Source organism: Quercus robur, chromosome 11 (assembly GCF_932294415.1).
Source record: "Quercus robur chromosome 11, dhQueRobu3.1, whole genome shotgun sequence".
Lineage (NCBI taxonomy): Eukaryota > Viridiplantae > Streptophyta > Magnoliopsida > Fagales > Fagaceae > Quercus > Quercus robur.
This window is the reverse complement of record NC_065544.1, coordinates 17,057,062-17,190,682: the sequence shown is the minus strand read 5'-3', so window position 1 is coordinate 17,190,682 and position 133,621 is coordinate 17,057,062. Positions and strand designations below refer to the sequence as shown.

The 133,621-nt window shown below is 35.8% G+C and overlaps 6 protein-coding genes and 3 pseudogenes across 10 annotated transcripts; 6 read left to right on the top strand and 3 right to left on the bottom strand.

Annotated features, from left to right (window-relative positions):
• The first annotated feature begins 35,504 nt into the window (after nt 1–35,504).
• On the top strand, nt 35,505–39,412 carry LOC126704561 (probable terpene synthase 2; annotated as a pseudogene).
• Nucleotides 39,413–51,382: 11,970 nt separating this feature from the next.
• Nucleotides 51,383–55,407, top strand: LOC126704560 ((-)-germacrene D synthase-like). Its single transcript, XM_050403553.1, has 7 exons — nt 51,383–51,649; nt 51,835–52,111; nt 52,406–52,778; nt 52,876–53,094; nt 53,702–53,840; nt 53,936–54,184; nt 54,837–55,407. Exons 1-7 carry the CDS (start codon nt 51,521–51,523, stop codon nt 55,128–55,130), a joined length of 1,680 nt encoding a protein of 559 aa, XP_050259510.1. The 5' UTR covers nt 51,383–51,520; the 3' UTR covers nt 55,131–55,407.
• A 2,003-nt stretch (nt 55,408–57,410) lies between these two features.
• Nucleotides 57,411–64,126, top strand: LOC126704777 ((-)-germacrene D synthase-like; annotated as a pseudogene).
• An 892-nt stretch (nt 64,127–65,018) lies between these two features.
• LOC126704564 (glycine cleavage system H protein 2, mitochondrial-like) lies at nt 65,019–72,510 on the bottom strand. Of its 4 annotated transcripts, XR_007648224.1 has the most exons (5): nt 72,363–72,510; nt 70,424–70,687; nt 69,348–69,469; nt 66,606–66,857; nt 65,019–65,673 (listed from the first exon to the last, which is right to left on the bottom strand). XR_007648224.1 is itself a non-coding variant. In XM_050403558.1 (3 exons), exons 1-3 carry the CDS (start codon nt 72,402–72,404, stop codon nt 65,665–65,667), a joined length of 303 nt encoding a protein of 100 aa, XP_050259515.1. In that variant the 5' UTR covers nt 72,405–72,510; the 3' UTR covers nt 65,019–65,664. The 4 variants fall into 4 exon arrangements, 3 of the variants coding, with proteins under 3 accessions (XP_050259515.1, XP_050259516.1, XP_050259514.1); XM_050403558.1 differs by lacking the exons at nt 69,348–69,469; nt 70,424–70,687; XM_050403559.1 differs by lacking the exons at nt 69,348–69,469; nt 70,424–70,687 and having other exon boundaries at nt 65,019–65,659.
• Nucleotides 72,511–79,549: 7,039 nt separating this feature from the next.
• Nucleotides 79,550–80,974, top strand: LOC126704563 (uncharacterized). Its single transcript, XM_050403555.1, has 2 exons — nt 79,550–79,874; nt 80,604–80,974. Exons 1-2 carry the CDS (start codon nt 79,785–79,787, stop codon nt 80,919–80,921), a joined length of 408 nt encoding a protein of 135 aa, XP_050259512.1. The 5' UTR covers nt 79,550–79,784; the 3' UTR covers nt 80,922–80,974.
• Nucleotides 80,975–91,799: 10,825 nt separating this feature from the next.
• LOC126704776 (uncharacterized) lies at nt 91,800–95,421 on the top strand (annotated as a pseudogene).
• Nucleotides 95,422–95,646: 225 nt separating this feature from the next.
• On the bottom strand, nt 95,647–100,739 carry LOC126704562 (glycine cleavage system H protein 2, mitochondrial). The gene is made up of 3 exons (XM_050403554.1): nt 100,533–100,739; nt 97,866–98,125; nt 95,647–96,215 (listed from the first exon to the last, which is right to left on the bottom strand). Exons 1-3 carry the CDS (start codon nt 100,609–100,611, stop codon nt 96,087–96,089), a joined length of 468 nt encoding a protein of 155 aa, XP_050259511.1. The 5' UTR covers nt 100,612–100,739; the 3' UTR covers nt 95,647–96,086.
• Nucleotides 100,740–105,784: 5,045 nt separating this feature from the next.
• Nucleotides 105,785–115,750, bottom strand: LOC126706185 (pentatricopeptide repeat-containing protein At2g35130). 2 transcript variants are annotated; one of them, XM_050405501.1, is made up of 9 exons: nt 115,612–115,750; nt 114,354–114,652; nt 114,041–114,273; nt 113,325–113,574; nt 111,670–111,815; nt 111,535–111,567; nt 110,415–110,620; nt 107,969–108,093; nt 105,785–106,575 (listed from the first exon to the last, which is right to left on the bottom strand). In XM_050405501.1, coding segments are annotated over exons 1-9 (1,878 nt in total). In that variant the 5' UTR covers nt 115,614–115,750; the 3' UTR covers nt 105,785–105,991. The 2 variants fall into 2 exon arrangements, with proteins under 2 accessions (XP_050261458.1, XP_050261459.1); XM_050405502.1 differs by lacking the exon at nt 111,535–111,567.
• A 10,050-nt stretch (nt 115,751–125,800) lies between these two features.
• On the top strand, nt 125,801–126,436 carry LOC126704775 (receptor-like protein EIX2). Its single transcript, XM_050403786.1, has one exon. The coding sequence runs from the start codon at nt 125,801–125,803 to the stop codon at nt 126,434–126,436; it is 636 nt and encodes a 211-aa protein (XP_050259743.1).
• Nucleotides 126,437–133,621: the final 7,185 nt, after the last annotated feature.

Sequence of the window (133,621 nt, the reverse complement as noted above, 5' to 3'; positions counted from 1 at the left end):
GAAGGACAAAGCTATGTAACAAGTTATTATAGAAAAAAAAAAAAACAGAATTGAGTTTATTATGGTTTGCTTATTTATCTTCCTTCACCAGGTGTTTGAACTTTGAACCTATATGACAGATAGTAAAAGCAAGAAGTAGACTCTATCTATATCTATGCATTTTGGCGTATGAATTCTGAAAGTTCAAATAGTGTGTAAAACATCTATGAACGTTTAGACCCTTAAATATAAAAATACCAACACAAGCTTATACACAAACAATATATGTGTGGAATTATGAATATAAGCTAAACCCAAATTGGTAAAACACTCCAAACCGAAATTAATCATAACCACAGCAGTAATTAAAAGGTAAAGAGTAAGGAAAGAGAGATGCAAATACAAAGATAACACTGCAATATGTTATCGAAGAGGAAACCAAAGTACTCAGCGAAAAACCTCTCTGCCGCCCTCTAAGCGGTCAATAATCCACTAAAGAATAAAGTTGGGATACATGAATAGCAAAAGACCCTCTAAACCTAATCTATCCAGTGCACTTAAGCTCTCAAAGTTTCTTACTCCAACAGGGTTACGCCGAACCTTATCTTCTCTAGCTTACCGAATCCCACAATAGCCCATTGCATCAACCAAATGAATTCGTCCCTTTTGAACTACTTCCTAAGTACCAAAATACTTCCTCACTGATATGGGTATGGTGAGATAAGGATTTAGCTAAGTGTACCTCTCAAGGATATGTCAATGGAGAGAGTGAGAGTAGAGAAATTTGAATAATCAAAGGATGAAGATTGTAGATGAGTCAATTTTGTTTTTTCTCTAGGGTTTCTCTCTCAAAATTCTCTTTGGAAGCTCTCTACATTTCGTGGGTATAAGAGTATTTATAGTGGTGTGTATAAAGAATGCGAAAAGTCATTTTTAACCAAACAGGGCATTCTAGCGACTCGAGCTCGGGATTGGAATGAGTGGCTAGTTTGAGTCGTGAGCTAACTGCCTGGCCAGATTGGAAGTTTTGTCCTGTAGTGCTCCAGCTGTCGTGACCCTTTAGCTCCCCCTGCATGCTTCACACGTGTGTCATTCTAGCGACTTGCCAGTCGCGAGCTAGTTGCGAGACTCCTTTGAATTGCACACATTTTGAGTTTTCTTCATACTCTCTCACACACTACCCTTACATAATTCACACCTAAATACAGGGTATCTACTTGCTAAATTATAAGCAAATTTGGCACGGAATAAAGACAACATATGATTGAATAAATTCAACCTTACAAATTCCTTGAGGTTGAGGTTGCATTGATTCAAACTCTATCTTTATCCATGTGACAAATATGAAGGCTGATAAAAGTGAAGCCATTTCAAGTCTTGTGACCATGATCAAGGACCAAATTCTTGTAAGTTCATCCCATTGACTATTGAAGCTCAAATTATGGATCTAGATTTAAGCCAAAGATCAATAATGTGATGTTATGTGGACAAATTTCATTGAATGCACTTTACTGAAAAGTCTTATATTACGTTGTTCTTGTTCATATGGCCAACTCATTTTGCATAGCAATTTGTCAAGCATATGATTGGTCCACCTTGGCCCTATGAGAAGCATCAAACCATATCATGCCAAATACATCCTATTATTTCTTATTCCAAAAGTATTCTATTAATTTCTTCTTGTATCAAACTCAAAACCTTCCGTGAAGCATACTCATCTGTTATTTTTGTTACCAGTCATATCCTACATTAATTAGATCAGCTCTAGCAAAATGCCATTGATAGAATATAAATGAACAATCCAGTCAACCACCAGTGGAACTCCACTAAACAAAATTGATCCTTTCATTCACCATTGAAAGAGTTGAGTATTAGTGTTCTTCCTTATTGCAGACAGTGGAATCAAAGTTTCTACAAGATCAATCCAAATACAGAAAATTGGAGTGGATATTCAAAGATGATTATGTCTGCAGCACGTCTACAAATTGCATCAATTTTTTAATGAGGTAACTATGGTAAATTGCTTTTTGCCTATACACGCTCATATAACACTTATAATATCTGTAAAATATTTCAGGTTTTTAAAGTTCATAGCACTTTTTCTAGACAATTATGCTCTGAATGCTGATGGTGATGTAAAAGGAATGTTTGAAACTGCCTATAGAAGCTTATTAAAGGCCCATCCAGACTTGAAAAGTCTAACGAAACACAATGTATGCTACCATCGAAATTCTATTCCTAACTGTCCTCTTTCCTAGTGTACCTATCTAGCATTTGTCTTATCATTGTATATATTGACTTTGCAGAATTTACTGAAAGTGTTCCTAGTAATGAAGAATTCAAGTCATTGCTGGGCAATTAATCCTAAAAACATCAAAGATTGTGGGAAAAGTGTAGCAGAATCCCTTATGATTTTGCCAAATCGTTGGCATAAGTTATCAGTAAGTCCTACTTTATTGGTGCAGTGTCCTGTCTTTCTTAATTATACCAATTTATTCGTCAATCTATAAAATGAAATTATTTAAATGTTTTAAATGTGTGTGAATTTTTCTCTTGAAAACTTGAATCCCGACCCTTATTATCCACACCCCACAAATACTTATACTTGTAGAGTGACCATCGCACTAAAGGTGTGCGATGGTTGCATCAACTTTGATAAATTTCTTCCCTAAAGTATTATGCCTACACAATTTACATCCCACTGTTTAGTTAGCGGATAATTTAGAAGGTATTTAGACTCACGTGCAAGTACCACGAGAGCTACAATGGCAAAAGACTGAATTGCCCCCATTTTAATCTCTTAAAACATCACAAGTCCCTCACTCGATATTTAGTTCCTCTCAGTCTCTTGCATCTTCTTCTACCTAGTGTCTGTTTGGAACAACTTATTTAGTTGAAATTAAAAACTTTTTGCTGAAAGTACGGTAGATAAAGCTAAAAAGTAGCTGAAATAGTACAATGGGCCCATAAATAGTGCCAAAGGTGTGCAATGGTTGCATCAACTTTGATAAATTTCTTCCCTAAATTATTATACCTACACAATTTACATCTCACTGTTTAGTTAGTGGATAATTTAGAAGGTATTTAGACTCACGTGCAAGTACCGCGAGAGCTACAATGGCAAAAGACTGAATTGCCCCCATTTTAATCTCTTAAAACATCACAAGTCCCTCACTCGATATTCAGTTCCTCTCAGTCTCTCGCGTCTTCTTCTACCTAGTGTCTGTTTGGAACAGCTTATTTAGTTAAAATTAAAAACTTTTTGCTGAAAGTACGGTAGATAAAGGTAAAAGGTAGTTGAAATAGTATAATGGGCCCATGTAGAGGTGTGCAGAAAACCCACCGACCCGCCAAACCCGACCCAACCCAACCCGACCCACCGGGTTGGGTCGGTTTTTAAGGCTTGGTGGGTTGGGTTGGGTTACAAAAATTTTTTTTATAGTGGGTCGGGTTGGGTTTGGGTCATAAAATTACAAACTCGCAAAACCCGACCCGACCCACCCGTATTTAATATATATTTAAAATATATTTTATATTTAATAAATTATTTTTTTAAATCAATTGTAGCGCACTTATATATAAATATATATATATATATATATATATATATTATATATTTAATAATTTAAAAAGAAAAAAACCAGCTGTAGAGTAGCATTTTCTCAGTTCCTCCTACTTATACTAGTTTAATATATATAATATTATATAATTAATAAAATTTTTTAAATAACCAGTTTTTCTTATCCTATATAAAAACCAATTAGTTCACACAAATCCTAATAAATTACTATTGTTGTTTAGTCATTAGTGTTGTGCCTTTAAGGAGTTACATTGATACTAATCTTTAGGTTTTTTTAATATATTAATATTTATATTTTTTTCTACTCAATTTAATAATAATAATAAAAAAAATTTGTCAAACCCATGGGTTCAACCCGACCCAACCCGACCCATGTGGTTTAGGTTGGGTTGGGTTGGACTTATGTGATGAGTTGGGTTGGGTTGAATTTTTTTTAACCCAGTATGGTGGGTTGGGCCAAAAAATCCCCTCAACCTGACCCATGCACACCCCTAGGCCCATGAATAGTGCCGAATAGTGCCAAAAAGTGCAATGGAACCCATAAATAGTAGCAAAAATAAGATAAATAGTAAAAAAAATGGTTTTTTAAGTAATCCTACACGCACACCTAATCTCTCACTTTCACAAAGGTATACCATCTAACCAAACCCAATTGTATAGTAAAGCCCATAATATTATATACCTCTTTTTTTTTTTTTTTTTTTTTTTGAGAATCATATTATATACCTCTTGATTTCAAAACGCCAACAAACGCCAAAAAATTCAAGAATTGTTGGGTTCCTATGAAGAAGGCTCGGGTCAAATGATAAACAAGAGCAAAACCACTCTCTTTTTTAGTAAGAATACTGATGCACAGACTATGGAGGAAATAAGATGTCCTTACGTGTCCTGGCCATTCAGCATTACGAGAAGTATTTGGGGCTGCCTTCTTTTGTTGGTAGGGGGAAAAAAGCTTGCTTTACGCAAATAAATGAACGGATTTGGGCAAAGATGCAAGGGTGGAAAGAGAAGCTGCTATCCCAGGCTAGAAAGGAAGTTATGATAAAAGCAATAGTACAATCTATACCTACCTATTCCATGAGCATGTTCAAATTACCTGTTGGTCTATGTAAAGACATTGAAGCAATGATCCGAAAGTTTTGGTGGGGGCAAGGAGAGACAAAAGAAATCCAGTGGGTGAAGTGGAGTGCTCTTTATTCGTCTAAGTCTGTGGGTGGGATGGGTTTTCGAGATATTCAGAATTTCAACAATGCTCTTCTTGCTAAATAGGTTTGGCGGCTATCACATCATAAAGATTCTTTACTTTATAAGGTCTTTGCTGCAAAATATTTCCCCAATGGTAGTATTTTGGAAGCACTGGTTCATCCACGGTGTTCTTTTGCTTGGAGGAGTATTTTATAGGCGAGAGATGTCATTAATAAATGCGCGGTGTGGAGAGTGGGGAATGGGGAATCTATCAAAATTTGGGAGCATAAGTGGTTGCTGGAGCTTTCAAACAGTTATGTTGTTTCCCCAAGAATTGATACTGAGGTTAGTTTGGTGAAGGACTGTTTGTGGCAGGTAGAAGGGTGTGGGACCCAAGTCTTGTACAGCAGATTTTTCTGCCTTAGGAGGCTGAATTGATCCAAAGAATCTCAGTGTGTGAGGAGTTTGTAGTTGACCTGTTGACTTGGCCTCTCACTCCAACTAGGGACTATAGTGTGTGGAGTGCCTATCGTATGTTGGAATCTAATGCAGGGAGTGTCAATCCGAGGTCAACTTCAGGGGATGGACAGAGTAAGATTTGGAAGAAGATATGGAAGATCAAAACTCCGAATCGGATTCGGCATTTCATTTGGAGAGCTGCTCGTGATTCTTTACCAACAAAGCAAAATCTTCGATATCGTCACGTACCTGTGGAAGAATCCTGTCCTACATGTGACGAGTACTCGGAATCTTTAATTCATTATCTATGGTTGTGTGAACATGCCCAGGTTGTGTGGAAGTCCAACATTAATTTTGTTCGATTCTATAGGAAACAGTATAGAAGTTCTATTGATTTATTGGAGGAAGTATTGGATAATGCATCGGAATTTTAGGTTGCTCTATTCTCGACTATCTCTTGGTGTCTGTGGCAGAGGCGAAACAGAGTGAGGGAGAATCAACCCACTTGGTCGTTGTTGGAAGTGGGCGAGAGGGCAGTAGCATTGGTTCAGGAATTTATGGACCTTAGCAAACCAAGTGCGTTGTCGAGAAGCTCTAGTGTTCAGGTGGGTTGGTCTCATCCTCCAGTGGGGGTCTTCAAGGTGAATTTCGACGCTGCCTTGTTTGAGAATACTGGTAGTGCAGGCATTGGGGTGGTGATTAGAGATTCTGATGGTGAGATCATTGTGGCATTATCTCAGAGGATTCCACTTCCTTTTTCTGTGGAAATGGCAGAAGCCATGGCTGCCCATAGAGCACTTCTTTTTGCGCAAGAACTGAGTATCAAGGTGATGTTGGAAGGTGATTGTCTCAGGGTGGTCTCAACGTTGAACTCTTCGGCCAGCTACAACACAATGTATGGAAATGTGGCTGAGGAAACTCGTCGTCAAGTTAGCAAGTTTCTTTTTTGCAGTTTTTCTCATGTGCGTTGAGGTGGGAATCAGTTAGCCCACGCCCTCGCTAGAAGAGCAGTTTCATCTGCGGGTTTAGATGTTTGGGTAGAAGAACTACCCATTGAGTTGGAAAGTGTGTTCCAAATTGATTTCCTTAATTTATAAGAGCTTACCTTTTTTCTCAAAAAAAAAAAAAAAAAAATTCCTTAACAATGGAAAGTTTTCAAAAATAAATAATCGAACACCCATTGTTAGCCTGACTCCTAACTTAAAAACAAAACGAAACAAATGTGACACTCTCAATACCATTTGATAACAGCTTATTTAGAATAACCACGTCAAAAACTTTCAGGTGTCACAAAAATTAAGGCCCCATTTGGTAGAGTTGTTAAAAAACTCATTTTCAATTTTTAAACAACATCACACACATTTCCACATACTTTTTCACCCACACATATTTCAAAAATCTACAAACAACATTACTCAAATTTCTCTAACAAACAGCCCTAACTATTTAGAATAGAATATACAGTATATACTATTTTAGATTATTGTATACAAAAAGAAAGCCGGAAAAAAAAATTTATATATATATAATTTTTTTTTTTTACTTCCTCACCAACAAATTCATTGTTTTGACGCTGTTGACCTCACTAGAAAAAAATCCTGAAGCCACTGTCTGGTTCTCAAAAAGAGGCTTCAACATCAAGCTCTCCAAGTGCGAGACAACAGGAAATTAAGAATGAATCTCCAGAATTTTCGAAGCCTTCAATACCTTTGTCAACCTCTTCGAGTAACCTACCGATTTAGCCATGGCTTTTCCTTTCAACTATATATAGACTTGCTTTATAGAAAACTTGACTATCATTTTGTTTCTTTGTCTTGACAGGTCTACTTGAGACTTCATCGACAGAACCTGCTGTGGTAAGATTTCCTTTTATGCTCCAACACAACAAAATTTTCGTTAGTGTAATAGGTTGAGAAAGATATCAACAAAATTTATGATTCACATAATAATCTTGTTTGGACACGATGCTACTTAGTTTAAACTATTAAAAGAATTTGGAAAGAATCACTAAATCAAATTGTTCGTAAAAGAAATATCAATTGAAGTGGATCGGGGTTTTAAATTATATACAACATCCCTTCAATCCGTTTGGGATGTGATGCGCTTATTTGAATTTTTAGCTTCTTTTTTGGTATTACTCATAGGTCTCAATGCACTTTTTAGTACCATTCATGCCTCTCTTTGTACTGTTCAACTAACTTTTTTTTTTTTTACATTTTCAGCAAAAAGTTTTCAATTTTAATTAAATAAGTTGTTCCCAAACGGACCCATTATAGTTCACGTTTTCACAATGCCGATTTTCAGGGGCGGAGCCACGTTGTGGCTTGGGGGGGCCCCGGCCCCTGCAATTTATTTTATTTTATTTTTTATTTTTTTTTTCATTAGAGTAGGTAGAAATAAAAATTGGGCCCCCCAATATTGGACAACCGGCCCCCCCATGCCCAATTCTCAACTATTCTCCCAAGCCCAGTTTTAGTTTTAGGCCCTATCACCTTATGTACTTCAAATAAAACAAGCTGGCCCGCTCAAGCCCAAACACAAAAAGCAAAACTTCACTTTCTCTTCATCTCAAAAAACCCACCCACTGACCCACAGAATCCCTTTCTTTACTTCTTATTCTTTTGTTTTGTCTTCTTTGATACACTTTCATTTGCACTGGTAACGTTACCCACCTACCAGCCCCCAAAACTCCAGTCCTCTGTACTCACAGTCCGGAAAAAAAAAAAAAAAAAAAAAAAAAAAAAAATCTTGACCAATTTTTTCTTTCTTCATCAACTTTAGTTTTGGAACTTGGTGACTGGTGAGTTTTCTTCTCTTTCTTAAGCATTAGACATTCATCTCTTTTTAGTGTCTTTTTTTTATTTTCTCAACTATCTACACCTAAATATTCACATGCTCTTTATATTTTCATAGATTTTTAGAGAAATACATGATTGAAGGCATGGGGAGATTGTTTGTGATGGGTCTTGAAGGGAAGATCTAAAATTGGAGGCAATCAGGCAGAGGCAGTAGGCATTGCCACATGGGAGACCCATCTTTGCACTTTGTAAAGACAAAGTTTCTAAGATAAAATTGTTTTGATTTATTACCTATTTTTGATTAGTTAGATATCATGTGGCTGTGGATGTGGCCGTGAGTATTGTTAAATTGTTTGGTTTTGTGTACCAATACTTGTGTGTTTAATTTTTGTTTTTGTTTGAGGGGTTATTATTAATTAAAGTCGTATTAAAAATGGGTTGTATGTTTAAATTATAGTGGAAATTTTGTTTTTTCTTGAGTATGAATAACATCCATATAACTAAATAAAAATTTTTAATTAAAATTTTATTTTTAAACTTCTTTTCAGGTTAATTTTTGAGTCATATTCTTAAAGCTAAAAGAATTATGAGTAAACAAAAAACAATTGATGCATTCTTTAAGAAAAAAGATGTTAGCAATTCAGAAATTAGGACACTTGTGGCTGTAGAAACAAATGTTGATACTTCGATACCTGATGAACATCCTGACCCCTCCAAATGTTCAAGAATTCAATCTAAAGAGATAGATCGTGATACAGGATCACGTAAACAAATATGTGAATTCTCTATCAACAAACAAGATGAAATCTGACGAGCTTATCTCAAAGAAGGTCCATATCAACCTAAAAATATAGACTATTCATACAACGATGATATTCATCGTCGTCGATTTCAACCTTCATGGTTCGAATCGGCCCCCCATGTAAAAATTCTTAGTTACGCCCCTGCCGATTTTTTTTGTACATGTTCTTGAATTACACTTCTTATATGCATGTGTGTGATTTTACTTTCATTCTTACTATACATCAAAATTCTGAAATGAAATGGTAAGTTTTTTCTTCCTCTTGTTAAAGTCTTTTTTTTGGAAATGCACATGTTTGTAACTCAAAGTTAGCCCACTTTCATATGACTGTCCATCAAATTGATCTATATTTCTAATCATATTAATTAAACCAAAATGCATGTCTAAAAAAATCATAATAAATCATTCTTTAAAAGCATATTGATAGTTGATTAACTTATCTTGTGCTCACTACACCTCCCTAAATTGTTTCTTTGCTTTCTATTTTAAATTGAAAGTTGGGTATTCTTCTCTATTTACTACAGGAAGAAGGTATAGCAGCACTTGAGTACGAAATTTCAAACTCTGGTGGAGATGTTTGTCCTGGCTCCTTGAGGGGTGTTTGTGCATCATTTATTCGATTTGTTAATACTGAAAAAGCCCAAATGAGCAAAAGTCTTCTCCAAGGACTTGGAACTGGTGAATTGGTTTATCCCTTCATGGTTATAAGTAAACCTAACGTTTGACTAGTGGTGCAGAAAATAGATTCCACGTTAGGCCAATTTAAAAAGAAAAATACTGAGATTTGGTCTTGTTATCAATTGGATGATAAGTACGAGATCATTGTAAGGTATGAAAATAGCTTATAATTTATTTTCATGATCTTTGTAAAATTAACATGTGATATAATGATTTATTGATCATTCTTTTTTAAAAAAATTTCATATTTGAAGGGACCTTATTGCTGGAGTTATTCAATTGGTGAATCTAGGATATATGGGAGAACTAAAGATTCAAGACATTGCTATTATTAATGGTCGTGCCAAATTGATGAGAATCTCAAATGAACTTGGATTGAGTAAGCTAAGGGACCGATTATAAAACTATTGGAAGACTTATTGGGAAATGATCCTAACAATCAGGAGTTGAGCGATTTCTACATTCATATGAAAACAATGTCAATGTAAGTACTCATTTACATTTAAACCCGTTTGGCTTTGTATAAAGTATTTTCTTGAAAATATTTTTCTTATTTTTCAATATTTGGTACACTGAAAATCATAGTCAACAAAAACACTTCTGGGATTAATTGAAAACACCAATAAAATCTTAGAAAATGGTAATACGTTTTTTTTTTATAGTGATCTTTTATCTTCATGTTGTAAAATTTTTCAACCAAACAAAATCAACTAAAACTCTTCTTCCACTTGAAAATAAGTAAATAACTTATTTTCCTCATAAAATTTTAGTTGAAAACTTCTTTTGAAGGGAAATATTTTATGTTGAAACAAATAGTTTTTCGTATGCGCATAAAATTATGTTTTCAATGTCTAAGTCAATTTCTTTTCTGATTATTTTTACCTTTTACTTTTTGAAGGCGCAAACTTATTCATTTGAGAGATCATCCGATGCTATTGACGTCTCAAGAGAGACTTCACTTCCTAGTATTAGCACTTATGTCGCTTAATTATGAGAACAAGATGTCAGATTGGAAAGCTAGATTTGATGGTCTATATAAAGAGCAAAAGGTTGACATAGCAAAAAGAGTTGAGAACGATCTAGAATATAAAATGGTGTTCAATTACGAAATTCTCTCAAATAGTGCATCGAGCCAGATTATTTTCTCTCGGAATGTCATAATACACATTAATGGTGATAGGCAATGTGTATGTACTCTTATCTGTCTATCATCTTTGTATTATTATTAAATGCATATTAGTTGATTATCATTTAACTTTCTTTTATCAATTTCTTTTGTGGAAGTCATATGTAGATTAATATTACATGTGGTAGTAAGAGTGAGAGAAGTTTTTCAAATTTCTTAATATTATTGACTAAATGCATATTAGTTGATTATCCTTTAACTTTCTTTTATCAATTTCTTTTGTAGAAGTCATATGTAGATTAATATTACATGTGGCAGTGAGAGTGAGAGAGGTTCTTCAATTTGTATGTTTTTGGGTTTGCTTATGACAAAAGTAGATTGATGCTTATCAAATTTCCAAGAGATGTCTAGGTTGATTTGGGTGCGTGTAGAAGGATTGCAATAAGGCTTCGTTTGGGAGTTCATAACGGAATGAAATGTATTTGATAGTGCTTATTATTCTCATTTTCTTGACTTTCTTGAATCTATGTACTTTTAATTACAATTCTTTAAGAGATTCTCTCGTACACTTCCTTTATACTTAGATGGTGTATTTTTAGTAATAAGACTTTTTTTTTGTAAATAATTTTTTAATGCATGATTATCACTTTATAAATACTATACATTGAAGTTTGTTTATATTGTTACAGAAAACTAGTGAGCAAGTTGAGAAAAAGTTGAATGATTACTTCCCACAATTGTTGACAAGGTTGTACTCATATATAATTGATGAGGGAATAGATGTTTGGGATCAACGCAAGTAAGTGTTGTCGTAATTAATTGTAATAAACATGATTCAATATTTGTAGATTTATATGTGTATCAAAAGTGTTTTGTAATATATATGGTCCCTTGAAGAATACCTTCCTAGGAGATAGATAAATATACCCACTGTTGGAAGAACAAAATTAATAAGGTGTTAAACCGATTAGGTTGAATTATGAGATATTATTTAATAAAAAGCATTTGTTTTCATGTTATCATAATTAATGGATTGATATCATAATGCATCCATCTGAAATGGATTGATATCATAATTCAAGTTAAATATTATAAATCTAAAGATGTATCCAGTATGACATCACTTAAAATTTTAAATGATGGAGTACTCTATACACTATCAAATCAAAAAAAAAAAAAAAAAATCATAACCATGAAATGGATTTTCTCAATTTCTAGTAAAATGGAGAATACCATTTTTCAAGGTCATATCTTTACCAATAAGGATGTATCTTTACTTGTAAAAATATTAATTAAGCTTATATAAATAGATAAAAAATAATGTTTTTAAAAATTAAAATGCTAAAACTATTACCACTTTTATTGTAGGGGTGAAATTTACAAGCCAACAGTGGGCTTTGGGCCTTGCGCGGAGTCTAGCCATGACAAGAAGGGAAAACGGGGCCAGAAGATTTCCAGCCCAATCCTGTTGGGCCGAACTTATTTAAGGGGCATCCGAGGAGGAGTGCCTCCTCGGACACACCAAATGGGAGTCCAACGTACACCCTGCACACAGTGAGGAACCATCCCAAACAAGAGGAGATTGTTAGACGTCCAGGAGGCAACCACAGCTGCCGCATCAAATGCAAGGGAGCTACTTTTCCAGCCGCATTAATGTGGAGAAGACAGGTGAATAGTGTTATCTTGGCCAGTACAACTCACAGAAAGATAAGGTGGATGTCCGATGGGACAGACACTCAAGTGAAAGTCCAAATGGTTAACAAGTGTAAGGCCCTTATCAATTTGAGGGTGCTATATAAGAGAAGGAGATCCCCATGAAGAGGGGATCGGGGAATTGAGGAAAAAGAAAGAGAGAGAGAGAGAGGTGAAAGAATTTTGTAGTCTGTAACCAGAGCAAGAGGTGCACTTATACGTCTCCTCGGATCGATATCCTGTGAACTAAAAATGGAATATTCTCACGTTCAACATGCTGCATGGCATACATCTAACTGATGTTCACTTCGTCTAGCCCTAGTTCTGTAACCCGCTCTCTACAAATTCATTGTTTGGGGACTTTTGGGCCAGAACCACTTACTTGTTGGGTCTGGGCTCCAAAAACCGCCCCTACAATTGGCGCCGTCTGTGGGGAGAACTTGTGTCTCGACAAGTGAATCTGTAAGAAATGGAAGGATCAGGTCCGCGCCAAACCGGACGTGCAGATTCCCAACGGCAGGACAATTTTTTGAATCTCGAACGAGGGAAAGACCAAGATAATCAACGAGAGGGCAATGTGAACACCTCTCACACGAGTAGAAGCCGCTCAAAGGGGAAAGATCATGCATCCCATAAGCAGAACAAGCGAAAGGCTCTACAGCAAGAGATTGATGATTTGAAGAAGAAGCTGCGCCGAGCGCAGCGAAAACGTCCTTCACCCGGCTCGGACACTAGCAGTGATGAGGATGGCGAATACAGGCGAAGGTCAAGAACCCCTCCGAGCGAGAATTTTTCCTATGAGGAAGAACGGCCTCACAAACGCAACCACAAAAGCCCGTCTTACCAAGGCCTGGCCAATGATGCCATGAGCAAGGCCCTGGATCGCATCTCCCAGTCACCGTTCACGCGTAGAATAGAGAGGGCAATGCTTCCTCGACGGTTCCATCAGCCAACGTTTGCCATATATAATGGTCGGACTGACCTAGTAGAGCATGTAAGCCAATTCAACCAGAGGATGGCCGTCCACTCCAGGGACGAGGCGTTAATGTGTAAGGTGTTTCCATCCAGCTTGGGACCCATGGTGATGAGATGGTTTGATGCCCTCTAGCCGAATTCCATAGATTCCTTTAAACAGCTGACGCAGGCTTTTGGTTCCCGCTTCATCACCAGCACCAGAGTCCCTCGACCCCTCGATTCCCTCTTATCCTTGTCCATGCAGGAAGGAGAAACGCTGAAGGCCTACTCGGACCGATACTGGGAAATGTACAATGAGATAGAAGGAAATTACGATGATGTCGCCATTAGTACGTTCAAAAGGGGCCTGCCGACAGAGCATGGCTTAAGAAAGTCCCTCACTAGGAAGCCAGTCACCAGTGTGCGCCAACTCATGGACAGAATAGACAAGTACAAAAGGGTCGAGGAGGACCAGTAGATGGGGAAGGGTAAAGCGAAGGTTGTCCCTCAAGAAAGGAGGGACTTCAGGTCAAACCGCTTTAACAGCAGTAACAGGCCGAGAAGGGACTACGCGGAACAATCCGGACCTACTGGGGCTCAGGCAGTCCATGCTGTGTTTCGAGAACCATTGCACAAGATCTTGGAGAAGGTGAAGTGCGAACCCTTCTTTCAGTGGCCAAACAGGATGGCGGGCGATCCCTTAAAACGCAATCAAAATCTGTACTGCGCGTACCACCAGGAGCCAGGTCACACCACCGACGATTGCAGGAATCTGAAAAACCATTTGGATCGGCTTGTCCGGGAAGGGAAGTTGAGGCATCTATTGCACCGCCCTGAAGGATGGCAAGAACAGTCAAATGTCGAAACCAGACAAGGCACATTGAGGCCACCTATTGGCACAATAAATGTCATTTTTGCCGCACCAGGGAGGACCGGTTCCAGCCCTTTCAGAGTAATGTCAGTGGGCAGGTTCCCGACTGAGCCAGACGAAAGGGAATCCAAGAGAGCCAGAGTGAGTGCCACGCCATTAATCGGGTTCATGGTGGAAGACAAGCAAGAAACTATTCAACCCCACGACGATGCCCTAGTTGTCACGCTCAAAATAGGAGGTTATGACGTGAAAAGGGTGTTAGTTGATCAAGGCAGCACCGTGGAGGTAATGTACCCTGATTTGTATAAGGGGTTGAACTTGAAGCCAGAAGACCTGTCGCCATACGATTCCCCTTTGGTCAGCTTTGAAGGAAAAATCGTCATCTCGAAAGGCATGATTAGGCTACCTGTGCAAACAGACTCAGACGTGATAGAGGTGAACTTCATTGTCGTAGATGCATACTCCCCCTACACAACTATTGTGGCCCGGCCGTGGCTTCATGCACTAGGGGCTGTGCCATCAACCTTACACCAAAAAGTGAAGTATCCGTCAGGAGGTCAAGTCAAAGAAATAATAGGGAACCAAGGAATGGCTAGACAATGCATGGTGTCGGCAATCTCACGACGACCAAATAGTGAACCTTCCACTTCAGCCGAGAACGGCTTATAGCAATCAATGACCCCGGTCCCAACTACGGGTAGTGGAGGACCGGCCATGGAGGTGAGCTGTGAGGAGCTGGAGAAAGTGCTCGTCGGATCAGACCCTGATAGGTTTTTTCAGATCAGCTCGGAATTGCCACCACAGGAGAAGTCAGCGCTAGTTGATTTTCTTCAACAGAATGAGGACGTATTCGCCTGGGATCCCTATGAGGCCCCCGGGGTTGACTCAGATCTCATATGCCATCACCTTAATGTTAACCCGGCTATAACACCGAAGAAGCAACCTCCTCGGCGGTCGTCTAAAGAACATGCAGACGCTATGAGAAAAGAGGTCACAAAATTGAAGAAAGCTGGGGCTATTAAGGAAGTATTCTACCCCGAATGGTTAGCCAACACAGTCGTGGTGAAGAAGAAGAGCGGGAAATGGCGGGTTTGCGTAGACATCACGGACTTAAACAAGGCCTGCCCGAAGGATCCTTTCCCAATGCCAAGGATAGACCGATTGGTAGATGCGACTGTCGGACACCCCCGAATGAGTTTTTTGGACGCTTTCCAGGGCTACCATCAGATATCCCTGGCTGTCGAAGACCAAGAAAAAACCGCTTTTGTCACTCCAGTTGGAAATTATCATTATAAGGTGATGCCCTTCGGCTTGAAGAATGCCGGGTCAACCTATTAGAGGATGATGACTAGGATGTTTGAATAGCAGATGGGTAAGACCGTTGAAGTGTATATAGATGACATGGTAGTAAAGAGAAAATTGGTGGCCGACCAAATCAGAGACCTCAGTGAAGTCTTTCAAATTCTGAGAAAGTACAAGCTACGACTGAACGCGTCCAAATGTTCATTTGGGGTGGAATCAGGAAAGTTCTTAGGCTATATGGTGACCCACAGAGGAATAGAAGTCAACCCTGACCAAATAAGAGCCATTCATAGCTTGCAGCCCCCTCGGAATCCCAAAGAGGTCCAGAAGCTTACCGGCATGATAGCTGCCTTAAACCATTTCATCTCCCGCTCAGCGGACAGATGCAGACCTTTCTTCCTTCTATTGCACAAGTGGAAGGGCTTCGAGTGGACTAAGGAGTGCGCTTTAGCTTTCCAACAGCTCAAGGAATACCTCGCCCGACCACCGATCATGTCTAGTCCCGATGCCAACGAGGTGTTGTTCGCATACATCGCAGTAGCCTCTCATGCGGTGAGTTTAGTGCTAATCCGAGAAGACAACGGCACGCAGCGACCTATGTATTACGTGAGCAAATCGCTGCAGAAGGCAGAGACCCGGTATCTCCCCTTTGAAAAAGCTATCTTGGCTGTTGTACAAGCCACGTAGAAGCTCCCCCACTATTTTCAAGCACATACAGTAGTTGTGCTAACTCAACTTCCGCTGAAATCCGTCCTCCGCAGCGCCAACTACACAGGTAGAATTGCTAAGTGGGGAACGATCCTGGGTGCCTTCTACATTAGATACATGCCTCGCACCGCCATAAAAGGCCAGGTCCTCGCTGATCTAGTAGCTGAATTTACGGAGCCCACCTTAGAAGGAATGGAAATGTTGAGATCACCAAGTGCTGATGAGAAACTAATCAGTACAGTCTCTCAGCATGAACATAATTGGTGGAAAGCACACATCGACGGTGCAGCAAACCAGAGGGGCTCAGGGGTGGGGCTCGTTCTAGTCTCTCCCGAAGGGATAACCATAGAAAAGTCGTTGAGGCTCGGATTCTCTGCCACGAATAATGAAGCCGAGTATGAGGCGCTGTTGGAATGGATGTCAATGATCCGGAAATTGGGTGGAAAGTGCGTAAGTATATTCTCGGATTCGAGACTCATCGTGGGACAAGTGAATGGGGAATTGGAGGCGAAGGATGAAAGAATGCAAGAGTACCTTGCCCGGGCTAAACACCTGCAGACCCATTTCTATCACTTCCGCTTGACGCATATACCCAGGAATGGGAACACCCATGCTGATTCTCTCGTAATGCTGGTCACCTCCTCGGCTCAGCCCCTTCCGCGGGTTATTTTGGTTGAAGATCTCTGCCGCCCAACAACAGAGAATGCCAACGGAATTTGGGTACATGACGTTAGGGCAGGACCTAGCTGGATGGACCCTCTGGTGTTGTTCTTAAAGCACGACACCTTGCCGGACGATAAGGTTGAGGCTGACAAAATCAGGAGGAAAGCTTCTCGATTCTGGCTGTCCGAGGACTCCAAACTTTACAGACGCTCGTTCTCGGGGCCATACCTGCTGTGTGTGCACCCAGAGGCTACAGAACTCATCCTGGAGGAGTTACATGAAGTGATTTGTGGAAACCATACGGGGGGCAGGTCCCTCTCCCACAGGGTCATGACGCTGGGTTACTGGTGGCCGAGCATGCATAAAGAGGCTCTGGAATATGTGAAGAAGTGCGACCAATGCCAAAGGTTCGCTCCGAGCATACATCAGTCAGACGGAGAACTTAACCCACTGTCCAGCCCTTGGCCATTCGCACAATGGGGCCTAGACATACTAGGACCGTTCCCCAAAGCGGCTGGGAACAAGAAATTTCTCCTCGTCGGCACCGATTACTTCACAAAGTGGGTCGAAGCTGAGGCGCTGGCAAACATCAGGGACGTCGATGTCAAGAAGTTTGTTTGGAAAAATATTATCACTAGGTTCGGGACCCCGTACACCCTGATCTCGAACAACGGCCTCCAGTTTGACAGCAAAGCCTTTAGAGAATACTGTAATGAGCTGGGAATAATCAATCGATACTCCACACCGGCCTACCCACAGGGTAATGGACAGGCGGAAGCCATCAACAAAACCATAGTGAATGGACTGAAAAAGAGGTTGGACAACGTGAAAGGGAGGTGGGTTGAAAAGTTAGCCCACGTCTTGTGGACATACCGCACCACGCCTCGCAGGTCCACGGGAGAAACCCCTTTTTCATTGACCTACGGAGCCAAGGCTGTCATCCCACTGGAGATAAACTTCCCAACACAGAGGACAACTGCCTTCAACCCCATTGCTAATAACAGCCTTCTGGAAAAAAGCTTGGATCTCCTTGAAGAAAAAAGGGAAAGTGCAATGGTCGACCTAGCATACTATCAGCAAAAGCTCAAACAGGGCTACGACGCCAAGGTGGAGTCAAGGCCATTGGCGCCCGGGGATCTAGTGCTGAGGAAAGTCCTGGGCACCGCGAGGAACCCTGCATGGGGAAAACTTGGACCAAACTGGGAAGGCCCATATCGTATCACTTTCGTAGCCGGCATAGGGGCATACTTTTTTGAAGATTTGGATGAACATGTAGTGCCACGCCCATGGAATGTAAATAACATGAAAAGGTACTGTTATTAATGAAAGACATCCTTCTTGACGCCGTGTTACTATACAGCTACTTGGGCTAAGTGTTAAACAGAACCCAAGTCCTGCCTGGCTCCTCGGACCACAGATTTGGGGGAAATTAACCTCGAAATGATTCTTACAAAGTATTAAATAGAACCCAAGTCCTGCCTGGCTTCTCGGACCACAGACTTGGGGGAAATTAACCTCGAAATGATTCTTACAAAGTGTTAAACAGAACCCAAGTCCTGCCTGGCTCCTCGGACCACAGACTTGGGGGAAATTAACCTCGAAACGATTCTCACAAAGTGTTAAACAGAACCCAAGTCCTGCCTGGCTCCTCGGACCACAGACTTGGGGGAAATTAACCTCGAAATGATTCTCACAAAGTGTTAAACAAAACTCAAGTCCTGCCTGGCTCCTCGGACCACAGACTTGGGGGAAATTAACCTCGAAATGATTCTCACAAAGTGTTAAACAGAACTCAAGTCCTGCCTGGCTCCTCGGACCATAGACTTGGGGGAAATTAACCTCGCAACGATTTCCACTAAGTGTTAAACAGAACCCAAGTCCTACCTGGCTCCTCGGACCACAGACTTGGGGGAAATTAACCTCGCAACGATTTTCACAAAGTGTTAAACAGAACCCAAGTCCTGCCTGGCTCCTCGGACCACAGACTTGGGGGAAATTAACCTCGCAACGACTCTCACAAAGTGTTAAACAGAACCCAAGTCCTGCCTGGCTCCTCGGACCACAGACTTGGGGGAAATTAACAGCAACGATTTTCACTAAGTGTTAAACAGAACCCAAGTCCTGCCTAGCTCCTCAGACCACAAACTTGGGGGAAATTAACCTCGCAACGATTCTCACAAAGTGTTAAACAGAACCCAAGTCCTGCCTGGCTCCTCGGACCACAGACTTGGGGGAAATTAACCTCGCAATGATTTTCACTAAGTGTTAAACAGAACCCAAGTCCTACCTGGCTCCTCGGACCACAGACTTGGGGGAAATTAGCATTGCTGCCATTTTGTCTAATTATCGACTATCATTTTTTACACATTCATTCACTCACGCTTGGTTTTCAACAGTTAATGGCAGAATAAACATTCATTCATGATGAAAACAAAGAGAAAGTAAAACAACAAGAATAAAAGGAAACGACACCTTTCATTAAAATCCCCAAAAGTGATTCTTTTACAACCATTAAACAGAATAAAATATAAAGGGTCTAACAAGTAAGATCCTACACTACTTTCCTAAATCTGATCCCCAAGCAGGCCCGGGTTGGTCGTCTGCTGGCTATGGCCCCGGAACAGTCTCCTTAGCCTATGCAACAACCTCTCTGATTGAAAGACTGTTCTTGGGCAACTTGTCCTTCACGACCGGCTGCGCATCCTCAGTTTCAGGCATAGTGGAGTTCGAGGCTAAAGCCTTCGTTGGGAGAGGCTCTTCAGGCGCGACCTCGTCAGGGATCTCACGAACGTCCTCAGGAAAAAAGATATTCTCAGTTTTCCTAAGATTGGAATCCGCTGGGACCTCCGCCCGTTCCAAGGCTACACCCCAAGACAGGGTAATGTATTCCCTGCATACAGTAGCCACCTCCTCGGCCAGCCTGACCTCAGTGTCCTTGACCCCGCGATCATAAGAGGCTGCTACTGCTTTCTTAGCCGCCTCCCTAGCCAGACGGGCCTCCCCCTTGACCTTCTCAAGCTCGGCCTTGAGATCTAAAACCGCCTGCTTCTCTGTCACGAGATTTTCCTCGGACTGGCGGAGCTGTAGGCGCAGATCCTCAGCCTGCTTAGTAGCGTTTTTAAGGCCAGCCTCCGCGCTCGCCTGGCCCTTCTTTGCCTCCTTCACTTCATGGCTCAGGCCATCGTTTTCCTTCTTGAGGTTACCAGCAGTCCTCTCGGGAGCGCAGCGGGACTGAGCCTCATTATGAAGGTCCTCACGTGCCTTTTTGGCCCACTCCTCAGCAACGAAAATTTGCTGAGTGACCTGCACCAGAAAAGTAAAGGCTTAATTAAAGAGAATGATGAATAAATGGATGTGTAACAAGAGAACGAGATATTAAAAGTTTTCACTTACCATTGCCATGTCCCTCTTTAGCGACATGAAGAGTTCTGGTTGCCGAGTATCCCGGAGCCCCTTCATGTCGCGAGGCAAAAGAAGAGGCTGCTGTAGGGCCTCAGCCAAGAATGACGCCTCCCGTCGTTGGAATTCCCACAGGGTTGCATCCCAAGAAATTGGAGCGCCATCCAGTTCGAGCCACGGCAACCATATTCGTTGTTCCCTCGGAATAGCCGCCTCATCTCGGTTATCAATGGACTTGGTCCTCTTCTCTTTGGGCTCTTTGGTCTCTTTGCCCTTCTTCTAAGGCTTGGCTTTTTCTTAGCCAACCTCGCCCTCCTCCAATTCCCCCACAAGCCTCTTTCGCCTCAAATTGGGCATAGGCTGCAGTGCCGCATCCGATGTGGGAGGAGGAGGAGGAGGAGCCTTGGTGGTCGGCTGCTCCTTTGGGGCATCCTTGGAGGATTGCCCCTTGTTCCTATTGGTAAGGAGGACCCTAAGACCAGACCTTTGTCTCTGGTCCATTCCTTCTTCTTCAAGCTCTTGGCTGGTACCAACTTGTGCGGTTACTAAACCAAGATCAAGGGCTGTCGAGGTGCGGTCTAAATCTGACTCAGAATCCGAGAGCTCTACTGGCCTGGCCGACACCTCTCCCTCCTCGGCGAAGTGGAACTGGTCTATCTGTTCCTCCAAAGACGAGTGCGAGGAACCGGCTTCTTCCTCCGGGACAACCACTGCGGGAAAGGCACGCTGAGCAGGCAGCTGGACGGGAGGAAAATCTCTCGAGGCGAGAAAACCTGGTATGGAGACATCGATCCGTGCCAATCGCGGACTACCAGCCCTGATTGCTTGGCCGGGCTCCACTAGAGCACGAGTAAAGGGCACGTAGTCCAAAATTAGAGGCGCAGCCCGCAATTGCCCATCTGCACTCACTTAAATCTCAGACCTTAGAAGGAAATTGAGTGCCTGGACGTTGACCAAACTTAGCCGAGGAGTCGTATGGGCCTTGTCTGCAAGGTCCGAAGAGAGGGTTATGTTAGTCCGAGGAGACAAACAAGCAAAGTCAGAATCGAAACAATAAAAAAAAGGGGGGAAAGATCAAAACTAAGATCCTTTCCAAGGGATCTAACTCTGTGGTGCCCCACCTGGTTTTCCTGCCTTGACTGGGCAGTGAAGACCGTCGTGCCACTGTCTGGAGACGATCAAAAGGTCGTCCTTCAAGCCTTTGTTGGACTTGGGAAAGTAGGATATCAACCTCACCTCATCGGACCTGGACTTCAAGTAAAGGGCACGTAGTCCAAAATCAGAGGCGCAGCCCGCAATTGCCCATCTGTACTCACGTAAATCTCAGATCTTAGAAGGAAATTGAGTGCCTGGACGTTGAGCAAACTTAGCCGAGGAGTCGTATGCGCCTTGTCTGCAAGGTCCGAAGAGAGGGTTATGTTAGTCCGAGGAGGCAAACAAGCAAAGTCAGAATCGAAACAATAAAAAAAAGGGGGAAAGATCAAAACTAAGATCCTTTCCAAGGGATCTAACTCTGTGGTGCCCCACCTGGTTTTCCTGCCTTGACTTGGCAGTGAAGACCGTTGTGCCACTGTCCGGAGACGATCAAAAGGTCGTCCTTCAAGCCTTTGTTGGACTTGGGAAGGTAGGATATCAACCTCACCTCATCGAACCTGGACTTCAAGTAATATGAGTCGCCGAGACTGTGCAGTTCATATAGATGAACCACGTCATGCCATGTAAGGCCGAGGTTCATCTGATTGTTCAGGACCTTTATGCACCCCAGGATCCGGAACATATTCACGACGCATTGGTGAGGGGCCAACCTATGACCACGCAAATAATCCCTAGTTATCCTCTCCATAGGGATGGCCATTCCTCCTTCCACAAAGGCTATCACTGGAATGGCAACCTGCCCCATTCTTCTCTTGATTAAGACCTCCTCCAGAGGACAATACTCTAGACCTACCTCCGGCGGAATACGGTATTTGGCCTTCAAGCCTTCCATACCGGCCGGGGAATCTACCAATTTGTCAAGCTTACCCATCCCTCTAATCCTAGGTGACGTGAAGACGATTTACTTAAGGAATAATGCCAGAAAGGGCAATGGAAAAAGGAGTGCGCACTTACGGGTGAGGAACTTGCAGGAAATCTTCAAGAGGACGACTGCGAAGGCTTGAACGCTTTGAAAGGGAAAGTGCGGGAGTGCTCTGAGTGCTTGGATGCTTGTCCAAAAATGAGAAGGAAATGCCTTCGAAAATCTTATGTATCCGGGAGAAGATGGACAGACATACTCCCGCCTAGGGAAACGGAAATGATCCCAACCGTTGATCTAACATCTAGCCGTCGGATTAAAAAGATATAAAACCGCTAAAAGCAATAATTAGCGCCTCCTAGGTCATTAAACACCTCCGTCATTAATGAGCCACGTGAGAAGCATATCGTCACACGGGTTAAGCAGGAATCCACAGTAAATAGTCCTATGAATGTCAAAATCCCGCCTTTCCTCCTCGGACGAGAGAGAAGGAGCCAGAATTTTGAGGGGCTATTGTAGGGGTGAAATTTACAAGCCAACAGTGGGCTTTGGGCCCTGCGCGGAGTCTAGCCATGACAAGAAGGGAAAACGGGGCCAGAAGATTTCCAGCCCAATCCTGTTGGGCCGAACTTATTTAAGGGGCGTCCGAGGAGGAGTGCCTCCTCAGACACACCAAATAGGAGTCCAACGTACACCCTGCACACAGTGAGGAACCATCCCAAACAAGAGGAGATTGTTAGACGTCCAGGAGGCAACCACAGCTGCCGCATCAAATGCAAGGGAGCTACTTTTCCAGCCGCATTAATGTGGAGAAGACAGGTGAATAGTGTTATCTTGGCCAGTACAACTCACAGAAAGATAAGGTGGATGTCCGATGGGACAGGCACTCAAGTGAAAGTCCAGATGGTTAACAAGTGTAAGGCCCTTATCAATTTGAGGGTGCTATATAAGAGAAGGAGATCCCCATGAAGAGGGGATCAGGGAATTGAGGAAAAAGAAAGAGAGAGAGAGAGAGGTGAAAGAATTCTGTAGTCTATAACTAGAGCAAGAGGTGCACTTATACATCTCCTCGGATCGATATCCTGTGAACTAAAAATGGAATATTCTCACGTTCAACATGCTGCATGGCATACATCTAACTGACGTTCACTTCGTCTAGCCCTAGTTCTATAACCCGCTCTCTACAAATTCATTGTCTGGAGACTTTTGGGCCAGAACCACTTACTTGTTGGGCCTAGGCTCCAAAAATCGTCCCTACAATTATAAAATAAAAAAAATAAAAAAATTATCTTCTTTTAATGTATAACTGACTACTAGTTTTATTCATGCGAGAGTTTTAGATTATAGAACTCATAGTGTTCCACACATAGAAGCTAGAAAATAACTTACTCTCTCTCAACAAAACAAAATTGAAATCTGTAAATAAAAAAATAAAAATAAAAATCTCAAACCTCATTTCTTTAGGTACATATTGCCGTAAATTTTGCCACTCTCTCCATTTAAAGTATAAAAGTAATTCAAGCTTCTTTGTAGCTACATTGGACCTTCTTTTTTGTTCCTTTCAAGTTTGGCTTAGCTTCAAATTTCTATTAAAACTCTCTCTCTCTCGTTTTTATAGGAGATCTTTTACTTTGTGTTTGTTTTACCCTTGGTAGTGGTAGGAGATAAAGAAAGAGACCAATGTTTTATCCTGATAAAATATATTTATTCAGTCACTCTTATTTAGCTTATCTTTAAGCTTTTATATGGTCCATATTTATTATATTGTTCATCATTTACTGTTTTTGACATAGCCCATTAAGTCATTCATAGTTTGGGGGTGATGTAGCATGAGTTTTTATGGTGGTGAAAAAAAAAATATAAATATATATATAAATATATATATATATTTATATATATATTGTGGGGGCCGAATAATCAATAAATTATTAAAATCGTGTTAACTGAGCCTGTGGCCCATCCGAGGACGTAAAACCATCCGAGGAGACCCATATCAGGTCATAAGGGTAACCAAATGAAACGGAGAGTAGATATCACGTGAGGTGAGTTCAGTATTCGTCCGAGGACAAAATCCTTCTCGGCAATATGAGCCCGAGGACGACCTGAATGCCACATTGTTGCAAACACACCTCAGAGCTACATTACCACTGAAGGTGGGACATGAGACCAAGGATAAGAAAGAAAAGGTAAACAAATATCTTTAACAACAGCTGCCTCCACATTAATTGCCTCTCAACCAACTCTCTAGCCGCATTAATGTGGAGGTGATGCCTGAACAGTGATGGGACAGTCTTACAGCTGCTGGTTGGAGGTTCCAGGAGGTGTTGGATGAGAAAAAGGGATCCCCCGAACCCAACTTACATGTGTGTGGTGAAGATGACACCAAGAGGGCAGTATATAACATGAAAGAACGCATTGAGAAAAGGGATCGGAACCTCTAAACAAAGAGCACTTAGAAGAAAACCTTATCAGAAAGAACTGAACTTGTTTCAAGGAGAAATTGATCGTTATATTGGTGTTAATTCATCTATAAATGTTAAGTCTAATCGTTTTTCTTTTGAAGTTAACCTAGTTCTTTGACATCCACGCTCTACAAATTTATTGTTTGGGCCTTTAACGTTCGAACCCAATACGAATTTGGGATCGTTACAAATCGAGTCCTTACAATTGGTGCCGTTTGTGGGAAGAGCTTGATCTAACTTAAAAGAAATCTGATGCAACGTTCATGATGGAGGAAGCGGGTTCGCATCACTACGCAGTAGGACCACTTCAGGTAGATGCCAACCCACACCAAGCAGAGTCAAGGGGCTCCCAGCGTGGTGATCTCCACCGGAGTCCCGAGCGGAGAGAAGGCCGTGAGGGGAGTGTGTGCACAACTCATACCACCAAAAGTCACTCTCGTGGGAAGAGTCATGTTTCCCATGCAAAAAATGACAGGATCCTGCAACGTGAGATTGACAAGATGAAAAGCGAGTTGCGCCATGCCCGGCGAGAACGTTCCCCACCTTGCTCCGAACCATCATCCGAGGAGACGGATGGAGCCAGTTATAGGTGGAGATCCAGAATTCCGCCTAGTGAGACTTTCTCCTATGAAGAGGAGCACGGCCATCGACATAGGTACAAAAGCCCGACTGGCAGGGGCTTGGGGAACGACGCTATGAACAAAGCATTAAGCCAAGTCTCCAAATCACCCTTCACAAGGAATATAAAAGATGCGATTCTTCCTCGGCAATTCCACCAGCCTACATTCATCCTGTATGATGGCCGGTCAGACCCAGTAGAACACGTTAGCCATTTTAGCCAAAATGTGGCTATCTACTCCAGGGATGAGGCCTTGATGTGCAAAGTCTTTCCATCAAGTTTAGGTCCGGTGGCGATGAGATGGTTCAACGGTTTAAGGGCCAATTCTATTGATTCCTTCAAAAAGCTTACCCGGGCTTTTGGCGCTCGCTTTATCACTTGCAATAGGGTTCCTCGGCCTTTGGGATCCTTGCTATCTATGTCCATGCGAGAAGGCGAGACTCTCAAAACTTATTCAGATAGATATTGGGAAATGTTTAATGAAATAGAGGGAGAGCATAATGATGTGGCCATAAGTACTTTCAAAGCTGGCCTTCCAACTGATCATGATTTAAGAAAATCTCTAACTGGTAAACCTGTTACCAGTGTACACCAATTGATGGATAGGATTGATAAGTACAGAAGAGTGGAAGAGGACCAACTTCAAGGAAAAGGAAAGGTTAAGGTAATCCCTCAGAAGAGGAGGGATTTCAAGTCGGACCGTTACAACAGTAACCGACCTCGAAAAGACTTCGTTGGGCAATCAGGTTTTGTTGACACCCAGGTAGTTAATGCAGTGTTTCGGGAGCCGGTGCAGCAGGTGTTAGAGAAGATAAAGAATGAGCCCTTTTTCAAATGGCCAAACAAGATGGCAGGAGAGCCTAAGAGACGCAACCCGAACCAATATTGCCACTATCATCAAGATCATGGGCACACGATGGAAGATTGCAGGAATTTATGGAACCATTTGGAGCAGTTGGTCCGAGAGGGGAAATTGAAGCAACTCTTGCACCATTCCAGTGGTAGGGTAAGCCAGGCAGGCTCAGAAATGCGTGGGGACGCTTCTTCAAGACTCCTCCTTGGTATGATAAACGTTATTTTTGCTGCCCCAGGGAGGACTAGATCTTGTCCTTCTAGGGTACTGTCGGTGTTCTGACCTCCGGCCGAGGATCATTGCCAAGCGTCGAAGAGAGCCAGGGTGGACGTCCCCCTGATTCTAGGATTTTCGGATGAGGACAAGGTTGGAACCATACAACTCCATGATGATGCTCTGGTGGTCACGCTAAGAATTGGTGGGTATGATGTCAAAAGGGTGATGATTGATCAAGGTAGTGTTGTGGATATTATGTACCTAGATTTGTATAAGGGGCTAGGTCTGAAGCTAAAGGACTTAGCAGCCTACAGCTCCCTTCTGGTGAGTTTTGAGGGAAGGATGGTCACTCCGAAAGAACAGATCAGACTACCTGTGCAAGCCGGTATGGATGTGGTGGAGGTGAACTTCATTGTTGTAGACGTTTTCTCTCCATACACAGCTATTATAGGCAGACCTTGGCTTCATACCCTGAGAGCAGTCTCATCTATTCTACATCAGAAAGTGAAGTACCCATCCGAAGGCCAAGTATTGGAGATATTAGGGAGCCAGATTGCAGCTCGGCAATGCCTGGTAGCGGCTATACAATATCGGCCAGAGGCAAAGACCTCAACTACTGCCGATAATGGATTATAGCAATTAAAACCCCCAGCATTACCCTTGGATGTACCAGCCGACGAGGTAAAGTGTGAAGATTTAGAGAGGGTAATTGTTGCTGATGATCCGGAAAGATTCTTCCAGGTTGGGGCTAAACTGCCTTTGCAAGAGAAGGAGAGATTGCTGGAATTCCTTAGAGCAAATGTAGATGTGTTCGCATGGAGCCCATATGAAGCCCCGGGTGTAGATCTGAATTTCATTTGTCATCGACTCAACGTGAATCCTTCTGTTATTCCCAAAAGACAGCCACCTCGGCAACCATTAAAAGAGCACACCGAAGCTGTCAGGAGTGAGGTGGCTAAGCTCAAGCAGGTTGGGGCTATCAAAGAAGTTTTTTATCCTCAATGGTTGGCCAATATGGTGGTGGTAAGGAAGAAGACAGGAAAGTGGCGAATGTGCGTGGACTTCACGGACCTCGATAAGGCTTGTCCCAAGGATCCATTTCCCATGCCGAAGATAGACCAGCTGATGGATGCAACCGTTGGTCATCCTAAGATGAGTTTCTTGGATGCCTTCCAAGGATATCACCAAATACCGCTAGCATTGGATGATCAAGAGAATACTGCTTTTGTTACCCCTATTGGAAACTATCATTACAAAGTGATGCCTTTTGGTTTGAAAAACGCCGAATTTACCTACCAACGGATGATGACTAAAATGTTCGAACCACAACTGGGTTGAAGCATTAAGGTCTATATCGATGACATGGTAGTGAAGAGTAAAATGGTGTCCGAGCATGTGGAAGATCTTATGAACATCTTTGGAATACTGAGAAAGCATAAGCTACGTTTGAATGCTTCAAAGTGTTCCTTTGGGGTAGGCTCCGGAAGGTTCTTGGGATACATGGTGACTCATAGAGGAATTGAAGTGAACCCAGATCAGATTAAGGCCATCAACGATTTACAAGCACCTAGGAATCCAAAAGAGGTGCAGAAACTAATTGGAATGACTGCTGCTTTGAACCAATTTATCTCCAAATTGGCCGAGAGGTGTCATCCCTTTTTCCTTCTACTGCATAAGTGGAAAGGATTTGAATCGACGGAGGAGTATGCTGTGGCATTTCAGCAATTGAAGGAGTACCTGTCCAAGCCGCCTATCATGTCTAGTCCTGAGGTGGATGAGGTACTGTTTGCTTATCTGGCAGTTGCCCCTCATGCAGTTAGTTTTGTCTTAATACGAGAGAATAGCGGCGTTCAAAGACCAGTTTACTATGTAAGCAAATCCCTTCATGAAGCCGAGGTGAGATACTTGTCATTGGAAAAGGCCATCTTGGTAGTGGTCCATGCAACACGCAAACTTCCGCATTACTTTCACGCCCAGATTGTGGTTATCTTGACTTAGTTATCTCTCAAGTCCATACTAAGAAGTGCAGACTACACTGGGAGAATTGCTAAGTGGGGCACAATCCTAGGTGCTTTCGACATCAAGTATATGCCTCACACCTCTGTGAAAGGCCAAGTCCTTGCCAATCTGGTAGCTAAGTTCAGCGAGTGTCCAGAAGAAACTAATATGAAGCAAAGTGACATGGATGAAAAATCGGTTGGTTTGATATCCACACATGGCGGTTCCTCTTGGAGGGTATATGTGGACGGAGCAGCAAACCAACGGGGGGCAGGATTGGGGCTAGTTTTGATATCCCCTGAAGAGATCATCATTGAGAAATCCTTGAGGTTGGGATTCTCGGCTACTAATAACAAGGCAGAATACGAAACTTTATTGATGGGAATGAGTATGGTCCAGAAAATGGGTGGAAAGATAGCAGAATTATTCTCGGATTGAAGATTGGTTGTCGGCTAAGTGAAAGGAGAACTGGAAGCCCAAGATCCAAGAATGCAGGGGTATTTGAGTTAAGTTAGGTGTATGCAAACGAAATTTGAATCTTTCGTCTTGTCGCATATCCCCCGAGGTGAAAATACCTATGCCGATTCCTTGGCAAGGGTTGCCACCTCTTCAACACGGAATTTTCCTCGGATGATAATCGTCGAAGATTTGTATACACCCACTTCACCGGAAAAGGACATATGTCAGGTTCATCAAGTCAATCTAGCGCCGAGCTGGATGGATCCCATATTGAAATTCCTCGAAAGTGACATCTTGCCCGAAGAGAAAATAGAGGCTGATAAAATATGGAGGAAAGCTCCTCGGTTTTGGTTATCCAAGGACAAAAAGCTATATAAACGGTCCTTTTCTGGGCCGTACCTACTTTGTGTACATCTCGAGATGTTAGAGGCACTCCTAGAGGAGCTGCACGAAGGCATTTATGGAAGTCATACAGGAGGAAGGTCCCTATCACATCGAGCCATTACTCAAGGATATTGGTGGCCAAATATGCAGAAGGAAGCGCAGGATTATGTAAGAAAATGCGACCAGTGCCAAAGATTCGCCCCAAATATCCACCAGCCTGGAGGAATTCTTAACCCTCTATCCAGCCCTTGGCCTTTTGCTTAATGGGAGCTAGATATTGTCGGTCATTTTCCTAAAGTCTTGGGAAACAAAAAGTATCTGCTGGTCGACACGGATTATTTTACTAAGTGGGTCAAGGCTGAGCCTTTGGCTAACATCAGAGACGTAGATGTTAAGAGGTTTATTTGGAAGAATATTGTCACACGATTTGGAACTCCGCACACTCTTTTCTCGGATAATGGCCTTCAATTTGATAGTAAGGCCTTCAGGCAATACTGTTCAAACTTAGATATAAAGAATAGATATTCCACTCCGGCCTATCCTCAAGGGAATGGGCAAGCTAAAGCTGTTAATAAAGTAATAGTCAGCGGACTTAAGAAGAGGTTGAATGATGCAAAAGGAAAATGGGTGGAGGAATTGCCACATGTTCTTTGGACCTATCGAACAACGCCTCGACGATCAATAGGGGAGACTCCTTTTTCCATGACCTATGGAGCCGAGGTCGTCATCCCTCTAGAAATTGGATTCCCAACGCTAAGAACTAGTACATTTTCCTCGGACAGTAATGACGAGCTGTTGGGAAAAAGTTTAGACTTGATTGAAGAGCGAAGGGAGAGTGCAATGGTCCAATTGGCTTACTACCAGCATAAACTCAAGCAAGGCTATGATATTAACGTGCAGCTGAGACCGTTAGCCGTAGGAGATCTGGTGCTGAGGAAAGTTCTGGGAACCACCAAGAATCCAGCTTGGGGAAAACTGGGGCCTAATTGGGAAGGGCCTTATCGGATCACTTCAATAGCCGGAAATGGAGCCTATTATCTGGAAGGCCTAGATGAAAAAGCTATACTTCACCCTTGGAATGTAAATAATCTCAAGAGGTATTATTATTAATAAAAGTAGTCTAGTTTGGGTTTTTCCTTTAATTTATGTTAATCGTGCATCTTTTGTTTCCACATCTAATGACATCTATTGAAATATTAAACAGAAACTAAGTTATGTTAGGTCCTCGGATCACAAACTTAGTGGAAATTAATGCCCTATAACATCTATTGAAGTATTAAACAGAAACTAAGTTATGTCAAGTCCTCGGACCACAAACTTAGTGGAAATTAATGCCCTATAACATCTATTGAAGTATTAAACAGAAACTAAGTTATATCAGGTCCTCGGACCACAAACTTAGTGGAAATTAATACCCTATTGCATCTTGTGAAGTATTAAATAGAAACTAAGTTATGTCAGGTCCTCCGACCACAAACTTAGTTGAAATTAATACCCTATTGCATCTTGTGAAGTATTAAATAGAAACTAAGTTATGTCAAGTCCTCGGACCACAAACTTAGTGGAAATTAACACCCTGTGTAGTCTATTGGGTCACTAAGTGGGTTTCTTGGAAACTAATACAGCCTCTTGATATTAAAGTGCTTAGGCCACTTGGGCTTATGCATTCCAAACCCCACTAAGCCTATGAACATCATCTAATGTACAATTGAAGTACTGTAGGATCAACTTTATTCAACTTTTGAGCATTCCCTAAAGTTTCAATTGGTTAGAAACAATACGTATGTATCCAAGATGTCTCCTTGAGACCTCATAGTATTAATGGTTATCACCCATTTTTAATCCCCGATTGTTAATATTTATAAGTTATTTTTTCTCTTACAAACAAAAGATAGCCAAAATGAGTCCATTCAAATTAAGATAACACAGTGAACAAGTACAAAAAAAAAGATAAAACGGCAATAACAATAAGCAAATAAACATAAGAATCCTTACAAAATTCCTAATCAAACTACAAAATAAGTCCTATTTTTTCAACTTGATTTGGAGCTTTGGAGCTTGGCTAGCTGGTTTGTCTACCTCCGAGGTGGTGACTCCCTCTTTATCCTTAGTTGCTTCCCCAGCTGGCATGACTGTGGAAGCCAAATCCTGTTGGAAGCCTAAAGAGGCCACCTCTGCCTCGGAAGCAGCTGCAGTCTTGTTCGAGAAGGCTTCTGGTAAGGCGTTATTATCTTTAACTGGTTCTGATTGGCCAGAATGAGGAAGACTTGGAGGCAAAACCTCCTCATTAGGATTAATGGTTGAGAGAGTGTTTTCAGCTTGACTGGATGGAGTAGCTGAGGTGCGGATTGCTTCAGGGTAGAATACGTTCTCTGGCCTCTTTAACTCAGATGAAGCCTCAACCCCAGCTCGGTTAAGGGCTTCATTCCAAGTTTGGGCGCAGTATATACGGCATACCATTGGCACCTCTGCCCTTAGTGTATCCTCCATCTTAGCCACGCCGATTTCTTAGCTTTTCTGCTTTGCCTCGTTCGTTGCCTGTTCGGCCTTGGCTTTTGCTCTCTCAACCTCCTCCCTGGAATTCTTAGCTTGCTCCCTCAGCTTTTGGTTTTCCTCCAAGTGCTTCTTAAGGACTGCAACTTGTTCCCAGGTAGTCTTCAGTTCTGTATTTGCCTCACACAAGTGTTTTCCCTGGTCCTCGGCCTGCTTTTGATAGCCTTCCAAGGCCGAGTCAGCGCTCTTGCGAGCTTGCTCCTCAGCAAGTAGTTTTTTCCTCACATCAGCCAAGTCTTGCTTGGATTGTGTCAAAGTCTGTACAGCCGTTGCCCGTTTCTTCTTTTCATTGTCTAGCTGACTGTAGCAGATGTTGAGCATCTCATCCAGCTTGAAAGTATTTTGGATAACCTACAAGGAAGAGATTAATACTATAGTCAGTAAAAAGTGCACATCAATGAGTAATGATCACAAAAAGAAAAAGAAAAGAGTTAGCACTATACCATGCCCATATATCTTTTATTATTGAGGATGAGTTCACTCTTCCTCGCATTCTTTATTTCAGCCATGTCCTTAAGGAGTAACAAGGCCTCCTCTATAGCTGAGGCTACGCGACACCCAATGCCATCGTTGAAGTCTCTAATGGATGCATCATCTCGTAGGGGCTCCCCACCATGTATGGGTGCTGGCAGCCAAGCTTAAGGCTCAGGAGGTTGAGTTTCAAACCTCTCCTAGCCTCGCTGAGGAAGATGGCTGGTCTTCTTCTGCTTTGCAGCTCTTTGAGCATCTTCCTCGCGGGTCGGACGGGACTTGCCAGCATCTACCACGTCCTTCCCTTTCTGTTCCCTGCGCCTTTTTAATTCGGCTGCATCAGCTCTGACTAGCTGTTGAGGTTAATGAGAAGGTGGACGAGGAGCAGGAGGTGGAGACCTGGAGGGAAGAGAAGGAACCTGGGATTGCGTTGATTTTGCTGGCGCATTCTTCCCGGGCTGATTCTCAATCAATTCCATCAAACTTTTTTGGGGCTTCCTTTGTATCCCCATCTCGTTAGGATCTTCTTCGGAGTGTACAGGTTGATCAAAAACCCCAAAGTCGTCCGAGGAGTCTGAGAGTTCTACAACTTCTTTCTCTTCTTCTTCCTCTTCCTCCTTCTCTTCTACTTCCTTTTCTCTGAGGATAGGCTGGGATGAAAAGGCTCCTGTTGAGACAGCGGCCACAAAAAGGGGCTCGGTGCGGGATGTATCATGGGGAAGTGGGATACCTTCTGGAACGATGAACCCCTTGAAGGCAACACTAATACGGTGAAGCCGAGGGTCGCGGGCTCTGATCACGCACTTCGGCGCCTGGAAAGCAAATGAAAAGGGGGTGTAGCCGAGGATTAAATGGGCTGCCCGGAGTTGGCCATCAACTTCGTTCACGTATATCTCGGCTTTCACTACCCTATCCAAGCTTGCTTTATTGACTAACTTAAGGTTGGGCTTCGTGAAACGTTTATCTGCAAAACCGTTGAATTGAAATGAAGCGTTATTAGGGATAGGAATACTAAGACTCAAAACAAAAAAAGAGAAAAAGGGAAAAAACATGTATGTGTAAACCAAATGTTATGAATCTATGACTACATTCCCACCTGGTACTCCTTCCTCCACGGGGCATGGCAGACCATCATGCCATTCCCCAAAGAAGATAAGGAAATCCTCCTTTAGGTTCTTGTTTAAAGTGGGAAGGCACTAAATTAGCCTCACCTCGGGATATCTCGACTTGAGATAGTACCCCTGCCCCTTCAAGTGATGGAGATTGTACACCCAATTCACGTCATGATGGGTAAAGTTTAGATCCATTCTCTCGTTCAAAGCCTCTATACTTCCCAGAACCCTAAACATATTTGGGGCACACTGAGTTGGGGATAACCTAAAGAACCTAAGGTAGCTTCTAGTAATCTTACCCATGGGGATGGTCATCTCGCCTTCTATGAAGGCAATCATGGGAATAATCACTTCCCCTGTTTGTCTAGCGTCGACCCATTCCCCTTGGGCTGCGTACCTCATACCCACCGTAGAGGGAATCCTATACTTAGAGCGGAAATTTCTCATACTTTCCTCGGACTCAACTAGACATCGAAACTTACCCTCCTTTTTCCTCATTTTCCTAAAGGATTTAGTAGAGAAATTAACGAATTTAAGATGAAAGCAGTAAAGGTTTTGAGAAAACTTACAGGTTTGAAAGAGGGACCTAGGACAAGATTTAAGTATTTGTAGACGCCAGGAAAACGACGAAAAAGGAGAAAGACAGGTTCAATGTATGATCTCTAGAATTGTGTGATCACTGAAGGTAAGAAAGAGAATTGATTTGAGAATTCCTTTATAGTCGTGCAGAAGTTATGAGCGGGAAAGTTCCCGCTCGCGAAACAAGATAGACCCCCTATCGTTCGATTTACATCTTACCGTTGAACGTGGGAGACAGGGGCGTCGCCAAAATTTAATGCTGCCACGCTCGGGATGCTGAAGCGTCAGGAGCATGCCCAAAACATAAAAGAGTATGGGCTTGTGACATCAAAATCAATCTTTTCTCCCGAGGAGTCGAAAAGCAAGATTTTGAGGGGCTATTGTGGGGGCCGGATAATCAATAAATTATTAAAATCGTGTTAACTGGGCCTATGGCCTATCCAAGGACGTAAAACCATCCGAAGAGGCCCATATCAGGTCATAAGGGTAACCAAATGAAATGGAGAGTAGATATCACGTGAGGTGAGTTCAGTATTCGTTCGAGGACAAAATCCTTCTCGACAGTATGAGTCCGAGGACGACCTGAACGCCACATTGTTGCAAACATACCTCAGAGCTACATTACCACTGAAGGTGGGACATGGGACCAAGGATAAGAAAGAAAAGGTAAACAAATATCTTTAACAACAGTTGCCTCCACATTAATTGTCTCTCAACCAACTTTCTGGCCGCATTAATGTGGAGGTGATGCCTGAACAGTGATGGGGCAGCCTTACAGCTACTAGTTGGAGGTTCCAGGAGGTGTTGGATGGGACAGGAAGGGATCCCCCGAACCCAACTTACACGTGTGTAGTGAAGACGACACCAAGAGGGCAGTATATAACATGGAAGAACGCATTGAGAAAAGGGATCGGAACCTCTAAACAAAGAGCACTTAGAAGAAAACCTTATGAGAAAGAACTGAACTTGTTTCAAGGAGAAATTGATCGTTATATTGGTGTTAATCCATCTATAAGCGTTAAGTCTAATCGTTTTTCTTTTGGAGTTAACCTAGTTCTTTGACATCCACGCTCTACAATATTATTGTTTGAGCCTTTAACGTTCGAACCCAATACGAATTTGGGATCATTACAAATCGAGTCTTTACATATATATATATATATATAGTAGTTGTTGACAAATTTAAAAATTGATTTTGTGAAAAAAATCAATTAAATATAACATTTTAAGAAAGATTAAGTAACTATATTATTAATTTAAAAATAGATGTCAGAAAACTTGAATAAAACAATTTAATTCATAATTTTTCATCTAATTAAACAAGAAAGTAGAATAATTATATATATAATTTAAAATTAATTTTGTGAAAAAAATCAATTAAATATAACATTTTAAGAAAGATTAAGTGATTTAACTATATTATTAATTTAAAAATAGATGTTAGAAAACTTGAATAAAACAAATTAATTCCTAATTTTTCATCTAATTAAACAAGCAAGTAGAATAATTATATATATATATATATATATATATCAATTTAGTTATTGTCTTAAGCCCCAAAATACATGAAGCCTGCCCTGCCCTATTTTTAAAATTTTGGGGTTAAAGTCAACATTGCAAACATGATTCAAATGTTTAAATTTCAGGTGGGATATAAGTTGCATAGACCAACTCCCAAAATACATGAAGTTGTGTTATAAAGTACTCTTGGATGTTTTTGAAGAAATTGAAGAAGAGATGTGCAAGGATGGAAGATTACATACTGTGTTTACTACGCAAAAGTTGCAGTAAAACACTATTAATTCACTTGAAACCACTCTATTTTTTCCCATTAATTCTCATTTTATAGTTATCAATATTTTATATGTTAATGTAACTAGATGAAAAAACTTGTTCAAGCCTACTTTGAAGAAGCCGTATGGTTGAAAGAAAAATATATTCCCACAGTGGAGGAATATATGAGTAATGCACTAATATCTTGTGGTTACCTCACGCTTAGCACCAAATCTTTTATTGTCATGGGAGATATCGCGACCAAGGAAGCATTAGAATGGGTCATCAAGGAGCCAAAGATTGTTAGAGCAGCATCAATCATATGCAGGCTAATGGATGATGTTGTTTCCAATGAGGTACATTTAGCAAATGTTATTTAGCACACATATTATTAGTGGATCTTATTGAGCATTGTGACTAAAATCAAGGACCTTAATTATTCTATATATTAAAAAAAAAAAAAAAAAAAAAAAAAAAAAAAAAACTTGAGAAATATCGTTAAGTCACATTTGTGCTACACCTTAAAATAATTAGTCTAGTCACAATTGAGTTTTTTGTTATTATTATAAATCCCAAATCAACCCAATATATGTCTAATGTGGGACTCAACACACACCTACACAATACATAATCAATATCCAATCAATTCATGGCATCACAATTTTCGTCCAATTAAAAAAATCCTCCTACATGCAATATGTACAAAAATTATAAAAAAAAAAATATATAGAGAATATACAAATTCACTCGTAATAACTATGTTCTTTCTTTTTTCAGTATTTTTACTTCAACAGTGTATATGAGAGACTAGTTCAGTACTACAAGGAATTAGATTCACGTCTACAGATTTATGACATGGTTCAAATTTTGTTTTTGAATCTAGTAAATAATAGTGTATATATTGTTAGGTCTTAAATAACGCGGCATTAGATACACTTGTAAATTTTTACTATTTAAAGCAAGAAATTGATTCATTTCAAATAGATCCACAAATCCATTTAGGCCTAACAAAAAATGACACTCATTACATATTTTGGGAATTTATTTTTTTATAGTTTGAGCAAGAGAGAGGGCACGTTGTCTTGGGCATCGAGTGTTACATGAAGCAATATGGTGTCTCAAAGCAAGAGGCACATGACGAAATTCGAAAGCAAATCATGAATGCATGGAAGGATAAAAACAAAGAGTGTAACACCCCATAATTTTGATACCAATTTAATTCTTATACGTAAATTAAAAAGGAGGCCTACAATTAAATGGATTTAATTGATTTGGGCCTAAGATATTAAAAATAAGATAAATACTATGGTATATGAAGCCCAAGTGAGGTGGTATAAGTAAATATATAGGTCTTGATAAGCTTTTAAAAACTCTAACCTTTTACCTCTTAAGTTACACGTGTATATATATAAGAAGGTTACTTTTGTTTCAGCCGCAACACACAATTAAGGTTTTCTTTTCTTCTATGCGGCTGTGCGTGGAAACTTGCAGGTATGATTTTCTCGTGCTCTAAATTTAAGAAGTTTGAATATTCAATAGCTAGCAATTGTCATAAACCTAGACTATCATTATATTAATAGAAAAAAGGCTCCTATAATTGTTATTATATTAGATTAGGAATGTTCAATATGGCTGTATGTCAGGAAATGGTACTCCATAGGCTTTGAAATTGTACCTAATAAAGTAATAGGCTTGGACCTTATCAATTCAAGTTTGTCACCATGTGAAAGAGAAAAGGTTGCTTTATGGTTGATATTTATCTTCTTATCATCCTTCTAGTGACGTGTATTCAACTCTAAATTATTGTAGAAGGCAGCAATGCTTTTCAAGCCTAGAATATCTTGTTAGCCCCTATAATGTAGAAATAAGAAATTATATATTATTTAAGTTAACCAATTTGCCATCCACGCACTACCATTGTTCAAAAAATTGACTAGCAATATCTTATGTTTTGTGGCATCAAGGGATTTATGGTGGCAGCTATAGGCGGACACTATAGTTAGAATAGTTGTGAAAATTTTGGAAACCTAATTGACAAGTTCAGGAATCAAACGGGGCATTTCAATGCTCCCATTTATCAATTTAATAACTGCAATCCCAAGTAGTGATAGCCATGAATTCAATAGCCAAGCCCACTGGCAAAGCTGAAATGTATTTCAAAGAAACTAGACACCTTCGTAGGCCTTAATGATGATAGGTTAAACTATTTAAGTGTGAAAACTGATTTTAAGTGGGAAATTGTGTATTGATGGACCTATCTTTGGTGTAGCTAAGTTCTAATTCTACTAATTTTTTGTGATTTAAGGGAGGTTGGTTTCATATTTTTGTAACTAAGAGGTAAGTGGTGTTTACTAATTATTTTAGGGGTTTTCCCAAAACAGTGTTGATTATTAAACTATTCTATATCAAAGAAATATGTTGATATTCTATAAATATATTGATATCCTATAAATGTTTGATGTACATATTGACTATTCATTTTATGAAAAACTTGTGGGACAACCTAAACTTATTTAAACTTGTATGTGTGAATATACCTTTATATTGTTGAGAATTATGAATGGATTATGTTTGTGAGCATATTGAATATGTTTTGAAAACCTATGGCAAGTCGTGATTAGAAGTTCAGTATGGTATTTAGTCCTTAGTAAGGGACAATCATACTGCAGCTAGTCCTTAACAAGGGGCGGTCCCAGAAAAGGGGACAGTGCACATTTGATAGCTCCTTAGTAAGGGAGTATACTATTGAGGATCCAAAAAGGAAGCTCCTTAACAAGGAAGTGCACCTTTAGATTCCAAATGAGCCATCCTTAAGAAAAGGGATGAAAAGGAGGTTCTAGTCCTAAAAGGGGACACTACAACCCTGTCAGCGGGGCGTAAACGTTGACCACGAGAAAATCCTAGGAGATTATTTATATGATAGTATTGATATATATATTATGATGGCTCACAATATAAAGATATTTTTTTTATATGAAATATTTGATGATAAAATATTGATGAGTTACAAGTTATGAATTTGTTATAAGAGTTATTTATTTGAAAGGTTTGTTCTCACACCCCAATATTAGTGAATTCTACTTATTGAGTTATCTCACCCGCCTTTATTTTCCCTTACAGATACATTAGAGGGATTATTGGAGTAGAGATTCTTGGAAAACAACAGTTACGAATTATTTTGTAGGACTGAGGATTTTATTATTATTTTTATTGGTATTAAACATTGTACTAGAGAATTATTTTGAGGATGTTTTATTTTTGGTGGATTAGAGCTCTGACATTTGTGATGAGATTTTAGGTTGCTAGTTGCTTTTATTTAATATTTTTTTTATGGATTATTTAGATTGAATAGACTTTTATTATTTATGATTTTGGGGCATTACAAAGAGTGTATTAGACCTACTGAAGTGCCAGTACCTCTCCTTACACGTGTTGTCAATCTTGCACGAGTAATGGATTTACTCTACAAGGTTGAAGATGCATACACATCTTGGAGGACTGATGGTAGAGGGTATCACCTCAATGCTTGTTGATCCAGTACCAGTTTGAAGATATTGATGCCAGTGCTCATTATGAGCACAAAATTGTAACTAAGTTGGTTCCTTAAATAAAGATTTGATAAATTGTCCTACGAAGTCAATATAAAATAAATGTGTAAGTGTCTAGAGTGAAAATTTTACTTGAACTCCAAATTACTCTAAAAATTAGGAGCCCAATGTTTTTTCAGAGTAAATATTGTTTCAATAGGTGATTAATGGGTGAGAATTATTTCTACATTACCTTTCTCATACGGTTCCATTTTGTAGAACTCTGCTTTGTTAATCCGCAATAATTAATATATGTTTCTTGTGCATGTATTCTAACAATGAACAAATTATTCAATGCGACAACGCACTCTTTCTATTCCACATTTAATATTTATATTTTTTTTTTTTTTTTTTTTTTTTTTTTTGCAGTTTTAAACTTGTTTTTATTTAGTTTATATTTAAGCTCTGAATTTCAATTGTAGATATTGAAAATCCCAAAAACCTAAGGTGATAAAAAAAAGTTATTTATTCACTTAATCATTATTCTAATAGCTCCTCACAAATGTGGATTTAAACTCTCCGCACTAAGTGAGGCCTAAATTATGACATTTTTAATTTTTGAGTAGGAGGTAGAATAGAGACAAGATTCAACTGAACATCATTACTTCACTGGATCAAAAGTAGATGAAATATCAGGGAAAAAAAGTAGATGAAAAGGAATCATTGAAGAAATTAACATGATTCGGTCACTAAAAACTACGTTCACAACATTTTATTGATTCTTGTAATCTTTTTAACATTAAGCACATGATTTTTTTTTTTTTTTTTTAAAATTTGTTAATGACCTAAACATGTGAATCTGGTCATGAAAATTGGAAATTTGACTAACTAGCTAATTGACAAGTACAAAAGTCATCAATGCCAGCGAAGTGAATCATGAAGCATTGATAACAACAATTACCAAACTTAATTAGAAATGTAATGTATCCGAAGCACATGCACATTTATTTTTGAGATAGATAGAATTTTACTTTAGTCTAATCTAAGTGTATATATATGTGAAACTCCCTCCAGGAGACTTAAACCCTGCCCTTGCCCCTTACACCCTACAAGCACTTATACTTGTGAAGTGATCACCGCACCAAGGGTGCGCAATGATGTAACACATATACATTGATACTTAGAGATTGATCGATATGATTGAATGGGCGGCGCTATGTATAGTTTAGGGGTTCAAATTAACCCTTGAGTTGGCAATTGTATAACCCATAAGTTTTGCTCACATGCTTCAGGAAAGTCAGAAAATACAATTGTATCGTTATCGTTAAAAAATTGTCCATGCAAGGAGCAAGGTTCCATTATTTAGAAGTACAAGCCTCGGTTGTAAATATAAGTACATATAAGTGCATAAGCTTTTTCCTTCATGCTAGAGTTTGAAGGACAAGAGGCATCCATTAAAGGCTTAAGCCAACTGCTCCTTATCTACACCCCCCAAAATGCTGTGAGTCACCTATGGAAGCGTACATAAACCTGTCATCTCTGATTTTCAATGGGAGGCCATCTGTCTTTTTGTGCATGGGTTTTTGTCTATGTACACGTATAGGGCCATGACCTTTCAATTTGTGAGTAAAAATCTTCCAAGTTCCTTGTCAACCACAATTTTATTGCCATAAGTTACATATGCTCTCATAATTCTAAAATGTCAGAAAAATATGGTTATAAAGCTTTATAGTTGTGGACCATGCTGTGGTTAATGCAAGATACCTATTAAGGTGGATGATAAAAATTTCAAGAGAGAGAAAATGACTTCTTCTTTTTTTTTTTTTTTTAAGGAAAAAAAATTAAAGAGAGATTGAAACTCATAAGAATATTATGTAAGGTTGAATTTAATCAACCATTTTGTTGACTTTATTCCGTGTCAAATTTGCTTGTATTTCAGCAATTAGTAACCCTGTATTTAGGTGGGTTTGTTGTAAGAGTAGTGAGTGAGATAGAGTGTTGAATGCTCAAGAGTGTGCAAGAAAATAGAGTCTCGCGGGTGACTCGCGGTTGCAAGCCGCCAGAAATAGCACACGTGCCAAGCATGCCAGAAGTTGAAGCGTCATGCTAGCTGGAGCACTACAGGACAAAATAGGACAACTGGCCATTCTGTTATCGCACGGCTGGATCTCGTGACTCAGTCAAGCCGCGAGGCCAAGCCGCGAGCCAGCCCTGTTTTGAAAAACCTGACATTTCACATTCCCTTCTCACCCCAGTATAAATACCCCTTATACCCACAAAAGAAAGATAGTTTCCAGAGAGAATTTTGAGAGAGAAACCCTAGAGTGAAACAAGATTGATTCATCTACAATCTTTACATAAGAGTCTCTTCAAATTCCTCAACTCTATTCCTCTCCATTGTTAAACCCTTGAGAGGCCTTTTACCAAAACCTTTTCTCACCATATCCATTACTGTGAGAGGGCTGTTTGGTGTTCTGGGAAGCAGTTAGGAAGGAACCAATCTACATTGGTTGATGCTATGATCAAGTAGCGGAATCCGGGAAGTTAGAAAAGAAATAGGTTCGGCGCAACCTCGTTGGAGTAAGAAGCTTGGAGGGTTTAGGTACACTGGGTAGATTAGGCTTGGAGGGTCTATTGCTATTCATGTATCCCAACTACATTTTTTAGTGGATTACTTACCGCTTGGAGGGCGGCGGAGAGGTTTTACGCCGAGGGCTTCGGTTTCCTCTTCAATAACACATCGAGTGTTGTCCTTGAGTTTACATCTTCCTTCCCTTTTATCTTTGCCTTTTATTATCTACTGTGGATTGTGATTTTAATTGGCTTAGATTGTTTACCGATTCTGTTTATAGCTTTTATTCATTTTCCGCACACTAGTTGTTTGACATAAAGCTTGAATTGGTTATTTTGTAATTGGGGGTCTAAACGTTGAAGGGTGTTTTACACACTATTTGAACTTTCAATTGGTATCAGAGTGGATACACTTGTTGTGGTTTAAATACCTAAGTGTGATCCTTGACCCCTTGTGTTTATTTGTCATGGATTGTGCTTTGTATGCCTCTTTATATGATTTGGTTGATGATAAATGTAGCATGTCACGTGTTTGTGAAAATGCCTCTATGAGTGTGGATCCTCATGATTGTGATGCTATGTTGCATGAATCATTTGATGTTGTTGATATTCCAAATGACAAACTCTTGAAGAAAAATGCTAAGAAGTTTCAAAAGAATTTGAGCAAGTTATTTTGTGAAAATGATGATTTGATTGCTAAGCTCAATGAATCCAACAAATTGGTTGAGAAATATAAAAAACTTGCTGAAGGTTCTCTTGAAAATCTAAAAGAGTTTGAATGTTTGAATATAGACTTGGATGCTAAACTTGTTTTGTCTAACAAACTTGTTGATGAGTTAAAATGTGAAAATGAATCTCTTAAAATGTATGCCAAGTGTTTGATTGCTGAACCCATTGATAAAAGGGATGACAATATTTGTTGCAATTATGTTGTGGTACCCGATTTTGTGCCTATTGTGTGTTCTACCTCAAAAGACAAATCGGTGTACATTCCTCCACATAAAAGAAATCAAAAGGTGGAGAGAAAGGCTGTTAAGTTAAAGCCTCCGTTTAGGTTTCAACCTAAGGCTTTAGATGGATCTAAGTTTGTTCCAACTTGCCACCATTGTGGTGTGATTGGTCATATAAGACCTCAATGTCATAAGTTGAAGAGGGAACAAAACCATGTTGCTAGATCCCTTCCCAAAAATCCTAGTGGACCTAAACACATTGTTTGTCACCATTGTGGTGCCTTTGGTCATCTAAGACCTCAATGCTCTAAGTTTCATGCTGTTAAAAGAATCAAAAGACAAGAAAAACTTGAGCTTTTTGGAAGTTGTGCTAAAAAGAGTAAACTAGTTTTGAGTGAAAATAGCATGTTGTTAAAGAAAATATTTAATGCTCTTAACTCCTTGACTATGTGCATCTCTGGTTCTCATTCTTCCAACCCTCGTCTCACTTTTCTTTAGACACTCATTCCAAACAATCTTTCCGTTTGGATGAGGAAGGGTTCCTATGGTTGAGCTTTTACTCTTTTGGTCCTTAATCTAATTCTTTCGATCTTTGTAGGACCTTTCATGCATTAAATATCATATCTTCATGCATTTTGTGCATCTTGCATTTATTTGTATGCATTGTTTTGTTTTTTTTATCTTACTTTTATATTTCAGTTTTGTGTGAGTAAAAAATCTAAAACCTCATAAAAAGTGAAAAATTCAAAAAGTTTGATCGTATATGTTTGAGCACATATCGCATATGAGTTTGGCCTTGTACCTTTGTACAAATGGCTTTATGCATTTACGAGCTTAGCTTGTTATTTTTGCACATATATCTTTATGGGAAAAATCTTGACATCTTTGTGTGATTGTTGTAAATCGATTTTCAAGCTTGTCATGAATGATTAGTCAATAGTCATGTTGGTTTTGATACATGCGTAGACTTGTGCTTATATCTCTTCCCACTCTTTTATTTTTATTACTTAAAGAGCTCAATAAATGTAAATCTCAAAATGAAAAGAGATAATGAGCTGTAAAAGCTGTAGCACATACTTATATTCAACTAGGAAAAAGGGAAAGCAACTTATATGAAAATGTATGATGCCCAAAAAGCCAAAGGCTTGTTCATCAAATTGAAATATCACAAATTTCTGACATCGATCTCAAAATGAGATGTTTTGATTCAAAATAATCAAATGTTATGAATTGTAAAGAAGCCAAATGAAAAGCTTCATTGTATGTAATCATTTTCTTGTGGGAGGTCATATATGTTCATTTCTATAATTGAGATAGACCACTTGACTTAGTACTAGTTGTGTATGACTTGATTGAATTGATTATTAAAGTTTCACTCTAAACTAAGGATTATTCCACATTTGATACACATACACAACACACATGCCTAATGTTTAATGAATATCTTATTCATTTGTTAGATTGTACTTGTCTAAATGTGATGTGTGTGTGCTCAATCATATATAGGTTAATCCAAAAAGATTTTTTTATCATTTTATATGTTTTTGGAAGTGATTTTTATCACTCTTTGTGTTCATGTTTAGTACTTACTTTGTTTTTCATTGTTTAAACATGTTCTATTTTGAAAAACAAGTGTCAGAATTTTTGGCTACTCATTTTGGCTACTTGCATGAGCTGCCAGCAAGCTGCCAGTTTTGGCTACTCATTTTGGCGGCTTGCAGCCACGAGTTTAAGTTGCGAGTTTTACACAAAATGGTTTCACGACTCACTCGCAACTCGCCAGTCACGAAATGCCCAGAATCAGCTTTTTAAAGAGCTTTTCGTGGGAAACTTGTTTTAAACCTCTCCCATCTTCTCTTAAATCCCTCTTTCAATATTTTTACATCTAAACCCAATCAATTTGAATGATTTTTTTCATTCCATTAACATTTTTAAGATAATTATGAACTCTTTTCATTAATTTTGATCCTTAGATTATGTTTTGGAGAGTTTTGTACTCTTGGTTGGGATTTTTATCATAGGGGTTGGGAAAACTTATTTTTTTGTCAAATTTCTTCATGGGATTGGTTTCTTTTGCTGATTTGCATTGGATGCTGGCCCCTTATGGCAGAAAGAACATGTATTAAGGGTGGATTTCATGATGTTCATGCATTATTTCACATTATTATTCATAGTATGCATGCTAGGTGTTTGATAAAATGCCTCTTAGACATTTTCTCGCTTGTTTGGACTCCAATGAGTACCAAATTTTGGGGATTCTCATGTTTCCTTATTAGGAATATGTTTGATTCATTGGTTGTGTATTTAACATGCCCCACATGTGCATTTTTCATGCATTGGTCTTGACCTTGCTTCTTCATCCTAGCATGTCATGTCTACCTTATGCTCTGTAGCATTTTACATTGTCTTAGGTTTGAACTTCATTTTCTCATTCATCTTGCGCCCCTCATGCATCATTATCATTGTTCGTACCTCCATCTCTTGCCCTCGTTTCTTCTTGACCCTTTGTCTATTCCTGACAAAAAGGGGGAGAGTATACTTTAGAGAGTATACCGGAGTGTTTTGTCATTTCTATATGACTCTTGTGCACATCCTTAGGGGGAGAAATTCTATTTCTCATGCACATTTGTAGGGGGGGAGATATTCCATAGAAGATATGCATATACCAAGAGGGAGAAGACATTGAGATAATAAGAAAACTTTGTTCTGTTTGTTTTCTTGTTGGCTTTATGGTGCTTTGAGTTATGCTTTGTGGTTCTCATCGCATCATGTTTTTGTTTTAAACATGCATATATCCCTATGCTATTGTGCTTCATTGAATGCATATTCATATGATCATTTGCTTTGCTATGTGATCATTATAGTCATTTCTATATGACTGTTTTGGTGTATGATCAAGTTGCTCACATGTTTCACATCATGTTTACTTGATCGCAATTTACTTGTTACATTATACTTGTCATTTTATTACTTGCTTTACCTTGAGGGTCTAATGTGTTTTGTGTAAGTGTTTCAGGTTACAAGTATATATGTTCCAAGTGTATCACAACTTCTCATCACTTTGAAGGGGAGAAACTTCAAGCACTTTTAGTTTATATTGTTTAAGTTTATATTTAGTATTTTGTGGTTTGTATCCATGTTACTTTTGTAAGCTTTTAGGGTTTATTTCCTGTAGGCTTTATGGTTTGTACCATGCTTTATGCAGCCTCTATATTTTTGTTAAATCAGTACTTCTATCTAAATGTCATGCATTTTCCTGTTAAGTACTGTCACTCTTGTACCCTTGTAGGATTGTTCGTAGATACATATACTTGGTGTATTATGCATTGGTTGAGTGTTGGGCATACAAGTAACTTGCATTGTTCTTGTTAGCTTGTATGTTCAAGTGTTTATTCCAAGTGTGAATGAGCACTGTGGTCACTACCTTGCAGTGATTACTTGTTTGATCAAGCCATGATTTGTTTCTTAACTTCATCTTCGCTTGATCACTTTATGCTTATTTCATATGCATTTCATGTTTTCTGCATACAATGATCATGGTGTATTGTTGTATTTTGGGAGTTTCATGCTCATATGATTCAAGTGCCTCACAGTTTCTAGAATTAGGTGTGAGTGAGTTTTGCTCAACTGTTCCCAACTCACATGTTAAGTCTAGAGTCTGTTTTAGGGTTTTGTCACGAAATAACCAAAGGGGGAGATTGTAAGGTTGAATTTAATCAACCATTTTGTTGACTTTATTCCGTGCCAAATTTGCTTGTATTTCAGCAATTAGTAACCCTATATTTAGGTGGATTTGTTGTAAGGGTAGTGAGTGAGATAGAGTGTTGAATGCTCAAGAGTGTGCAAGAAAACAGAGTCTCGCGGTTGGATCTCGCGGGTGACTTGCGGCTGCAAGCCGCCAGAAGCAGCACACGTGCCAAGCATGCCAGAAGTTGAAGCGTCATGCTAGCTGGAGTACTACAGGACAAAATAGGACAACTGGCCGTTCTGTTATCGCACGGCTGGATCTCGCGACTCAGTTAAGCCGCGAGGCCAAGCCGCGAGCCAGCCCTGTTTTGAAAAACCTGACGTTTCACATTCCTTTCTCACCCTAGTATAAATACCCCTTATACCCACAAAAGAAAGAGAGTTTCCAGAGAGAATTTTGAGAGAGAAACCCTAGAGTAAAATAAGATTGATTCATCTACAATCTTTACATAAGAGTCTCTTCAAATTTCTCAACTCTCTTCATCTCCATTGTTAAACCCTTAAGAGGTCTTTTATCAAAACCTATTCTCACCATATCCATTTCTGTGAGAGGGCTGTTTGGTGTTCTAGGAAGCAGTTAGGAAGGAACCAATCTACATTGGTTGATGCTATGGTCAAGTAGCGGAATCCGGGAAACTAGAAAAGAAATAGGTTCGGCGCAACCTCATTGGAGCAAGAAGCTTGGAGGGCTTAGGTGCACTGGGTAGATTAGGCTTGGAGGGTCTATTACTGTCCATGTATCCCAACTACATTTTTTAGTGGATTACTTACCGCTTGGAGGGCGGCGGAGAGGTTTTACGCCGAGAGCTTCGGTTTCCTCTTCGATAACATATCGCGCGTTGTCCTTGTATTTGCATCTTCCTTCCCTTTTATCTTTGCCTTTTATTATCTGCTGTGGATTGTGATTTTAATTGGCTTAGATTGTTTACCGATTCTGTTTATAACTTTTATTCATTTTCCGCACACTAGTTGTTTGACATAAAACTTGAATTGGTTATTTTGTAATTGTGGGTCTAAACGTTCAAGGGTGTTTTACACACTCTTTGAACTTTCATATTATTACCATATATTTTTGTCGTTAACTTGATATAGTTGTTCTGATTACAAGATGAAAATTAGGTTACAGTTTTCCTTTCTTTTCCAATATTAATATTGAGGCAAATTAAGCTTGAGTTTGACGGGTTCTGAGTGGGAGGAAAATACAACTTGATAATCCAAAAGGAAAATATTGTGGGAAGGTAATTAATTAGAGCAAAAAAAAAAAAAAAAAAAAAATCCATGCAAGGAGGTTCTAAGTACGTGCCTCAGTTATAACTTATAAATATCAGTACGTATAAGCGCATAGCTCTTTCATTCATGCTAATGTTTAAAGATTTTAAATTCTATAAGAATGTGGTGTAAAACTAAAATTTTATACCCTCCAATCCAAACATGTCATAACATTATCTTATCACATATTAAAAAATAAGCACAACCACATTTAATCAATTCTAATATCCATCTAAAAATCCAACTCCACCATGTTATCTTGACAACTCATATCAAGATTAGTTTAGATTGCAACTCAAATTTAAATTCACTTATCAAGTAATCAATGGACCATACACTATGGGTTGGGTCAAACTGACTTAATTACTAACACTTAGAAATCAAATTGATCATCTTGACATGAACTTTCTTAGATTTTTATTTTTTATTTATAATAATGGGAGAAAAATATTTACTCTGAATGTGAAATTGCACATGTACCTGTCATCTCCCACTTGCTCAATATGTCCTTTTGTGCATGGTTTTGTCCACTTACATGTAGGGATTTGACATTTCAATTTGTGAGAAAAACACATAAGAAACATGGGCATATAATTCTAGATAACAGAGAATGGCTTTTGTGAACTATTCTTTTACACGTAAGAGCATCCACAACAGATGTGACAAAAATTATGTCTTTTTGCCACACTAAAGACCTACTTTATTAATTAAGTACATATGTAATATAGGCTTGATAACAGTTGTTTGTGTTTTTGGATAAAATAATAAGATAAGGTATGTAACCAAGACAAACTGTTTTGCATCTAAAAAATGAAGATGTTAAAAGTGACAAATTACTGATTGTAGAGTAAAAAAATGAATCAAACTCAAGACTCTCTTGTTTTAGTACCATGTTAATTTACCCATCATCTGAAAAGTTTAAGCTATTAGCAATAATTATGTAATACCCGAAAGAAAAAAAAAAACTTAAAAGGAGGGTATTTAAGTAATTTTCTTTTGTGAGGCCAATTTTATAATTTATAATTATAATGGAGTTTTTAGAAAATGAAGTTGAAACCCTAGCTATATATAAGTTTATTAAGTCAACGTACATGGAGAGATATTTTGAGAGAAAAGACTACCCAAATGACTGAAGTAGAGAATGATTGACTATATCCTTGAATTAAGTTTGATCAAATTTAGAATCTATGTGGTATTAGAGTTTATATATATATATATATATATATATATATATATGGATATTTTGGCCAAGAAGTGAAACTATTTAAATATCTAATGAATTTTACAATCTGAACGGAAGAAGGGATAGAGAAAACATATGGTCAAGAGGTGGCGTAAAATACTGTTTCGATAAAAGATATTCTTTTCCTACGCCACTATTGCGTTAAGTATAGATGGATATACAGAAAATTAGGCATGGTCGTGGTGGTCCGGTTCTACACAGTTTCTGCATTCAAAAGTTGTACTTTTGGTGAATAGGAAAGTGGATGATGCTGCAGCAGCAGCGTCATATTGATGATGTAAGTGTGTCGGTATAGATGAGGGCTAAAACAAGAAACAAGCAGCCTTAAACTTCTTTTTTATTATTATATTTTTTTTAGGGTTATACTAACGAGTGTTCTAAGGGCAATCATTAATAATCTGTTTTAGGAAAATTTTGATATCACTTTTATGGAAAATGAAAAAAGTTATTAAAATATTAATTACTTTTTTTATTTTTCATAAAAACTTTCTTTAAATGAATTATTAATCAATGTTTCTAAAAACACTCGTTAAGCTTTCTTTTTCTTTTTTTTGATTTTGATAGGAGTGAACAGGGAGTCAATGAAATCTGACAAGTCATAAATTATAGTGAAAAATAAATAAATAAACAATGGCTGTTTACCGTAAGGTACATGGCCTAGCTTGTACTTGGCGTTGTCTTCATCTCAAAAGATGATAACGGTGGCAGACGTAGAAAAATAAAAAAACGTGTATCTGAAGAGGAGTCCACGTGTTGCTCATCTTTTACAAGTGACTTTTTTTTTGAAGGGAACCTATAGAATGCATAAGGGTAAAAGTCGCTTACCAAAAAAAAAAAAGGGTAAAAGTCACTTGTAGAAGAAGAGCAACACGTGTTTCTCAAAAAAAAAAAAAAGAGCAACACGTGGACTCTTCTTCATATACACGTTTTTTTTTTCTGCCACCTGCCCCGATTATCATCTTTTGAGATGAAGACAATTCCAAGTACAAGGTAGGTCATGTGCCTTACGGAAAAACAGCTTTTTTTTTTTTTTTTTTTTTTTCACTATAATTTATGACTTGTCAGACTTCAGCGACTCCCTGTTCACCCCTACCAAAACCAATAAACAAAATATAATAAATATAATAGTAAAAAGAAGTTTAAGGCGGCTTGTTTCATCTATACCGACACACTTACATCATCAATATGATGTTGCTGCTGCTGCATCGACTTTCCTATTTACCAAAAGTACAACTTTCGAAGGCAAAAATTGTGTAAAACCGGACCACCGTGACCATACCTAATTTTCTGCATATCCATCCATGCTTAACGCAATAGTGGCGTAGGAAAAGAATGTCTTTTAACGAAACAGTACAGATACCGATAATATATTTTAATCCCTTCTTCTGTTCAAATCGTAAAATTCATTACATAGTTAAATAGTTTCACTTCTTGACCAAAATATCCACATTAAAAAAAAAAAATTTCGGTTAATGTGTACCTTTAAGTCATTTATTTTTTAAAATATTTTTTCAGAAATTGAAAAAATTGTCAATACTTTTTCAATTTTTAAATTTTTTTTTCTAAAAATAATTAATTATTGTGTGCCCTTAGGGCACACATTAGCAAAATTCAAAAAAAAAAAAAAAAAATCTCTAATACCACATAAATTCTAAATTTGACCAAAGAACAAGATTTCTTAAGCTTTTACATCAAGGGTGTTGTCAATCCTTCTCTACTTCAGTCCTTTGGGTAGTTTTCTCTCTCAAAATATCTCTCAATGTACGTTGACTTAATAAATTTATATATAACTAGGGTTTCAACCTTATTTTCTAAAAACTCCCTTATAATTATAAATTATAAAATTGACCCCCACAAAAGAAAATTACTTAAATACCCTCCTTTAAATTTTTTTTTTTTCCTTTCAGGTATTACAAATTCTAACATCTTTACATTCAAATTCCTATACTAACTTAGTTTAGTATGAAATTCATGTAAACCACCTTCACATATATCATTCAGATGACATCAGAAAGGAGAAAACTATGATTCTCAACTCAAAGATAGAAGAGAAAAGGGGAGGAGCTGTCACTGATATATGTTTGTTCATTTTTCTTTTAGTCCAAGAAAAATTGAAGAAATCTCTTCCAAATTTCATATCGACCACAATTTTATTGCCATAAGTTTTGCTCACATGCTTCTAGAAAATTAGAAAATACAAAAGTCAATTGTATCATTATAAAGCTTTATGGTTGTGGTTAATTAATGCAAGGTACCTACTTAAAGGTTGAAAAAAATAAATCAACCTTCATTAAAAGTTCCAAAATAACACCAAAGATAATCTATTAAAAAAAAAAAAATGAAGGAATGCATTCTCAAATAGACTTATCAAACGTAACCAAAGTGCATGCCTCAGCTATATCTATAAATACCTAAGCACATAAGCTCTTCCTCTCATGCCAGTCTTTTGAAGGACAAGAAGCATACATTAAAGCTTTTGCTAATTGCACCATTTCAACACTAAGTTGTTCTCTCACCTCCCAAAATGTCTCACCAAATTTGCATGGCTACTGCTCAAACCCAAAATCCAGATGCTAAGGTACATCGTCGCTCAGCAAATTATCGTCCAAGCTTATGGGGAGACCATTTCCTCTCTTATTCTAATAAATCCGAGGTATATATGTCTTCCACCTGACATGTTAGGCTACATAATAAAATTAATATTCTAATATAAATTGCTGTTCATTTCTTAGCCAATATTCAAATGTCATGGTCTTAAAATACATCATCTTTAAATGACAAAAGATGCTTATAAACAGTGGTAACATGTTTATATTTTATTTCGATTTCCAACTTTAGGAAACCATTGATTACTCGGAGCAAGTCCAAGGGTTGAAGGAAGAAGTGCAAAGGATGTTGATGGCTCCCATCGATAATCTTCTAGAAAAGTTGGAGTTGATTGATGCAATCCAACGCTTAGGAGTGTCCTACCATTTTGAAGGTGAGATTGATGAAGTATTACAACAAATTCACAAGTATCATTATACGTGTGATGTCCAAGAAAGTGATGATGCTCTTTACACCGTTGCACTTCATTTTCGATTACTTAGACAACAAGGTTATAACATTCCAAGTGGTAAGCACTCTTTTGGTCGGTTATTTGTTTATTTAAGAAAACTCACTCTATGTTTGGATGGAGGGAGATAAGAGAAAGGAGCAGGTGATTGGAATTTTCTAAATTTTAATGTATTCTGTCTTCCTTAAATCCTTCCCCTCTATTCTCCTCACCTCTCCCTCCTTCTCTTTTCATTCCAAACATATCCTTAAACAAGCTAAAAGTTAATTTTCATGATCAAGCATTCACTTCCATCATTATTTTCATATCATCTACTAATGGCTCACGCATGTCTTGTGCTGGGTGGTAAAGTAGATATCTTCAACAAACTCAAAGACAATATGGGAAACTTCAAGGAATCACTTACTAACGATGTGAAAGGAATGTTAAGCTTTTATGAAGCTACACATATGAGGGTGCATGGAGAAGATATACTTGATGAAGCACTTAAGTTTACTACCACTCACCTTGAATCAATGGTGATTAATTTCAGCCCTCCTCTTGCCACACAAGTAAGCCATGCTTTAAATCGGCCTATTCGAAAGTGCTTACCAAGGGTAGAGGCTAGGCAATACTTTTCTATCTACCAAGAAAATGCTTCACATAATGAAGTTCTACTAAACTTTGCAAGATTGGATTTCAACATGTTGCAAAAACAACACCAGAAGGAACTCAGTCATATCTCAAGGTAAGTTCATTAACTATATCTCACTACATTGGTGTTGTAATTAAGCTTTCATTAGACATGATTTGACCAACTAGTTTTTGTTGAAATTGTAATTTAGGTGGTGGAAAGGTATAGATGTTGCGACAAACCTATCTTTTGCACGAGATAGGGTGGTGGAGTTATACTTCTGGATTTTGGGAGTGTACTTTGAACCCCAATACTCTCTTGCTCGAAGGATACTTACCAAAACAATTTGCATGGCATCAATCATAGATGACATATATGATGCATATGGCACACATGAAGAACTCGAGCTCTTCACAGACGCAATTAAAAGGTTTAATGCAAGCATATAGGATCCTCTTCATCTCCATTTGAAATGGATTGATATCATGATTCAAATTAAATATTATAAATCTAAAGATGTATCCAATACGACAACATTTAAAATTTTAAATGATGGAGTACCCTATGCACTATCAAATTACAAAAATAAAATTGTAACCATGAAATGGATTTTCTCAATTTCTATTAGAATGGAGAATATCATTTTTCAAGGTCGTATCTTTACCAATAAGGATGTATCTTTACTTGTAAAAATATTAATTAAGCCCATATTAACCAATAGATGAAAAATAATGTTTTTAAAAATTAAAACGCTAAAACTATTACCACTTTTATAAAAATATATATTTTCTTTTAATGTATAACTGACTGTTGGTTTTTTTCATGTGGAAGTTTTAGAGTATAAAACTCATAGTGTTCCACACACAGAATTGATCCACACACACACACACACACACACATATATATATATATATATATATATATCAATTTGGTTATTGCCTTAAGTCCCAAAATACATGAAGTCAGCCCTGCCCTATTTTTAAAGTTTTGGGGTATAAGTCAACATTGCAAACATGATTCAAACGTTTAAATTTCAGGTGGGATATAAGTTGCATAGACCAACTCCCAAAATACATGAAGTTGTGTTATAAAGTACTCTTGGATGTTTTTAAAGAAATTGAAGAAGAGATGTGCAAGGATGGAAGATTATACTGTGTTTACTACGCAAAAGTTGTAGTAAGACACTATTAATTCACTTGAAACCACTCTATTTTTTTTCCCATTAATTCTCATTTTATAGTTATCAATATTTTATATGTTAATGTGACTAGATGAAAAAACTTGTTCAAGCCTACTTTGAAGAAGCCGTATGGTTGAAAGAAAAATATATTCCCACAGTGGAGGAATATATGAGTAATGCACTAATATCTTGTGGTTACCTCACGCTTAGCACCTTATCTTTTATTGTCATGGGAGATATCGCGACCAAGGAAGCATTGGAATGGGTCATCAAGGAGCCAAAGATTGTTAGAGCAGCATCAATCATATGCAGGCTAATGGATGATGTTGTTTCCAATGAGGTACATTTAGCAAATGTTATATAGCACGTATTATTAGTGGATCTTATTGAGCATTGTGGCTAAAATTAAGGGACGTTAATTATTCTTTAAAAAAAAAAAAATCATTATGTCACATTTGTGCTACACCTTAAAATAGTTAATCCAGTCACAATTAAGTTTCTTGTTGTTATTATAAATCTCAAATCAACCCAATATATATCTAATGTTAGACTCAACACACCTGCACGACACACACTTAATCAATATCCAATCAATTTGCGGCATCACAATTTTAATCCAATTATAAGATCCTCCTACGTGCAGTATGTACAAAAATTATAGAAAATATACAAATTCACTCGTAATAACTATCTTCTTACTTTTTCCAGTATTTTTACTTCAATAATGTATATGAGAGACTAGTTCAGTACTACAAGGAATTAGATCCACCTACAAATTGATGACATGGTTCAAATTTTGTTTTTGAATCTAGTAAATAGTATGTAAATTGTTAGGTCTTTTAAAATATTAAAAAAACACCGTATTAGATACACCTATAACTTTTTACTATTTAAAGCAAGAAATTGATTCATTTCAAATGGATCCACATATCCATTTAGGCCTAACAAAAAATGACACTTATTACATATTTTGGGAATTTATTTTTTTACAGTTTGAGCAAGAGAGAGGGCACGTTGCCTCGGGCATTGAGTGTTACATGAAGCAATATGGTGTCTCAAAGCAAGAGGTACATGACGAATTTCGAAAGCAAATCGTGAATGCATGGAAGGAAATAAACAAAGAGTGTCTTAGACCTACTGAAGTGCCAGTACCTCTCCTTACACGTGTTGTCAATCTTGCACGAGTTATGGATTTACTCTACAAGGATGAAGATGCATACACACATCTTGGAGGAGTGATGGTAGAGGGTATCACCTCAATGCTTGTTGATCCAGTACCAATTTGAAGATATTGATGCCAGTGCTCAATATGAGCACAAAATTATACCTAAGTTGGTTCCTTAAATAAAGATTTGATAAACTGTCCTACGAAGTCAATATAAAATAAATGTGTAAGTGTTTAGCGTGAAAATTTTACTTGTACTCCAAATTACTCTAAAAATTAGGAGCCCAATGTTTTTTCAGAATAAATGTTGTTTCAATAGGTGATTAATGTGTGAGAATTATTTCTACATTACTTTTCTCATACTGTTCCATTTTGTAGAACTCTGCTTTGTTAATCCACAATAATTAATATATGTTTCTTGTGCATTTGTTCTAACAATGAACAAATTATTCAATGCGACAACGCACTTTGTCTCTTCTACATAATAATATTTATCCTTTTTTTTTTTTTTGTAGTTTTAAACTTGTTTTTATTTAGTTTATATTTGAGCTCTGAATTTCAATATGCAATAAAAAAATTACGATTAATTCTTTTAATTGTAGATATTGAAAATCCCAAAAACCTAAGGTGATAAGAAAAAGGTTATTTTATTCACTTAATCATTATTCTAATAGCTCCTCACCAATGTCGATTTAAACTCTCCGCACTAAGTGAGGCCTAAATTATGACTTTTTTAATTTTGAGTAGGAGGTAGAATAGAGACAAGATTCAACTCAACATCATTGCTTTGACATAATAATGAAATATCAAGGAAAAAAAAGTAGATGAAAAGGAATCATTGAAGAAATTAACGTGATTCAGTCACTAAATACTACGTTCACAATATTTCATTGTTTCTTGTAATCTTTTTAACATTAAGCATGTGATTTGTTTTTAAAAAAAAAAAATTGTTAATGATCTAAACATGTGAATCTAGTCATGAAAATTGGAAGTTTTACTAACTAGCTAATTAACAAGTACAAAAGTCATCAATGGTGAAGTGAATAATGAAGCATTTATAGCAACACTTTCCAAACTTAATTAGAAATGCAACGTATCTGATGATGAACGAAAATTGTCAATGATTTGATTGCTCCTGATCATGTTGATGGATACCTACAGAATAAGAAAACAAGAACCAAACAAAAGGCACCAGTGTGGTACCGGCCAAAAACCTTCTGAAGGTTAAGTTAGTGAATGAAAAATCTCTAAGAACTCTATAGTGAGAGAGTTAGGGATTTTCTGCGTACCTTAGAAAGGAAGAGAACTATTGTTTATATAGTGGTGGGGAAGAGCCCAATATCCCGAGAATAGGGGGATTTTCCTTATGGGGAGAGGGAGAATTTAATGCTATCAAAATCTTAGGGATATTCTCCATTTTGGGAAGGTGAAAATCATGTGGTAGAGTCTTTGTGCATGATGCGCAAGATGTTTCCATAAATGTATCTGTGTAGACCACGTAGGGCCATGTAAGGCCACGTAGGGCCATGTAAGGCCACGTAAGGCCACGCAAGGCCATATGGGACCCGTTGGTATTTGTCCCCGTCAACTAGGGGATTCCATCAATTAGGGGATCCTCCGATTGCCAGGTAGGGAGATGCACTGTCGGCTTTGTTTTTGAACTATCCTCACGGTCGTCAATTCCTAAGGAAGCCGACAATTTCTTTGAAGTCATTGGCCTCTCGATTCTCCTATGGGCCTCAATTTTATTACCAAAAACACCCTTATCAGTATCCATAGCACATGTACATTTATTTTTGAGATAAATAGAATTTTACTTTAGTCTAACCTAAATATATGTGTATGAAGCTCACTCTGGGAGACTTAAACTCTGCCCTTGCCCCTCACACCCTACAAGCACCTATACTTGTGGAGTGATCACCGCACCAAGGGTGCGCAATGGTGTAGCACATGTACGTTGACACTTAGAGATTGATCGATATGATTGAATGGGGGCGCTATGTATAGTTTAGGGGTTCAAATGAACCCCTGAGCTGGCAATTGTTTTTTTTTTTAATATATAATTTATTTATTTACTTTTATTTAACCCTCATAAAATAAAAATTTTTACTTCTTGGCCTTAAATTTTTTTTAAGCCTAACTGAAATAAGCTTAAATTATATAATCCTCTTAATAATATCTTGGTCTTTTTAAACGCAAAATAAAAATTCCCACAACAAATCAATTTTATCTAAAATCTGGAGGATAAAAAATAGTAAGCCAACAATAAATGTAGAAATTTGTTCATCTTAAAACTTAGAAAAAACTCATTTAAATATTAACAAATTTAAAATAAACTAATGGAAAATTATTAATTTACATTGTATTATCAATGTAAAATTTACATTGCCTCTAAACAAATATGTATAACATTGTACACTTTTATGCAAATGTGTATAATATTGTACACTTCTTGCAAATGTGTACAAAATTGTACACATTTATTTAATCTATAATGTAAATCTTACATTGCTAGTACAATGTAAACATATAATTGTCCTAAACTAATATGATTAATTTAATTTTTAGTAACAATAATCAGTATAGTCATTGTATTAAAAAACAATATGCTTAATGAACTTGTAGTTTATCTCTTATTCTCTTGCTAGTACATCCTATGGAAAAATTTGTAATAAGAAAACCACATATACTGTAAAATTTATATATCTCTAACCTAAGATTCATTTTCTTACTGGCCCCCTTAGAAAAAAAAAATCCTAAAACTGTTATTAGTTGATAAATGAAGCCAAGTGTTTAATTGAACTCTTCGCTTTCAAAAACATAAAACATGTTTTATATCATCTACTAATGGTTAGTGCACGTCTTGTGTAGGGTGGTAAAGTAGATGTCTTCAATAAATTCAAGGACAATAGGGGAAACTTCAAGGAATCTCTTATTAAAGATGTGCAAAGAGTGTTAAGCTTGTATGAAGCTACTCACATGAGGGTTCATGGAGAAGATATGCTTGATGAAACACCTAAGTTTACTACCACTCACCTCGAATCGATGGTGATTAATTTAAGCCCTCCTTTTGCCACACAAGTAAGTCATGCTTTAAATCGGCCTATTCGAAAATCCTTGCCAAGGGTAGAGGCAAGACATTACTTTTCTATCTACCAAGAAATTGCTTCACGTAATGAAGTTCTACTAAACTTGGCAAAATTGGATTTTAACATGTTGCAAAAACAACACTAGAAGGAACTTAGCCATATCTCAAGGTAAGTTCATTAGCTATATCTCACTATGTTGGTGTTGTAATTAAGCTTTCTGTTGTGAAATTTTAAAGTACTCGCAAGTGTTTGAACCATACCGAAGTATAGCTTGACAAGAACGAGGTCAAACCCATAGAGACTTGTATGAATGTAGGAAAATTAATCAAATCTTAACCAAATTAATCCTAATTTAGTTTAATAAAAATTGATTGTTTTGAAATTAAATAAAGCTAAGAAAATAATTAAACAAAGAAAAAGATATAATACAAAAGTAGTAAAGAGATTAAACAATCTAGAGAAAGAAATTAAGGTTTTGGAATCCCTCTTATAAATCATATCAGCATATATTTATGATCATTAATTTTTTTCCAACTATTGCATGATAATCTAAAAATCATTCTTGCTATCATGGAAAATATCTCATTAAAATTATTATTTTAAAAATCTAAAGCATGCTCTTCTTCTCTTCCTAAGTATAAAATCAAATCATCAATTGTATCCATAACTAAACAAATCACAAAAGATATCAAATTTTATAATCAAGTAATAATAAATCAAGCATTCAATTAATTAAGATAAATCCAAAATCATGAGAAAAACATGATTGAACTCATATTAAGAATCCTATCTTAGTTAATTGTAATGAAGCAGGAACAATTTAAATCATTAAAGAACAACTATTTTGGAAAAAATCAACTCACATAAATAAAACTGATAATCTTTAAGAAGGTTTCATCCTCAACCTTAATTGAAAATTTAGCTAGTCATGGTAGTTGAAATAAAACACAAAAAATAAATATTGAACATTAAATTAGACAATTAAACTGCTAACTAGAATGAAAGAGAAAAATTACAGTACTAGAATAGAGAAAGGGTGAAGAAAACAGCCACATGCAGCTACTGCGTTTTAGCCTTCACGGTCCTCTATTTCAGCTTTCTTCTAGCCTGCGTTTCAGCTCTCCTCTAGCTGCTCCCAATATTTCTTATTTCCCTCTATTTATACTTAGAGCAACCATATCAGTGGTTGCAAAAATGTGTAAAATGCAAAAAGTCCTCAATTTTGCATATTCTAACCCAAAAAACACCAACATTAGTCTTTGTAAAAATGTGTAAATATACACCATGGCTGTGTAAATGAACAGTAACTGTGCATATATGCACGGTTACTATTCACCGTGTAAATGATTTTTTTATTCTTTTTTTCTCTCTCCTCTCTACCTTTGACTCACCTCACTCTCTTTTTCTCATTTCCTTTCTCATCTCACTCTCTCTCATTTCATCAGATCAACTCTCTCGCCGACCCACGCCGCTGAACCAAGCCCCATCGCTGATTTGTTGGTTGCTGGGTTTATTTCTGATTTTTTCCCATTACCGATCTGTTGGTTGTTGGTTATTTTTCTGTTGTGGTGGGCTATTTCTGTTAGGTTGTTCTTTGGGTTGTGTGGGTTCCGATGGTGGCTGTGTGGTTGTTTGGGTTGTTTAGGGTCTGTGAGAGATGACCGTGTGTGGGTTGTGTTGAGTCTGTGAGAGAGATGACACTATTAAAGAAATGAATATTTTATTTGAATAAATGTATATAATAGACAAACTGATGTGGGTGTTTTGCAAAAATAGGTGTATAAAATAAAAAAAAGTATATTTTAGATGTGCAAAATGGAAAAAAATTTTCCACTGATGTGGATACTCTTACATTCCCATGAATGGCTAAGACCTAAAAGCTCATTATTAAAACCAACGTGGCCCAAAAGTAAGTACTTCCTAAGTAGATGTTTTGGTGAACAAATCAAGAGGCCCACAACAACAATACAATTATTGATTTGGACCCTAAAGCCCACCATGTTGACTATGTAAGAATTGCTTGATTTGAGTTTTGTTTCCTTGCACACTTCATCCATATTGGATTGAATCTTGGGTTTCTTTTTCTTTTTTTCTTTCTTTGTTTTTGGTCTTCTCTTGAATTCACGCTTGGGCTGGATCTTTACTTTGGGCTGAATCTTTCATTCGTGCTTCACATCTGGGTCTTAAGTTAGCATGACAATTAGCTTGGTCCCACTTTGTATGTAAAGCCTTTATTACCTATAAATCAAAGACATCTTATAATCAGCCACAAATCTATATATATATATATATATATATGGCGAAAAACACATTTTGGTCCCTACATTTTCAGCCGATTTATGTTTTAGTCCCTAAGTTTTTTTTTTTACCGCTTTTAGTCCCTCTCCTGAAAAACGCTTCCATTTTAGTCTCTGCCGTTACATCAGAAATGGATATTGCAGACGTGGCAAACAGCAAAGTTAAATAATAATAAACTAATGTCCACGTGGCCTAAATTAATAATAAAAAATATTTTTTAATGCCACATCAGCATCTAAATTAAAGAAATTAATTTATTAATTTTAACTAAATAAAAAAAATTAAAAACAGAATTAAAAACTAAAAATCTTATGAATTGAGATTTAAGTGTGCCTTGAACAAGAACAACAAGAACAACAAGAACACAAACCCAGATCCAAGAACACAAACCCAGAAATTATTTATAAAAAAAAAAAAAAAACTAATCAAAGCCAGAAATTCCAATCTCAAAGCCAACCCACAACCACCAAAATAAAACCCACAACAACCCAGGCCAAGAAAATCAACCCACAGCCACAAACCCACTAATTCAGAAGATTCATATCTTCTTCTTCTTCTTCAGCCGCCATTTCATCTGAGACCACCAATCCTCCTTCTTCTCCTTTCACTTTCAACAACACCACTGCTCTAAGCCGCAAAGATCCAAAGGACAGAAATGTCTAGTGGGTTTTCCTCGGCTGCCCCGGCGTCGGCAAAGGCACCTACGCCAGCCGCCTCTCTTCCCTCCTCGGCGTCCCCCACATCGCCACCAGCGATCTCGTCCACAAAGAACTCGCCTCCTTTGGCCCTCTCTCTCATCAGGTCCTCTCTCTTCTCTCTCTCTCTCTCTCTCATCCATAGATCGTAACCTTAAATGTTAGAAATAGCTTCTTATTTAGTATTATCAACAATCGAGTGATTAGTGGGTTTGTGGCTGTGGGTTGATTTTCTTGGCCTGGGTTGTTGTGGATTTTATTTTGGTGGTTGTGGGTTGGCTTTGAGATTGGAATTGCTGGCTTTGATTAGTTTTTTTTTTTAAATAATTTCTGGGTTTGTGTTCTTGTTGTTCTTGTTCAAGGCACACTTAGATCTCAATTCATAAGATTTTTAGTTTTTAATTCTGTTTTTAATTTTTTTTATTTAGTTAAAATTAATAAATTAATTTTTTTAATTTAGATGCTGATGTGGCATTAAAAAATATTTTTTATTATTAATTTAGGCCACGTGGACATTAGTTTATTATTATTTAACTTTGCTGTTTGCCACGTCTGCAATATCCGTTTCTGATGTAATGGCAAGGACTAAAATGGAAGCGTTTTTCAGGAGAGGGACTAAAAGCGGTAAAAAAAAAACTTAGGGACTAAAACGGAAATCGGCTGAAAATGTAGGGACCAAAATGTGTTTTTCGCCTATATATATATATATATATATAATAAGTGAAAATGAAAAAAAAAAAACTCAAATTAGAATTCCAAATTAGAATTCCAATTTTGCGTCATGTGCCCTAAATTATTTATTATTAAAGAGTTTTATTTCTTAATTTTATAATTAAATGTGGGACCACATCATAAACATTCATCCAAGTGACTTATTAAGTACAAAAACCAAAGAGTCTAGAATAAATAAATCATAAAAAAAAAAAAGTGCTTCACAATAATTAAAAAAAATGACAATTTATATTTTATACCTAATAATATCCTTATACAATTTTTTAAAGAGTTAACAAAATATAAAAATGATTATCAATAGTATTTAAATTATATATATATAGGAATTATATTATGTATCTTATTGTATATTTTTAAGTGTATCCATGCATATACATGGTGTAACAAGCTAGTTAGTATAAAAGTGCAGCTAAATATGCAAATATGAGAGTATTTTATTATATATATTTCATGATCATTACTTTCATAAGACATGATTTGACTAGACAATTTTTGTTGAAATTATAATTTAGGCGGTGTAAAGGTATAGATGTTGGGACAAACTTGTCTTTTGCACAAGACAAGGTGGTGGAGTTATACTTCTGGATATTGGGAGTGTACTTTGATTCCCAATACTCTCTTGCTAGAAGGATACTAACTAAAACAATTTGCATGACATCAATTATAGATGACATATATGACGTACATGGCACACATGAAGAACTCGAGCTCTTCACAGATGCAATTAAAAGGTTTAGTAAAAGCCTATATAATTCTCTTCATTTGAAATGGATTCATGTCATGGTTCATTCTAAATATTTTAAATTTAAAGATGTATCCAGTGCCATGTCAACATTACACACTTCATTCCAACGTTTAAATTATAGGTGGTATATCAATTGCATAGACCAACTCAAAGATTACATGAAGTTGTGTTATAAAGCAGTCTTGGATGTTTTTGAAGAAATTGAGGAAAAGATGTGCAAAGAAGGAAAATTATACATTCACCATGCAAAAGTTGCGGTATGACACTATTAATTCACTTGAAACCACTTTTTCCCCATATGTGTTCATTTTATAGTCATTATATTTTATGTTTTAATGTAACTATATGAAAAAACTTGTTCAAGCCTACTTTGAAGAAGCCATATGGTTGAAAGAAAAATATATTGCCACAATGGAGGAATATATGAGTAATGCACTAATATCCTGTGGTTACCCCATGCTTAGCACCAAATCTTTTGTTGGCATGGGAGATATCGTGACCAAGGAAGTGTTGGAGTGGGTCTTCAAGGAGCCAAAGATTGTTACTGCAGCATCAATCAGAAACAGGCTAATGGATGACATTGTTTCCAATGAGGTATGTTAGTGTATCATACTCTCAGATATCACAAATGTTATTTAGCATATATTGTTAGTGGATCTTATTAAGCACATGTTAGCTCTTGATTGTGACTAAAATCATGGAACATTAATTATTGACTTGAGGAAAAAAGTTAGTCACATTTGTGTTGTACTCTAAAAAGATTAGTCTAATCACAATTGAAGCTTTTTGTAGTTGTTAATGAGTCTCATATTAATCCAATATATGCGTGATGTGGGACTCAGCGAAACCCTATACATTGCAAAATTTTATTCCAATTAAGAGATTCTTCACATGCAGTCTTGTCAATGCCACATGTACTGAAATTATATATAATATAGAGGATATACAAATTCAGTCAGAATAATTATCTTCTTTCTTCTCCCAGTATCCTTACTTCAACAAGGCATATGAGACATTAGTTTGGTACTGCAAGGAATATGATCCTTGTCCATGGACTCATTTCATTGTTCAATTTTTACTTTATTGAATCTAATAGTGTATAGAGTGTAGTGTATTTTAAAATTTTAAATAACATGTTATTAGATACACCTTTAATTTATACTATTTAAAATATGAAATGGATTCATTTCAAATGGACCACAAATCCATTTGGGCCCGGAAAAAATGACACATTATATATTTTGGAATTTATTTTTTTTTACAGTTTGAGCAAAAGAGAGAGCACGTTACCTTAGGCATCTAATACTACAAGAAGCAATATAATGTCTCAAAGCAAGAGGTGCATGCCGAATTTCAGAAACAAATTGTGAATGCATGGAAGGATATAAACAAAGAGTGCATTAGACCTACTAAAGTGCTAGTACCTTTCCTCACACATGTTGTCAATTTCGCACGAGTCATGGATCTACTTTACAAAGATGAATATGCATACACAAAACTTGGAGGAATGATGGTAGAGTGTGTCACTTTAATGCTTGTTGATCCAGTATCAATTTGAAGATAATGATGCAATGTCTCAATATGACTACAAAATTATAACTAAGTTGGTTCCTTAAATAAAGGTTTGATGTCCTACCAAGTCAAAAATAATAAAACAAATGTGTGACTAGAGTGAATCACAAATTTATGTGAGCTCCAAAGTACTCTTAAAATTAGGAGCTCAATGCTTTTGAACTTTTAAATAAGTGTTCCGTGGAATATATATGTATGTGTTGGTACTTTAAAAAAGTAATAGTTTCAATAAGTGATTAACTTATGAGTATTATTTCTACATGGGTCATGCTAACAAGTGCCATTGGGACATTAGTTAACAATCTATTTTAGGAAAATTTTGACATCACTTTTATGAAAAATGAGAAAAACTGTCAAAATATTAATTTTTTTTTCTTTTCCCATAAAAACTTTCTTTAAATGGATTATTAACGAATGCCTTAAGGACATTCGTTAGAATTCGTTAGCATTTCCCTTTCTACATTACTTTTACTTTCCACTTGTGCATGTGTTCTAATAGTGAAGAGATTATTCAATGCACCAAGGCTCTCTCGTCCATATATTTATATCCATATTTACTTTTGTTTGTAGTTTTAGCTTTGTTTTTATTTACTTTTATTTTAAGCTCAATATGAATATGCAATCTAGTAAAAAAAAAAAAGGACTAATACTTAAAATGGGGAGTATCGCCAATCCCTAAAGCTTGATAAAAAGTATGAATTTAATCACAAATCATTGTTTTAATACTCCCTCACACGTGGGTATAAGCTTCCCTCACTAAGTAAGACCTAATATGTGAAATTTTTAATTTTTGAATGAGAGGTAAAATAGAGACAAGATTCAAACTCAGAATCATTGCTTTGACACAATGATAAAGTGAAATATCCTAGGAAAAGAAGTAGATGGAAATGGAATAATTGAATAAATTAATGTGATTTGGTCATTAAAACCTAACACCAAATTTGGGAGAATGATACCACTGACAAGATAGTAAAATGGAAATACAGGTTGCAATTAGTGAACGATGATATTTAGCCATAATGATTTAATTCCAAAGAATATAAATTTCTTTAGCATCCCTTGAAATCCACCCTCTGATTTTCATGTAACTAACAAGTGAAAGTAAATAAGATCCCATATCTTAAATAAGTATTCGACTCAAACGAATATTATGAAAATGGTTCTCAAACCACAAACCTGCCTAAACAACACCAATAGATGAAACTAAAACCCAGAATGATTATTTGCTTAGGATATCCACTAAATTTATAGCTCTTAGGTAACAAAAGAAGAACAGTGGAAGCACATGTTTGGATGAAAATAGAAAGAAAGATATGTGCACCACACACTTCGAGGATTGTGTAATTTATCGTGATTATCCATGAACAACCCCTACATGAAAATTGCTCAAAGTTCTTCGTGGCCATAGTCACTCAGTGAATATCATCTTCTTCTTCTTCACAGAACTTGGTGTACTTATCTGCATCCATCAACCTCTTCAATTCACCACTATCACTCACCTCAACCTTAATTATCCATCCTTTGTCAAATGGGCTTGAGTTAATCCACATCAAGACAGATACATCGGAAATAAGCATAAAAGAAATGAAGGAAGAAACATATTCTCGATGGCAGAAAATATGTCAAACTTCACCAATTAAAGGAAACTGGAATTGTGAATGAATTTTTTAACACAATGAAGGTGGTTAACCAACATTTTCAGAGACATAAATTTATTCAGATGACTACCAGCATCAACCTTAAGCTCAATAAGTTTAGTAGCATGAGAGTTTCCCTTATGGTCTATTCTTCTCTTGATTGTGTTCCAAATATTAGCTACTAGGGACATTGCCTAACAACTTGCATACTAGAAGGAACTATATTTAACTATAGGCCATTTAAGGTAACAAAAAAAAAATTAAGGAAGAAGAAGGAAACTTGACTTAGAAGCCCTACCCAAAAGGAAAGAAGAACCATGCAACACCAGACAAAAAGCGATATGGGGACAAAACATGCAGGGCAAGATGAAAAGAACAAAGAGAAATGGTAAAATATACCCAGCTATAATAGCTAGCACACAATTCAGGAGGCAAAATTTGTTCATAGTCAGACCTCTCTGAATTCAGAGCATTTAAATAAACAGAGACAAAATTTGAGCCTCTGACATGTTTTGTTTATGCATTGATGTCAAAAGATGAAGATTGGAGATGGTTCAAATCAGTTCATAACCACTCCTCCCCCAAAATCTTAAGTGCATTAGCACAAAATTCAATTATGAGACATTCAGTTTCAGTCAACCATGAGAAAGAAAATACAGTTATCATTTCTCTCCTGTTCCAATCTATGACTTTACTTGTTGATCCAGACCCAATACACCCAAAAAAAAAAAAAAGAAAAAAAAAAAGAAGCAAAACAAAACAAAAAAGACAAACAAAAAAAAGAAAAAACATACAGCACTGAAACTCAAATTAGAAAAGGAGACTTACCAGACCAGGGGAGTCATTGAGCTCTTCGTTTACTTCAACCACTTTCCCTGAAATGGGAGAATTAATATCATTAGTAGCCTTGACACTTTCAATCACACCAAAGCTGTCGCCCTGTGATACTGGAGCTCCCACTTCCGGTAATTCAATGTAGACAACATCACCTAAATGATCCTGAGCATGGTCGGTTATACCAACAGTAGCAGAATTCCCCTCAACTTTCGCCCACTCATGAGAGTCATGGTACTTAAGATCCTTCACAACCACATGTAACATGGAGAAAGCAGATCAATTTTCTAATAAACCAATAAAGATCCCATCTCAACATTTAGTTTTTTGATAGACGAGAATACTTTATTTAAAAAAAGAAAGCATAAAGTAGCCAAAATAATTATGCCAAAAAAACAGAAGCTATGTACATCAAGAAAGAGACTCTAAAAACATTGGAATGGAATCACTAGATGTGAATCCCTAAGCATGAGACCAATCAAACAAAGTGTCTATAAATGAGGCAATGAGCTTGTCCCCCATACTCTCCAAATCCTCAAGCGTACGCCTGTTTTGTTCCTCCAGATTGTTCACATCAAGCATAATGGCACCAAGTTCCTAATACCCGAGGAGTACTTCCCCAACCAATTACACCACCCAAACAAAAGGTCAACCACTCTCTCAGGTAAAACAAAAGACACAAAAAGATCTCAAAGCAAAACTCCACAATTGGTACGCAACCTTGTAGTGAACCAACAAGTGATCCACTGCCTCTCCACTACACCGACACACACAACACCACTCCACTATAGTAAAGCTTCTTCCCCTTAAGTGATTCTATATCTAGAAACGAAAAGATATTGCTGCATACTACAAAATCAATGAACTAGATTATCATTTGTATTGGAGAACCATCTTTATTCCATATGGATATATCAATTAGAAATTTAACCAGATAACTTCCTATGAGAAATCAGAACTCCAATAAAAGCATTGAGAGAGAGAGAGAGATGAGCAATGCACTGACAAATTAAGAATTTGGCGTGTTAAGCTTCAGAAGCATTTAAAACCCTTTCACATCTATACAATTCCTTCTTTGTTCTTAGAAATTCTCTTAAAAAATGAGCCACTAGTATCTTAGTCCCATGACATTTTTTTTTTTTTGATAAGTAGTCCCATGACAAATTTAAATCTCAAAGAAGCGTGTTCAATAAGTCAAATAATAATCATGGTATTAGTGTGTTCAACAATCATATTACATTTGAGATATCACACGTCCTATATTTCATATGATTTAATTAAAAAAATATGCACCACACTTTCCACCACTATAGCAACAGATCATTGTCCATACTGACAGCAACTACCTCCAAACTATCACACTTGGGTTTGAATTTTCAACAAATTATATGTGACAGACAATGGCTTAGGTCACATTTTTCATTAAAAAGAAAAAAAAAATTATAGGAATAATCGACCTAAGATTAATCACAATTCCAGCACAACAAGAAACTGACAACACTATAAAAAGTATAGCTTTCACATACACAGAGTATATTGATTTATGAATGCCCAAATTCAAGAACCCATTGACCTCAGCAGTAATTGAAAAAAAAACATGGTAAATATGATGCCAATGACAAAAACAAACCAACCCAATTTCCAAAGACGAAATATTCTGATCAAAGAATCATAGATCAACCATTTTAACTAACTAATACATATATGAGAGATCCAAATCCAAATCTCAGCTTTTCTAATTGATATGGCATTGGGTTAATGTTGATGTTGGTGCATTGCAGGATGGTAGTATATCACTCAATTTGATGGAATAGATGATATAAGCGGAAATGGGCCAAAATGGCCAAATGGCCATAAAATCGTAAGTATATAGTTAGTAGACCCAGTTTATAAACATTATAACTTACTAGCATCTCGAGTCTTAAAGACTTGATTTTGGGACTATAAATCGAGTCTTTGAGGCTCGATTTGTATGCTTGGATCAGTTCTGATGTGGCATTTTTTCCATGTGGGTGTCCACCTGGAAATCGAGTCTCTAAGACTCGATTTCTAACCCAAAATTTTTTAAAAAAATTCTAAGTCTGTACATGCCGAAATACCCAAAACAAATTTAAGAAACTTCACTGCTACGCAGATCAGATCAGATCAGAGGGAGAGAAAGAGAAACTCACCGCTACTCAGATCAGATCAGAGGGAGAGAAAGAGAGAACCTCACCAGCGCGGCCTGGGGCTCACGCCGGCCAGCGTCGCGCGCGGCCTGGGGCTCGCACGAGCCTTAGGCCGCACGCGACCCAGGCTCGCGCGAGCCCCAGGCCGCACGCGACCCAGGCTCGCGCGAGCCCCAGGCCGCACGCGACCCAGGCTCGCGCGAGCCCCAGGCCAGCGCGAGCCCCTGGCCAGCGCGAGCCCCAGGCCGCCTGGGTCTCGCGCAAGCCTGGGTCATTGGTCAGTTTCTGGTCATGCCACACACACCTGGTCTCCGATCTCGATCTTCTCTCTCTTTCTTTTTCTGGTTTTCTTTTTTTTTTTTTTTTTTTCTCTGGGTTTTTCCTCTGATGCTCTGGTGTTTGGTCTGAGTTGGTCCTATTTATAGGGGTAGAGACTCGATTTCTATGTGTCCACGTGGAAAAATATGCCACATAGGATGTAATTAGAGCATGAAAATCGAGTCTTTAAGACTCGAGATGCTAGTAAATTGTAATGTTTACAAACTGGGTCTACTAACTATATACTTACAATTTTATGGCCATTTGGCCATTTTGGCCGCGGAAATGCCCTTGTACACAGAAACACAAACGTACAGAGGCTTGCTAAGATCCACTCCTAATGATGGCAATCGCAATTCCTCCAATAAAACCCTAAAATTCAAAAATCCCAAAATCAAAAAGAGTCATAAAAAATAAAGCCAATTAAACTAAACAGGCAATGAAATAAATTAACCCCAGAAACCCTAATACAAAACCATCAAGCTGAACCCAATTGCATAATAAAACCCATAATATTATGCCTTTAACTGCAAGTAATTTATCACAGGAACAATTGAGAAAACTAGAATTGAAAGGCAGAAAACTTAATTGTAACATTATTATTGTTTTAGGGGCAGTGGTACCTAGCACAAGCATGGAGAAAACTAGTGCTGGTTTGACCTGCCACAAGCATTTGCACCCCAGTGGCACCTCTTCCCCTTAATGGGAAGGCTATAGATAGGCGGAGGGTTTAGATTAAAAAAAAGATAGGTGTTGGATTGAGCTACTTAGATTGGAGAGAGAGAGAGACAAGGAGGCGTAGGAAAGGAAATAACAGGCTATCAGAAAGCGGCCTTGTTTCAATGTTTCAACACATGCGAAGAAAAGAAGAACCTCCAAAAGAATAAAAGATGAGAGAGTCAGCTTAATGTGGTAAGTAAAGCTTGTTGACTGACTCTACAAACTTTGATTGGGAAAGAAAAAAAAGAGGCTCAAGAGCACTTGTGCATGGATTCTCATGTAAAATAAACGAACATAACATCAGGAATCACATACTTAACAAATGCAAAAGCAAGTTCAGATTGGTTGGCAATGTACTGAAACTCTAGTGTAGCTTCTAGATGATTGGCAATATAGAGACATTCAGTTTCAGTCAACAATGAAAAAGAAAATATGGTTATCTTTTCTCTCCAGTTCCATTCTATAAATTTACTTGTGGATCCAGACACCCCCCCCTTCCCCCCCCCCCCCCCCCCCCCCCCCTCCCACAAAAAAAAAAAAAAAAAAAAAAAAAAAAAACCTACATAACATAAGGCACTGAAACTCAAATTAGAAAAGGAGACTCACCAGACCCAGGAAGTCATTGAGCTCTTAGTTTACTTCAACCACTTCCCAAAAAATGGGACAATAAATATGAAAATATCTAGTAGTATTGACACTTTCAACCACACCAAAGCTGCTGCCCTGTGATACAGGAGCCCCCATTTCTAGTAATTTAATAGACAACATCACTTAAATAATCCTGAGCATGGTTGGTTATGCCAAAAGTATCAGAATTCCCCTCAACGTTAATCCACTCATGAGAGTCAAGATACTTAAGATCCTTCACAACTGCACGTATAATGCAGAAGAAAAGTATAAGCACAATAGGTAGGTCAATTTTCAAAGAATCCAACAAAGACATGATATCAACAATTCCCAAAATTAATATTAAATAAAGTGATTCTGTAACTAGACATGGCAAAACGGGTCAGACCCGTTTTGACCCGACCCGTTTGACCTGCAACTCGTTTGACCCGTAACCCGATTGACCCGTTTAAAAATGACCCGTTTTGACCCGTGACCCGTTTTGACCCGACCCGAACCCGAACCCGACCCGCACGTTTTGCCACGTTTACCAATGTTGAGTAGATTTAGATTGAGGTGTAATTTTTATAAAATATTTACTTATTCTTTTTTACTTAATATGTTATGTACTCTATTATAGTTTGTTATTTTTTACTTGCTACCTTTATTTTCTCTTCCTACTTTAAATAGATTGAAAATTATACCAAGATTAGTTTCTAGAAAGCTGGAACAGGAGTTGCACCAAATTTGGGTATCAATTCAAGTGTTTAGTGGTAATTGGTAACAATATCACTAGTGAGAATCTAATCACAATTAAGGAACTCATAAACAATTGACAGATTGCATCTATTTCCAAAAAAAAAAAAAAAAATTGTTTGAAAAATATGGGTCAACTCGACCCGACTCACGACCCCGACTCAACCCGCGACCCGTTTGACCCGCAACCCGATTGACCCGTTTTAAAAATGACCCGTTTTGACCCGCAAACCCGATTGACCCGACCCGAACCCGACCCGACCCCCCCGTTTTGCCACGTCTATCTGTAACTAGAAATGAAAAGATATTGCAGAATGCTACAAAATCAATGAACTAGATTATCATTTATATGGGAGAACTATCTCTATTCTATATGGATATATCGATTAGAAATTTGATTGGAGAACTTTATGAGAAAAAAAAACTCCAATAAAAAAATTGAGAGAGAGAGAGAGCTGAGTAATGCACTGACAAATGAAGAATGTTGCTTGTTATGCTTGCAGAAGCATTCAAAACCCTTTTACATTTTTTTTTTTTACAATACTCTTGACACCCTCACATACTGTTGGAGCATCATAAATAATAGTAGTAAATAAGCTGCTTTTTCATATAAGTAAATAGTTGAATTGAGATGGAGAGGTCCTTGAAATCAGAGTATGAACACTTAAAAAATAACAGCCTATTGTCTTTACATAACTTTATCCAAACACTCGTGCGTGCAAATGATGAATTGAGATGAACTATATTGTAAGCAGACTGTTCAACCTGAGTAGAATTCACAATAATAAGAATATCACAATGAAAAGAACCCACTGGTTCTTAAGAGTTTAGATGATCTATGGTACTAATTGGCCTAACATTAATCACAATTCCAGCACAACATGAACTGACCTCACACAGAGAGACAATATATTGATATATGAATATCCAGATTCAAGAACCCACTGACCTCAGCACTAATAAAAATCAAAATTTGGTAAATAAATATGATACCAGTGACGCACGAAAAAAAAAAAAAACCATTTCAAAAACCAATATCCTGATCAAAGAATCATAGATCAACCATTTCAAGCAACTAATACAAAAATATAAATGAAAGATCCAAATCCACATCTGAGTCTTTCTGATTTATATATAAAAGGCAAATAAAGAACAACCCATCAAAGCAAAGTCCGATAAATACCAGAAGCAGAGCCTCGGTGGAACACAGAGATCCTGAAGCCATGTTTGAATGAAAACTTTGAAGTCTGAACCAAAAGAAAAGAAAAAAGAAACCTGTATTTTTCTGTTTCTCTCTCCCTCAAGAGTCAACAGAAACATGCAACACTAAATATTTTGAATTTTTTTTCTAAATAACAATAAATATTAAAAAATTTAGTTAATTGTCAAGTTTCAAAACAATTTTGAAAACTAGCATCTCGAGTGTCTAAAACTCGAGTTCCAAGATAAAACTCGAGTTTTAAAGTCTCGATTTGTAAGTGGATAAATAAAAAAATCAGGCTGAAAATCGAGTTTTAAACACTCTATTTCCATTAATTGAGTAAAAACGCCGCTATAGGTCTATAAAATGTCACTATATGGCTTAAAAACGCCACTATAGGACCCCCCAAACCTGTACTTTAATAAAATTTTTGCAGGAAAACGCCACTATAGGTGAAATTTTTTTGCATGGAAATCGAGTTTTAAAGACTCGAGATCTATGTGGCATTTCACACTCCCAAAACGAGTCTTTTGGACTCGAGTTATAATATGAATCTCGAGTTTTTAAAACTCGAGATGTTAGTTTCCTTAATTCTTTGAAAACGTTCCTAACTTACTATTTTGAATGGCTGATGGATGATGTTATGCACAATACCTCAAATATTTTTTGTTTCTCTTATAATAAAATACTTGGTGGGGTTAGGAGAGAAGAATTTTGGAGGCGGTTGTGTGTTCTGTAATACTAAAAAATAAAAATAAAAATAAATAAATAAAGCTGATTGAAGTAAACGGTCAATGAAATAAAATAATCCCAGGAACCCTAATAAAAACAAAATCATCTAACAGTAATATTAACCACTTTTTGACTTAAACACGCAAAGAAAATAAAAAATAAAAAATAAAATTCATTGACAAGTTGCAAAAAAAAATTGGAAATTTGGAACAGGAAAGGCGTCGTTAATCTTCAGTCTTGATAAAACATAAGCACGGAAATGAAAAAAAAAAAAAACAAAAAAACCAAAATACCGTCGTTTTAACCTTTAAGAACAGAATCAAACATGGGGTCCACTGTCCACGTCCAACATTAGAAACATGGGCTCCACGTCCAACTGTAAGTAAGAGCCAAAGGATTTTTTTATATTAAAAAAATAAAAGGTACCATGCTAGCAACGACGTTCATGGGGAAGTTTATCAAAATAAAAATGTCCGAAGACTAAAACCCACCTATTGTAAAGTAACCCATCTATGATTCTTTCTAGTTCCAGGCTCTCTTCTCAAACAAATGCAAAGCAGCACCCAAAATGAGGGGTCAATTATATGTCTCACTATTTAAAAATGTTTCGAGTTCCCAAAAAGAGGATTCTACATCAAGCTCTCCATTTCTCAAAAAAAATAATAATTCAAGCTCTCCAACCCCAAGCATGAGACTACAAAGTGATGAAAATAAGAATAATGAATTTCCACCATTGCCGAAGTGTTCGATAACTTTGTCAGCCGGATTTTCCAGTAAGCTCAGACTCATCTTCCATGCTTCTATCACTATTTTATTTCTTTTCAATTATTCTTGCTTTATGGTGTAAAAACTTGAATCTTTTTTTTCTTTTTTTTTCTTGACATACAGGTTTACCAAAAAGCTCATTGACAGAACCCAACGTGGTAAGATTTATTTTTATGCTCCATTAATTACAAACAATTTTTTTTTTTTTTTTTTTTTTTTTTGAGAAGCACAGGTCTAGTCTTCTAGAGCCACTCTTCTAGACCTGTGTAAAGAAGTCTAAAGTATATACTCAATATCGGTAAAGAAATTAATGTATTACATCTATTGCATAAAAGAGAAAAGTTTTTAATTTTTACTAGATCAGTGTTTAATTATAGCATAAGTTTGTAAACAATCCATCATATTTAGAAACCGATATTTAAAGTTTTTTATTCTTAACCTTTTATTTATATTCATGGAAGAATGTTACCGATTAAAAGTTAAAACCCTTAAAATACATGTTTAAAATCATAGAGAAATTCCAATCAGCCAAACCCTTCCATAGACTTTATAAAAAATACATGCTATATACGTGGACATCGTTTACATCTTTAGCAAATCTAGCTATTACATATGTTGTCTTACGAACATGGTTTCAAATCCTATTATCCTCAAAAAGGAAAAAAAAAATTAAGCTATACAATTTGTCACATAAAGAAAAAATAGATTGAAAGATTTAAGAAAAATCCCATATCCAAATTATATGCAGAATCTTCTCAAAAAAAAAAATTTATACGCACAAGCATATATGTATAAACATCCCGGATCCAAATATTACACAAAACATACAAATATGTGCATAAATATATAAAAGTAAACTTTCTATAGTATTTATTTAGGTAGATTTCATATATTGTAACTACCTGCTGATATGATTGATTTTGATTTTCCTATTACAGTTAACGTAACTGATGCTTCAATAACTGCTAGCATATACAAATAAATTACAAAAGTACTAAAAAAAATACTAACTTTGTTTTTTTGGAAACTTTGAGAATTATCTTAAATTTTATAGTTGACATTTTCACAGTCCCCCCACTTTTTTCTTATTCTTAAATTACAATTATTTTATGCATGTGTGTGATTTTACTTTCATTCTTACTATACATCAAAATCCTGAAATGAAATAGTAGTTTTTTCTTCATCTTGGTAAAGTTTTTTTTTAGAAATGCGCGTACATGTTTGTAACTCAAATTTAGACCACTTTTATATGACTGTCCATCATATTGATCTATATTTCTAATCATACTAATTAAACCAAAATGCATATCTAAAAAAATCATAATAAATCATTCTTTAAATGCATATTGATAATTGATTAACTTATCTTGTATTCACTACATCTCTCTAAATTGTTGCTTTGCTTTATATTTTAACTTGAAAGTTGGGATTCTTCTCTATTTACTACAGGAAAAAGGAAGAGCAGCACTTGAGTACGAAATTTCAAACTCTGGTGGAGACGTTTGTCATGGCTCCTTGAGTGGTGCTTGTGTATCATTTATTCGATTTGATAATAGTGAAAAAGCTCAAATGAGCAAAAGCCTTCTCCAAGGACTTAGAAGTGGTGAATTTGTTTCTCCCCTCATGGTTATAAGTAATCCCAAAGTTTGGCTAGTGATGGAGAAAATAGATTCCACGTTAGACCAATTTAAAAAGAAAAATACTAGGATTTGGTCTTGTTATCAATTGGATGATAAGTATAAGATTATTGTAAGGTATGAAAATAGCTTTTAATTTATTTTCATGATCTTTGTAAAATTATCATATGATCTAATGATTTATTTGATCACTTTTTTTTAATTTCATATTTGAAGGGACATTATGGCTGCTGTTAATCAATTGGTGAATCAAGCATATAGTACTGGAGAACTACTAAAGATTCAGGACATTGCCATTGTAAATGGACGTGCCAAATTGATGAGAATCTCAAATGAACTTGGAGTGAGTAAGCTAAGGGGTCAATTACAAAATCTATTAATTAGAAGGCTTATTGGGAAATGATCCTAACAATAAGGAGTTGATCGATTTCTACTCTCATATGAAAACAATGCCAATGTAAGTACTCATTTACATTCAAATTCGTTTGGCTTTGTATAAAGTATTTTCTTGAAAATAGTTTTCTTATTTTTCAATATTTAATAGACTGAAAATCATAGTCAACAAAAACATTTTTAGGATTACTTGAAAACACCAATAAAATCTTAGAAAATGGTAATGCATTTTTTTTAGATAGTGATCTTTTATCTTCATGCTGTTAGATATTTCAACCAAACAAAATCAACTAATTAAAACTCTTCTTCCACTTGAAAATAAGTAAATAACTTATTTTTCTCATAAAATTTTTGTTGAAAACTTTTTTTGAAGGGAAATATTTTATGTTGAAACAAATAGTTTTTCTCATGTGCATAAAAATATGTTTTCAATGTTTAAGCCAATTTTTTTTCTGATTATTTTTACCTTTTACTTTTTAAAGGTCCAAGCTTATTCATTTGAGAAATCATCCGATATTGTTGACGTCTAAAGAGAGATTGCAATTACCAGTATCATTACTTCGGTTGCTAAATTCTGAGAAAAAATCGTCAAAATGGAGAACTAACTATGATGATCAATATAGAGATGAAGAAGTTCAGAAAGCGAAAAGACTCAAGAAGAAAGATCAAGAATATAAGGTGGTGTACGTGGACAAAGGTGACCCAAAGAGTGAAGTAAATTACATAGCAACAAAAGTTGAGAAATATCAAGAATATAAGAATGTGTACGAGTACAGAAAATACCCAAATACTGCATCAAGCCAGATTTATTACTCTCGGAATGTCATAGTACACATTAATGATGATGGGCAATGTGTATGTACTCTTATATATCTATGTATCTTTTTTATTTTTATTATTATTATTAAATGAATATTAGTTGATTATTACCCTTTGTAATAAGGCTTCATTTGGGAGTTCATAAGAGAATAGAATGGAATAATCATAAAAGAATTATCTATACTTAGACTATTTTTAGTAAAAATATTTTTTTATCATTTTTTTATGTGTGTTTATCACTTTATAAATACTATGCACTGCAATTTGTTTATATTGTTACAGAGAACTGAAGAGGAAGTTGGGAAAAAGTTGAAGTATTTCTTCCCAGATTTGTGGATGAGATTGTTCTTACTTATGATTTGTGAGGGAATAGATGTTTGGGATCAACACAAGTAAGTCTTCTCATAATTAATTGTAAAAAACATGATTCAATATTTGTAGATTTATGTGTATCAAAAGTATTTTGTAATATATATGGTCTCTTGAAGAATACCTTCCTAGTAAATAGATAAATGTACCCACTGTTGGAAGAACAAAATTAATAAGGTGTTAAATCCATCAGATTGAGTTATGAGATATTCTTTAATAAAAAGCATTTGTTTTCTTTTACTAATTAATTGATAATTGTATATTAATATATTAGTGAGAAGTATGGAGGAGATCTACTCAGCAAACGGAGAGCTACTTTGAAGCTTTGCATCTTGGAGAATGATGATTTGGCAACAGAGCATTTCTTGAAAATTTGCAGATTATTTCTTTCCCTTATAGGTATGGTAGTTCATCTCTTGGTGATACTTTGTGATGTGTGTGTGCCATGTAAAACATCCTCTTTGAAGTGAGGAAAGATGCAATCACATTTAAGTAATGTTTTTAACCTAAAATGGCCTACTAGGAAAATGACAAAATTAGATGAACAGAGCTATGTAACAAGTTACTATAGAAAACAAACAGAATTGAGTTTATTATGGTTTGCTTCATTAATCTTCCTTCACCGGGTGTTTGAACTTTAAACTTATATGACAGATGGTAAAAGCAAGAAGTAGACTCTATCTATATCTATGCATTTTGGCATATGAATTCCTTGAGATCGAGGTTGTATTGATTCAAACTCTTATCTATATCTATATGACAGGTATGAAGGCTGATAAAAGTGAAGCCATTTCAAGTCTTGTGACCATGATCAAGGACCAAATTCTTGTAAGATCATCCTATTGACTATTGAAGCTCAAATTATGGGTCTAGATTTAAGCCAAAAATCAATAATGTGATGTTATGCGGACAAATTGCACTGAATGCACTTTACTGAAAAGTCTTACGGTGTTCTTGTTCATATGGCCAACTCATTTTGCATGGCAATTTCTCATCTAGCATATGATTGGTCCACCTTGGCCCTATGAGAAGCATCAAACCATATCATGCCAAATGCATCCTATTATTTATTATTCCAGAAGTCTTCTATTAATTTCTTCTTCTATCAAACTTAAAACCTTCCACGAAGCATACTCATCTGTTATTTTTGTCATATCCTACATTAATTAGATCAGCTCTAGCAAAATGTCATTGACAGAATATAAATGAACAATCCAGTCAACCACCAGTGGAACTCCACTAAACAAAATTGACCCTGTCATTCACCGTTGGAAGAGTGAGTATTAGTGTTCTTCCATATTGCAGACAGTGGAATCAAAGTTTCGACAAGATCAATTCAAATACAGAAAATTGGAGGGGATATTCAAAGATGACAACGTCTGCAGCACATCTACAAAGTTAGCGGAGAATAGTTGTGCAAATTGCATCAATTTTTTAATGAGGTAACTATGATTGGTAAATTGCTTTTTGCCTATACACGCTCATATACCACTCATAATAATAAAATCTGTAAAATATTTCAGGTTTTTAAAGTTCATAGCACTTTTTCTACACAAGTATGCCCTGAATGCTGATGGCGATCTGAAAGGAATGTTTGAAAGTGCCTATAGCAGCTTATTAGAGGACAATCCAGACTCGAAAAAGAAAAGAAAAGAGGAAAGTCTAAAGAAACACGAGTATGCTTCCATCAAAATTCTATTCCTACCTGTCCTCTTTCCTTGTGTACCTATCTAGCATTTGTCTTATCATTTTCTATTGACTTTGCAGAATTTACTTGGAAGTGTTCCTAGTAACGAAGAATTCAAATCATTGCTAGGCAATCCTAAAAACATCAAAGATTGTGGGATAAGTATCGCAGAATCCCTTACGATTTTGACAGATCGTTGGTATAAGTTATCGGTAAGTCCTACTATATTGTAATAAGCATTAATTTTGTGCAGTGTCCTGTCTTTCTTTATTTTTCTTTATTTTTTTAAACAAAATAAAAATTTTACACTAATATAATCTAAGTGTATTCTAAGTATATATATGTGTGAAACTCTCTTAAATAAGAGAGTTGAACCTCTATCTTATCTCCACACTCCACAAACACTTATTATTTAAATGTTTTATGTTTTAACACGAAGTATTAATGTTTGACTTATGAAATAAATGAAACTAGGGAATTGATAATTTTTCAGAAATTACGGTTCATTTGGTACGTGTCTAAATATATGTTTTCAGTTTTTAAATAATATTACATATATTTTCACATACTTTTTCATCTATATATATTTCTAAAAAAACTAAAAACTGCTATTTAAACGCATTAACCCATTGACCCATTTAATAATTCTGTTAACCTAATTCAATTAAATATTTGAATTAAATAGATAAGAACAAACGGCTAATTCAAGTTCAACTAAATAAATCTTAATGGTTAAACCACTGAGTACCAAGTACCCATCTAAAACAGCTAAAAGCCTAAAACGTAAAACCCAACATGCTAAAAAAAAAATGCTAACCAGCCGTCACTTTCTCCGCTTCTTGCATCTAACAGAAACTTTTCTCCTTCATTTTCTTGGGCATTTTCTCAACTACCAAACAGACAAAATCTAAACCCCTTTCTTCGAACACACCACAAAACCTCACTCACTCACCCAGAAAGAAGGAAATCATAGAATGAAAATCGTTGGCAAATCATTGAACTATGATTCGGATTCCATGGCGTCAAAAGCGACATTGGAGGGATCCAAAACGTCGTGCTCTGATTCAGACACTCAAATCCGCTTACCAATCTGTAATTACTCAATATTTTTCTTAATTTTTTACTAATCCTATGTTTGGTTGCAGCGAAAATTTAGGGGAAAGGGAAAAATCGTTAGATTAGGTTTAGTTTGGCGGTTGTGTATTTGCTATTTTGCTCTGTTTTAGGGCACAATTTGTACTGAGGAAAACTATTTTCTGGGAAAATTTGAATTTGTTTTTGATTGAAAATTTTATGTGGTTGGCACATTTTAGATCAAGATGGATAGATTTGAGAATAATTCCTCAATTCTTATGATATAATTTTTTTTTTACTTTTCCTCTATTGGTTGCCAAGAAAGTTAGGAGAAAAGAAAATCTGCAAGTTAGATTCAATTTCGGTGCTCATATTTTTGTTCTCCTAGCTTTGGTAGTTTTGAGAGAAAGGTGAATTAGTTTTGCCTAAAAAAAAAAAAAAAAAACTCATATGATTTATGTAGTACTGAGAAAATTTATAATATGAATTTTATAATTGCTTCAACGGGTGGGTAGTGGATATTTAAAATTTTTTTAAATGGGTAATAAATGGTTAAACAGGTAATTATAAACCCAACTCATTTATGACCCAATTCAAAAGCTACCCAACCTGTCCAATTGCCATCCCTAGTTGTAGGTTATATTGTAGGTTTAATAACAATAATGTGATTGTTATAATGCAGGTTTAATAATAGTTTAATGTGATTGTTGTTTACTTAACTATAACTAATATAATGTTGTGATGCAGAATGAGATGAATGCTAACAAAAAGCAAGGTGCTAGAGGTGGAATTGTTGCTACTACAAGTGCTGTTGCTGTAACTAAAACAACTGCAAGGGCTGGAGAAGCAGGGGTTGTTGCTGCAAGTTCTGGAGATTCAATGGTTGCTGCAAGTTCTGGAGATTCAGTGGTTGCTGCTACAAGTGTTGGGGATTCAACGACTGGTGGTGGTACTAACAATCAACGTGTGGTGGTGCCAATTGTGGAAAAGGCCATTCAAAGGGTGCAGTCCAAGAAGAAGAAGAAGAAGAATAAGGGCATTAACAATATAAGGGCAAAACTTTGATACAGTACTTAGGTGCTGTTCTTTAGGTTCTCCTTGATAAGATCTTAGTAACCAGTGAAGAAATGAATTGAATAGAGTAACAAGGAAGAGAGATAGAACATTCGAGAAGGAGAATTAAGAAGATAAGAGAGATAGATGGGAATTAGAGAGGAGAAGATAGGAATGAGAATGTAATTCTTATTATGCATCCAAAGACCCCTACGACCTTCTATTTCTCCCATTTTTATACTATTACAGTTCCACATTCTTAACTAACTCCAGCTAAGCTAACTAACTTCCATGACATCATCACAACAGCCAATGACAACACACAGTAACTAACTAACTATCACTAACACAACAACTAACTAACTATCACTACTCACCACTCATTCTCTAATTACAATTCTCCTCATTACAAATCTTATCAATTCCCTTCCCCTTAAAAAGACCTTGCCCCCAAGGTCCACCTCCCCCCAACGATTACAAAACCTTGCCCACAAGGTGAGGAAACTGCTGCTGCAAGTTGTAGAGGGATTCTTAGGTAGCATCTTCTGGAGAATGACCATGCCACTGGACCAAGACTTCAGAGATAGTTCTAGACCGGAGCCGTTTAGTCCTGTGTTGAAGGATGGCAATAGGTTCAGGATTAAGTACACCAGCAGAAGTAACAGAAGGAAGAGTTGGAACTGGAACTACATTTTATCCCAACTTCAGTTTCAAACATGATACATGAAAAACTGGGTGGATAGAACAATCAGTAGGCAAGGCAAGTTTATATGCCACCTGACCAACCTTCTACACAACTTGGAAGGGTCCATAGAACCTAGGAGAAAGCTTATTGAAACCTTTCAACCTCAATGAGTGCTGCCTATAAGGTTGTAGCTTCAAATAAACCCAATCACCAACAGTAAAACTTGTATCAGATCTATGCAAATCAGCCTGAGATTTCATCCTAGCTTGAGCAGAAAGTAAATTATGTTTCAGCAAGGAGATGATGTCCTGTCTGTTCTGCAGTAAATGATCCACTGCAGCCACTTGGGTAGCACCAGGAATATAAACTAACAAACTGGGAGGTGGTATGCCATAAAGAGCCTCAAATGGGGCCAGCTTAGTTGAAGTATGGAAATTGGTGTTAAACCAATACTCAGCCAAGTGAAGCCAATCAGCCCAAGCATTAGGTTTGTCACCAACAAAGGCCCTCAAGTATTGTTCAAGGCTCCTATTCACCACCTCCGTTTGGCCATCAGATTGAGGATGGTAAGCTGAAGACATAGCTAGCTCAGTGCCCTACAACTTGAATAACTCCTGCCAAAAATGAGCTGTGAAAACTGAACCTCTGTCACTCACAATAGTCTTAGGCATACCATGGAGTTTAAACACATTTTTCATAAAAACTGTAGCCATTTTTGCAGCTGTGTAAGGATGAGAGAGGGGAATGAAATGGACAAATTTAGTCAATCTGTCAACTACCACGAAGATCACTTCAGAACCATGAGACTTAGGTAACCCCTCAATAAAATCCATACTGATATCAAGCTAGGGTTTATCCGGAACAGGAAGGGGCTGTAATAAACCAGCAGGCTTGGAAGTGCTCACCTTCACCCTTTGACAAACCTCACAGCATTGGGCATGAAGCTTGACATCTTTAACCATACCTTTCCAAAAGAAATCCTGCCTCACCCGATGTAGTGTCTTCAAATAACCCGAGTGACCACCACAAGGAGAATTGTGAACATGCTGCAACACTAGAGGCTTCAATGGTGAACTATGGCTGAGGAAGATACGACCCTTATAAAAAAGAAGACTATTATGAAGAGTGAAACCAGCAGGGGCAGAATCTTCAACAGCCAAAGCTTCAAATAAGTGCTGGTATTCATGATCAGTATTATAACTATCCTTCAGAATGTCCAACCAGGAAGAACAAGGAAAAGAAATCAGGAAAAAAGAGGCAAAATTAGAGTCCTCCAACCTGTTTGAGTCCTCCAGTCTCCTTGAAAGTGCATCAGTAGCCTTATTTTCTCTTCCATGCTTATATTCTATCAAAAATGAATACCCCAACAACTTAGTAATCCACCTTTGTTGAGTTGGAGTTCCAATCCTCTGCTCAAGCAAATACTTAAGACTTTGGTGATCAGTCTTGATGATGAAGGGCTTTCCAACCAAATAAGGCCTCCACTTCCTAACTGCCTTCACTAAAGCCAAAAACTCCTTTTCATAAGTAGATAAGTGAAGACTTCTACCCTTCAGAACTTCACTATGATAAGCTAAAGGTCTGTTACCCTGCATCAAAACAGCACCCAACCCCTTTCCTGAAGCATCACATTCAATCACAAAGGGTTTAGAAAAATCAGGTAGTGCCAGGACAGGAGGTGTAGAGACAGCCACCTTGAGAGCATTAAAGGCCAAAGTAGCTTGTGGAGACCATTGAAAGGCATCTTTTTTAAGTAATGCAGTCAAGGGAGCTGCAATAAAGCCATAATCCTTGATAAATTTCCTATAATATCCGGTCAAACCCAAAAAACCCCTCAAAGCCTTTACTAATGTAGGAATGGGCCAATCTTGCATGGCATTAGTCTTCTTGGGATCAGTTCTAACCCCTTGGCCTGAAATTAAATGCCCCAAATACTCCACCTCTTCACAGCCAAACACACACTTGCTTTGCTTAGCATATATTTGGTTATCAAGCAACATAGTCAAAACCATCCTCAAATGAGAAACATGTTGCTCAACAGAATTACTATACACCAATATATCATCAAAAAATACCAATACAAACTTCCTCAAATATGGTTTGAACACCTTATTCATTAATGACTGAAACGTGGATGGTGCATTAGTTAAACCAAATGGCATAACTAGAAACTCATAATGGCCTTCATGGGTTCTAAAGGCAATCTTATGAATATCCCCCTCCTTCATTCTAATTTGATGGTAACCGGACCTAAGGTCTAGCTTAGAAAAGATCATAGCACCACTCAACTCATCAAGCAGCTCATCTACAACAGGGATAGGATACTTATCCTTAACTGTAGCCTTATTCAAAGACCTATAATCAATACACATTCTCCAACTTCCATCAGCCTTCCTTACTAACAACACAGGTGATGAAAAAGGACTATGACTGATTCTAATATAGCCTGCTTCCAGTAAATCATGAACAATTTTTTCAATTTCAGTTTTTTGATAGAAGGGATACCTGTAGGGTCTCTCACAAACAGGTTCAGTGCCCTCCTTCAAGACTATCTGATGCTCATGTCCTCGGAGAGGAGGCAATGCAGTAGGTACTTCAAAGACCTTGTTGAACTCATTTAGTAACTCAGTAATGGCCCCATGTTGCTGCACTGGTGTGGAAGGAGTAGGACAGGATATGATTTGCAGCAGGAGTCCTTTCTTGATGACTGGTTTAAAGAATTGGTCAGCTTCTTGAAGAGTGAGACCGGATGGTTGTAATCCTGTAAACAGAATTTCCTTACCCCCAAGACTAAACTCCATGACCAACTTCTTGAAATCCCATTTAATTGGTCCCAAAGTACATAAGCATTGAGTACCAAGAACCACATCACAGTCACCCAAGGATAAAACATTCAAATCAATCTGTAATTCTTGACCTTGAATTCTGAGATTAACCTCATGGCAAGCACCTTGTGTTCTAAGTACTTCCCCATTAGCTACTTTAACTGTGAAGCTTTCTTGAGTTGACAATGGCAATTTCAAGGATGACCATGAAGAAACATCCAAGAAATTATGAGTACTACCACTGTCAATCAAGATAAGCACATCTTGATGATGAATTCTACCCCATACTCTCATTGTACCTGGAGAAGGACTTCCAAGTAAGGCATAGAGAGTGATTTCTGCACACCCTGCCCCTTGTTGCTGCAATTCTGTGGAAACATCATACCCCACTATTCTTTCTTCATCAAGAAACTCTTGCTCACTTCCCAAGTTGTTTTGTTGAAACCCTTCCATAAGGAAAATCTTTGGTGTCTTGCATTGATGTCCCATATACCATTTATCCTCACAATGGAAGCATAATCCCTTCTTCTTTCGATCTTCAACCTGCACAGCAGTAAGCTTCTGTACTGGTAGTTTGGTAGTCTTCAAATCATTCTTGATTGGTAGGGGTCCCAAAATTGAAGGCTTAGACACTTCACCCCATGGTCTGACATTCTTCTTGCACGCAAAAATGTATTCTTCTTGTATTTTGGCAAGACCAAAGGCTGCATTCAAATTCTGGGGATTCAGCATCCTAATTGGTAATCTAATTTCATCCCTCAGTCCACTCAGGAAACAGCTGAGTCTATGCTTCTCGGATAGTTCCTTAATTCGATTGGACAAGGCTTCAAACTGTCCCTTGTAAGCAAATATAGACCCCACTTGCTTCAATTTTGTTAGATTTTCCATAGGTTCATCATAGGAAGAAGAACCAAACCTCACGTACAATGCTCTAACAAAGGCCTCCCAACTAGTAAAAAGACCAGCCTCCTCTGCATCTTGAAACCAAATCAGGGCCTCATCTTCCATAAGATATGATGCTAATAATATCTTTTGGTTGACCGGGGTATTATACAAATGAAAAAATTGATTGGCCTTGTACACCCAACCTGATGGATTCTCACCTTTAAACCTCGGAAACTCCAATCTCACAGCTTTAGGAATCATCGCAGAATCTTGTTATGGGTTTGTCACTATTGGAGATGAGGTTCTTGGAGGAGATGATTGACGTCTCTGTTGCCAACCGTTACCAGCCTCTGTAATACCTTGCACTGTCTCTGATAGAGCCTGCAACAAACTTGTGACTGCATCCAATTTCTGATGAACAATACGGAATTCTTGATCATGTTGCTCGATCGTCGATGATAGAGCATTGACTTTTTCATTTAAGAAAGAAGAAGATCGGGTTTCTACCATAGTAGCAGAATGGCTCTGATACCAATTGATAAGATCTTAGTAACCAGTGAAGAAATGAATTGAATAGAGTAACGAGGAAGAGAGATAGAACATTCGAGAAGGAGAATTAAGAAGATAAGAGAGATAGATGGGAATTAGAGAGGAGAAGATAGGAATGAGAATGTAATTCATATTATGCATCCAAAGACCCCTACAACCTTCTATTTCTCCCCTTTTTATACTATTACAGTTCCACATTCTTAACTAACTCCAGCTAAGCTAACTAACTTCCATGACATCATCACAACAGCCAATGACAACACACAGTAACTAACTAACTATCACTAACACAACAACTAACTAACTATAACTACTCACCACTCATTCTCTAATTACAATTCTCCTCATTACAAATCTTATCACTCCTCTTAAGATTTTGTCGTGTAGATTTTTTCTCATGGGATGAAAGTGTATTTTTTTGTTAAGTAACCACATGGCTCAATATTAAGTGGGAAACCTGAAGAACAGCACTTAAAATATTGTACCTAAATTTTATCCTAACAATAATATTTTTTATGTAATTCACATACATTTGGTAGTGATAATTCTAGAGCTTTTAAGTGTAGTGACCCAAAAAGGGGGGTCTTGCATTCCATGGAATCCCACATCGCCTAGGGAAGCACATGGGAATGTGTTTATAAGGAATGACCTCCCTTCAATGTGTAGAGGCCTTTTCCCCAGCGCAACCGGGGGAAGAACAAAACCATGAGGAGTATGGGCTCCAAAGTGGACAATATCTACACAGTTGGGGCGGGGTCGTTACAAATGGTATCAGAGCCATGCCCTAGCCGAAAGTGTGGGCCCCACACGCGAGGACACGTGTGCCCGTAAGGGGGGTGGATTGTAGTGACCCAAAAAGGGGGGTCTTGCATTCCATGGAATCCCACATCGCCTAGGGAAGCACATGAGAATGTGTTTATAAGGAATGACCTCCCTTCAATGTGTAGAGGCCTTTTCCCCAGCACAACCTGGGGAAGAACAAAACCATGAGGAGTATGGGCTCCAAAGTGGACAATATCTACACAGTTGGGGCGGGGTCGTTACATTAAGTGAAATAGATTTTGTAACTAAAGATAATTTTAGAATTATTTTTTTGTCCTGAATATAATTCTGCAACTTTATGTGCTGCATGTTTGCAGATTGCATATTTAGGTGATATATCTATCTATTGCTACATCAATAGCATGGGCAACTCTTATGGGAATATCTATTTCGTTAGACTTGAAAATATAAGTCATTGCAGAGAAAAAATACTTATTATGTCAAAGCTTGATAAAGATTCTTTTAGAAACAATTCTAGAATTTAGATTATATACAATGTTGTTGTTGTTGGTTGCCTTAATAACTGGGATTTAGATTATATAAAATGCAGTAGTGTGTTGTTTACCTACCTTAATCATTGGTGTTGTTGTTTGCCTAGGTGACGTAGATTTTGTAGGTGGTGGTAACCAATGATTATCAAAGTTATTATTAAGCTAAATTGTCAGGTAAACCAAAAGCTAACATAAAAAAGTTACATTATTTTTTTACACCAAAATATAACATAAAGTTACATTTTCTAAGACACTCATACACCATTATCATGGACATCAATATTCAAAAAGTTGCATCAAGGTAACATCGGCTACTTTTGTTTTGCCAGAATACATAAACACACCAGCTTCAGTTTATTCACAACTCCTTTGTATTTGCCTACTTCCACATCCATCATCAATTGATACTTCAGAGTTTCAATTTATCTCATTGCTTCATATTTGACATCTTCATCCTTCTTCATCGCTTCTAACCTCATTTCTTCTCTCGTTTTTACAATTCAACACCTATTTGCCATACACAGAAATTTCAAGCATAGTTTTCAGAACCGGACCGGACCGGGAGGTCGGATCGTGAAAACCAGGAACCGGGATGAAAACCGGTTTTTTAAGCCTAAAGAACCGGATTTTTTGTTAATTCCGTGAACCGTTAAAACCGGGGTTGGACCGCACGAACCGGTGAGAACCGTACGGTCCAACCCCTTAGCAATTTTTTTTTTAAAAACAACTTAACACAATTTTATTCTACTTAATTAAATTATCCATCTCTTACAATGAATAAAAAAAATTATAATTAAAATCTTTCAAAGATATTCAACTTTACTTCAAAAATTAATCATAAATTTTAATGTTTTCATGGTTATTATTTTATTTTATTAACTTTCTTATTTAATTATTAAATATATGCTTGAAAATCATTAAATTTCCCTCACATATATAGATATATTGTCAATTTTGCTAGTTTTATAAATTTAATATATATATTTAGGCTTTACTTAATTATTAAATTAATTATGACGTCATCACAGTTCGAACTCGGTTCGACCTCGGTTTGACCTCAAAAACCTTGAACCTCTCCCTTTTACTGTTCAATGAACGGTCCGGGTCTGAAAACCTTGATTTCAAGATCACACCAATAAAAAAAATTTACATTATTGATGACCCCCCCCCCCCACCCAACACCTACAAGAATCCAACAAGAAACAAAATTCTAATCCATGTAACAAACAACAATACCAAGAATTTTTTTTTTTTTTTGATAGGTAAATAAAACTTCACTCCAAATATGATGAAAATGTACAAAGGAAACATGTTTATTGCTTTAGATAAGCTGTTTGCTCTGCACAATGCCATGCTGCTTGAATCACGATAAATTAAAGCTTTCTTTGTGTATTATCTATCAATCTTTATCATCTACATTTTTACTAGCACAAAGCAAAGGCTAAATTTGTCAATAGCACAATGTTAGCAAAATTTTAGGACCCCGATAAAGTTATTTAGTTATGTAGCACATTTTTGGAACTTGAGATCCAAATTCCAACTCAAAATCGGGGAAACTCAGAGTTCCAAGGAGTATGAGTTCTATTGCTTGGCGCGCCACGCGAACTGCTTGGAACTCAAGTTTGACGTACAAACTCGAGTTTTAAAAATGTGCTACATAACTAAATAACTTTAGCCAGATGCATTTCTCCTAAAATTTTGTTAAAATTGTGCTATTTGGCAAATTTGGCCCAAAGTCAAACCCTGGCTATATATCTTTATGTCTAGTAGTTTTCTATCTTTTTTTTATTATTTGGAAACCAATATTACTATAAAATTAATTAATTTTTATTTTTTCAGGGCTTTGTGCTACAATCGTCATAGAAGCTGACAAGTGATAATATCGAATGAAAATCATGGATAATGAATTTGTTCAAGTCACTCTCTGCCTTATTGCCTCAGTTCATATTACCTATGACATATGCACATACATGTATGTTGAAATGAAGAAAAATGACCTAAGAAAACACAAAATCATTGCTTCACACAAACTGGAATTTAGGGAGAGACCGAGTTCAGGTTTTCAATTTGGGGTAATTTCAATCTAAGTGTTTTTTAGGACTAGGATATGGAACTGAGGGAGTGAGCCGAGAAATTGAGAGGGACTGAAGGAATCAAGAGACTGGAGAGGAACTAATAAATTACTACTTCTATAGCAGATGAAAGCAAAAGATTGACAGATAAGGGTCAAGTGATGTTTTAAGAGATTAAAATGGGGGCAATTCAGTCATTTGATTATTGTAGTGAGTCTAAATTTGCTAACTAAAAGGTGGGATGTAAATTTTGCATAAATAATAGTTTAGGGGGATTAAGCATAAATTCTCATTGTTGTGTAACCATCATACTTGTGATGCACCAACACTAGTTGTACTTGGTGTAGGTGTCTTTTGAAGTTCTGACCATTGGTAAGACAATGTATCCCACAGTATAACAAACAAAACAATATATACATAAGCATCAAGAAATTAAACAAAACATAAAGAACAAAACTAACCTTGTCTTTTTTTCTTTTTTTTTCTTTTTCTGTTTTGTTCTTTAAAAAAAAAAAAAAAAAACCCTTGTCTTTTTTGGATTTTAAAGGACATGTTTTGCTATTACGTCCAACCCTTCTTACACTCAAAGCACTTGATGATGGTACCAACTTTGCTTATCCTATATTTGTTTTTGGGTTTCGAAGGATCTCTCTCTCTCTCTTCTTCTTACGTCTGCCAAGTTGCACCTTATCCTTGGGTGGTGCCAGTGCTGGCTGAACCTATAGGCCATTTAGGTCACCGCCTAAGGCCCCCACTTGTAAGAGGGCCCCCAATAGTAGTAATATATTATATAATATTGCTTTCTCATCTGAAGAAAAAAAAAAAAAAAAGGCCCGTTTCTCACACTAAAGTGACATGAAGGCTAATCACATCACCAAATCTTTAGTTTGCAAAAGAAAAGATTACAAAAGGCAGAAAATCTTTAGGTTGCAGAAGAAAAGATTACAAAAGGCAGAAAGAAGAGACAAATAAAAAAAAGGCAAAAAAAAAAAAAAAACACTCACTCTTTGACTCTCTCCATCTTGATCCTAAAAAAAAAAACACTCTTTTTAGTTGACTTACTTATCAATTGGTGTTGGCAATAGACTTGGTGTGTTCACAGATCTTCATTTCAGGTTCTTTTTTGTTTTCTCTTCCTTTGCCTCTTTTGTCTTCTTCATAGTTTGTTGCTGGGTGTCTGGTTTTTTTTTTTTTTTTTTTTTTTTTTGAAGAGGAGTTTGCTCATTGCTGGTGGGTTTTTATTCTTCTTTTTGGCTAAACTTTAGTTTAGTTGTACACTTGTACTCTTTACACTTTTTTGTTTGTTCTCTTAAATTTTGATTTCTTAAGATTTCTCTAGAAGGCTATGGAATGGACCCAATTAAAGAGTAAAAGTATTGATTCTAGACTTCTAGTCTACACATTTTGTTTTGTTTTGTTTTTTTTTTTTTTTTCCCCCTTAAGAAATCAGATTTAGTGGTATGGAAGTTAAAGTATTGATCCAATGATCCTAGTCCTACAATTTAAAAAAAAAAAAAAAAAAAAAATCAGATTTAGTGGATGGAGCCATGGAGGGATAGTGGGCTAGTCTTAGTAGATCCAATCAAGTTGAGTCCTTCACATTTTGATAAAAGAAAAAAGGTTTACTGCTACACAAAAAAATGAGTATTGATAACAAAATTATAAATTTAGAATAATTTACTTTGTATTAATATTAATTTTAATTTTTTTGTACAGGTTTAAAGTGTAAAGTAATCATATTAAGTAAAGCTACAATTGTGCTTTTGATAAACTAGGTTCTATTGTTTTATCCATTAAATTTATATTATTCTTGTTAAATTGTAATTTTTTTTTTATTATAGATTGTGTTTCATTTATTCATAAATATTTTTTAATTACAAATGTCTACTAGAAAATATCCATCTGGATATGAAAATCTAAAAAAAAAAAAAAATAATAAGACAAAGAGAAGAACTAATTGAATCTCAAAAAGGAGCTATGAACAAATTTATTACTAATAAAAAACAAAATCTTGCAGAAAATTTGAGTGAAGGTTTCATAAATAAACAAGAAATTCATCAAAAAGAGTTAGAAGATAATGAAAATATACAACAAAATGATAATAACGAAGGTGGTCATGATAATGTTCAAACATGTAACGTCACCATTCTTAATAATGAAGCTCAAAATAATTTAGAGGAGAGTGAAAATATTAATGATCAACCTAATTATATTCCTACAAATATTTTTTATCCAAGTCAATGGAAAACTATTGATATAAAATTAAGAGATTTGTTAGTAGAAAATTATCCAATAAGAGTTGATGATCTAAACTTTCCTATAGATAAGAACTCTAGACATTTTTCTACTACGCATTATATTCAAAAATTACCAAATGGGGAGAAACATGATAGAAAATGGTTAGTGTATTCAAAAGACCTAGATAAAGTATTTTGTTTTTGTTGCAAGTTATTTTATTCAAAATCTAAGACAAATCAACTAGCTAATGGAGGAACTAAGGATTGGAAAAATATTAGTTCTATTCTTAAAAATCACGAAACAACCAATGAGCATATTACTAATATGAATACTTGGATTGATTTAGAACTAAGATTATTGAAGAATAAAACAATTGATAAAAATGTCCAAGAACAAATTAAGAAAGAGAAAGATCATTGGAAAAAAGTGTTATTAAGAATAATAGCGGTGGTAAAAAATCTTGGTAAAAATAATTTGGCATTCCGAGGAAAAAACGAAAAGATCTATCAAGAAAATAACGGAAATTTTTTAAGTATAATTGAAATGATTACAGAATTTGATCCAGTAATGCAAGAACATGTTCGACGTATTTAACATGGTGCAATCTATAATCATTATCTTGGACATAATATACAAAATGAAGTGATACAATTATTAGCAAATGAAATTAAAAGTAAAATTGTAAAAAAGATTAAAGAAGCAAAATACTTTTTAGTTATATTTGATTGTACCCCCGATGTAAGTCATCAAGAACAAATGACTCTCATACTAAGATGTATGGATATTTCAATAAGTCTGATAAAAATAGATGAACATTTTGTGGAATTTTTAAAGGTAGATAATACTTCTGGAAAAGGTTTTTTCAATGAAATTATAAATGCAATAAAAAATCTTGAACTTGATATTAATGATGTACGTGGAGAAGGATATGATAATGGGTCTAATATAAAAGGGAAAAATCAAGGGGTACAAAAAAGAATTCTTGATATAAATCCTAAAGCATTTTACACACCATGTGGTTGTCATAATCTCAACCTTGTCCTATGTGATATGGCTAATTCTTGTCCTAAAGCTATATCTTTTTTTGGAGTATTACAACGTATATACACACTATTTTCTTCTTCTACAAAGCGATGGAAAATTTTACAAAATAATGTGACAGGTTTAACTCTTAAGCCATTGTCACAAACACGTTGGGAAAGTCAAATTGAAAGTGTGAAAGCAATAAAATTTCAAGTTCTAGAAATAAGAGATGTTTTGTTACAATTGGCAAAAACGAGTGAAGATCCCAAAACAAAAAGTAAAGCTGATTGTTTAGCAACATATGAGATTGAAAGTTTTGATTTTTTGCTAGCTATGACTATTTGGTATGATATATTATTTGCTGTTAACTCTGTTAGTAAAAATTTACAATCGAAAGACATACATATTAATGTTGCTATAGATCAATTAAAAGGTCTCATGTCTTTTTTAAAAAAATATAGAGAAGATGGATTTACATCTGCTATGAATTCATCTAAAGAAACTGCAACCAAAATGGAAATAGAGCCTATATTTCGTGAAAAACGTATAATTTGTAAGAAGAAACAGTTTGATGAGAATGTCAATGATGAGACAACACAATCCGATGAAGAATATTTTAGAATTGATTATTTTTTATATATAGTAGATCAAGCTATTTCTTCAATTGAAAGTAGGTTTGAACAATTTCAAATATATGAAAATATTTTTGGTTTTTTTATTTAATTTTGAAAAACTAAAATCACTAGATGATGATAGTTTGAAAAAAAATTGTCTTAATCTTGAATGTTTTTTCACACATGAAACTTATTCAAATATTGATGGCTTAGATTTATTTTCAAAACTAAAAGTTTTAAAAGAAGTTTTGCAAATAAATGATAACTCTCCAATTAATGTACTAAATTATATAAATTGACTAGAATCTTTTCCAAATGCAAGTATTACTTTCAAAATATTACTAACTATACCTGTTACAGTTGCTTCCGCAGAAAGAAGTTTTTCAAAATTAAAATTAATAAAATCCTATTTAAGATCAACTATGTCACAAGAAAGATTAAGTGGATTAGTCATATCATCAATTGAAAATGAAATGTTAGCGTAACTTGAATGCAAAAATTTAATTAGTAATTTTGAGTCTCAAAAAGCAAGAAAAATAAATTTTAATTGAAAACAATATATGAATTTATAATTAAATATAATAAAAGGCCCTGTTTAAGGCTTTCACCTAGGGCCCCCCAAATTCGTTGAGCCGACCTTGGGTGGTGCCAAAAGGATCGATTGATGTCCTTTTCCACTGGTCCATGCTAGCCACATGACTTCAGGGGTAGTTCCAAATTTGTGTGTGTATATATATATATATATATATATATATACAAATCACAGATTCAAGCAAAACTTTTACACACAAATTCAACCAAATCTCAACATCATTATCATCACAAACACAAATACAAACATAATCGCTACAACAGTACCTTTTTCCCAACCATAGAAAAGTGGAAGTGAAAAGTGGTATAATTAGTGAAGCAAAGTTTGTGCAATGTCATCAGTATTAATAGAACTTCCTCTCATTAAGAATTTCTTTTGTGTATTCTACTTGAATGTTGTGAGATTTTTTTTTTTTTTGAAGGAAGTGTTGTGAAACTAATTATAAATTATTTGATAAGATATTTTTCTTCCTAAGTTTAAAATTTATTATTTTGACAAATTTCTGTACTAAAAAAATCTCAACAAATTTCTCATCAAGTTTCAATGGCTACTACTCAAACCCAAAATTCAAATGCTATTGTACTTCATGGCTCAACAAATAATTGTCCAACCTTTGGGGAGAATTTCCTCACTTATTCTAATGACTCCAAGGTATATGTCTTCCACATCACATTTCAGACCATATAATAACACTATTTTTCTAATATAATAAATTCATTTATTTCATATTCTATATACAAATCTCCTAGCCTTAAATATCATCATTAAATGATAATTACACTTAACTTAACTAGTAAAATCTCTAATGGTTGAATAAGAGATCTGAAGTTCGATCACAATCTATATCAAAAACTGATTAGTGTCTTGGTTTGATATTCTTAAACAACAAGGTTATATATTCTTAGCGATAAACCCACTTTTGGTTGATTTTGTTTTTATTTACTTTAATTTTAAGAGAGTTCTCAATTTGAATTCACAATCCAGTTAAAAAAACAAGGATGTGTATTCCAATTTTTTTTTTTTTAAACACATGAATTAATTTTTGAAATGGGAGGTAACGCCAATCCCAAAAGCTTAGGGTGATAAAAAAGTACAAATTTATGAATGGGAGGTCGCGTCAATTCCAATAAGTTTGATTACAAACTTGGTTGTAGCCTAAAGCTACAACTTCATTCAATATTTCTTTTATTAAATGTGAATTTTGATAAATTCACCATTAGATTACATTTTCTTCATATATTCTTCATGTTTGCAAAATTTCAAAAAGATCAAAGATTGATAACTATGTTATTAATCAATTGTTTAAATTGAAAATTTTTGTAGTATAAAATAATCCATAAAAAGTAAGTTTATAGATCATATAGTAAATATCATCCAATTGATATAAAATTTGACTTGTATTAAAAGGGTAAAAAAACATGCAATTCAGTGATTAAAATTTCAAAATATATAGCAATGTTAATTCCTTTTAGTGAAATTGTAGCCTTAAGCTACAACCAAGTTTGTAACCAAATTTTATCATAAATTTAATCACTAACCATTGTTCTAATACTCCCTCATACATGTTGACCTAAACTCCCTCACTAAAGTATGTTTGGATTGGTTGAAAATAGGGAAGATGGAAAAGATAGAGGTGAAAATTGAGGAGAAATTTCTATTTGCCCTTATTTGATTGAGTTGAAAACAGGGAGAAAAGAAAATGGTGGCACCCGGTAATTTTAATTTGGGTCCACCAAAATGCATCCCTCCAAATTGGAGAGAAAACCAGTAAGAAAATGAAAGAAGAACCCAAATGGCAAAGTGAAATATCATGGGAAAAAGAAGTAGATGGAAATGGAATAATTGAATAAATTAATGTGATTTGGTCATTAAAACTTAACACCAAATTTGGGAGAATGACACCACAGACAAGACAGTAAAATGGAAATACAGGTTGCAATTAGTGAACGATAATATTTAGCCATAATGATTTAATTCCAAAGAATATAAATTTCTTTAGCATCCCTTGACATCCACCCTCTGAACTTCCATGTAACTGACTAGAGAAAGTGAATATGAAAGCGTTCTCCATGCATCAAGAAAATGAGATCCCATATGTTGAATAAGTATTCAACTCAAACGAATATTATGAAAATGGTTCTCAAACCACAAACCTGCCTAAGCAGCACCAACAGATGAAACTAAAACCCAGAATGATTATTCGCTTAAGATATCCACTAAATTTATAGCTCTTAGGCCACAAAAGAAGAACCGTGAAAGCACATGTTTGGATAAAAATAGAAAGAGAGATATGTGCACCAAGCACTTTGAGGATTGTGTAATTTATCGTGATTATCCATGGACAACCCCAAAAGTACCCAAAGTTCATTGCGGCAAGTCACTCAGTGACTTCCATCTTCTTCTTCACAGAACTTGGTGTACTTATCTGCATCCATCAAGCTGTTCAATTCACCATTGTTGCTCACCTCAACCTTAATTATCCATCCTTTGTCATATGGGCTTGAGTTAATCTACATCAAGATAGCTACATCAGAAATAAGCATAAACGAAATGAAGGAAGAAAATACTCTTGATGGCAAAAAAAGAGTCAAACTTCACCAATTAAAGGAAATTGGAAATGTGAATGAATTTTTTAACACAATGAAGATGGTTAACCTACATTTTCAGAGACCTATAAATTTATTCAGGTGACTACTAGTATCAACCTTAAGCTCAATAAGTTTAGTAGCGTGAGAGTTGCCCTTATGGACTATTCTGCCCTTGATTTTTCCAAATATTGGCTACTCAGGGACATTGCCTAAAACCTTCCATACTAGAACTAGAAGGAACTATATATAACTATAGGCCATTTAAGGTAAGGTGAAATAGAAAAGGAGGATTTTTTTAGGGGAGGCAATTAAAAAATAATAAATATAAGAAGAAGAGAAGAAGAACGAAACTTGTCTTAGAAGCCCTACCCAAAAGAGAAGGAAAGAAGTACCATGCAACAGTTGACAAAGAGAGCCATGGGGACAAGTCATGCAGGGCAAGATGAAGACAACATGCAATGGTAAATTGCCTTCAGGTTGCAAGCACACAAGTCAGGAGGCAAAATTTGGTCATGGTCAGACCTCTCTGAATCCAGAGCATTCAAACAGAGACAAAGATCGAGCCTCACACAAGTTTCATTGAAGCATTTATGTCAAGAGATGAAGATTGGACCCAGTTCAAATCACTTCATAACAACTCCCCTCGCCCCCTCTCAAACACCCCCCCACCCCCTCTCTTACCCCCAAAAATGAATCTTAGGTGCATTAGCTTAAAATTCAATTTTGAAATTGGAAAACCAGATTTTTTTTAGAATATCGTCTATCAAAACAACTTTTAGCAAGTTCTTATATTATGAAAAGGCCACACAAGGTATTTTATCAGAACCATGAAATTACCTGCTAGTATTCTATCATGAGAGCAATTGAGAAAACCAGAAATGAAAAGAAGAAAACTTAATTGTAAGATTAGTAACATTTTAAAGGCAGTGGTACCTAGCACAAGCATGGAGAAAACTAGTGTTGGATTGACCTACCACAAGCATTTGCACCCAGTGATACCTCTTCCCCTTAATGGGAGAGCCATGGATAAGCAGAGGGTTTTGATAAATAGAAGATAGGTGTTGGATTGAGCTACTTGTATTGAATATATATATATATATATATATAGCCGAGATAAGTAAAGATGGACCGCATTTCAAAGTTTCAACACATGCTAAGAAATGAAGAACCTCCAAAAGGTTAAAAGATGAGAGAGAGATAAAGAGACTCAGCTTTATGTGGCTAGTAAAGCTTCATGACTGACTCTACAATCTTTGATTTGGGGAAAAAAAAAAAGCTCAAGAACACTTGTGCTTGGAATCTCATGTACAATAAACGAACATAACATCAGGTATCACATCCTTAACAAATGCAAAAGCAAGTTCAGATTGGCTGGCAATGTACTGAAACTCTAGCGTAGCTTCTAGATGATTGACAACATCAAGACATTCAGTTTCAGTGAACCATTAAAAAGAAAATATGGTTATCTTTTCTCAACTGTTCCAATCTATGAATTTACTTGAGTTGATCCAGACCAAAAGAGACACTACATAACATAAGGCACCAAAACTCAAATTAGAAAAGGATACTCACCAGACCAGGGGAGTTATTGAGCTCTTCGTTTACTTCAACTACTTTCCCTGAAACAGGAGAGTTAATATCACTAGTAGCCTTAACACTTTCAACTGCACCAAAGCTGCTGCCATGTGATACAGGAGCCCCCACTTCCGGTAATTCAACATAGACAACATCACCTAAATGATCCTGAGCATGGTCAGTTATACCAACAGTAGCAGATTTCCCCTCAACTTTCACCCACTCATGAGAGTCAAGATACTTAAGATCCTTCACAACTGCATGTAAATTGGAGAAGAAATGTATAAGCACAATAGGCAGGACAATTTTCTACGAATCCAAGAAAGATTTGATCTCCACAATTTCCAAAATCAATATTAACTAAAATGATTCTGTATCTAGAAATGAAAAGATTTTGCTGAATGATACAAAATCAATGAACTAAATTACCATTTATAGGGGAGAACTATCTTTATTCTACAAGGATATATCGATTAGGAAATTTGATTGGATAACTTTATATGAGAAAGTAAAACTCCAATAAAAGAATTGAGAGAGAGAGAGAGAGAGGGTGAGCGAGCAGAGCAATGCTCTGACAAATCAAGAACGTTGCTTATTGAGCTTGCAGAAGCATTCAAAATCCTTTTTCATTTTCTTTACAATATTCTTGACACCCCACATGCTGTTTGGGTGTCATAAATAATAGTAGTTTGTGGTAACATTATCATTAAATAAGCTGCTTTTTCATGAGTAAATACTCAAATCGAGATGGAGTGGTCCTTGAAATCAGTACGACCACCATAAAAAAATAACAGCCCATTGGCTGTACATAACTTTGTATAAACTCTTTCGTGTGCAAATGATGAACCATAGTACTAGCATACCATTCAAACTGACCATAATGTATTAATAAGATAAAAAAGAGGACAACTTTTAATTTTATTGATAACTGATAAGTTACACAAATTCAGTGGGTCTACTCTTAAACCCACAACCTTAACCTCCGTCATGACCTTACAAGGGGAGGAGGTGTCATTTGGGCTAGAGTTCTTTGGGCCAAAAGAAAATATAACACCTACTTTAGTGCAGGAAAAAATAATTATGTTTTGAGAATAGCTAAAAGTATACAATAAAGAAAAAAAAAATGCTGCAAGTGCCACTTCTTCTTGGTGAGGATCATTTAAATTTAGAGGAACAAAGGAATCTGTGAAAGAGTTGAATTGGGGCAGAGCTTATTATCAGAAAAATTACAGTTTTTCGGTTTTCACAACAATATGTAGGGGAAATTTCAACTATGATTTTAATATAGATGATCATAACAACAACAATAATAGGAAGACTATAACGATATGCAAACATATAGTTCTGTTCACTGTTTGTGCGACAAAATCTATCAAGTACAATGCATGCCAATAGAAAATCATCCATTACCAATAAACAAAAAATGTATTGATTACGAAAATATTATTTAAGATGAAGATTTCAGATTTATTACATCATTTTGGACACCCTTTAATGTTGAAACTTATTAAAAACTAATCAATATATTTCTCCACTGACAAGCCAAGTTCACTTTCTGAATTTGGTAGTATTTCATAATCATCCTCCTCTTTTCTTACAAAAATAGTGTGCGGAACCCTAAAATATTATCCATATCAATTGTTAATAAACAATAACCCAATAAAGTGCATTACTTGAAGTTGAAGGTAATTAAAATTATTTGATTTGAAATCCCATTCCATTTCTTGGTAGTCATATTATGCAAGATTCTAAGCCATCCAAACTTGTCAACTGGCTTTTATATGAATAAAAGGATATCTACGCTGGAAATAAAGATTGAAGCTTAAATTCTGTCTGGAAAATCTCACCATTCAACAATGGTAAAGAGTAAACAATTGCCTCATTAACGACAAATAAAACTCTCTCTTATAAGTTCTAATGGTACACCTAAAGGTTATTCTATGTGCTTCTATATTCTTGTACTGGTCTATGATTGTGAATGTGAAATCATGCAACAATGTGAAAATGACCAGAATGCATTAATTTGTCACAAATTGTAAGTCCAAATAACTCAATATTGGAACCACACTGTCCACCACTGTAGCACAGATCATCGTCCAAACTGACAGCAACTACTTCAAAACAATCAGACTTGGGTTTGAATTTTCAACAAATTATAAGCGACATACAATGGTTTAGATTTCATTTTCATTAATATATATATATATATATATAGAAATAATTGGCCTAACATTAATCACAATTCCAGCACAACAAAAAACTGACCACACTATAAAAAGTATAGCTTTCAGAGAGAGAGAGTATATTGATATATGAATGCCCAGATTCAAGATCACATTGATCTCTGCAGTAATTAAGTCCAAAACGTTGAAAATATGAAACCAATGACAACGACAAACAAAACCCATTTCCAAAAATCAAGAAAACATTGATCTCAGCAACCAAAAGTTGGTAAATAAATATGATACCAATGACAAAAACAAACAAACCCCATTTCCAAAAACCAATATTCTGATCAAAGAATCATAGATCAACCATTTTAACTAACTAACTAACTAACACATAAATGAGAGATCCAAATCCACATCTCAGCCTTTATGATTTGATATATACATACAAAAGGCAAATAAAGAACAACCCATCAAAGTAAAGTCTGATATATACCAGAAGCAAAGCCTCTGTGGAACACAGAGATCCTGAGGTAAGAGGCAGCCCTTGATGCCCACATCAACCTTGAAGCCATGTTTGAAACTTTGAAGTTTGAACCCAAAAACACAAAACCCTGCTTTTTCTCACTCTCGCCCTCAACAAACACAGACACACTGTCACACACTACACTATTTTTTTGTTTCTCTTATAATAATACTTGGTGGGGTTTAAGGGGTTGGTGGGGGTGTTCCAACCTTCAACTCATTATATATATATATATATATATATATATATATATTTTCTCTCTCTTTATATATTTTTGGTTGTTGGTATCTCAAATGAAAACTAAAACATAGAAGGCCAAAATGTGGGACAAAATTGAGAATGGAAAATAGTTTAAGGTGGTGGGTCAATGTGTCAACAAACCCATTAGGCAGAAGTTGGTGAGTGGCCCGTGGTGGCTTTTGATGGCGATGTCACGTGGTATAATCACAGTTTTATGGAATTTTCAAGGTACCTATGCTCTCTTGAGCCAAGTTTTATAAGATAAGCAATTTCTCTATCATTTCATTTAGAGATTTTTTTTATATATAAAATTTAGAAATTTTTTTTTCCTTTTTTAAAGTTAGGTGCATTAGAATTTTGAAATTAAAACTATGACCTTTGTTATGTGATGATTGATTTTTTGTGTTTATAAATTGAATTAACTGAAAATTTATATTTAATGTGATTTTATTGGTTGAATCAATTGGAACTTGAATTTAAATATATTTTAAATATTACCTATTTTGTAAAATTTCAGCATAAGATTTGGACCATTTTTCTTTGATTCTTCAATAAAATGGTTCCAAACTCTTCATAAAAAATATGAGATAAAACCAATATATCACTTTCCATACTAACTCTTTTGTTATTTGAAAAATCAATACTCATTTCAAAGGTAATTCCTAAATAATGTTCCTTCCAAGAGTTGAAGTGGAAAAACCAAAATGGAACTAAGAGAAAGAGAATAATTATTAATTCACTTTTTCCTTTAAATAGGAATGTTAATGAATAGAGTTAAAACTAATGCTAAATTCTCAAATTAGTTCATTATCTTACAGTTAGTATTAGACAATGATCAAGTTGGTCTCCAATCTAGGTCAAGTTGATCGCAACAAAGTGATAGATTATTGATTTGTTTCACAAGCTAAGCACATCCTTTATGCTAGACTCCATGGTTAAAAATATATATTTTTTATAATTTTTTTTAACAAATGTACATTATACATTTTTCATTATACTTATATAAAAATACTTTAATTTAACTGAAATTTTAATAGTCTTTATCAATATATATATATATATATATATATATATTTTTTTTTTTTTTTGAGAAGAGTCTTTATCAATATTTTAATTATTTATTATGTCAATTTTTTTTTTATAAATAAATAAATTCACTAAAAGCAACAAAAGCACAGAAACTATATATATGGCAAACACATGGTACAAAAAGCACACATGTTTAAACCAAAAACCTATCTAGCACGTAGCCACACTGGCTTGACCTCATCCAATCTCTAACAAAATTATAGATATATTTGTTTTTGAGAAAAAAATTATAGATATATTTTAGGGTAAATTTCACTAACATACTCTGAGGTTTGAGTTAATGTCAACCAAGTTCAAGACTTTTCAAAATTAGTCAATTTAGTCCCTAAAACCAACTTTGTTCCTAAAACAGTTAGTTATTTTTTCACAACTATTTTAGGGACTAAATTGGCTTTAGAGACCAAATTGGTTAGTTTTGAAAAGTTTTGGACTTAATTGGAATTAGCCCAAACCTCAGGAGGTGTAAATGGAATTTACCCTATATTTTAAACTAGAGCACCAATGGCAAAAGTATATCTTCTCTGCAAGTTGCAACCAATGCATAAAAGGACACCCATTAAAAAAAAAAAGTTATATTTTCATTTACAAATTAAGTTAACATTCTTTTTCTCAAAAAAAAGAAGAAGTTAACATTCTCTCTATCTCATTTTATTTCACTTTTGGAGTGAAATCTTCATGAATTGCTCTCTCTCTCTCTCTCTCTCTCTCTCTCTCTCTCTCTCTCTCTCTCTCTCTCTCTCTCTCTCTCTCTCTCTCTCTCTCTCTCTCTCTCTCTCTGAGTAAGAAATTTGTTCAATCGAAGATACAACAAGTAAAAGACTAATCAAAACTACAAAAACAACAAAGTCATCAGTCGTAATCTAGCTAAACACTTCGGAAAAAAACTCATCAGCTCCAAGCCTCCAGCTAGCTAAAGTGCTAAACACTAATTAGAACTTAATTAAGCAACTTTCAAATACAACATAAGGCTTTATTCTAAATTTAGTTTCTATCTGCTACAAATATTGAATCATGCTGAACCTAAATAAGTATCTTCATAGCGGGTTAAGTATCATTTATAACAAAGAGTTATGACTCTTGATGAAAGGGTGTGACACATTTGGTGCAAAAGTGCCACTCTTGAAGAGGGGTTACAACTTTAGGTTGTAACTATAAGGATGAATGCAAGCATCAAACGTTCTGAAAAATGCTATTTTGATACATAAAAAAGTTACTTTATCTATTTTAATACACAATTTTACAATACATCTTAAATCACATCTTCTATTATTTTACCATTTTATTTAAATATTATTTCTTTCTTCTTTTTTAATTTTTTTTTTTTTTTTGAAGTCCCAACGGTCATACAAGAGAGAGAGAGAGACTTTGAGTAAATGTCCAACTAGTCAGTTAGTGACAGAAGAGAGAGAAAAGTTTGAATGAAAAAAAATATTTATAGCACATTTTTCCGCACAATTCTTGGAACATTATTGTAGCAAATGCCATATTTATTTAGCATTTAACACATCTCACGAAAGTGATTTTTTGTGTTTGGTAGGCTAAATACCAAAAATTTAGTATCCAATGCTCTAACCTTTCATGAAATGATGGATAGTGCTATAAATAGCACATTACACATTGCTGTTAGATAATCAATTTTTTAGTGGTATTTTCAAGAACAATACACAAGAAAATATCCCTCTCTCTGTCTTTTCCACAATTTCTATTAGTGCATTTTGATTGCAGATATTGTGTGTTTTGTTTTTGTAACAAACACCACCGTGTAATAAAGAAAACCTAACAAGTTGCTTGAATAACAATGAATGTACTAGCTAATAACCTTATGCCGCTGTGCAATGTATAGAAATTTTTTTGAAGTGTATGTATATAATTAATATGTAATTGATAATATTAATAAATGAATATTTAAACAAGAGAATTTGTAGAAAAGAGTAAATGTAGTATTGGATTACTTTAATAAGAACTTTCAAAGGTGATGTTGCAAAAAATTCCAAGAAAAAATATAATGTGTTGTGTACATGAATTTTATTGGTTGCTTTGAGGGAACCAAAGCTTCTTAATTTAAGAAATTGACTTTTTCGAGGGAGTCCATGTAACGACCCAAGGAAAAGCGCTAGCCACATTTGCACTAGCCACATTTGCGCTATACCTCAAAAGGACTAGTAGCAATTGAAGCTCCTTGTAGTTGTTAATAAAGCCCAGTTCAACCCAGTAAATACCCGATGTGGGACTCATCACACACCCACACAAGTGGAGGAGATTGTGATGCCTCAATTTGATTGATTGTGTGATGTGTGTGAGTGTGTGATGAGTCCCACATCGGGTATTTACTGGGTAGATCTGGGCTTTATTAACAACTACAAGAAGCCTCAATTGTGACAAGTCCTTTTGAGGTATAGCGCAGATGTGGCTAGCGCTTTTCCTTGGGTCGTTACTTATGGTATCAGAGCCGGCCCGGTAATCCTATGTGGGCTCAGAGACACTACCCCACAAAGTGGGCCCTAACGAGGATGTTAGGGATTTAAGTGGGCCCTAACTAGAACGTTAGGGATTTAAGTGGGGGAGATTGTGATGCCTCAATTTGATTGATTGTGTGATGTGTGTGGGTGTGTGATGAGTCCCACATCGGGTATTTACTGAGTTGAACTGGACTTTATTAACAACTACAAGGAACCTCAATTGCGACTAGTCCTTTTAAGGTATAGCGCAGATGTGGCTAGCGCTCTTCCTTGGATTGTTACAGTCCAAACCTCCAAAATAAAAACTCTCAAAAATAATATTTTTTAGCTTGTTTATTGTTAAATATCAATCCATATAATTTATGGCCTTACAAGATAAAGCTAATATTTAAGAAAATTTTGTTTATAAATGCCCTAAGGGCAATGTTAAGGTGCATTAAATATTTAATTAAATAATATTTTTATACATTTTTCAAAAAATAAAGTTTAGGGTGGTAAAGTGTAATCTTGGCTATAGTTTGGGGAAATTACACTGTTTAGAATTTGTGCATGCAAGTTAATGAATCATTAACAAGTGTATTTTCTTCTTTGAAAAATATGCATTACAGTTCATAATTGAGCATTTATTAATCTTTAACTTGTGCCCTTTAGGCACTTGTTAACAAGCCTTATATTTAAATTCAAAAGAAACCTAAGCTTTATCTACTACAATTCAAAATAAAAAATAAAAAACTAATCTAACAATTTATCCCACCATATCAATTAACCCAAACTAATAACAAAAACACAATTTTAAAATGATAAAAAGACATAAGATAAAAAGCACATACCATCAACTGCTTCCATTGAATAAATTAGTTGATCCAGATCCTATAAACAACACTGCTTTTGAATCAGCCTTCTCAAGTCCAATCCATTATAATCATTTACGGGTTCTAACCAGGGAGCATGCAAATCCTAAAAACGCATAGTTTCTCCCTCAAAAATTACTTGTCTTCCATTTCACTAGTAGATTATGGTAGTATAATTTGACTTTCTAAACCTATGGAACAAATTAAAATAAACTAGAAATTGGCAAAGGAAGAATGAGTGATCCATACATATTTAATGATTATATTATGAGGTCGCTTTCATAATACATTCTTCATCAAAACTCAAAAGCACCATATAGAAGAGTTCCTAGATCCTATAAGTTCAATGATTCTATTCTATTGGTATTTTAGTTTTTAGTCAACTTTATATCTCCTATAAAGTAATGAAAACTTTGGTTTGCCTTAATTCAGCATAAAATCCAGTAGTATAAAATATTTGGGATCCTTGCTCTGTCATGATGCAGCAAAAATATTTGTAAGTAATAAATTAAGCTGAAAGAGTTCGTCTTAACCTACAAAACAGCAAGGCTGTTTCAAGAACTATATCCGCTACACTCTACAGTAAAGCAATGCAAGAATGCAATGTTGATTGCTATCTAACAGCAGTATTTAACAAGTAGAAAGGTTTTTACAGGTTTTAGCTTTATCTCTTCATCTAAATGAAAACTTTCATTGAAATACAAATAGATGGCCATAATGTTTGGGGAACCTGCTGGCTACAGAACTGTAATACCTATTTCTTTGATCTAAACCCAAAAACAAGCATCCATCAAAGAGGCAAAGCAGTTTTCATATTCTTGTGAATTGTTCTAATTACAGTAGTAGCCTGCTCAATCTGTTCTTGGCTTGAACATGCCGAGAGGAGTACTTTAGCAGTGCCTCCATCAGGATAACAACCAGAATCAATCATTTCTTCAAAAATTTCGAAGCACCTTTTGTATAGTTTCTTTCTTGAATATGCTCCAAGCCGAGAAGTCCAAGTAATCACATCAGGTTTCAAACTCTTTGTGGGAAGTGACTGAAAAAGCTCTTCCATTCTGTCCAAAAACCCTGCACGTCCATATACATTTATTAAGATGTTATATGTGCTGATATCAGCTACATATGGTCCTTTATCCATTGCAGCTAAAACGTCCTCCATCTTTCCAAATTGGCCTAACCGGCCATACAGGTTCATCATGCTGTTAAACACAAATGTGTCAGGTTCAAGCCCGGATTTTTGCATTTGGTTCATAATGTCTTCACATTTAGCAACATTGCCAGTTCTGGAGTAGGCAGATAAAAGTAGCATGTGGGATTTCATGGTTGGACTTATCCCCAGTCGCACCATCTCTTCAAATACAGCTTGTGCATCTAAACGGATAGAAAGAGGAGTTATTTAAACAGGGACAAATAAACATGATATAAGGATGAGAATGCTAAGGCAAATATAGCATAAAAAACATATCAGCACTGAATGAAATAGGCTTTGGTCAGAAGACTCAGAAAGGTGAAGTTGTCATTAAGCAGTTACTTGTTTTAACTTCATCTTAACTCCATATGCGGTGCTCATAAATTATAACTAAAATGTGGAGAATTTGGACAGGAATGGAACAATATGTAAGTAGAATTGTAGGCAAGAATGTTAAGTGGTAAAACAAAACACCTTGGAAGATAGATGTTAGAAATTGTCTTAGATGCAACATTTTTTAATCTTCTAGCCTCTCTAATTAGTAATCCCCTAACATCCCTCCCTACCCACTCTCTTTTTCTTTTTCTTTTTTCATCTCTTTGTATGTCATTAGATCCCAAGTCTTTGGTATGATGCCAAAAGACTTAACTAGATATTATAGTAAAGATTCTACTGTAAGGTTTTTGTATATTTTCTCATAAGACAGCCTAAACATGTATTTGAGTTAGCAGAGTAAAAGAGGTTTGTGACATCCAAAATGTCCCATGACAATGGAATCAGTTCATCATCTTTACGTCATAATTCCTTTACGAATATTCAAATGAGCTACAAAATGCAGAACAAAGTAATAATAAAATAAAAATGAAAAACTAACCATCAAAACAATTTATTTTTATAATTTTATTTCATGCCTCCAAAATACGCAGCATTTTTGCTGCATACGATTGTCCAAATACTGCAATATTCAATCCTTATATTATAATTATATACTAGTAAAAACAAAATCAACAAAAAGAACAACTCCATCTATGGAAATACAAGCATGTACTGAGTTTTTACACTAGGTATAGATTTTCATTTCTTGGTACTTAGTTAATTTTGTTGGATATATTTATGAATCATATAATGGTCAAATATAACATAATATAATGTTGAAAAGAATAAAATAGCATACTGTCAATGAGAATTCAAATTGAGTAGTTTTTTTTTTCAAAAAGGTGTCTATTGGTCTATAAATAGAGATACAAAAAGAGAGTTTAAGGCTTTTCTTTTTCCTCTCATATTGTTTTACTTTCTTATTTGTTACTTTTAAGAAGACAACTGTTTAGTGCAAGTGTGCAACCTTAATTGTTCTTGTGTTAGGCATTGTATCCTAGAGGTAGTAGTTAGATCTATCAGCTTTCATAAATTATAAATAAAAAAGGAAAGTCAGATTAGATTATGACAGATCTTAATAAGTATTGAGGACAGATATCATAGATATCGGCAACAACCCACAAGCATGCAAATTGATTTTTGGTAGTTAATCTAGGTAAAAAATAAATGCTGATCAATTTCTTAATATTAAGTATTTACCCTCATGAAGACCAGCTCTCCCATATGCATCTACCATGATATTGAATGAAGCTCTATCTGGTTCACACCCCATGTGCTGCATGAGTGAAAAGATTTCGGCTGCCCCATAAGGAAAACCTGCACGACTGGTGGGAGAAAGAAAGTCAAAGAAATTTATGTGCACCTCAAAACTATTTCTAGGAAATTTTACTTTAACGGCAGCTATAGCAATTTCTAGTTGTCCATTCTAGAGCAAGGATGAAAACATATGGTTTGAGCATTTCCAATTGCCTTCTTCTATCATTGGAATGAGCCAAAAAGGCAATACATGATCCTTTTTTGGAAAACGTTTTCCACAGTTATCTCCAGTTAACCCTTTGAAACACCGTTTCCAGACAATTTGGAATACTATTTTCTGACTAAAGTGAATTACAAGATTAGCTGGCCATAGACTCCCTAAAGAAATTATAGTCAACAAATTTTTTCATTAATGGATTTGATGCGTTTAACGTGGCATATAAATTAGTCTATTTCTTTTTTATCACTAAATATTTAGAATAGTCCTTTTTTAAAATTAAAATAAAAAACCTTTGGTGAATTTTACAGAAAGAACATCACACACCAAAATGTCTGATTTGGGCCAATAATTTCCTTATGAATCTTCCTATTTGATTCTGTCTCCCTATGTCACATCTTAAAGAAAATTGGTTTACTTACTCATAATGAAGGCTACTTGGTCCCAACCAAGTATTGCATCAATTTTTCTCATTTCTTAATCTGCATTTCAGTGTAAAACCAGTATGACTGTCCATGTTCCAATTCTCATTATAACTGTTACAGTAACAACAGTACCAACTGTTATTCCAATCTGTGCATGCCTGGTATGCCATCCATCATTGGATAGCTATTATTCTCAAAAGCTCAATAGCCCATATATCATCCTAGACCATCAGAACAACATTGCCAAGTGCCGCATATCCTACTAGACCATCAGAGCAACATTGCCAAGTGCCACATACTCATCAACTCGTGTCTTTCTAGTTTTCCTTCATAATGGACCTTCTTGGTCTTAGTTGTAGTCTCAGATATGCCGCAACCCTCTCAATAAAACAATTTTTAGTTTTGATTTTGTTTTTATTTTTGGGTTCCACAATAGTTCAAGAAAGATGAGTAACCTCACTGAAGCATTTAATGACACTGCGTTGGACCACACACCTTACCTGTAACAGCAGCACAAAAAGCTACAGAGAGCCAGTTGTTTCTAAACTCTTAGTTTCTTTATCTCACATGTTTGTTGAAATTCAAGATGCTACCCTCACTGCAGCTTAAATCTATATTTTAATTTAAAATTGGTAAAACTTCTATTGATGTTCTAATACTTAAAAAATAACTTGTTATCAAATTTCTACTTTTGATTATGATTCTTATATTGAATCCTTCCCATGGAGCTTCATCATTAAAGTTTTCAAACTAGGAATCCAAAGGCTATCTTTATTCACTCCATTCCACGTTTTACTCCACCAATAGTGGAGAAATGCAGGTTCCTATCACACCTTGGCATTTTGAAATTAGGTCATTCATACTCCAAGGTTCACCTTTGTTAGGTATATATGTACATGACCGGACAAGTTTTTACTGAAATCTTGGATATCAATAGAGTCGCTAGCTTTATATGGCTAAAAATAAAATAGGTCCTTTTATGTCTCATTGTCTTCTAGCATGCCATTAAATCTTATACAATCTGAAGGGTGGGGCCCTAAGTTACATTGTTTTTCATTTCATTCCCACAGTATGTTAACAGGGCATGTTATTAGGGAGTGGGTCAACAATATATATCAAGTTCAATTCAAACTCACAATTCTCCTCAAATGCAATCTTGCCCACGATCCCCAACATGATGGGGGCATTACATATGCAAAATAGAAGGATTTACCAAGGATTTGAACTGAAGACCTCAAAGGCAAATAGGCTTTGATATCTTATAACAACTAGGAGAACATTTCTAGAAATTTCAAATTATAGCAACTGAGCCAAACATGTTTTTGAAGCTTGACACACTCTTAATGCACCTTTTATCCTTTAAATCTAAATTGGATGCATTAATATACGCAATGCTATCACGGCACGGTTTGCAATTATGGCCTCCTTTCCAACTAATTATTACCACTCTAGTGATCAAAAGTCATATTGATTACACCCTTTTTCCATCACTAAACTTTCTCTATGGCTCCACAATAATAAAGACAAAAATTCCAAACTTAACTCCCAACTAAGCCAAAGTTAAAAAAAAAATTAATAAAATAAAATTGTTCCCCATTTGCCACAACACTTCAAAACAATCAAACCAAATAATTAATGATTTTGATATATTATTAAAAATATATCCTTCATAATAATAAACCCAATAACTATAGTAAAATAATTGAAGGTCACGTATTTGTGGAACATCAAGTTAAAAGATATTTACCTGTAAGCCTCCATGAGGGCATTATAAGCATACACATCTGGCTCATGTCCAGCTTCTTGCAGCTGCTCAAATATTTCTTCTGCTTTCTCACAATTTCCCTCTCTAGCAAATGCATTCACCAAAGCAGTATATGTGCAGATATTAGGTTTACACTTTTGACTTCTCATTTCATCAAACATCTTCAGGGCCATATAGGATTTATTTCCCTGCATAAACATCATTTTGAGGAGGGAAAACACCGATAAAAAGATTAGGGGAAACAATGGAAGTAAGTTATTTCAATTGGAGATTGTCTTGATTGATTTCCAATGACAACCTCAATTGAAAGGATTGGGAGGAATACAAGCAAAGTATTTAGAAGGTAATGCATACATTACTATAATAAGGTGCGATAATCTGATTAAGTTGTCAAAATGGTGGAATATGCTTCCTATATAAAACAGAGAGAGACAAATCCACTTCAACCATTATAAGCACTCTTCTTCTGTTAAACATGCTCATAAGTAAAGAACCAAAGCAAACAAAAAAATATCGCACTAAAGAAATTTTCATTTTGAAAATTTTAAAAATAGTGGGATGACCAAATAATATTTTAAAGTTAAAATGGAAAATTCTTCATATAAGAAAATCCAATATTCATGGATCATTATAGTTGGCACTAGTAGCCTCCCAAATAGAATGGTGCAATCATTCTAGTTATGTTGCTTGAGTGTTAATTCTTAAGGAATGAGTTTCCCTTGCAGGTTGAAGGAGTTACAACTTGGACAAGTTGAAACTGAACTGGTCTAGGTCCAGCCAGACCAGTTCAATCACTTTCATTTAGTAAATGTGGTCAATGGAACTTGCACAAAGGTAGTACCCAACCTAGATTCTAGCCCAAGCTTGAGTTGAGTAACTCAACCCATGCTAGGATCATGTTTTCTTTTGGTTGGCTTCATATGTACCAAACCCAAAGCAGCTGCAACCTAATACCAGGTGTCTTCCCTAAGTTATTGACAACATTGATGACATTCTCTAAAGAATCTGAAGCATCACTTTCCCTATCGGGGTTGTCAACATTAAATACCAAAGCACATTTCAATTTGAGTCAAAAAATATATTTGAAAACTTGATACTTAACTGTCCAATCGAACTGAATTGAGGGAAACGGCATCTAGGGTGATAAAGAATATCAAAAAATAAGAGATTAGAATTGATGATGAATAAATACTTATAAATAAAAAAATAAATAGATGATGAGTAAAATTGAAAACACCTTTCCATATAAGTTGATCAACAATGTGTAAGTATCAACAGATGGTTCGCAGCAATCTTTCTTCATTCTTTGGAAGATCTCTTCTGCTTTTTGAGGGTTTCCTCCCTTCATTAATCCATCAATAAAAGCATTGTACACAACTGCACCTGAATACATTTAAAGATATTTCTGCATAAATTCACATTCTATATAGTCTAGGTGTAGGCATATCAATTGTGTCCATTGAAAACAGCAGAATATAATCTAATACATTCAAATAAATTACCCAGGAGTCAGGACCTAATTGCAAAAGAAAGTGAGTAAATCAAGTAAACATACAACAGAATGACAGGGTTTGGCAGTGTGCCTAGCCAGCATAAGATCACAATTATTCTCTTACATGATCTCTCAAAACCCATAAAGGAATGTCTATGATTTTTATCGAATTCAAATCAATGTCCCCCGCAGACAAATGCCTAAAAGACATGGCATGAAGTAGTTAGAACTCTCTTATGACAATGATATTACCTCAATTAATTGAGCTCTGTCAAAAAGGAGGAAGCCCTGCCCCCAAGCAACTCAACTCAACAAAATGAGTTGAAGAACTTGAAGGTAGTGCACAAGTATACAGTACACCCTTGGTGAATTGATGTACTTTTTTTGACAAGAGAATAGGTATACCGTACACAAGACATAATTCACAAGAATCACTCCCATATTGCATTGCAGAACTTGGGAAGGTAGAATCCATACATATAAGAACACGCTCTTCTACTTAGCGTACACTTTTGGAGTCACTGGTTATATCTGCTTATGAAAACGGAAGGCCTAATAACAGGGAGTTCACTTAGCAGAACTTTTCTCAAAGAAAAGTGACCACCTTGTATATTTTGTAATCTAGCCATACATTTCAATGGAATTTTGCCCCTTTCCATGCAATAAAGGCATTGGGCATACTTCTTAATTTCTCTCATTGTTACTAATTTTAATAATTTACTATAACTCAAGAAGGACATAAAAATTTAATAAAGGAACTTTTTAATCTTTCTTTTTGAGTGTAGGGGAACAGACTCTTGGTCAACCTATACTGATGGTCAACCTCTAATTCCAGAGTAACAAGCCAGGTCCAATGGGTGATTAAGTTACTAGTCATAGTCTCAAAATCAAGTGGTTTAAATCTTGTAATAATGTACTTCTTGGCCTTTTGGTTAATATGAATAGTAGTTGTAATATTCATGACTGAAATTCCATTAAGAATTTTAGGTTTTTTCTTCATGTATAGGGTATCCACCAAATATATTATTTATATAGTATTAAGAATACAATTGTTAAACATACATCAAACAAATATTTTGAGCACCCAATACACTGATATGATGTTAAACAACTTTACTGAATAGTTTTGATTAGAAACAATAAGCATATTCAAGTATCAGTGCATCACAGATAAGATTTAAACTGGACATGATATTCCTGAGGAATTTCAGAGATTTTAAGGATATTTACTCCTTTGATTGTATTTTATAGTTGAAGTAGTTATGGTGCAAGTTTTTTGTATGCAAAGTTATTAAAGATATTGATTATGAACTCATTAATTAAATTCTCAAAGTTCTTGACAATTTACAAAACCATCTCTCCTAAAAAATAAACAGCTATAAGTCGATACAGAAACATACTTGGGGGAAGACCATATTTTCGCATTTCAGAAAATACAGCTTCAGCTTTCCCTAGTAGCCCAGATTTGCAGTAGGCCTTTAGAAGAAGGGCATAAGTGTCTTCAGTAGGGATGCACCGGCTTTCAATAAGTTCTAAATATGCAGATTCTGCATCCTTACACAGTGATTTCTGCCCATAAGCATCTATAAGCAAATTGTAGCACATTACATCCGGTTTGAAGGAGCTCTTGTGCAAGATCCATTCACATATCTGAACATGAGTTAATTATTTTAAAGTTAAAAATGTCAATGAATAAGTCAAATGTCATTTAATGTAATTTAGCTATGGATAGGAAGAAACAGAAAGGGCATGCCCAGTTGTATTATGACAATTGAATTGCTAAAATTTTATTTCATGTGGTATCTTATGTCTTATGTAAGTATTCAGTTGGAAAAACATGAAGATTTCAATGTGGATTTAGCTTGACAATACCCACCTAGAATAAAGAGCTAAGAGATATCAACTAAAATGACAGTTCTGAACTTGAAAGAAATATTATCAACTTGTTTCTGTATCAGTTTGAAGAATGGAAATACTTAGGCTTTTAAAATTCAACCACATCCAAACCAAAAGAGGGGGAGGGGGGGGGGGGGTGAAGAAATCAACCATGCAAATGTGTTTTTGAGTATTTTGTTACCAATTTTAAAAAGTAAGGGAAGAGGTACTACTTTCTCACCAACACAATCGAGTCCCACTTTTTATTTAGCCGAAGCTGAACAACTACATTGATGATATCATCCCATGTGGTATAAGTGGCAGGGAGAGTATCAAGAGAACGCCAAAGTTGATTGGGATCCAGGTCATTCAGGGAAAAGTCCAAAATTTGCTGAGCAATGGGACTCAGTACTGGAAAAATTCCATCAACAAAACCGGATCCATATTTCCATCCTCGTCCTCTTAAAGAACCACCTATACAAAGACGACGAAGACCTTAATACTTCAACATATATCATGAATCAAATAAAGTTGAGTTTAAAGTTTTGTATTACATCGTTTCCTAGACAACTTCTTTGGTTCAAAGCTTCTCCATTTGCCATCTTTGTCAATATAAAATCCTTCATGCTTGCGCTTCTCAACAGCCTCACCACTTAAATTTTTGTCAATATGAAGCTCTTCACGTTTGCTCTTCTCAACAACCTCACCACTTAAATTTTTCTCAATATAAAGCCCTTCGGGTTTGCTCTTCTCGACAGCCTCACCACTTAAATTCTTGGCTTCACATCTGAAACCACTCCTATAGCTTCTTGGTTCTACGAATATATATTTAAGTGTGCAATCAATAATCGACCTATAAAAGTTCAGCCAAGATTAATACAAGTGATCACCATTCCTCAAAATCTCCCAACATGTTCCTCATAATGTATACCTTTAATCAAAAGCCATTAACTAAGAGGAGGCAACGACAGTGCAACCATATAAAGAATGGTCTATGCTGCACAAACTGAATTGGAAAAGGTTGTGAAACCTCTTTCAAACTAAAAGTCAAACATGTGGTATGAGACACCATAATACATATAAATAGAACCTCCTGGTTCAAGTCTCCAAGGCAGCATTTTGGGGCTACTACCAAGGGTATTCCTCCCTATAATTACCAAGGGTGTGTAATCTCCCGTCTCACACCCCTACTCAGATGCTCAAAGAGCCTTGGACACTCATGTTAGCCAAAAAAAACCCTATAAGATCCACAGATAGATAGAGTACACATCACTTATTAATTGTTTTGAGAAATCAAAGTAAAAGGCTGCTAAAAAAACAAAAAACCAAACCTGAAGTAACACATAAACGTATGACCAAGGTAATTAAAGAAGATAAATTCTTGAAATTTTATATTTTGTGTGCTGGATTTTGTGACTATTATGAGAACCCAATTCCTGAAACAAAGCAAAATGCTATTAAACTTAACAAAAACAATGCAATACATAACCAAAGTTCCCATTAAGTCAGTATTGTGTACCTCTCAGTGTGTGATGAAATTATAAAGCTTACATGGACTAAGCACAAAACCCACTAAGCAAATGCCATAAAAAAAAAAAAAAAAAAAAAAAAAAAAAAAAAAAAAAAAAAAAAAACACATTTCCCAGAACAGAGCAAATGCCATAAAAACCAACAGACTAACATGACAAACAAACAGCAAACTGCGCAGAAACAATGAAAAGTAAGACGGAGAACTAAGAATACATTACGAAAAAGCGGGAACAGAATGCATGGAGACTGTACTGAGAGAAGAGGGAAGGATTAGAGTCTTACATGAATGCATGGAAGAGTAGTTTCCAGCTGGTTAATGTGTGTGAGCCTTAGCGCATTACAAACCAGAAAGATATATGTAACTGATAATGTACGGAAACAAAACAAAAACAAATTCAAAATATCTTACGCATGTAGCCAACATGGGACAATTATGATCTATTCTAGTTTTGGCTTTTTTAATATTAAGAAAATTAATGTAACGTTTATCGTAATAACACTTAAATTTTTTAGGTAAATTGCAAGATCCGTTTGGGATTATTTGGATTTTATATTTTAAAATTTAAAAAACCGTTAATTTAAGCGGATAAGTGACATGTTATTATTATTATTTTTTTTTTGGGTCAAAATCAGTTCTAAAAGCGATGCCGTTTCAAAGAAAAAGGCACTGTGAAGTGAACCATCCAGGTTTTATGACGACACCGTTTTGGATGCAACTCAATTCCTAAATCATTCAACTCACTCAAAAGTCTAAACGACAAAATCCAAAGAAGGAAACCCACGAACCCTTACCTGCTGAAGGACCCAACGAACCCAGCCCATGCAGCTCAAAACCCAACCCAGCCCCCAGAATGTGGATCTGCCACAACAGTCTTCTAGTTTTTACTATTATGAGAGTTTTGCTAAAGGAACCAAATTTTATAGTATAAAATCCAGTTTTTTAAATGTTAGGATATAAAATTAAAATAAACGTTAAACTTTAGAGATATACTTTGCAATTTATTCTAATTTTTTTTTTATAGATAAATAATTGGAGAGAAAGAGGTGGGTCTGAACGATACTACAAAGAATATTATTATTGAACTTTCAATTGAACCATATAATACTTTAATTTATTGAATCAGGGGAAAAAAAGTTTCATGTTTGGACAGGGATAGAGCCAGGATTTTGAGTTAAGGGAGGCGACTCTAACCTCTAGCTTGGTGGATTCTTAGCTGCTGAGGGGTTTTTTTTTTTTTTTTTTTTTTGATGTTTGTGTCTACTAGTTAAAGACAAAATTATTCTGTTTAAAACTTTTTAAAGGGCAAGTTGTTTGTTTGAATGAAATTAGTTAACTGGACTTAATTTTTTTTAGCTTTGCTATTGGTGATTTTTGTTGTTGCATAAATGTTTTTGGGCTAGTATATATTGTTTTAGATTTTAGATCTATAAATTTTTTAATGGCCTTTAAAATAAAGAAAATGCTAGAGGTATATTGCTAATATAGTAAGTGATTATTGATAAGTAAAAAAATGATGTAAGTAATATGCTTAGATGCAAATCAATAAGAATTTGTACCTTAACAATTTGTAAAAATGTTGTAAATAAGTTTGTAACTGTAACATTACTCTAAAAAGAATCAATGATATTGTTAAGGAGGGAAAAATGTAATTTTATAAAATAAAATTGCTAAAATTAATGCATAAATATATACTAATATATATATATATACACATTTTAAATTGAGGGGGGGCCATTGCCCCCCCTGGTCAATGTATGCCTCTGTCCCTGTGTTTGGACAAATTTTTTTTTTCTTATAGCATGCAAGCAGGAGAAATTTAAATCCAAATTCCTTTCTAGAGGAGTGAGAACAATATCCAAGAAATCTTCGATTAAGAGAATAAGAGTGTGTTATGGTACATAAATTTTAGGGATGGCCATAAATCGGGTTTGAGTCGGGTATACCCAAACCTGACCCAAGCATTTTAACTATGGATATCCAATTCTAATATCCAATTAGCACTCATATCTGAAATATATTATCTATGGATATCCATACCCAATCCAAACCCTTTTTTTTGGCTTTTTTTTTTAAAGTGATGGAAATTTAAATTGACACTTTAAAAAATGATAGTAATTTTAACCCCCTCCTTAAAATATTCATAAATAAATAAATAAACCCTCCATTTTTACATTACTTTTATTTAGTTGTATCATAGGGACAAATTAACAATAACCCATTAATAACTCTTATGTGGGGCTAGGGCTGTGCATGGGTCGGGTTGAGGAGTTTTTTCAACCTAACCCACTATGGTTTGTTAAAAAAAAATTCAATCCAACTCAACCCATCATAGGGGTCCAACCCAGCCCAACTCACGTGGATCGGGTTGAGTCGAGTTCGCTAGTTTTAATAATAATAATAATAATAATAATAATAATAATAATAATAATAATAATAATAATAATAATTATTATTATTATTATTATTATAAAATTGAACATTAAAATAACACTATTACACATAAGAGCAAATTTATAACCATATAATCATAAGCATAACACCAAACAAACACAGACTATATGAGGAGAACTTAGGATTTGGGTTTTATTTAGGAAGAAGGGAAAAAAAAATAACAAAATTGTATAATATATATTTTTAATTTTAATATATATTAAATATAGGTGGATCGGGTCAGGTTAGGCAAATTTGTGAATCTTATGACCCAACCCAACCCATTGTTAAACAAAATTCATAACTCAACCCAACCCACCAACCCTTTAAAACTGATCCAACCCGACTGGTTTGGTTGGGTTGGATCAGGTCGGTTTTGGCGGGTTCGTTACAAACCTCTATGTGGGGCAAATATTGTCTAAAAAGGTTTCATTGTTTGTTTAAAACATATGATTAACCATCTATTTTACATTGACATTTAAAATTTCTAAGCTATAAACAGAAATTCTAATTAAAGTGTCTAACAAACTAATTTAAACCTTCTAAATATGCACAAATGATCAAATAAGTTAAGGAAATAAAAAATACATGATTGATGCAATCTTGCAAATAACTTCAATATGCATCTTATAGGAAGGTTGATATGCACAAACAAAATCAATTAGTAATTAATAGGAAGATTGATATAATATGTTCTTATTTAACATATTTGTGTTATTAAATTTTTCTAATAGATTATTGATAAAATTACATTTTTCTAATGTTATTGAAGTTTTGTATTTGTTTTTACAAATATAAGTGATGGATTTACTTATATTTACTTCTTCTTTAGGCTATTCAAAATGTATAGAAGATGAATTGTTTGTAAGGAGCACTATAAACAAATTTCACCCACACATTACAATATATTTCCTTGGGAAACAAAAGAACTTACAAGATTTAAATATTTTCAAATAACAAATATAGATAACTTAATTTAGAAAATCTAATAAATTGTATCAACTATACTTTGTTAAAAAGTAATCACATTATTTTAAGAAGAGTTCGAGACTAAAACACTTATAAGTCTCATCTACTATTTTTATTTTTCATTTAATAAAAAACAAATCATCAAATTTTTATGTGTATCATGTTGGTCTATGACTAGTATAAGGATAAAAGCTAGCTATTACACAAGCACTATTACAACATGTGTTCAACTTACGATTTTAGTTCAAAAAAATGTGTACCCTAAATATAATAAGATTTAAACCTTTGAAGTCTATAATGTTGATATTATTCTTCCTCCCTCATCCCTTGAGCATATAAGATATGAACACAGTTTGTACAAATTCTCTAATATCTTTTTATTTGTTATGAATTTTGACAAATTCACCATTAGATTACATTTTTTTTATTATATCTTCTATTCTTGCAAAATTTCAATAAGATCAAGGATCAATAAATATGTCATCAATCAAATATATAAATTTTATGTTTTTGTAGTCTTAAATTAGGCATAAAAAATAAGTTTATGAATCGAATGGTAAATAACATAATATTTGAGCGAAATTTGACATGCATGTTAAGAACATAAACAACATGTAATCCAATAGTTAAATTTTTTTAATATATAGTCATGTTAAAATTTTCAATAGTATAAGTCCTTTTTTTAATTAAATTCAATTTTGAAATATTTATTTCGATATTTTTATATATAATGGTACTGGTATTTTATATTGATTTTAATGTAATAAAATATCACCACATGATTAAACAATTAGATAGAGATATACACCTGTGATAATCCTGCGACAAAAATTTCATAAAATATTCAATCATTTGTAAATAAAAGATTATAACTCATCAAATTAAAAAATAAAAATTTTCTTTCTTATTGTGAGACTCACTTTTCATATTTCTCTATCAAAGGGAAGTTTCTGCTCACCGTCCATGATAGAGCTTTTGCCATAACTGTTGGTAAAAAATACAAGAAAAAAACAAAACAAAATAAGAAAGCATCATTTGTTACATGAAAAAAGGCTACACATTGATTCATGTAACAAATGCTGCTTTCTCATTTGACCAATTGCAAAAGGAGTTGGTCATAAGGGTGATAATGACTTGAATAATTTGGAAGCTAGCATTCAGAGAATTTTTTTGTCGGAGTTCTCAAATGCTTTTTAGACCGTTTGATAACAGTTTATTTAGCTGAAATTGAAATTTTTTTTATTGAAAGTACCCTAGATAAAACTAATAAAAAGTACTTAAAATAGTATAATGAGACCCATAAATAATATCAAAAGTGCAATGAAACTCATAAATAATAACAAAAATAAACTAAATTGTAAAAAAAACTGACTTTTTAAGCCAATACCAACCACACACCTAATTAATTAATTTTAATTTTTTTGCCAAAATAATTGAATAACCCCATTATACGAATCCAGTTTCATGTACCCATAATATCAGTAGGCAGTAGCTTTAGCCTAGTCAATGGTAGAGAATTCAAGATTCAAGAATGTAATAATGTAGTTGGTGCTTTAGCCGAAGAGGCAGAACAGAACACCACGGGTAGCAGGAGTTTGGTAGGCGTTGATTATCTTATTCTCACAGTAAATGTTTAGTATACAACGTCCGTTCATATCATTCATTTTATATTTTTTTAAATGTAGATATATAAAAATATAAATTAAACATAAAATTATGGAATTTGTTTTTATAGAATTAATGTACAACAGCGCCGTGTCAACTATTGCTTTACTTCCAAAGAAAAAAAGAATATTGGAATAGATTTGATTAAATTTAGGCTCCATTTATTTTGACAAAAATGTTCTCATTTTCTAAAAAACTAGCTTTTATTTATTTATTAGTATTTGGTTGTAACCTTGCAAATGAGATAAAAAAACATTTGTAGTGAAATCTATTTATAGTGGTGTGTTGAGTATGTAACATTTTAGAAGACATTTTTCACTCTAAAATGGAGGAAAATGTTTTACACTCTATTAGACTTATTAATAATTATCCACTAAATTACAATTTGTTCAGCCAAACACCAAAATATTTGAGTGTACTGGCTTCCTTTTAAGTTTTTGAGCTATTCATGGGCCAACTTGTTGGTTGTTGCCCTTGCTAGTATAAGTATTAGGCTGAAAAAGGAAGTCGCAACAAAAGGCAACTTCATTTTGTGAAACTTTCTTTCATTTCGTACTGAGAAATTGCAATTTGAAATAGAATCATGAGCATGATGATAAAAGGACGTAAATTTCATCAAGTACTGTTGTATTTTATTGGGCTTTATTGCATGGAAATGGCTTTGACTCGTGGTAGGATGCATGGACAGTGAACAAATAGCTCTTCTCCAGATCAAAGAAGGCTTTAAGAGTGCTTCATACCCCTTCTCTTCGTGGACGGCCGAAGAAGATTGTTACAAATGGAGAGGAGTTGGATGTGACAACACAAATGGTCATTTGACCTGTAATAATGCCCCGCGTATCTTTTTATTTGAGATCATTACTTTTCTTTTACATGTATAGTTGATGGGCCATAAGTACTTTTGTTAATAATTACGGCCCACTACTTCACTAAACCCATGTCTTTGATACGTTAACTACATGATAAAAGAAGAGATAAATCAAGGTTTTATCATCAAGGAGGTTAGGAAGTATGTTTTTCCCTTGAAGTTTAGAATACATACTATTGACAAGGTAACCAATTGTTCCAGGTATGATTTTTCATTTGTTAGAAACAAAGAATTAAAGGGTTAGACTTTTAACTTGAAAACATTAGTGATATGTAGATTTGTTTAAAAGAGATATTTTTCCTAGAATATGGTTTACACTTTACGTTAGTTTCCTACGGATTGCATTATAAAACAAAGCCATGGATTACAATCTTAATATATGTATAGGACTCTTACGTTTTCATTAGGGTTAATATGTATTAAACCCCATGTTGTCCACTATGTGCATTCTAGTACAAGCCGTGAATTTAAAAAGGTTATGTATAAGGCTTTACATCTTCTTTCGGTTATATGTATATTAGATCCTAGGTAGCCACGGTGAGTATTTTAGAACAAAGCCATGGATTACAAAACTCAATTCATTTATATAGCTTTACGTTTTCATTGGTTTATATATATATATATATATATATATATTAAATCCTAGGTTGCTACTGTGAGTATTCTGGAACCAAGTCATTGGATTACAAATATTTATTTAGGTAAATGGCTTTTATGTTTCATTGGGGTATATATTAAATCCTAGGTAAATGATATTTTGGCTACTGCCTTCCTCATGTAAATATGAGTTTCAATTAATGCAAGGGAATATTATTGGTTAAAGAAACTTTAATTTAGTGTTAAAAGTGTTATTAGTTCAGCAAAGTATAATCCTAGTGAGTTAATTTGTATAATTCAATAAGCTTTATATTTTGTGGAGGATATTAAGTAATTTTCATGGTTAATTATAGGTCCTACTTAAGAGTGTTTTGAGACTATTTGGAGGGTGTTTCAGTTGGGCTTTCAGAGAAATTCAAGTACTGTAAGTAATAATGCATAATGTGCACAAGTTTTGTTTTGTCCTTTAGGTTCTTAAAAGTCAAAGGTTTACAAAAGTTATGTTTTTAAGCTTACGTTTTCTAAAGTTTATCGAAAGCATTTTTACATCATTGAAAGAAAAACTTTGACTTTTAAATAATGCTTTAAAGAGAAACCTCAAATTTTAAATAACGTTTTGAATGTTCAAGTCTTATTTTAAAGATGATTTCTAAACTAAAATATTTTCTAAAAAGAATTGAGTTTCAATGTAAGTTTTCTAAAAAGGTTCTTGTTCTTTAAATTTGTTTTAAACCAAGTGATTTAAAGTCATATTCCTATTTTTCAAATGGTATTTAAAACGTTCTTTTAGCAAATTGAATTTTCAGATTTACTCAAGAATTGTAAAATACTTGTATAAACTCCTCAGTTCCTATTTGTTCCCTAAGAGAGTCAAGTATCCTTTGATTTATGTTTCAATTCGATATTGTGATCTTCGATATGCCTCTATATTTGGAATAATTGTTAATATTAAGTAAATTATTTTATTTTGTATAAACTTTGCTTTTGTGATATGTGACTCAAAATAAATGTTTTTAAAATTTATCAGTATATGTGTAAGCTCGCTCACAGGGTTGTATGTGAGAGTAAGTGTTGATCTCTCACTAGTAGAGGTTTGATGTTGGTATCTGCTCATAGTATTGTATGTGAGAATATGTGATATGTGTATATGTAACATTGTGCTTTGATAGATTATTTGCATATGTTTTTGAATGATTTTAAGATTTGATTACATATGTGTTAAGTAGTTTATTATATGCTTTGGAAAAAAAAAATATTCGATATCATTGCGTGAGTTTGTGAAATCAAAATATTCGTACTTTGCTTAACTCTATTATGTTGTGTATTGTGTGTAATTACTTACTAGATGTGTGGCTCACCCCCATCAATTACAATTTTCAGATTAAAGTTTAGTTGGGAAACATAAATTTTGGATCTCTTCATAAGGTGCAAGGTAGGGCGTGGGAGTTTTTAGGCGGCGTCAATAATACTTGAAGCTTTTAAGGATTTTTAGTTATTTTTATTTCACTTAAGATTTTACAGTATTTGGAGATTATTTATAAATTGTGGATTTTAGTATTGTAAGAGATTTATTAAGAGCATTGTTTATTTGGATTTTACTGAATTATGTTTAAATTAATTATGTTTATTGAGTTATGTATGACTAACTTGCTGATCTTACATAACTTAATAAACATAATTAATCTAAAATAAATTAAAACTCCAAATAAACAATACTCTTAATAAACCTCTTACAATATCTAAAATCCACAATTTAGAAATAATCTCCAAATACTATAAAATCTTAAGTGAAATAAAAATAACTAAAACTCCTTAAAAGCTTCAAGCATTATTGGCATCACCTAAAAACTCCCACGCTCTACTTTACACTTTATGAAGAGATCCAAAGTTTATGTTTCCCAATTAAACTTTAATCTGAAAATTGTAATTAATGGAGTGAGTAATTAATCTAGTAACCAATTATACACAGTACACAACAAAATAAAGTCGAGCAAAGCACGAGTATTTTGATTTCAAAAATTCACTCAATGATATCAAATATAGTTTCCCAAACATATAATGAACCACTTATTACATATGTAATCAAATCTTAAAGTCATTCAAAAACACATACAAATAATTTATCAGAGCATAGTGTCACATACACATATCACATATTTTCACATACAATCTTGTGAGTGGATATCAACATCTAACCCCTACTGGTGAGGGATCAACACTTATTCTCACATATAACCTTGTAAGCGGGCTTACACATATATTTGATTAATTCTAAAAACGCTTATTTGAGCCACATATCACAAAAGCAAAGTTTATACAAAATAGAATAATTTTCTTAATATTAAAAATTATTCCAAATATAAAGACATATCGAATATCGCAATATTGAATTGAAACATAAATCAAAAGATGCTTGACTCTCTTAAGGAATAAATAGAAACTGAGGAGTTTATGTAAGTATTTTACAAATCTTGAATAAGTCTGAAAACTCAATTTGCTAAAAGAAACGTTTTAAATACCATTTGGAAAATAGGAATATGAATTTGAAATCACTTGGTTTTAAACAATTTTAAAGATCAAGAACCTTTTTAGAAAACTTACTTTGAAACTCAATTATTTTTCTGAAAGTAGTTTTGTTTCGAAATCATCTTTTAAATGAAATTCGTACATTCAAAACGTTATATGCAATTTGAAGTTTCTCTTTAAAACATTATTTAAAAGTCGAAGTTAAGATATATGCTTAAAAAATATATAACTTTTGAAAACTTTTGACTCCTAGGAACCTAATGAACAAAATTGTGCATATTTTACATAATTACTTACATTACTTGAATCACTCCGAAAGATTAGCTAAAACACCCTCCAAATAGTCTCAAAATACTCTTAAATAGGACCTATAATTAACCATGAAAAATACTTAATATCCACTACAAAATATAAAGCTTATTGAACTATACAAATTGTTTCAAGAGACTTGTACTTTGATGAACCAATTAATAATACTGATGCAAGGAATCTCTACCCAAAAAAGTTTCCTTGAATTTATCAAACCTTAGAGGCAGAAACCAATACGTTGTAAACTCAGGATTTGATATATGTTCCAACGAAAAGTAAACCCTTATACATGATTTAAGCTTTAAAGTCTTGACTTTTGTTCTAGAATACAAGCTGTAGGCACCCTAGGATATATATATATATATATATATATATATATAACCCAAAGAAAACGTAAAAGCCATGTACATAATCAAACTTTGTAATCCGTGGCTTTATTCTAGCAAGTTTTGTGATCCATGGCTTTATCTAGACAGCACACAGTGGCTTGGTTCTTAAATGTAATCCGTGGCATTATAATCCCAAAAAAAAAAAAAAAACAAAAACAAAACGTTAAGCCCATCTAATCTATATAACCACAAGGAAATGTAAAAGCCATGTTTTCCTTGAATTAGGATTTGCAATCTAGGTGTTAATATATATATATATATATATATATGTATGTATGTATATAACCCAATGAAGAACGTAAAAGCATCTACACGAATTAAGATTTATAGTGTAAACAATCCCCTTTTAAGCAATCTACCCATCACCACCAATTCCATGATAAGGTTCTAACCTTTTAATTCTTTGATTCTAACAAATGAGAACTCATACCTGGAATTCTTTGGTTGTCTCTCTCTCTTTTTTTTTTTTTTTTTTTGGGTAGAATTTGGTTCTCTTTAATTGTATGTGTTCTAAACTTTAAGGGAAAAACACATTTCCTAGCCTCTTTAGTGATGAAACCCTTTTTATGAAACCTTGATTTATCTCTTCCTCTACCCTGTAATTAATGAATAAGAGATATGGGCTTAATAGAGTAATGAGTTGTGGTTACTAACAAAAGTACTTATGGCCCGTCAACTATATATAAAAGAAATGTAATAACCTCAAATAAAAAAAATATGCGGGGTATTACATTGAAAACTTACATTGTTGATCTCCACAGTAAAGACCCATTCAACATATTGCAAGGTGAGATAAGTCCTTTGCTGGACTTACCATATTTGAAATTCCTAGACTTGAGCCTCAACGATTTCCACCGGGATTCAATTCCAGAGTTTATTGGTTCTCTTCAGTATATAGAATATGTCAACCTATCTAATGCCAGTTTTCGAGGAACCATTCCCACTAATCTTGGAAACCTCTCACACTTGGAGGTTCTGGATTTGAGTGGAAACTGCTTTTCTTTAAAAGCCGACAACCTCAATTGGGTTTATGGTCTTTCTTCTTTGAAAGTTCTTTATCTGGGTGGTGTTGATCTTAGCAATGCAGATGATTGGCTTGATGCAGTAAATATGCTACCTACTCTGGTAGAGTTGAGTTTATTCTTTTGTAAATTTCACAAACTTCCTCAAAATTTGCCTCATGTGAATTTTACTTCTCTTAAAATCCTTGATCTCTCATATAATGATTTCAGTTCTACAATACCAGATTGGTTGTTTGACATTGGCCATAGTCTTGTTTACCTTAATCTTTCAAGATGTCAGTTACAAGGTCTGATCCCGGATGCTATTGGGAACCTGACTTCTCTCACTTGAATCACTTCTCTTGATCTCTCAATGATAACCTTGAAGGTCCAATACCATTAACTTTAGGCTTGTTTCAAAAGAAAGGCCTGCAGCTTAGCACTTCTTCATCACTGAGAGAGTTGTATCTTTCCAACAATCGATTGAATGGATCCTTAGAGCAAAGTCTTGCACAGTTCTCACAACTCGTTGTCTTGAATATGGCTGGGAATCACTTGGAGGGTAACATCACGGAAGCTCAATTGCTAAAATTTAGAAGCTTGCAAGTGTTAGATCTATCTTCAAATCGGTTGGTGTTAAAAGTGAGTCCAAGCTGGATTCCACCCTTTCAGCTTGAAACCATAGGTTTGGGGTCTTGCCAACTAGGCCCAAAATTTCCATGGTGGCTTTGATCACAAAAGAATTTCTCTTCCATTGATATCTCTAATGCTGGAATTGTAGATATCGTGCAAGATTGGTTTTGGGACCTGTCTTCTAGGACCAAGAATATGAATTTGTCTTTCAATTTCTCCACGGATATGTGCCAAATTTATCATCGCAACTCCAACTTTCACTACTAGACTTGAGTTCCAACAGCTTTAACAGTCCCCTACCTGGCTTCTCTGCCAACTTAAGGGTAATGGTTTTGGCTGCAAATTCATTTTTTGGAACAATTTCACACTTATGTGCAGTATTGTCTGTAAATAACTCTCTTTTATTTGGATCTATCCGGAAATAATTTATTAGAAGAGATTCCAGACTGCTGAAAATATGGACAAAATTTGGTCATTTTAAACTTAGCTAATAACTCTCTTTATGGACAAATCCCGAACTCAATTGGCCAATTAATACATCTTAGGACACTGCAATTGGACAGGAATCGCCTTTCAGGAGAACTGCCTTTATCATTGCAAAATTGCACTGCCTTGGTGTTTTTGGATCTTGGAAAGAACAGACTGTTGGGTAGCATACCAACATGGATTGGTGAGAATTTACAAAACCTAATGATTCTTGCATTTCAATATAATGAATTTAGTTGAATCATTCCGTTGCAGTTGTGCCAACTAAAATATTTGAAATATTTGAACATTGCTTAAAATAATTTATTTGGAACCATTCCACGATGCGCCTTTGTTGACACTTCCTTTAGGGACAATCATTCCTTCATGTATATTCCTCATCAGATCTATTACCATTATATATTCCAAAATTTTCTTCCTTTTGCGAAATCTCTTGACCTTTCATCCAATAAGTTAACGGGACAAATTCCTAAAGAAGTTATGAGCCTTGTCGGATTGAAGAATTTGAATTTGTCAACAAATCATTTGATCGGACCTATCCCACCAAACATCACTGAAATGATAGAACTAGAGTCTCTTGATTTATCAAGGAATCAACTTTCATGCACCATCCCAACTGGCATGACTAATTTGACATCCATTGCAATTTTAGACATGTCACATAACTTGTCAGGGGTAATTCCTCGTGGTCTCCTGCTCGATAGATTTGATAACGCATCCTACATAGGGAATCCTCAACTTTGTGGAATTCCGCTTTCAAAGATATGCTCGAACAATGAATCATTCGGAGATCCACAATGTTCGAGAGGAGAAGAAGAAAACCAATGGCTTTGCAATAACTTCACTCTATACAAGCTTAGGACTTGGATTTATTACAAGGTTTTGGGTATTTTGGGGTTCTTTACTCTTGAATAGATCTTGGAGGTATATCTATTTCCGTTTCTTGGGCAACATGAACGATAAAATTTAAGTGATGGTTGCAGTTGGAGTAGCCAAATTGAAAAGGAAGTTTCAACGGCGACAAGCTCCCCAAGTAAAGGGTGGTCAATAATTTTGCTCAAAATTCATCTATTGTGTGTAGCTTCTATATTTCTTAAGTATTAAAAATGCCAAATAAATTGTACTATCTTGGAAGATGCTTCCATGACTAGCAGTGTCATGAATTCTACTCAGTTGAAGGTGGTTTTCTAAATTCTAATAAGAGCAATTTGCTTCAAACTAGAATGGCAATGGCACTTGCTCCTTTTCAAGAATCAAGTCTAAAAGCAAATCACGAAGAAATGTGTTAGCACCATAATTCAGGTACCATTCCTTCTTCTAAAGTATCTTGTAAGAAAGTTCTGTTTTGGGTGAGTGAAACTGTGAAATAATACAAAACCAAATAGTATATTCAAATAGAATTTTCTTATATTGAAAATGAAAATAATCCAAAGATTAAACTTACAAGGTTTGACACAGTTGAAGCATGGGAATAAGTACAAATTGCTTGAATGACTTGAAAAATATTTAGTTATTTCCACTAATATAAGCCTACAATTATTATTTCTTTTTATATTCTTGATTGCGTGTAATAAAATTTAATTTTATCTTTTGTTGTGCTTTTTTTTCAATTGCTGTCAAGACTCAAAACAATACAATTTATACCATATTCTAAATCCATTGTTTGCAATATAAATCTTATAAAAATAACCACTATTCATTTTACATAACTAATTAGCACCTTCTCAAAAAAAAAAAAAAAAAAACTTGTAGGGTCACGTTTTTCAGGCCAAACCCAAGATGCATGGGACCTTAGACTAGTGAGCCCGGTATAATGAATTTATAGAGAGTGGGCCAAAGAACTAGGCTTTAGTGTATGGGCAACAGCCATCACGGTGTTCCTCATGAGCCGAGTTTACTAGAGAGAATTGGTCATCGGCACGATCCGATGAGCTTTTTCTGGTGCCTCTGGTGCGTTGGGGGGGTCTCTTTTTTGTTTCTCTTTACTCCCTTTTTATAGTCGTTTTCTTCCTCCTAAATGGGGTCCCTAGGGTAGGTACTTTTCCCATCAGCCCTTCCCTCCAGTTGTTAGGAGTGGTTGTAAGGGCAGAGAAGTATGGCCGTGTCAAGCACAAGGCATTGAATGCAATAATGGCAGTCTTTCCCTTAGACGCTTCCGTTTTCTTTGTTGTCCTTTTCTGCTTTAGTGCTTTTCCTGCCCTGTGGAACGATATGGAGTCTCACTACCAGTGGTAGGTTACCTCTTTTACCCTCGGCTATATCCATGCTGAGGAGGATTTTCCCCATGGCCGAGGAGGGGTTTTTCCTTGGGCTGGGCCCCTGGCCCAGTGTAGACATCGACATTGATCTATCAGTCTCTTACCCCCCACAATAGCCTCTCAAAATCCTGCTATCCGGCTCTTCAGATGGAGAGGAGGGTTTTGGTGACATCGGGCCTCTATCACGGTTTGCCAAGTCTTGCCTTCCATTAATGCCAGAGTCTCTTCGTTTGCCCGAGGCACATTCTTGGCTGTGAGACATTATTTTAGTCTATCCAAGCCGCGTCCCTGTTGTTTCGGTACACGAGGCGCGCTTTAATTAGGGCCCTTTCACGAGGTGGCATAAATCCAACGGCTGAAGACTACTTTGGAATTCGAGCGAGATTGATCTCGTTTGTGATTCCTTCTTGGGGATTTGGGGCGAATTGATTGCCTCCAGATTTGTCCCCTATATAAGACGCGCAGTGGGAGATAGTCCCCCTTTATTTGCAAACCCTTGAGTTTTTTAGGTTTCTAACTCCCCAAATGTTCCCAAAGTCCCTACTATGAGAGTGACTGAGACTTAGGGAGTGAAATAGTCATGGTTAGGGTGAGGGTGAAGGAACAAAACCCTTTTCAGAAGCCTTGGGTATCTCCGAGATTCAAAATGGCCCAGTCAAGACAAGGGAGACAAAGGCTTAAGATATTTTTTCTCCTTTCCAAGGCAAGAAAGGAGCCTCTTCTTCCTTTAGCCAAAATATGAAGCGGGTGGAGGTCGCATCAGATTTTTGGTGCGACAGCACTGGGACCTCCATCCGGTGCCGTATGTTATGCACTTGAAAGCCTGGATTTCCCATCACCAGTACCATCCGTGCTTGCTCGATTGCTGCTAGAACGATACTTGCTCGGTTGCTGCTAGAGCAGGTATGGGGATTGGGCATCCCCGCTTCTTCCTCTCTTCCATCACTGGTGCCACCCAGGCTTGCGGACCGGGTACCTCTGCTTCTTCTTCTCTTCCATCACTGGTGCCATCCAGACTTGCCTAGTCGTTGTTATAGCAAAATTGAAGGATCTATCGTCCCCGTGTATTACTTCTTCTTCTTCTTTTTTTCTTTTTTTAGTTAGCTTATGATTACAGGCTTGTTTAAGCCCTTTTATGTATATTGTACTATTTCTTTATCTAATAAAAGATGATTTTATTGCATTTTATGTATCCTTTCTCTTCTGCAATAATTATCTTATGAATGGACGTGATGGTGTCTTTTCTTTCGAACCGTACTTAGAACGGATGCCCTCATCGGTAAAGAGTTATCACTTTGAACTTATCGAAACCGACGAGCACAATGATGCCGACTTTAAATAGGTTAACTATACAAGACTAACCGGGAGAACAGCCACACATTCTGTATTGCAAACGGGGTGACCGCCTGAGGGTGTGTAATCCAAAATAAACTGTCTGAGGGGGTCGCTGGGTATTTGGGTTCTTTTCCGCGTTTCCGACGATATTCGTAGCTTTAATTTGTTTTAGGTGTATGGTCTGAGGAACAAGGCATGACTGTACCTGGTCTAAACACTCAAAACAGTATCATTGTGTGTTAGTTTCCATAAGGCCGGAGGGCCGAGCACCATGCAAGACCTTGGTTCCGTCTAGCACTTAGGCTGTTAAAGTGTTTAGTTTCCCCATAGGCTTGAGTCCGAGGACCATGCAAGACCTTGGTTCTGTCCAGCACTTAAGCTGTTAGAGTGTCTAGTTTCCCCATAGGCTTGAGTCCGAGGACCATGCAAGACCTTGGTTCTGTCCAGCACTTGGACTGTTAGAGTGTCTAGTTTTCCCATAGGCTTGAGTCCGAGGACCATGCAAGACCTTGGTTCTTTCTAGCACTTGGGCTATTAGAGTGTCTAGTTTCCCCATAGGCTTGAGTCCGAGGACCATGCAAGACCTTGGTTCTGTCCAGCACTTGGGCTGTTAGAGTGTCTAGTTTCCCCATAAGTTTGAGTCCGAGGACCATGCAAGACCTTGGTTCTGTCCAGCACTTAGGCTATTAGAGTGTCTAGTTTTCCCATAGGCTTAAGTTTGAGAACCATGCAAGACCTTGGTTCTGTCCAGCACTTGGGCTGTTAGAATGTCTAGTTTCCCCATAGGCTTAGGTCCGAGATCCATGTCCAGCACTTAGGCTATTAGAGTGTCAAGTTTCCCCATAGGCTTGAGTCTGAGGACCATGCAAGATCTTGATTCTGTCTAGCACTTGGGCTCTTAGAGTGTCTAGTTTCCCCATAAGTTTGAGTCCGAAGACCATGCAAGACCTTGGTTCTGTCCAGCGCTTGGACTCTTAGAGTGTCTAGTTTCCCCATAGGCTTGAGTTCGAGGACCATGCAAGATCTTGGTTCTGTCAAGCACTTGGGCTCTTAGAGTGTTTCGTTTCCCCATAGGCTTGAGTCTGAGGACCATGCAAGACCTTAGTTCTGTCCAGCACTTAGGTTGTAATAGTGTCTAGTTTCCCCATAGGCTTGAGTCCGAGGACCATGCAAGACCTTAGTTCTATCCAGCACTTAGGCTCTTAGAGTGTCTAGTTTCCCCATAAGCTTGAGTCCGAGGACTATGCAAGACCTTGATTCTGTTCAGCACTTGGGCTCTTAGAGTGTCTAGTTTCCCCACAGGCTTGAGTCTGAGGACCATGCAAGACCTTGGTTCTGTCCAGTACTTAGGCTCTTGGTTTGGCCATTAACTTCTCTCTCCGTATGGGATTCAGCGGACTGGACTACTAGGCCCGCGAGAATTAGCCCCTTGTCGAGTTCCCGGGGCACGCATCTAACATCAGAAGCCCCTAGGACCACGTATCGCTTAGCAACCCTTCCCACGTAATCAACACTTCGAAGTGTGGGCTTGAGTGGAAGCTGAGTTACGACAACGACAATGTGTTTTAGGAAATAATGGGGAGGCTTTCGTGTAGCCTGTACCACCGTCACAACGGTGTTCCTGATGGACTCCTACTGGCAAGAGCTTGATCCCACCGTGATTAGCCGTTGCACTTGCTAACGCACAAGCTCTTCCCACAGACGGCGCCAATTGTAGGGTCACGTTTTTCAGGCCAAGCCCAAGATGCATGGGACCTTAGAGCAATGAGCCCGATACAATGAATTTATAGAGAGTAGGCCAAAGAACTAGGCTTTAGTGTATGGGCAACGGCCATCACGGTGTTCCTCATGGGCCGAGTTTACTAGAGAGAATTGGTCCTCGGCACGATCCGAGGAGCTTTTTCTGGTGCCTCTGGTGCGTTGGGGGGGTCCCCTTTTTGTTTCTCTTTACTCCCTTTTTATAGTCGTTTTCTTCCTCCTGAATGGGGTCCCTAGGGTAGGTACTTGTCCCATCAACCCTTCCCTCCAATTGTTGAGAGTGGTTGTAAGGGTAGAGAAGTATGGTCGTGTCAGGCACAAGGCACTAAATGCAATAATGGCAGTCTTTTCCTTAGACGCTTCCGTTTTCTCCGTTGTCCTTTTCTGCTTTAGTGCTTTTCCTGCCCTGTGGAACGATATGAAGTCTCACTACCAGTGGTAGGTTGCCTCTTTTACCCTCGGCTATATCCATGCCGAGGAGGATTTTCCCCATGGCCGAGGAGGGGTTTTTCCTTGGGCTGGGCCCTTGGCCCAGTGTAGACATCGACATGGACCTATTAGTCTTTTACCCCGACAAAACTAATTAGCACCTATACATTCCCATTAAAAAAAATTAGCACCTATACATAATTAATATATGAAAATAAATGAATTTAAGTTATTAATATCCAGTTTAATTTCATAGCACAAATGACAAATTTAGTCTACTATAGTCTAAGTTCTATATATTGTATTTTAGTATTTGATGCTATTTCAGTGCTTTTTTGTGTGTGTGTGTGTGTTAGGACTCATCCAACTTTCAGCTATTTCAGTGATTGGTAAAGGCATAACCGCATAAACCTAAATGCATAAACCTTGAATTGGGATGAATAGAAGATTTTGACATTAAAAATAAAATAAAATAAAAAACAAAAAGCTTCTAAACACTTACATGATGCAGAAAGTTAATTATAAAGATAATAGATTACATTATCATATTTCGAATTACTGATGTGATGAGTGGTTATTGATAAGTAAAAAATTAGCATAAGTGATGAGCTTAAATGCGAACCGACAAGAATTTGCTA

What these genes read in the sequence shown, in the direction of transcription:
- LOC126704560 (XM_050403553.1), top strand. Translation starts at nt 51,521, where the DNA reads ATGTCTCACCAAATTTGCATGGCTACTGCTCAAACCCAAAATCCAGAT. An exon ending in CTTATTCTAATAAATCCGAG is followed by an intron (nt 51,650 to 51,834) that starts GTATATATGTCT and finishes TTCCAACTTTAG; the next exon opens with GAAACCATTGATTACTCGGA. An exon ending in GAACTCAGTCATATCTCAAG is followed by an intron (nt 52,779 to 52,875) that starts GTAAGTTCATTA and finishes ATTGTAATTTAG; the next exon opens with GTGGTGGAAAGGTATAGATG.
- LOC126704563 (XM_050403555.1), top strand. Translation starts at nt 79,785, where the DNA reads ATGATTCGGATTCCATGGCGTCAAAAGCGACATTGGAGGGATCCAAAA. An exon ending in TCAAATCCGCTTACCAATCT is followed by an intron (nt 79,875 to 80,603) that starts GTAATTACTCAA and finishes GTTGTGATGCAG; the next exon opens with AATGAGATGAATGCTAACAA.
- LOC126704775 (XM_050403786.1), top strand. Translation starts at nt 125,801, where the DNA reads ATGCGGGGTATTACATTGAAAACTTACATTGTTGATCTCCACAGTAAA.
- LOC126706185 (XM_050405501.1), bottom strand. An exon ending in TGATCAACTTATATGGAAAG is followed by an intron (nt 111,568 to 111,669) that starts GTGTTTTCAATT and finishes TTATCACCCTAG; the next exon opens with ATGCCGTTTCCCTCAATTCA. An exon ending in GAGAGCTGGTCTTCATGAGG is followed by an intron (nt 106,576 to 107,968) that starts GTAAATACTTAA and finishes CTATCCGTTTAG; the next exon opens with ATGCACAAGCTGTATTTGAA.
- LOC126704562 (XM_050403554.1), bottom strand. Translation starts at nt 100,611, where the DNA reads ATGGCTTCAAGGTTGATGTGGGCATCAAGGGCTGCCTCTTACCTCAGG. An exon ending in CCACAGAGGCTTTGCTTCTG is followed by an intron (nt 98,126 to 100,532) that starts GTATATATCAGA and finishes ATTTACATGCAG; the next exon opens with TTGTGAAGGATCTTAAGTAT. An exon ending in TCAATAACTCCCCTGGTCTG is followed by an intron (nt 96,216 to 97,865) that starts GTGAGTATCCTT and finishes ATCTTGATGTAG; the next exon opens with ATTAACTCAAGCCCATATGA.
- LOC126704564 (XM_050403557.1), bottom strand. Translation starts at nt 72,404, where the DNA reads ATGGCTTCAGGATCTCTGTGTTCCACCGAGGCTCTGCTTCTG. An exon ending in CCACCGAGGCTCTGCTTCTG is followed by an intron (nt 66,858 to 72,362) that starts GTATTTATCGGA and finishes GTGGTTGTGAAG; the next exon opens with GATCTTAAGTACCATGACTC. An exon ending in TCAATGACTCCCCTGGTCTG is followed by an intron (nt 65,646 to 66,605) that starts GTAAGTCTCCTT and finishes TGGATAATTAAG; the next exon opens with GTTGAGGTGAGTGATAGTGG.